Raw genomic sequence first — 144,179 nt, 5'->3', positions numbered from 1 at the left:
TCTCCACTCCTCTAGAGCGAGCTTGATGGCTAGCAACTCCTGGTCGCCAATGGCATAGTTGCGCTCCGCTGGGGAGAACTTCCGTGAGAAGAAACTGCAAGGATGTAAATGACCATCTTTAGCCCTCTGAGATAACACCGCTCCTACTCCAACGGAGGAGGCATCCACCTCTAAGATGAAAGGAGAGTCGACGTCAGGCTGTTTCAGGACAGGTGCAGAGATGAACCTCTGTTTTAAAAGATGAAAAGCTTGCATGGCTTCTTCAGACCACTTGGACGGGTTAGCACCCTTCTTGGTGAAAGCAGTAATAGGCGCCACAATGGTGGAAAAGTCTCGTATAAACTTTCGGTAATAATTGGCGAACCCTAAGAACCTCTGGACCCCTTTGAGGGTTAAGGGTACTGGCCAATTCTGGATTGCTTGTAGTTTCTCAGGATCCATCTCTAGTCCGGAACCGGACACAATGTACCCTAGAAACGGAATGGACTTGACTTCAAAGACGCATTTCTCTAATTTGCAGTAGAGATGATTGACACGGAGACGGGACAGAACCTCCTTTACCCAGAAACGATGTTCCTCTAAATTGTTGGCAAAAATGAGGATATCATCTAGATAGACCACGACATGACGGTATAGAATGTCTCTGAAGATCTCATTGACGAAATGCTGGAAGACAGCTGGAGCATTGCTCAATCCGAAGGGCATGACGAGGTACTCATAATGTCCGTCACGGGTGTTAAATGCGGTCTTCCACTCGTCACCCTCACGGATCCGGATGAGATTGTATGCACCTCTCAGGTCCAGCTTTGTAAAGATGGTAGCTCCGCTAACTCTGTCAAAGAGCTCAGTAATCAGGGGTAAAGGATAGCGGTTCTTGATGGTAATGTCGTTCAAATCTCTGTAGTCGATGCACGGCCGCAGACCACCATCTTTCTTCTTTACAAAAAAGAAGCCTGCGCCGGCTGGAGAAGAAGAAGGTCGAATGAACCCCTTTGCTAGGTTCTCTTTTATGTATTCCTCCATAGAATGCGTCTCGGGGAGAGACAACGGATAAGTTCGGCCTCGAGGTGGAACCTTCCCTGGAACGAGATCAATCGGGCAGTCCCATTCTCTATGAGGGGGAAGGATATCAGCAGAAGCTTTACTGAACACATCCGTGAAATCTTGATATGGAGGAGGTGGAACATCAGACGACCTGGGGGAAGAGGAACAGACAGGCAACACTTTAAACAAACATGTCTTAGTACAGGAGGAACCCCATGCCAGGATTTGCGTAGTCGTCCAATCAATTGTAGGATTGTGAAGACGGAGCCATGGAAGGCCCAGGACCACAGGATGTGTGGCTCTTGGAATCACTAAAAGTGAAATAAGTTCGGAATGAAGAACTCCCACTCTCAGACGAACTGGTAGAGTCCTTAGAGAAATAACTGTATCAAAAATTTTACTGCCATCCACAGCAGTTAAGGAAAAGGACGAAGGAAGTCTCTCGGTGGGTAGGGACCACCGTTTAACATAGGCTTCGGTAATAAAGTTCCCAGCTGCTCCGGAATCCAGGAGGGCAATGACGTTCTGATAACGTTGAGCAACTTGAAGCGAGACTGGGAGGTTACAATCTTGAGGAGATGGAGAGGAGATCATTACTCCTAGCCGGCCCTCTCCTTGGCGAGCTAGGATTTGGAGTTTCCCGGACGTTTGGGACAGGCATTAATGGTGTGAGACGGAGCTGCACAGTACAAACAGAGAAACTCGGAGAGACGTCTTCGGCGCTCAGCAGGAGTTAAACGGGAACGGCCAATTTGCATGGGTTCATCTTTAGTTGGTGACAGTTGGCGAGGAGGAGGAGCAGAAGATTTTGGAGCAGATGATCTTCCACGCTCAGTTGCTCTCTCTCTGAAACGTAAGTCAACTTTCGTACAAAGTGAGATTAACTCATCTAACTTGGAGGGTAAGTCTCTGGTAGCTAACTCATCTTTAATACGCTCGGATAAACCATGCCAGAATGCAGCATACAGGGCCTCGTCGTTCCATGCCAGTTCGGATGCCAGGATCTGGAACTGTATAAGATATTGTCCTACAGTACGTGATCCCTGGCGTAAACGGAGAATCTCAGACGAAGCTGAAGTTACCCGGCCTGGCTCGTCGAAGATGCGCCTGAATGTTGACACGAATGCAGTGTAAGAAGATAGCAGGGTGTCGGACCTCTCCCATAACGGTGATGCCCAATCGAGGGCTGAGCCACTGAGAAGAGAAATAATGTAGGCAATTTTTGTACGGTCACTGGGGAAATTGCCAGGTTGTAGCTCAAACTGAATCTCACACTGGTTGAGAAATCCCCTGCAGAATCTTGGAGATCCGTCAAATTTTGCTGGCGTTGGAAGATGAAGACGTGGAGCAGGAATGGGTAAGGTGGGTGGGGTTATAGCTGGAGTCACTGTGGTTGACGCACCAGACGCGCCTGATCCACGGAGAGTGGTCTGAATCCCATCCAGCCGAGTAGAGAGATCCTGGAGACAGCGGATGATGTGGCCCTGTGCAGCCTCCTGATGTTCTAGTCGGGCTGCCAGTTCTTGCATCGGCCTGGCCGCTTGATCCTGGTCTCCGGCTGGATTCATTAGGTCAGTGCTTACTGTCACAACTGAGGGCCTGAGCTGACGGGAGGCAGCCTCAGTTGTAGGGGCTGAGATGTACCGGAACCTGGGAGGTTGTATCAGACCCCTGGACATGTAAGTAACATAATAACTGCCCGAAGGCGTGACCACGACAACTTAGATAAAAGTCAATGATGTTTATTATGACAACTCCGCATCACAGCAGCAATAAAGGAAAACGTAAAAGTCAGCAAAGAATAAATACAGTTCCTGAGTACTACAGCATGGCAGGAGCCACAGGGCACTGGTAGTGTGAGATAGTTCTTATGATCTTCTAGATGGAAAGTCCTTACCAGGCCCGGCTGTAGCAATGGAGATAACCCAGGATTGTACCAGCTGGTGTTCCAGGAAGAGCTGGGTTGCTGAAGGTAAAACAGCTGCTGTGGATACTGGCTGGAACCAGACTGTTGTTAGCACGGAGTGGATACTGGCTGGAACCAGTTAAATAATAAATGAACTTTGGGAGCGATGAAATGTGAACTGAAATGTAGAACTTGAGAGCGGAGAAATAATAATTCCGGTGGAGAGTGGTAAAGTGTAGAAAGGACACCGGCCCTTTAAGGGAAGCTGTATTCTGCTGGAAGCTGAGGCTGGAAGCAGGTAGTGTTGTAGCTGGAAACAGATGAATCCACAATGGATTGGAGAGTCAGGCTACACCGCAGGTGGAATGCTGGTGCGGGTCTCTATGGTGGAAGTCTTGAGACAGGAGCTGGAACCTGGAAGACAATCATAGAAGAGAGACAAACAGGAACTAGGTTTGACAACCAAAGCACTGACGTCTTCCTTGCTCAGGCACAGCTTACTTATACCTGCAGCAAGGAAGGGGTTGGCTAGGCAATTATGCAAATCAACAATACAAACAGCAGATTGGTGGAAATGATCAGATGACAGAATCCAAGATGGCTGCGCCCATGCAGACACTTGGAGGGAAGTTTGGTTTGTAATCCATGTGGTCTGGGAAACAGTAATGGCGGCGCCGGCCACCGGAGACAGGAGACGCCAGGCTGATAGATGCACATTTAACCACGCGGGCACAGCGGAGGCCGCGGCTGATGAAAACACCACTCTGACACTCTGCATGTGGAAACTCAGGAACAGCGGAATCTGGTCCTGGAACGCTGAGCCCGCCTTAGGAGGCATCTGAAGGGTAAGTAATGGCGTCCAGATACCCGGATCGTGACACCATGTAGCCGCCTTGCACATTTGTTCAAGGGTTGTCAAAGAAGGTCCAACAGACAGAGTAGAATGGGCTTTGATGGTAGTAGTAGCGTCTACATAAGCATGTGCAATCACCATTCTAATCCATCTGGCCAAAGTCTGCTTGTGAGCAGGCCAGCCACGTTTGTGAAAACCAAACAGTACAAAGAGAGAATCAGACTTCCTAACGGAGTCTGTCCTCTTCACATAGATACAGAGAGCCCGTACCACATCCTTTGGAGGACAAGTCAGGAGAACTAACGGCCGGAACCACAATCTTCTGGTTAAGGTGGAAGGAATACACCACCTTAGGTAAATAACCAGGGCGTGTTCTAAGATCTGCCCGGTCACGATGAAAAATCAGATAGGGGAACTTACAGGATAAGGCACCCAAGTCCGAGACCCTTATAGCAGAGGGAATAGCCAGCAAAAACAAGACCTTTAGGGAAAGCCACTTAAGGTCCGCAGAAGCAAGAGGTTCAAACGGAGACTCTTGCAAGGCCTCCAGAACCACTGACAAATCCCAAGGGGGCACAGGTGGTACATTACATATGAACATCAGGCAGGGTAGCAATCTTTCTCTGAAACCATACCGACAAGGCTGAAATGTGTACCTTGAGGGAGGCCAGACGAAGGCCTAAATCCAGGCTCTGTTGCAGGAAGGCCAAAAGTTTGGCCGTACTAAACTTGTAAATGTCATGGTTATTAGACGCCCACAAAGCAAAGTAAGAATTCCAGACCCTATGATAAATCCGAGCAGAAGCCGGCTTACGGGCCTTCAACATAGTTTGAACGACCGCCTCAGAGAATCCCATGGCCCTTAGTACAGAAGCTTCAAGAGCCACGCCGTCAAAGCCAGTCGGGCCAAATCCTGGTAAACACAAGGGCCCTGAACGAGGAGGTCTGGTCGTCGTGGAAGTAGAAGGGGACGCTCTAGCGAGAGACCCTGTAGATCTGAGAACCAGTGCCGTTTGGGCCACGCTGGAGCTATGAGAAGCAGGATTCCTCCTTCCTGCTTGAACTTCCGGATTATTCTGGGCAGGAGTGACACAGAGGGAACACGTACGGCAGCCGAAAGTTCCATGGAATTGCCAGTGCGTCCACGAATGCTGCTTGAGGATCTCTTGTCCTTGCTCCGAAAACCGGAACCTTGTGATTGTGTCGAGACGCCATCAGGTCTACGTCTGGAAGGCCCCACTTGTCCAGTAGGAGTTGAAATACTTCTGGATGGAGGCTCCACTCTCCGGCATGTATGTCCTGATGACTGAGGAAGTCTGCTTCCCAGTTTAAGACCCCCGGAATGAATACTGCCGATATGGCTGGCAGATGGCGTTCCGACCATTGAAGAATCTTTGACACTTCCATCATCGCCATGCGGCTTCGAGTGCCGCCTTGATGATTTATGTATGCCACCGTGGTGGCGTTTTTCTGATTGTACTTGAACAGGCCTGTTCTGTACCAGATGCTGGGCCAGTTTCAGAGCATTGAACACTGCCCGCAACTCCAGAATGTTTAGCGGGAGGAGAGACTCCGCCCTGGTCCACCGACCCTGAAGAGAGTGTTGCTCCAACACCATGCCCCAACCCCTCAGACTGGAGTCCATCATCAGAAGGACCCAGTTGGAGATCCAGAAGGGATGGGCCGTGCTCAACCGTTGGTTCTGTAGTCACCAGGTCAGTGACAGACGGACCTCCGGAGACAAGGATATCATTTGAGACCTGATCCGGTGAGGCAGGCCATCCCATATGGCAAGAACCAGTTTCTGTAGAGTGCGGGAATGAAATTGAGCGTACTCCACCATGTCAAAAGTCGACACCATGAGGCCTAGTACTTGCATCGCCAAGTGTATCGACACACGTGGGCAAGAGAGGAAGTAACGTATCTTGTCCTGAAGTTTCAGGACTTTTTCCTGTGACAAAAACAACCTCTGATTGTGTGTGTCCAACAACGCTCCCAGGTGTACCATGAGCTGGGCAGGGACCAGGGAGGATTTCTTCCAGTTGATGAGCCACCCGTGGGCCTGCATAAACTGGACCGTCATATGCAGATGACGGAGGAGAACGTCCAGGGAATTTGCCAGTATCAGCAAGTCGTCCAGATACGGCAGGTTCCTGATGCCCCGACGGCAAAGCGAAGCTGTCATAACTGCCATGACTATGGTGAAAATCCGAGGGGCCGTAGTCAGACCAAACGGTAAGGCCCGGAATTGGCAATCGAGATTGCCAATAGAAAACCGCAGGTATTGCGGATGCGACATGGCAATAGGGATATGCAGGTAAGCATCCTGAATATCTAGGGATACCATATAGTCCCCTGGTTCCAGAGCCAGGACAATAGAGCGCAGGGTTTCCATACGAAACCTGGACACCTTCACAAATTTGTTCAATGATTTGAGGTTGAGAATGGGCCGAGAGGAACCATTCGGTTTGGGGACTAGGAACAGTGTGGAATAGTACCCCCTGCCCCTCTGAGCCAGAGGCACCTGTACCACCACTCCTGTGTCCAGGAGGGATTATACCACCAAGCGTAGAGTAGTTGCCTTCTTCTGATCCGAGGGAATGTCCGTCAGGCAACAGCGAGGAGGGGGACGATTCTTGAAGGAAATAGCGTATCTGCGAGTGACGACCTCCCGCACCCAAGCGTCTGAAGTTGTTTTCAACCATAGTTCGGTAAACTGCAGAAGTCGGCCTCCCACCCTGGGATCCCCCAGGAGGAGGCCCGCCCCGTCATGCTGTAGGCTTATCAGATTTGGAAGCGGGCTGATGGGCCGCCCAGGCACGTTTAGGCTTGGGAGGTTTGGAAGTGCGAGACTGTTTCGGGACTGACTGATGAAGCCACCGATGCTGAATTGCTTTAAGGTGGGGAAACGCGTCTCAATCAGGACTGTGACCTGAGACTCGCACAGAGGTTCCCTCTTGTACCGCTGGATCGTTATCCTCTATTGCTTCTGGGACCGTCTTTACTCCGGATAGGGCTTGATAAAAGGTCGTGGAGCACCAGAGCCGGGAGTGGACAGGAACCCGTTTACCAGAGGACGGTCACGGTAAAAACAATCAGATATTTAAAGCATGGCCATGTCTAATAGAGTTTAACAATTATAACTCTGTAATACATTTCAACTCTGCATGCATAAAAGTTACAAATTTGCTTGGCAAACCAACACTTAACAACTGGAACTCTTGTTACAATACTTGGAAATAACTGCATGGACTTGTAACCATTTGCGTTATATAAAACAAATACCGCAACAGTTACTATTATAAAGTTACTTATTATATTTTGCTGCCATCCAAACATCTGGCTGTATTAAGTGCACTAATTCTGCTGTATAAATGTATTACATATATTTTTGGCCAAAATCTATAGTGTTGTGATTATAGGGAACTCATTTGTCTATTTACTGTTAGGGATTTATCAGGATTACTATAGTAATATAGTGTTTAAAGGTAGTCTAGGAACAGTCCATATGTATTTTACATATTTTAATAAAAAGTGAGTGTATTTTAATATTGTGTAGTGTGTCAGCGCTTTCTTAGTTGTTTTTCTTTGTATTTCTATACCTGTGGAGGGCGTGGTGGTCCCTCTAATTTAAGAGAGCTGCAGACAGACTGTTTTTAAATTACTGAGCATTTAAAATTGGCGCCAGGAGGTACTAAGTACCAACTTCTTTTTCTTTTGTTTTGGGTACGCCTGACCTTTTGCTTTACCTGGGGGTCGAAAGGAACGAAAGGAAGTACTCTTAGCCTTCGGTGCAGAAGGAGCAGTACTAGGAAGACATGCAGTTTTAGCAGATGCTAAGTCAGCAACAATCTTATTGAGATCCTCACCAAAGAGGATGTCACCTTTGAACGGGAGCACCTCCAGGGTTTTCTTAGAGTCCATGTCCACTGACCAGGACTGCAACCAAAGAATAAGGCGAGCCAAAATGGATGTCGTAGCAGCCTTCGCAGCTAGAACGTCAGTATCTGAAGCTGCTTCTTTAATGTAATGAGATGCCGTGACAATATAGGAGACGCATTGTCTGGCATGTTCAGGAAAATCAGAGGGAAACACATCCTCTATTTCCTGAGCCCACGCCTCAATAGCATCTGCGGCCCAAGTAGCCGCAATGGTGGGCCTGTGCGCAGCCCCTGCAAGGGTATAGAAGGCCTTCAAGTAACCCTCCACACGTTTATCCGTCGGCTCCTTAAGAGAAGTAACGGTAGTGACAGGCAGGGCAGAAGATACCACCAGTCTAGCAATTTGCGACTTTACCTGTGGTGGCGTTTCCCAATTCTTGCTCAACTCAGCTGCAAGGGGATAGCAAGCTAGTATCTTCTTGTGCGGGGTGAGTTTATTTTCAGGGTTCTCCCAGGATTCCTGACGTATGTCAACTAAATGGTCAGAATGAGGTAAAACTAATTTAGTAAACGTCTGACGTTTAAACCTATCCGGTTTCTTAAAGGCGGTAGTGGGCTCTGGTTCATCATCAATTTGAAGAATTGAAGAAGTATATCGGAAAAGGCTGACCAGGACGGACCCTGATGTGACCCCGTTGCTACAAACTGACTGGGGGGTACAGAGCCCCCAAAACCTGAACCCTCAGCAGCCATGTTATCCTCAAACGCATCTGGGAAGCCATAACCGCATGCCGCGTAATCAGACCCAGACCCATCGCCCCGTGTAGCTGACATATTATGAAAGCTTAAACTATATGCGACACAGTACAATAATAGGAGGTAAATACCAGCACAAACCCCCCGTGTAGAGTGAAAGCACAAACAGGGGATTTCTGAGGTAAAATGTGACAGAAAAACACAGTGAAATCTACAAAATACGTATATCCTGTGAAAACACCTATATATCTAATAATCCTGACGCACTGAGCCCCCTCAGGTCACAGAATATAGGGATAGCAGTAGGAGTGAGGCACACGAAGTAGAAATCACCCACCAGCTATATGCACACACACGTATATAGAAATACAGTCACATAATGTAGTAATTATGACAAACCGTAAAACTGCACTGGACTAGCAATACTAAGTAAATACAGAGTACAGCTATGTATATCAGTAGATATAACAATGCACAGTAAAAACTGGATGTATATCACAGGGTACTTGTACTAAATAACCCTGAAGTATGCCCTTGTTTTTAACCAACACTGTCTCAATGACATGTAGAATACTTAAGTGGCCTGTAGAAGCACAGCGCTGATGATGCAGGTGGCTTTACAGAGGCATCGCACAGTAGTCCCAAGAACAGCGCAGCTGTGTGTAATGGCGTCCAAACGCTGACAGGGAGTGAGGGAGACAGTCAGAGAGATACAGCTCCAGGGCGGGAACATTTACTCTAAATGGCTGGGGGAGGGGCTACAGGTCAGAGCCTTATCCCCTTGCTGGACTTCCTCACCAGATACTGTGGGCCTTAATAAACGGGTACCTGAGGTAACCCGACCTGTGCCCCTGCCCTGGTGGTCTAGTGGGGTCCCTGTACCAACACAGTGTCCTCGCCAGCACGCGTGGCCGGCCTCCTAATGGTCACGGCGGATCGCAATTTTGGTGGGTCCCGTCTGGGGGACCCTCTTACCTCCTCCCTAGTAGAAGCGGCCACACAATCCTGGAGAGCTTCGGCCAGTGTGTGTGTGTGCCCTGGGTGAAGCACCGGAGCCTCTGCTGTAAGTATCCGGCAACCATGGAACGCGGGAGTATACAGCGCCGCTGGGAGAGGTGATGGAGATGCAGCAGGAGATGTCTGACTGACATCTAGTACTCAGAGTGCCTTTGCTGCAGCCCTTGAAGTCTTCAATCTTCTTAAAAAGCTCTTCTGAGGGCAGCAGGGGCAGCCCCAACCTGTTAGTGTCTTGCTAGCTGCAGGGCACCAACTTACAAACTGAGCTCCTGTGCTCGGAGGTGGGGTTATATAGCAGGCGGCGCTATGCATCTTGGGAACAGTCAGAGCTTTTAGCCTGTTGGTGCCTCGGATCAAGATCCAACTCTACACCCCGATGTTATTCCCTGTGGAATCCCAGTGTACCCCGCTGCAGAAATTGGTGTACAAGGTATGGGACGGGTGCTTTATGAGTGGGACAAGTGTTTTTAGACTTGCACATGGGAGTAATCGGTCTGTTTTCACTTTTTTTTTTAAGTTTCCTAAAATGACCCAAATATATACTTATACCCATTTTTATGGAACCCAAATTTTGCTGAATAAAATTGCTTTCTATAAGTTTTTTACATAAAAAAATGCATATACAGGTTGAGTATCCATTATCCAAAATGCTTTGGACCGGAAGTATTTTGGATATCGGATTTTTCCGTATTTTGGAATAACTGCACACTATAATGAGATATCATGGTGATGGGACCCAAGTCTAAGCACAGCATGCATTTATGTTTCATATACACCTTATACACACAGCCTGAAAGTCATTTTAGCCAATATTTTTTAACACTTTGAGCATTAAACAAAGTGGGTATACATTCACACAATTAATTTATGTTTCATATACACCTTATATACACAGCCTGAAGGTTATTTAATACAATATTTTTAATAAGTTTGTGTATTAAACAAAGTCTGTGTACATTGAGCCATCAGAAAACAAAGGTTTCACTATCTCAGTCTCACTCAAAAAATTCTGTATTTCGGAATATTTGGATATGGGATACTCAACCTGTAACAGACTTTTGACCCAATTTGAGTACCAGAAATATGTTTATTATAACCAATAATAAACTTTTAAACTGTTATCCGATGTTAATTTAGCTTTTTTGGGGGGTACGGACAGATTTACCCATTCTCTAATTTTCCCTTTTGGCACCAATTTCCGTGCAATCCCGTCTTCGCTAATTGCATATGAATAGGGCGAATCGCGGGAACGCACATACCCGCGAAAAGTAAATTTTTTGCGGCAAAAAGATGCGAAAATAGCGGAAACAGCAATCACTGTAAATTGCCTAGATTTCGACGCTATTTGAATACCCCCCATTGTGTGTTTGTGGCAGTTACTTTTCTTTTTTTATATAGTGTTCTGTATGGCCTGTCATACACACACAGACATTAGAAAAAAAATTACCTAATTATTCCTGGGCACAAAAATGTGTTAAATACCCATTTAGTGTATCCTGAGAAAGTGTATTTACCTCCACTGCAAATTAAACTAGGACTGATGAAACAAATTGATAAAAAGTAAAAACTCTGCGCAATCAGGCCCGCCATCGAGCGGGGACAGTGGGGACTCCAGTCCCGAGCCCTGACTGAGAGGGGGCCTGGGTGGCAGCTGTAAGGATTGCGGAGACTGGCCAGCTACCTGAGCACTGGCAGGGCAGACAGCCACGGAGGCACACAGAGCTGCAGTTGTATTCTTTCTATTGAGCCGGCGGTGAGCCGATCGGAGCTCACGGACCGGCAGCCAATCAGGAGCTGGAGGCTCCTGATTGGCTGCCGGTCCGTGAGCTCTGATTGGCTCACAGCCGGCTCAATAGAAAGAATATTACAACCACAGTTCTGTGTATGCTGTGCCTCCGTGGCTGCCTGCCCTGCCAGTGCGCAGGTAGCTGGCCTGTCTCCGCGATTCTCGCTGCCGTCAACCGGGACCTCACAAATTGGTAAGATGTGGGGGAGCTACAGGACAGAGAGGAGGGGGGGGGGGGGGGAGCCTGCCAAATTTGTCAGTCCCGGGCCCCATCATTTCTAATGGCAGCCCTGGCTGCAATTATACATTTAAAATCTAAATTTCCAGACGTAAGTAATCGATGATGAAATTAGTAGGAACTGTTAAATCCACTGGAAAAAGCAGCCTGGTTGTCATTCAGAAATATCTGTTCTTGTAAAGCAGAAAACAGGATTTTAATACCTACCGGTAAATCCTTTTCTCCCAGTCCGTAGAGGATGCTGGGGTCCACTTATTGACCATGGGGTATAGACGGTTCCGCAGGAGCCATGGGCACTCTTAAGACTTTTCAATGGGTGTGAACTGGCTCCTCCCTCTATGCCCCTCCTCCAGACCTCAGTTATAGGAACTGTGCCCAGGGAGACGGACATTTCGAGCAAAGGATTTACTTTAATACTGGTGGTGAGATACATACCAGCTCACACCTCAACCATGCTGCACACATGGCAATCAACATAACACACGCCAACAGGCACGAATCAATTGCAGCAACAAGCTGAAACTAACATAACACAACTTGTGTATAACTAAACTGCAGGTAAAGTACGCACTGGGACGGGCGCCCAGCATCCTCTACGGACTAGGAGAAAATAGGATTTTAATATCTACCGGTAAATCCTTTTCTCTTAGTCCGTAGAGGATGCTGGGGACACTGCAAGAACCATGGGGTATAGACTGGATCCGCAGGAGACATGGGCACTTTAAGACTTTGAATGGGTGTGAACTGGCTCCTCCCTCTATGCCCCTCCTCCAGACTCCAGTTATAGGAACTGTGCCCAGGGAGACGGACATTTCGAGGAAAAGGATTTATTGTTAACTAAGATGGGAGACATACCAGCTCACACCTCAAACACGCCGTACAACATGGCATTTAACAGAAAACCAGTCAACGGCATGAACCATGTCAGCAACAGGCTGACTATAACAGAAACACAACCTGTGTGTAACCTAACCAATAACTAATAAGCAATAACTGCAGATACAGTCCGCACTGGGACGGGCGCCCAGCATCCTCTACGGACTAAGAGAAAAGGATTTACTGGTAGGTATTAAAATCCTATTTTCTCATACGTCCTAGAGGAGGCTGGGGACACTTCAAGAACCATGGGGTTTATACCAAAGCTCTAGAATGGACGGGAGAGTGCGGATGACTCTGCAGCACCGATTGACCAAACATGAGGTCCTCCTCAGCCAGGGTATCAAACTTGTAAAATTTCGCAAAGGTGTTTGAACCCGACCAAGTAGCTGCTCGGCAGAGTTGCAATGCCGAGACCCCCCGGGTAGCAGCCCAGGGTGAACCCACCTTTCTGGTAGAGTGGGCCTTCACTGATTTCGGTAACGGCAATCCAGCAGTCGAATGAGCCTGCTGAATCGTATGACAGATCCAGCGCGCAATAGTCTGCTTGGAAGCAGGATTTCCAATCTTGTTGGAAGCATACAGGACAAACAAAGATTCAGTTTTCCTAAGTGGAGCCGTTCTGGTGACATAAATCTTTGAAGTCCTGACCACATCGAGAGATTTTGATTCAGCAAAGACGTCAGTAGCCACCGGCACCACAATAGGCTGGTTCATGTGGAACGATGAAACCACCTTCGGCAGAAATTGTTGACGAGTCCTCAACTCTGCTTTATCTTCATGGAAGATTAAATACGGACTCTTGTGAGACAAAGCCGCCAACTCAGACACCCGCCTTGCGGATGCTAAGGCCAATAACATGACCACTTTCCAAGTGAGAAATTTCAACTCTACCTTCTGTAAAGGTTCAAACCAATGAGATTGAAGGAACTGCAACACCACATTAAGGTCCCATGGTGCCACTGGGGGCACAAAAGGAGGTTGGATGTGCAAAACGCCCTTCACGAAAGTCTGAACTTCTAGAAGGGAGGCCAATTCTTTTTGAAAGAAAATTGATAAGGTCGAAATTTGTACTTTTATGGAGCCTAACTTCAGGCCCGCATCCACACCTGCTTGCAGAAAATGGAGAAAACGCCCCAGCTGAAATTCTTCCGTAGGAGCCTTCTTGGATTCACACCAAGACACATATTTTCTCCAAATACGGTGATAATGTTTTGCCGTTACTTCTTTTCTAGCCTGAAGAAGTGTGGGAATGACTTCACTTGGAATACCCTTTCGGGCTAGGATCCGGCGTTCAACCGCCAAGCCATCAAACGCAGCCGCGGTAAGTCGTGATATACGCACGGTCCCTGCTGTAACAGATCCTCTCGTAGAGGAAGAGGCCAGGGATCTCCTATGAGTACTTCCTGAAGATCTGAATACCAAGCCCTCCTTGGCCAATCTGGAACAATGAGGATCGCTTGAACCTTTGTTCTTCTTCTGATCTTTATCACTTTTGGAATGAGTGGAAGCGGAGGAAACACGTACACCGCCCAAAACACCCACGGTGTCACTAGAGCGTCCACTGCTATTGCTTGATGGTCTCTCGAACTGGAACAATATCTCTGAAGTTTCTTGTTGAGGCAAGATGCCATCATGTCTATTTGAGGAATTCCCCAAAGACTTGTCACTTCTGCAAAGACCTCTTGATGAAGACCCCACTCTCCTGGATGGAGATCGTGTCTGCTGAGGAAGTCTGCTTCCCAGTTGTCCACTCCTGGAATGAAGATTTCTGACAGAGCACTTGTATGTCTTTCCGCCCAGCGGAGAACTTTTGTGGCCTCTTTTATGTGCGCTACTGCTGTTATATTGTCCGACTGAATTAGTACGGGCAGGTTTCGAAGGAGACGTTCCGCTTGAAGAAGACCATTGTAAATGGCTCTTAACTCTAGAACGTTTATGTGTAGACAAACTTCCTGGCTTGTGCATCTTCCCTGGAAGTTTTCCCCCTGTGTGACTGCTCCCCAGCCCTGGAGACTCGCATCCGTGGTTACTAGGATCCAGTCCTGAAACCCGAACCTGCATCCCTCTAGGAGGGAAGAGCTGTGCAGCCACCACAGGAGTGAGATTCTGGTCCTGGAGGACAGGATTATTTTCCGGTGCATGTGTAGATGGGATCCGGACCACTTGTCCAACAGGTCCCACTGAAGCACTCTGGCATGGAACCTGCCAAATTGAATGGCCTCGTAGGCCGCCACCATCTTTCCCAGCAAATGAGTGCATTGATGGATCGACACTCTCGCCGGTTTCAGAATCTGTTTGATCAAACTCTGGATTTCCAGAGCTTTTTCTTCTGGAAGAAACACTCTCTGTAATTCTGTGTCCAGAATCATTCCCAAGAACGACAGCCATTTTGTCGGATTCAACTGTGACTTTGGCAAGTTTAGGATCCAACCATGTTGTTGTACAACTGTCTGGGATAGCGTAATGTCCTGGACCAGTTTGTCCTTGGATCTCGCCTTTATCAGGAGATCGTCCAAGTAAGAGATAATTGTGACTCCTTGCCTGCGAAGGAGAATCATCATTTCCGCCATTACCTTGGTGAAAATCCTTGGAGCCGTGAACAGACCAAACGGCAACATTTGAAATTGGTAATGACAATCCTGAATAGCAAACCTTAGGTAAGCCTGATGCAGAGGATATATGGGGATGTGTAAGTAGGCATCCTTTATGTCGACCGACACCATGAAATCCCTTTCCTCCAGACTGGAGATCACTGCTCGGAGAGATTCCATCTTGAATTTTAATTTTCTTAGGTAAAGATTGAGGGACTTTTAGTTCAGAATTGGTCTGACCGAACCGTCTGGCTTCAGGACCACAAACAGGCTGGAATAAAAGCCTTCTCTCTGTTGAGACTGGGGAACCCTGATAATGACCTTATTTAGGCATAATTTTTGTATTGCATTGCATACCACCTGCCTGTCTGGAAGAGAAGCTGGTAAGGCCGATTTGAAAAATCGGTGAGGGGGAACATCTTGAAACTCCAGTTTGTACCCCTGGGACACTATTTCTAAAACCCATGGGTCCAGAGCCGAACGAGCCCAGAATTGACTGAAGAGCTTGACACGTGCCCCCACCGGTGCGGACTCCCTCAGTGGAGCCCCAGCGTCATGCAGTGGATTTGGCAGAAGCCGGGGAAGACTTCTGCTCCTGGGAACCTGCAACGCCCGGAGATCTTTTACCTTTACCTCTTCCCCTATTAGCGAGGAAGGAATAACCTCGGCCTTTTTTGTATTTATTTGGCCGAAAGGACTGCATCTGAAAATGGCCTTTCTTTTTGGAGGAACATAAGGCAAAAAAGAGGACTTACCCGCGGTAGCCGTAGATACCAGCTCAGTGAAACCGTCACCAAACAAGACACCACGTTTATATGGGAGCGACTCCATAGCTTTCTTAGAGTCAGCATCAGCATTCCATTGATGAATCCACAATGCCCTCCTAGCTGAAATTGCCATGGCATTGGCTATTGCTCCCAAAATGCCAATATCCCTCGCCGCCTCCTTTAGATAGGCCGCAGCGTCCCTGATATAACCCAGCGTCAAGAGGATGTTATCCCTATCTAGGGTATCTATATCAGATGCCAAGTTATCTGACCACTTTTCGATAGCACTACTCACCCACGCCGATGTAATGGTTGGTCTGAGCAGTGTACCTGTGGTGACATAAACGGATTTTAACGTACTTTCTTGTCTACGATCCGCAGGATCCTTAAGGGCTGCCGTGTCAGGAGACGGTAAAGCCACCTTTTTAGACAACCATGATAGGGCCTTGTCCACAATGGGGGAAGACTCTGTCCCCAGAGGGGAACGGATACGCCACCTGAATCCTCTTGGGAATCAGAAACTTTTTGTCAGGATTTTCCCACATTTAAAAAAAAAGTATTCAATTCATGAGAGGGCGGAAATGTTACCTCAGGTTTCTTTCCCTTATACATACAGACCCTTTTATCTGGAACAGCAGGGTCCTCAGTGATATTTAACACGTCTTTTATTGCCACAATCATGTACTGAATATTCTTAGCCAATTTTGGGTCTAATCTGGCATCACTATAGTCGACACTGGAATCAGTGTCTGTGTCGGTATCTGTGTCTGCTAATTGAGCAAATGAACGTTTTATGTGACCCCCAGGGGGTCTGGACCTGTGATAACACATCCTCCACAGATTTCTTCCATGCCTGGTTCTGAGATTCAGATCTATCCAATCTCTTATTATTAAGAGCCACATTAGCATTCAACACATTTACCCAATCAGGAGTCGGCGGTGCCGACATGGTCACTCCCACAGACGTTTCTGTCCCTAACACAGTCTCCTCCTGGGAAGAACCCTCAGCCTCAGACATGCCGACACACGTGTACCGACACCCACTGACACACTGGGCAGATAGGGGACAGACCCACAGTAAAGCCTGTCAGAGAAACACAGAGGGAGTTTGTCAGCTCACAACCCAGCGCTCCAACCCAGTACTGAAGCCTTAATATAAAGCCCAGACCTGTTTCTAGCGCTTTTATAACTTATATTAGCCAAATTAACTGTGCCCCCCCCCCCCCGTTTTGCACTCTGTTACTTGTTACAGCAGTGTGGAGGCAAGGACCAGCGTCTACAGCTTTTTTGTGAAGAGAAAATGGCGCTGAGAGCTGTGAGAGCTAAGCCCCGCCCCCTCAATGGTGCGCTTCAGCCCGCTATTTTATAATATAAAAATGCTGGCGGGGGTCAGGATTTTGTGCCTTGGCACATCTTATCCACTTTGCCAGCTTGTATGAGGATTTTTTTATGCTGCCCAGGGCCCCCCCACCGCGCGCCCTGTAGTGCCGCTGTGTGTGGGAGCATGGCGCGCAGCGCGATCGCTGTGCGGTACCTCAGAAGCTGTAACTGAAGTCTTCTATCTACTTCTACTCACCTGTTTTCTGACTTCTGGCTCTGCAAGGGGGGTGACGGCAGGCTCTGGGAGTGAACCCCTAGGCGTACCTAGTGTTCCAAACCCTCAGGAGCTAATGGTGTCCTGTAGCCAAGAAGCAGAGCCTTTGAACTCATTAGAAGTAGGTCTGACTTCTCTCCCCTAAGTCACCACGATGCAGGGAGACTGTTGCCAGCAGTTCTCCCTGAAAATAAAAAAAACTAACATAAAGTCTTTTCAGAGAAACTCAGTAGAGCTCCCCTGTGTGTGACCAGTCTCCCTGCGCACAATTCTAAACTGGAGTCTGGAGGAGGGGCATAGAGGGAGGAGCCAGTTCACACCCATTCAAAGTCTTAAAGTGCCCATGTCGCCTGCGGATCCCGTCTATACCCCATGGTTCTTGAATTGTCCCCAGCATCCTCTAGGACGTAAGAGAAAAGGATTTACCGGTAGGTATTAAAATCCTGTTTTCTCATACGTCCTAGAGGATGCTGGGGTCCACTTATTGACCATGGGGTTTATACCAAAGCTCCAGTAAGGGCGGGAGAGTGCAGATGACCTTGCAGCACCGATTAACCAAACTTGAGGTCTTCATTGGCCAAGGTATCAAACTTGTAGAATTTTGCAAACGTGTTTGACCCCGACCAAGTAGCTGCTCGGCAAAGTTGTAATGCCGAGACCCCCCGGGCAGCCGCCCAGGATGAGCCCACCTTCCTAGTGGAATGGGCCTTCACCGACTTCGGCAACGGCAATCCAGCCGTAGTATGAGCTTGCTGAATCGTACTTCTGATCCAACGTGCAATAGTCTGCTTGGAAGCAGGACACCCAATCTTGTTGGGAGCATACAGGACAAAGACTCTGTTTTCCGAATTCGAGCTGTTCTAGCGACATAAATCTTCAAAGCTCTAACCACATCTAGAGACTTTGACTCAGTGAACGTGTCAGTAACCACTGGCACCACAATAGGTTGGTTTATGTGGAAAGAAGAAACCACCTTTGGAAGAAAATGTTGGCGAGTTCGCAACTCTGCCCTATCTTCATGGAAAATCAGGTAAGGACTCTTGTGAGACAAGGCCCCTAATTCAGACACCCGCCGTGCGGATGCCAATGCCAAAAGCATCACCACTTTCCAAGTGAGAAACTTTAACTCTATCTCTCGTAGAGGCTCAAACCAATCCGATTTAAGGAACTGCAACACCACATTAAGGTCCCATGGTGCCACTGGAGGCACAAAAGGAGGCTGGATGTGCAGAACGCCTTTCACGAAGGTCTGAACCTCTGGAAGAGAGGCCAATTGTTTTTGGAAGAACATTGACAAGGCCGAAATCTGGACCTTGATTGACCCCAATCGGAGGCCCGCCTCCACACCAGCCTGCAGAAAATGGAGAAAACGTCCCAAGTTAAACTCTTCCGTAGGAGCATTCTCGGATTCACACCAAGACACATACTTTCTCCAAATACGGTGGTAATATTTCGACGTTACTCCTCTCCTGGCCTGAATAAGTGTGGGAGTGACTTCTTTCGGAATACCCTTACGGGCTAGGATCCGGCACTCAACAGCCATGCCGTCAAACATAGCCGCGGTAAGTCCTGATACACGCACGGCCCCTGCTGCAGCAGGTCCTCGTGAAGAGGAAGAGGCAGAGGATCTTCTATGAGCAACTCCTGAAGATCTGGGTACCAAGCCCTCCTTGGCCAGTCTGGGGCAATGAAGATTGCTCGAACCCTTGTTCTTCTTAGGATCCTGAGAGATGTTTGAAATGTGAGTCCCCAGTTATCAAAACGGAGTAAAATACGCGCTATAACGCGTTTTATATATATATATATATATATATATACCAACCAAATACTCTTCTTCTGCGCTGTTCTAAGGCTAATTAGATACAATAAGATACAGTACTCCTTTAACAGTCCTTTAACAGTAACTTAATCACTTTTAAGGTCCCTTCGGTTAATCTGGCTTCTGTACACTATAAGTAGATTATGAACACGTCCAGTTTCGTCTATTTCACTAAGTTTTCCGTTTTTATTGGCCCATTAACAACAGGTGATTGCTTCCATTAAGGAAGTACATAGGCGGCTTTGCGCAGCGCCGGTTGTCATGGCGCTGGAGCGCAAGCCGCTCCACTTCCGCACCACGTGACTGGGTCACATGACGCGGACGGACAGGGAAGGTTCCCCGGGTAACTCTTATAGCAGGGATTGTGGCACTAATGACGAGCAGAGAAACGCTCGTTTACAATTTAATTAGATTAGGTAAAAAGTTTGGCCAATTAGCTCATGGTTGCATGTAGTTGTTTGTAAGGTCTTTGACCCATATTTTATCACTCCCAGCAGTTGGGCACTAAGTCACTCTGAACTATTCAGGCGTACACTATATTATTACTGCACTAGTAGCACACAGATCATTTATGGTTTATATATTTCACTGCAGCCAAAATGACTCCGATACTAATTCAGTTTCACATGTTTATTGATCAGTTAATTGATTGATTGGCTGGTGTGTGGAGGAGATTGACACAGGCCTTATGCACATTGGTTTAATTGGAGAAATGATGTCAGATTACTTCCCCTATAAAAGTTTGAATTTAGCTCCCATGGTCCATTGCAAGGACACTGGAGTACCACTGGCTGTCTGTTTGGAAAGTAAGGATTTTCTTTATACCTTTTAGAAGAGGGCTTCATTTAATCTATGATATGTATATTTTTTTGGTCAGACTGATAGGCACTTAATCCTTTAATGTTTTAACCTCTCAGTCTCTAATTCAGACTTTTTATAGTGCCAAGTGTTATGTACAAATAAAGTGACATTTAAGGGTGATTTTTGAACACACATTGTTCCTCATTTATGAGTTCTAATCAGTATAAGCCTGTTAGCATGTGAGCAACAAATGATATCACCATTTCTCTAATGTCCTAAGTGGATGCTGGGGACTCCGTAAGGACCATGGGGAATAGCGGCTCCGCAGGAGACTGGGCACATCTAAAGAAAGCTTTAGGACTATCTGGTGTGCACTAGCTCCTCCCCCTATGACCCTCCTCCAAGCCTCAGTTAGATCTCTGTGCCCGAACGAGAAGGGTGCACACTAGGGGCTCTCCTGAGCTTCTTAGTGAAAGTTTTAGATTAGGTTTTTTATTTTCAGTGAGACCTGCTGGCAACAGGCTCACTGCATCGAGGGACTAAGGGGAGAAGAAGCGAACTCACCTGCGTGCAGAGTGGATTGGGCTTCTTAGGCTACTGGACATTAGCTCCAGAGGGACGATCACAGGCCCAGCTTGGATGGGTCCCAGAGCCGCGCCGCCGGCCCCCTTACAGAGCCAGAAGGCAGAAGAGGTCCGGAAAATCGGCGGCAGAAGACGTCCTGTCTTCAACAAGGTAGCGCACAGCACTGCAGCTGTGCGCCATTGCTCTCAGCACACTTCACACTTCGGTCACTGAGGGTGCAGGGCGCTGGGGGGGGGGCGCCCTGAGACGCAATAAAAACACCTTGGATGGCAAAAAAAAAATGCATCACATATAGCTCCTGGGCTATATGGATGCATTTAACCCCTGCCAGAATCCATAAAAAAGCAGGAGAAAAGTCAGCGAAAAAGGGGCGGAGCCTATCTCCTCAGCACACTGGCGCCATTTTCCCTCACAGCTCCGTTGGAGGGAAGCTCCCTGTCTCTCCCCTGCAGTCACTACACTACAGAAAGGGTTAAAAAAAGAGAGGGGGGCACTAATTAGGCGCAGTATTAACTATACAGCAGCTATAAGGGGAAAAACACTTATATAAGGTTATCCCTGTGTGTGTGTGTGTGTGTGTGTGTGTGTGTGTGTGTATGTATATATGTGTATATATATATATATATATATATATATATATAGCGCTCTGGTGTGTGCTGGCAAACTCTCCCTCTGTCTCCCCAAAGGGCTAGTGGGGTCCTGTCCTCTATCAGAGCATTCCCTGTGTGTGTGCTGTATGTCGGTACTTTTGTGTCGACATGTATGAGGAGAAAAATGATGTGGAGACGGAGCAGATTGCCTGTAATAGTGATGTCACCCCCTAGGGGGTCGACACCTGAGTGGATGGACTGTTGGAAGGAATTACGTGACAGTGTCAGCTCTGTATAAAAGACAGTGGTTGACATGAGACAGCCGGCTACTCAGCTTGTGCCTGTCCAGACGTCTCATAGGCCGTCAGGGGCTCTAAAGCGCCCGTTACCTCAGATGGCAGATATAGACGCCGACACGGATACTGACTCCAGTGTCGACGGTGAAGAGACGAATGTGACTTCCAGTAGGGCCACACGTTACATGATTGAGGCAATGAAAAATGTTTTACACATTTCTGATAATACGAGTACCACCAAAAAAGGGGTATTATGTTCGGTGAGGAAAAACTACCTGTAGTTTTCCTGAATCTGAGAAATTAAATGAGGTGTGTGATGATGCGTGGGTTTGCCCCGATAACAACGGATAATTTCTAAAATGTTATTGGCATTATATCCTTTCCCGCCAGAGGTTAGGGTGCGTTGGGGGATAAAGCGTTCACACGCTTGTAAGGGCTCTACCTTCGCCTGAGATGGCCGCCCTTAAGGATCCTGCTGATAGAAAGCAGGAGGGTATCCTAAAAGGTATTTACACACATACTGGTGTTATACTGCGACCAGCAATCGCCTCAGCCTGGATGTGCAGTGCTGGGTTGGCGTGGTCGGATTCCCTGACTGAAAATATTGATACCCTAGATAGGGACAGTATATTTTTGCCTATAGAGCATTTAAAAGATGCATTTTTATATATGCGTGATGCACAGCGGAATATTTGCCGACTGGCATCAAGTCTAAGCGCGTTGTCCATTTCTACCAGTAGAGGGTTATGGACACGTCAGTGGTCAGGTGATGCGTATTCCAAACGGCATTTGGAAGTATTGCTTTATTAAGGGAGGAGTTATTTGGGGTCGGTCTTTCAGACCTGGTGGCCACGGCAACAGCTGGGAATTCCACGTTTGTACCCCAGGTTGCCTCTCAACATGAGAAGACGCCGTATTATCAGGCGCAGTCTTTTCGTGGACAAGCGGGCAAAAGGTTCCTCATTTCTGCCCCGTGACAGAGGGAGAGGAAAAAGGCTGCAGAAATCAGCCAGTTCCCAGGAACAGAAACCCTCTCCCGCCTCTGCCAAGCCCTCAGTATACGCTGGGGCTTTACAAGCAGAATCAGGCACGGTGGGGGGCCCGTCTCAATGAATTTCAGCGCGCAGTGGGCTCACTCGCAAGTAGACCCCTGGATCCTTCAGGTGATATCTCAGGGGTACAAATTAGAATTCGAGACGTCTCCCCCTCGCCGTTTCCTAAAGTCGATGTCTCCTTCTGACAGGGAGACAGTTTTGGAAGCCATTCACAAGCTGTATTCCCAGCAGGTGATAATCAAGATACCCCTCCTGCAACAGGGAACGGGGTATTATTCCACACTGTTGTGGTACCGAAGCCGGACGGCTCGGTGAGACCGATTCTAAATCTAAAATCTTTGAACACTTACGTACAGAGGTTCAAATTCAAGATTAAGTCACTCAGAGCAGTGATTGCGAACCTGGAAGAAGGGGACTACATGATGTCTCGGGACATCAAGGATGCTTACCTTCATGTCAAAATTTACCCTTCTCACCAAGGGTACCTCAGGTTTATGGTACAGAACTGTCACTATCAGTTCAGACGCTGCCGTATGGATGGTACACGGCACCCCGGGTCTTTACCAAGGTAATGGCCGAAATGATGATATTCCTTCGAAGGAAGTGAATTTTAGTTATCCCTTCCTTGGACAATTCCCTGATAAGGGTAAGATCCAGGGAACAGTTGGAGGTCGGTGTAGCACTATCTCAGGTAGTGTTGTGGCAGCACGATTGGATTCTCAATATTCCAAAATCGCACCTGGTTCCGACGACGTGTCTTCTGTTCCTAGGGATGATCCTGGACACAGTCCAGAAAAAGGTGTTTCTCCCGGATGAGAAAGCCAGGGAGTTATCCGAGCTAGTCAGGAACCTCCTAAAACCGAGCCAAGTCTCAGTGCATCAATGCACAAGGGTTCTGGGTAAAATGGTGGCTTCCTACGAAGCAATCCCATTCGGCAGATTCCACGCAAGAACTTTCCAGTGGGACCTGCTGGACAAATGGTCCGGATCGCATCTTCAGATGCATCAGCGGATAACCCTGTCACCAAGGACAAGGGTGTCCCTCCTGTGGTGGTTGCAGAGTGCTCATCTTCTAGAGGGCCGCAGATTAGGCATTCAGGACTGGGTCCTGGTGACCACTGATGCCAGCCTGCGAGGCTGGGGAGCAGTCACACAGGGAAGGAATATCCAGGGCTTATGGTCAAGCCTGGAGACATCACTTCACATAAATATCCTGAAGCTAAGGGACATTTACAATGCTCTAAGCTTAGCAAGACCTCTGCTTCAAGGTCAGCCGGTGTTGATCCAGCCGGACAACATCACGGCAGTCACCCACGTAAACAGACAGGGTGGCACAAGAAGCAGGAGGGCAATGGCAGAAGCTGCAAGGATTCTTCGCTGGGCGGAAAATCATGTGATAGCACTGTCAGCAGTATTCATTCCGGGAGTGGACAACTGGGAAGCAGACTTCCTCAGCACGACCTCCACCCGGGAGAGTGGGGACTTCACCCAGAAGTCTTCCACATGATTAAAAACTCGACGGGTATTGCGCCAGGTCCAGGGACCCTCGGGCAATAAGCTGTAGATGCTCTGGTAACACCGTGGGTGTACCAGTCGGGGTATGTGTTCCCTCCTCTGCCTCTCATACCCAAGGTACTGAGATTGATAAGATGGAGAGGAGTAAGCACTATATTCGTGGTTCCGGATTGGCCAAGAAGGACTTGGTAACCGGAACTTCAAGAGATGCTCACGGAGGATCCGGGGCCTCTACCTCTAAGAAGGGACCTGCTCCAGCAAGGACCCTGTCTGTTCCAAGACTTACCGCGGCTGCGTTTGACGGCATGGCGGTTGAACGCAGGATCCTGAAGGAAAAAAGGCATTCCGGATGAAGTCATCCCTATCCTGATCAAAGCCAGGAAGGATGTAACCGCAAAAACATTATCACCGCAATTGGCGAAAATATGTTGCGTGGTGCGAGGCCAGTAAGGCCCGACGGAGGAAATTCAACTGGGTCGATTCCTACATTTCCTGCAAACAGGAGTGTCTATGGGCCTGAAATTGGGGTCCATTAAGGTTCAAATTTCGGCCCTGTCAATTTTCTTCCAAAAAGAACTAGCTTCAGTCCCTGAAGTTCAGACGTTTGTAAAAGGGGTACTGCATATACAGCCTCCTTTTGTGCCTCCAGTGGCACTTTGGGATCTCAATGTAGTTTTGGGTTCCAAAAGTCACATTGGTTTGAACCACTTAAATCTGTGGAGTTAAAATATCTCACATGGAAAGTGGTCATGCTGTTGGCCCTGGCCTGGGCCAGGCGCGTGTCAGAATTGGCGGCTTTATCCTGAAAAAGCCCTTATCTGATTTTCCATTCGGACAGGGCAGAATTGAGGACTCGTCCTCAGTTTCTCCCCAAGGTGGTTTCAGCGTCTCACCTGAACCAACCTATTGGTGGTGCCTGCGGCTACTAGGGACTTGGAGGCCTCCAAGTTGCTAGACGTTGTCAGTGCCCTGAAAATATGTTTCCAGGACGGCTCGAGTCAGGAAATCTGACTCGCTGTTTATCCTGTGTGCACCCAACAAGCTGGGTGCTCCTGCTTCTAAGCAGACTATTGCTCGTTGGATTTGTAGTACAATTCAGCTTGCACATTCTGTGGCAGGCCTGCCACAGCCAAAAATCTGTAAATGCCCACTCCACAAGGAAGGTGGGCTCATCTTGGGCGGCTGCCCGAGGGGTCTCGGCTTTACAACTTTGCCGAGCAGCTACTTGGTCAGGAGCAAATACGTTTGTAAAATTCTACAAAATTGATATCCTGGCTGAGGAGGACCTGGAGTTCTCTCATTTGGTGCTGCAGAGTCATCCGCACTCTCCCGCCCGTTTGGGAGCTTTGGTATAATCCCCATGGTCCTTACGGAGTCCCCAGCATCCACTTAGGACGTTAGAGAAAATAAGAATTTACTTACCGATAATTCTATTTCTCATAGTCCGTAGTGGATGCTGGGCGCCCATCCCAAGTGCGGATTGTCTGCAATACTTGTACATAGTTATTGTTACAAAAATCGGGTTATTATTGTTGTGAGCCATCTTTCAGAGGCTCCTCTGTTATCATGCTGTTAACTGGGTTCAGATCACAGGTTATACGGTGTGATTGGTGTGGCTGGTATGAGTCTTACCCGGGATTCAAAATCCTTCCTTATTGTGTACGCTCGTCCGGGCACAGTATCCTAACTGAGGCTTGGAGGAGGGTCATAGGGGGAGGAGCCAGTGCACACCAGATAGTCCTAAAGCTTTCTTTAGATGTGCCCAGTCTCCTGCGGAGCCGCTATTCCCCATGGTCCTTACAGAGTCCCCAGCATCCACTACGGACTATGAGAAATAGAATTATCGGTAAGTAAATTCTTATTTTTTTAAACTATCACAAAGAACAGGTGATACAGCTTGTAGTTCAGTACTGCTACCATACTTAAAATCATTGGTTATTATCTAATTGACCCTTAGGTTTTTTCCTGTGTGAATCTGTATGGACAGCTTATCCGTATCTGTATTTCACATTTGTTTGACACATGAGGTATGTCATGATGCTTTAAGTATTTCATCTGTAATAACCTTATAAATATTTAAATATCTATATATTTGTAGAGCTTGATTAACGCAGTTTCCTGCTATCATTAGAGTCATTCATAGTGTATTTCTATCAGGAGACTCTGTATATAGGAGTCAGCTTACACTGACCATTTAGACAATTATATTGTGATCCATGTATTAGACGCATGTGTGTTTTCCTAATAGAGGATAATGGTGAGGGGGTGGATATTCAAGCTTTCCCTCCCTCTTTCTTTTTTTCCCTCTCGGTTTAGATTGGATTAGATATACAATAAATAAAATCAATTGATTTGTTAGGTCCATTTTTGGCAGGATCTTGCTGTTTTCACCTTCCTTTTGAAAGTTAGAAACATAGGAAATAGCTGAATTCTGATCAATCGAATATGAGGTATGTGATGTTTCTACTTTATGAACCATACAATGGTTGATAAATCAATTTTTTGATAGTAATATGAATCGATTACCTTTTAATTAATTAGACTGGCTTGAAGCTTCGGCAGTCTCCTTTTTGAAGTTTTGAAGTTATTCTTTGAAAAATCCTGAGTGTCCACTCTGATCACATTTTGATAAATGTTAATACCAAAAGGTATGTAAAATACCCAATGATAATAGATATTATGAGTTTTATGATCAACACCTAACTGAGTTCTCATTTTGTTGTCAATAGTCCAACTATTCTCTTCGCTCTGTTTCACCATGTCTCGCACATCCTATTATTCATTGACAGTTCTTTGTACCATACTGTTGCTATTATGATTTTTACTGTAGTGTATAAATACTGATTGGCTGTCTTATAATTTTAGACATACCCCTGATGAAGTCTAGTTACTAGATGAAACGTGTTGGGTTGTTATATTTGATGTTATCTCTGAATAGTATATGAGGAAGATTAAAGATACTGCACTAAGTTGCCAATATTCCTTTATCAACTTCAAAGATGGAGTATTCGAAGAGAAATTACATCATTTTGTCTGTGTAATATGATGGACTTGCTTCATTGCTTCTGTACATTTTAATATTTTTTTTATGAAAGAACAGTTCATGTTTATGTTTTAAAATCAACGTTATTTGTGAAACCCACTGGGTTCCCTGTATTTATAGGTTTAAATAACCTTTTGGGCGCCTATCTATCACATCCTAGAGGATGCTGGGGTCCACATTAGTACCATGGGTATAGACGAGCCCACCAGGAGCCATTGGCACTTTAAGAATTTGAGTGTGCACTGGCTCCTCCCTCTATGCCCCACCTACCAGACTCAGTTTAGAAAATGTGCCCGATGGAGCCGGTCACAGCTAGGGGAGCTCTCCTGAGTTTTTTCCTGGAAAAAGTTTTTTTTTAGAGTTTATTATTTTACAGGGAGACTGCTGGCAACAGCCACCCTGCAGTGTGGGACTGAGGGGGGGGGGGGGGGGCAGGCAGTGTCCTCCCTGCGGGTTCTGAGCCACTGTCTCCTCTGACTGGACACTGAGCTCCAGAGGGGTCTGATCGTTCTCCGCCACAGGGGACCGCTCGCCCCAGCAGCATGCCGCCACCCCCTTACAGAGCTGAAGAAACGGTGGCGAGTGAGACACCGACCCCCCTAGCAAGCGGGGGTTCGGTGTGAAGATGGCGGCACAGGGTAGGAGCGCAGTATTAACTGCGCTCCGGGGATGGCTCAGCGGTACATAGTGCAGTGCTGTGAGGGGTGCCCTGAGCCAGCGCGACACCCTACACTGGTTCAGAAGCCTGTTAGAGTCCCCAGATCTCAGCCAGCACTAATTTCTCAGGCCGGTATAATCCATGAAGAGCACGAAGACGGCGCCATTAAGGAGGCGGAGCTTCTCCTCAGATCGGTCCCAGCAGCGTTTCAGCGCCATTTTCCTGCCTGCACAGCGCTGAGGAGAATCGGGTCCATCCACAGCAACTCCAGTTATCTGTAAACGGTACGAGGGGGTTGTAGAAGGGGGGGGGGGAGGCTGTAATACGACTGTGTGTCCTATTAAGGTGCACAGTCAGCGCTGATAAGGGGTCTCCCTATGGTAAAAGCGCTGTGTGTGGGTTGGCTCCAATCTCTGTCTCTCTCGACATTCTTGGGAGGGAATCTGTCTGCCCTCACCTGTGTGTAGAGTGTTTGGTGGTCTTTTTTAACTATGTCCAGGGACACTGTGTCTTATGCTGCAGAGGATTTGTCCTCCCAGGATGATCCAGTGGCGTAACTACAATCCCTGCAGATGCTTCGAGGTGCGGGGGCGCCGCCCAGTAGCGGATTTACTGCTAGTGTCCCTCCACAGAACTACTGTATTGTGGCAGCCGAATGCAGTGGCGTAACTAGAAATTTTGCTCCCCCAAGCCAAAAATGTTTCTGCCCCCCCCCCCCCCCCCCCCCCCCCCCAATTGCAATTAGAAAAGTAAAGAAATTAGGAAAAAAGGCATGGCCTCACTACAAGGGGCGTGGCATTGCAGGAAAGGACTACCTTATACCCCAGTTTTGCAAACTGCAAAAAAAAAAAATCCTGATTCTTGCCCTTTACATTATTTGAATTTTTTTTTCTCCTTACAGTAATGGCCCTTTCACATTATGCCACATACTGCAATGCCCATTACACATTATGCCACAATGTCCCTGACAGTATGCGACACACCGCAATGTCTGTCATACATTATGCCACACACCGCAATGCCAGTTATACAATATGCCACACACCACAATGTCGGTTATACAATATGCCACACACTGCAATGTCTGTCATACATTATGCCACACACCACAATGCCAGTTATACAATATGTCACACACCACAATGTCTGTTATACATTATGCCACAAACCGCAATGCCCGTGATACATTGTGTAATAATACATTAAGGTTTGTAATTACTTTTAAATTATCTGCTTGTAGCCAGGGGTTTCATGCACTGGGTCCATGCTCATTGCCTGGGGTTTCATGGTCTGGGTTCCATGCTTGTTGCTAGTGGTGTGTAATGCTTGTTGGCAGGGGTTTTCATGCTGTGGGTGTCATGCTTGTTGCCAGGGATTTTCATGCTGTGGGTGTCAATACTGGGAGATGGAGCTATGATCACTACTGTGGGAGGGTACAAGCTGTTCCCCACTTTGAGAGAAGAGAAGGACCCATATAAACACAACCTGCTGGGCCCCACAAATCAGATGTCCGCCCCTAAATACTGAATCCTGGGCACCCTGTAATATGATCACCTATACACAACAGTGGGGTGCTTGATAATCATGGTACAGAAACAATAGGGGTGCATAATAATTCGTACTGTGTTCCAGAATAGTCCTGTACCACAGTGCTACCAGTCAGACTACTGTCAATGTCCCTGCACAAACTTTCTTACTGTACTTTTTATCCATTAGGCCTCCCCACCCCTAATATTTCTCTTACGTCCTAGAGGATGCTGGGGACTCCAAAAGGACCATGGGATATAGACGGATCTGCAGGAGCCTGGGCACACTATAAAGACTTAAACTGGGTGTGAACTGGCTCCTCCCTCTATGCCCCTCCTCCAGACCTCAGTTAGACTTTGTGCCCAGGAGTGAATGGTCACACACTAGGGGAGCTCTCCTGAGTTTCTCTAAAAGACTTTATGTTAGGTTTTTTATTTTCAGGGAGACCTGCTGGCTACAGGCTCCCTGCATCGAGGGATTGAGGGGAGAGAAGTCGGACCTACTTCTTCTTAGTTAAAGGGCTCTGCTTCTTGGGCTACTGGACACCATTAGCTCCAGAGGGTTCGATCACTTGGTTCACCTAGCTGCTTGTTCCCGGAGCTGTGCCATCACCCCCCTCACAGAAGCCAGAAGAAAGAAGCCGGGTGAGTATGAGAAGAACTGAAGGCGTCAGATGGCAGAAGACTTCAGTAACGGAGGTAAGCGCAGCGGTAGTGCTGCGCTCCATGCTCCCACACACCAACGGCACTCACAGGGTGCACGGCACTGGGGGGGGGTGCGCCCTGGGCAGCAGTTACTGAGGTCAGGTTGTCAAAGTAAAAAAAAAAAAAAAAAATTACATAAAGAGAACATACAAACTACACACGTCGCTATATTTGCAAATACGCGCAGCGAGCACAGCAATATATGCTAACACACGCATTTACACGGACATGCCACAGAGATGGATTTAACACTTATTTCATACAGTACATAATTATAATATCAAGCGCCAGACATCATGATTTAAAATTATCTAATGAAGTAATGTCATGAATGTGTATTTGAACGAAACAAGATAGACCTGTCATATTTACTATTAAAACAACCAGCTTAATGTGTAGATTAATTTGATACTTGTTGTTAAGTTGTAGGACATTGCAACAAGTAGTTATGATTATATGTATAAAAGCTGAAATCACTTTTATTAGAACAATAGATATTCCAAACAGGAAGCTCATGCCAGCCCCTTTGGACGTCCCCAAGGCTGAACCTGTTCAGCATATACAAAGGAACTGGTGACTCATCGTGAATCCCTCCCCCAGAAACTAGATAACGCATTGACCTCACAGGAAGTTAGTGGCTGTAAGGTCTGAGACGATGATGGACTTGCTGGCAGAACAGTTCCTGTATTTATTTACAGAGAGAGTGTTATGGTAAGACGAATTTATATAACTTAAGGATAATGGTATAGTATGCTGGCATGTAACTGTATGTAACTTTATGTATTCACTGCTTACTGTGTGAGTGTAACCATGTAACTATAGGTATACTGTACTTTGTAATATATATATATATATATATTTATATTGAATCCATATCCTTTTAATAACAAATATATACATCAATGAACTTTGGAACTCAGAATGTGTGGGTGTATTGTTTTCTCTTACGGGATGCAGTGTTTTGCGATGTATAGCGCACATTCATGGGATATGGTAATACGAGATGCAGGCATTTACAATATATATATTAGAGCGGGCATTTTAAATATTTGTGAGAAATCAATTTGGCATTCATAGATGGAGGCTCTCACGGGATATCAGGGTCTTAATGATGCACTGTACATTACAAACGCGGCTGTAATTGACCGGCTCCAATGGACGCATTGCGAAGCTGATGAAAATAACATCCACGTTAGTGTATTGTTGTAGTATCAGTAAGCCAATGATATGAATTTCAAGGGACAATGCGTTTCTCCTAATATTTAAGATGCTAAAATGTATTTTTATTGTTGCAAAACAAGGTTCAAATAAGTCATATTGTGTTTGTTTCAGATTGGATTGTTTATCTGTTTAAGTAGGTTTAAAAGTATATTTAAAAGTTGCTGCATAGCCTTGATATAGTTTTTTTTTTTAACTCAGGCCTAAAATAACTTCTGGTGCTTGTATGATGTGCGATTTCTTTGTGACAAAGGAAGCCGCATGGTCTGTCCTCCATTTTGGACTAACCACATGGCCTGTCCACCATTTTGTGTAACCCTCATGGATGTGGAAGGGAGGAGCAGCGGCCATTTTGGGAAGGTCATTTTCTAAATGGCTGATTTTCACTGCTCAGAATAATCGGCTTTCCTTGGTCACATCAAACACCATTTATGAGTTACCAATGCATTTATTTAACCCATGCCATAGTCAATTACAAATAGTTTCAGCTGGGCCTAGTGAGAGTTAATAGATGAATACTTGATGTAAGAATTACACACACATATATAAACAAAGTTGTTTTTTCTTTTTCCTCCAGGATTTAGTTAAATCTGCTTGCTATAAGATAACCATTGAAATGCAAATTAACCTGTGTAACTGCTTTTTCTTAACTGTGGAAAAGCAAATCGCTTTGATATGCAAATTAGAAACACTGAATGGGTAAATGAGTCTCATAGGAGACCAGTGAATGGTACATATATAATAATATTATTATAATTATGTATGTATTGTGTATATACACAATGTTCTGCAGGATAGCTATCCAATCTGAATCATATCATTTAAATTATTGATTATTGCTAGAGTCATTATAGATCTGTGTGAAATAGGATACATTTGTTGCTGTATAGGTAAATTTATAGGTACATTTGAAATAACAGTATTTTAAGGAAGTAAGCATAAAGACACAAACGCAGGTCTGCATAAAAGTTTATACAGAAAAAGTGGTGTCTAGTGGGCAATAGTAATTAGTATTGTTCACATTTATAGAGCTGTGGCAGTTGTTTTATTGCGTACGCACATTGGTACACGTGGTACGGAACGTGAGGACAGCGTACAAAAACACGTGCACGTGGCGCAAGGCTGCACACGTGGCATAGAGGTACACACGGTTGCGTAATTATGCAAGCTTGCGTAGGGTTGTGTGCGCATAATAAAACCACACGATAGTTTGTTTAGTTCAAAGGTGGGATAGTAGACATTTAATACAATAGCACATAACTATCAGATTTCAAAAGCAGGTTACTCTAAATTTAGTTTAAAAAACGATTGCCTCTGGGGTAAAGCTGCCTATCTGAATTAACATTTTCTGTACAGAAAAACCAAAGTGTATTTGAGTGAGCGAATGTAGGAGTGGATATTCGAACCCAGGGAATTCGGGATCCCGTCGTGTGGTACACCAAGTGAGTGGAGGCTTGGTGGCGTGAGGCGGCTGACTCACGTTAGTATAAGGTTTAATATGTAAGTCGTGAGGAGACTTACACAGGAGCATGGTAGGGAATTGTGAATTGTGTTGTGACCCATATAGTTTTTGATACGCTCCGGCTGAGGTTTCGCAGCTTGTGATTCGATTCCAGTGGTCGTACGGTAGATAAGTAACAAGTACCTATATGCTGTGCGATTGGACCGCGTGTTTGTGGGTGCGATATATAGCGCAATGTGATATCCTTTTTACGAGCTTTTGTGTAAAATCGCTGTATCATTAGCGCTGTATAGAGCATATGCAAGCGTGATTTGTATATAATAAAGCGCATAGGGAGTTTTTGCTGGTCTCTCTCAGGAAAATCTCCAACGACAGATACTTTACTGGAAAGGGTAAGTTTTTCCTAAAAACTTCCAGTAAATATAGGTCAATAGGGGCCCTAAGTTAGGTACATTGCCTTCGCTATCGACAGTGTATGGTAGTACTGGCCAACGTGGGTGTGAGCGGGTGAAGAGTGCTCAGAGAACTTTCACCGTCACCTTTTATATTGAGTATTTTGGTGTTTGTGGGAAAAGGCCCACAATAATGGGAGCCAGTTGCTCAAGTAAGGGACGTTTAACCAGGGTTCAGGTTGAAGAGCCGTGGCCCAGGGGCTCAGCGAAGTTTAAAGGAAAAAGTATTGTGTGGGAAATATGGTCCACACGCTGAAGACTTTTTGTCTGAATGGGAATGTATGACTGACAAAAATAGGGTACCATTCCCTAAGGTGAGCAGCTTTGAATCAGAGGTATTGCAGAACTTAAGGATAAGAATATGTCTGATAAAATCCCAAAAACAAAGGGTCAGACAAACAAATTGTTTAAACCTGTGGCAGCAAGAGGGGTTGGTGAGTTTGATCCTAAGGTATTGCAGGTGGTATGTCTAACTAAAGTCATATAAGACAAGAATGGAAATATAAGAACTGTTTGAACTTGTAGCAACAATAAACAAGTAGGAAGAAAAAAAAAGAGAATGCAAGTACACCGCCATATGTAGATGTGGAAGTGGTTACGGCCAGCATACAAACTATAGAAAATAATGAAAAATATGACTAACCTATATACAGTATGTACTAATGAATGTTGAAGTTTTATTTAGGAGGAGAAGGTGACCTGATTGGTTTCAGCCATTTCTCATGCACCCAGAGGAGTATCCAACCGGTAAAAGAAGAGCAGTAGCCTGTGGGGGAAGTGGCTGAGACCAGTGGAACAGGTAAGTATGGTATCATTCGTGTACATATATAGTAAAACCCAAAAATAAAACAAAAAAAATCAAGAAAGTAACGTCAGAAATGGAGAAAAACCTGTCCACGCATTAGTATTTGCCAGTAGGAAAGCGGACAGAGACCAGGTAACACCCAGGTATTTCTTTCAGTTACCATATAAGAAGTATTCATTCCTAGTAATGCCCTTAGTCAAAATGAGCTCGGAAATGTTTGTTGGACCATGTACAGATCCTTAATACTGGATGAGAAGGATTGAATGAAATACTTCGCATGACCTAGAAGTTTGTCAAACTTTTTTTTTTTTTTGTCTCTTGCAGTAATGGAGAGTTTTCTATCTGGATAAGATCACTGGTAAACACTAATTCGGCAAATGGGAGGTGGCTGTCTGTGCAAATGGATGGGCTCAATGAGGCAATTTGTGTCAGGGTGCAGACTTCTTTGCAAAATTGGAAAGGGGTCACAGTAGCTAATCTTAGATAGTGTGCTATTGAACATCACAAGAATAGTGCTAGGTGCAGAGAACAGGTGGAGAGGTTGAGGACGGTAAGTATACTGGCACATACAGGAAAGACCCATCAGTCCAAACCCCAGATCCCTAATGGTCAATAATGTTACACTTGTAGGAAGAAAGGGCATTTTGCGAGAGATTGTAGGAGTAGTAGGACACATAGTCAATATAGATCCCCTAGACAGAAAACATAAGCCACATTATTAAACACATAGACGGGACCAAGGGACATATAGTAAGGAATCATAAGCCATATAGAAAACACAGATTCGACTAATGGGAAGAACAAAATAAATGCAACATTACCCTTTGACAAAACTTGAAGACTAATGTCGCATTCTGCTGTTCTAGATGCATGTCCATCACAGGTAGAGGAAATTATCTCACAGATACCGGGTTCCCTATGAACTTAGGATGGGCAGGACACTGGATTGATGGCTGGGATAGTCCCAGTAGAGATAAGACACACATTTTTTTTTTTAGGGGTATAGACCAAGTAGAGAATCACTTCCCCGTAGTGCCCAATCCAGTTGTCAAATTTTTATAAAATCTTCTTCACCTCTACAAACTCATCTGTCACCAACCTCTTCTGTTTCTCTACAGTTTTCCTCTTCATCTTTTGCATTTACACAGGGTGGTACAATACATGGACCCAATTACAGTTCAAACTCCACATGCCTAGGTCCTTCAGAGTTCTGCCCAAACCCAGTATATCTCAACAGCACAATGACACCAGTATTACTGCAGTGTGCCTTGTCATGCACAAAGGGTGGAGAATGGAAATACTGGTGAAGGGAAATTGTGTATAGACACTGATATGCCTGTTGGTGAATGGCAAACCTGACATTTTCTTTTCCTTCTTCTTTCTCTCCTCTAGAGATGTTTTTTTTTTTTTTTGAGTTATGCTCATGGTACTCTACATTGCAAACACACGATAGTAAAGTGATACAAAAATGTGTGTTCCCTACAGGAAAAGGCAGTCTGGAGGACAAAGGGGTATGGCCAAGAGTCTTCAGGTGGACACGGTAAGCCAGTAGCCCCCAGAGCATACCTGCCAAGTCTAGCTGAGGTGGCACACGGTCTGACTCATCTAGGCAAAGAGGGTAGGTGCAGGCTGATGAGAGCCTACTGGTGTGTGCCAGGATTCTATTGTCATGCAGGTAAGAGAGCAATGACCTGTCTTTCTTGCTTGAGGAAGAATATTGGTAAAGCAATACCAACAGAGCCATCCCATATCCCTCCTGCAGATGGATCTTTTCAGGAAATACAAATCGACTTCGTACAGTTAACACCCTTTAGGAATTATTGTTATGTATTGGTGTGCACTGATGTTTTGTCAAACTAGGTAGAGGCATTTCCTGCTGCCACGGATGCTGCTGCGGTTACCGCAAAGAAAAATTGCGCAGAAATTTGTGTGTAGATAATGGTACCCCTAGAAGTAGGAGCAAAGCTTGAAATTGTACAATTGTGATCATAGATACTGCCACTAGTATTATGTAGCTTCGGAATCACTCCCAGATCTTCACTCAACGAACCACCCTCTTCGAAATTTGTGTTTGGTTTTGGTATTGGTGTCTTTTTGGTTGTTTTTGGAAGGCAACCTCATGTCATGATTTGATCCGCACAATGATCAGAGATACACCAATGAGGTCACAGAACAGTACCTTATTGAGATGAGCCAGCATTTGAGAACTTGATAAGAGAACTTGATAAGAGAACTTGATAAGAGAACTTGATAAGAGAACTTGATAAGAGAACTTGATAAGAGAACTTGATAAGAGAACTTGATAAGAGAACTTGATAAGAGAACTTGATAAGAGAACTTGATAAGAGAACTTGATAAGAGAACTTGATAAGAGAACTTGATAAGAGAACTTGATAAGAGAACTTGATAAGAGAACTTGATAAGAGAACTTGATAAGAGAACTTGATAAGAGAACTTGATAAGAGAACTTGATAAGAGAACTTGATAAGAGAACTTGATAAGAGAACTTGATAAGAGAACTTGATAAGAGAACTTGATAAGAGAACTTGATAAGAGAACTTGATAAGAGAACTTGATAAGGGTGATTGCTGGTATGCCAAATACTAACTGTCTTGATTCAGAACCAAGAGACTGTGTGATTGCTCTTACGCTCAGGTTGCCTAATAGACAGGTGCGAAGGACCATACCAAGTTTTGGTGACAGCACTATCCCAGTGAAAGTAATTGAGAGAGACTTGGGTCCACGATTTCCATTGCAGGAAAGTCGGTAGTCCGGAAGGAACTCGTAAATGGAGTGAGATCGCAAAAGTATCACCAGAGACTCTGTTCCGTGAAGACTGAGAGGCGGCACTGTTTAACACTACCTGAGCGTACTAAAGGATTGCAGAAAGGGGATCTGGTCTGAAGATCAACAATGTTTAGGTCGACCACTATAGGTCGACAGTCACTAGGTCGACATGGATGGTCGACAGGGTTTCTAGGTTGACATGTGCTAGGTCTAAAGGTCGACATGAGTTTTTCACTTTTTTTGAATTTTTTCATACTTAACGATCCACGTGGACTACGATTGGAACAGTAAAGTGTGCTAAGCGAAGGCACCATGCCCGAAGCATGGCACTAATTTGGGATCCTGGTCACTCTACGAAGAAAACGACACCAAAAAAAAAAAATCCTCATGTCCACTTTTAGACCTGTTGACCTAGAAACCCTGTCGACCTTCCATCCATGTCGACCTAGTGACTGTCGACCTATAGTGGTCGACCTAAACATTGTCGACCTAGACACTGTCTATTTGATGAATCACACCCTGCAGAAAGACCAGTCATTGTAATTGATTTGTTATGAACAAGAGTTGTTTTGTTCTATTTCTCTTTTCTCTTTCCCGCTGACAAACATTTTTTTTTTTTTGAGGATATTCTTTTTTTTTGCGAGGTTTTTTTTTTTTAATGAGGAGTCGAGTGTGGGACTGGAACTAGTTCTGGAGGAAGGAGTGATTTCCTTATAGGATCCCAGGATTAGCTGATCAGTTTGTTAAAGTCAGAGAAAAATCAAAGTTCTAGTAGTTATGGAGTTCAGAGGTAATCGGGAACAATCAGACAATGGCTATTCACACATTGCAGAGAAAGAGCTCATTAATAGATGTGGAAGAAAGGTTTGAGTGGTTCTCACCGAAGGTTTGTTATTCAGGAAGGACACTACTTATAACCATGTTCAGAAAATGAAAGGAATATGTAGATCATGAAAATTTTATGTCACTGTCACGATTTGTTTGTGTCTTCTTCATCTACCCAGCAGAACCTCAATTGAATCCAAACATCAGTGTACAAAGATGTAGGTACATGTATGTGTGAAATGTTCGTCGCAAATCAGACATTATAGGCCAAAGCACTGTCCCAGCATACTCTATAGGTTGAATGTTGTACCACACCCAACCAGTGGTCCCGTGACCGCCGAGTGCATATAGAGGATGTCTTGTCCTCCCCAAATATAGTCCAGTGTCTGATTTGTGAAATGCATACATACTTGTGTCTAGGTCACCGATTATGGCAGTGATCGCAAAAACGCGCCATAACGCGTATTTTACGCGTTATAGGCAGTGGGGGACTCGGTTTTGAAAAAGGAGGGGGTCCTGCGGGACGCGCTGTGACTCCCCTACCAGTCACTGCAGGCAGCATCACACGTCTCTTAAACCAATCACTGCTGGCAGCGTTTCCTCTCATCCAATCACCGCGGCAGCCTCCGTCCTGACTTCTCTTCCCGCTCTGCAGCTTGAATCCTCCTCCTTGGGCTCCGGGTGACAGCAATCGAATCCTGGGGCTGAGACTCGGGGATTTAGCAGCGCTCTCTGTGCCGGCCGTAGGGTGGATTCCAGGTTTGACTTTAAAGGTGAGGACGTGCTGTGCTGCACGGCAATGCGCTGTCAGTGTGTGATCCGTCCTCCTCCCTGTCCTCACCCGTCTGCGCTGCCGCGGGATACGGGGCTGACGCAGTGAGTGAGAGGCGCTGACCACACAGCCTGGCAGACGGGACAGTGAGCGGGGCAGCGGCTGCTCTGTCCGCTCCTCGCCTGGCTCCTCACATAGGGAGGGAGGGTGATGTGGCTGCTGGGGGGCATTGCTACAGCCTGGATAAGTTAATATTGATATGGTGTTTTGAGTACTCGTCACAGGCAGGACACCCCTTCCAGTGACACCTGCAATGACTGGGCACCCCCTTCCTGCACAATTCCCCCCCCCCCTTTCCCGCACAATCACTGTGGACACCACCCTCCCTCACTGACACCCGTGATCGCTGGGTCTGGGGGGGTCTGAGGTGGTGGCTGCAAAGTGTGTAAAGTGCTGTACCCGCTGCAAGTGTATAACGTGCTGTACCCGGTGCAATGTGCATAAGCGGCACTACTGTGCGGTGTAATGTGGATTGTCACTATGTGGCCACGCCCCTAAATTTTTGCAACGTGTCTTCTGCGCGCATTGTCTGTTCCTTGCAGTGTAGGGTGGGGAGCACCAATTCACTTTCTGCCACAAGGGCACCAAAATGTCTAGTTACAGCTCTGGTGCAGTGTCTGTATGCCACACAGCCCAGCAGCTTTGTCACTTCCCCCTCCTGCTACACTTTTGTAGTGTCCAAATCAAGTCTGTGTTTTTATGTTTGAATCGGTAATGAGATTCATTTGAACCTTCACGCCAATGGGACCCAGAAAAGGACCGGTAGGACCCCAATTTTTAAAAGTGAGGGGTCCCTGGGACCCACTTTTTTTCCGGCTCAGCGCGATCACTGTTATGGTATGAAATATTTTTTCTTATGTTAATGATGGCAGTTATTGTTTACTGCCAAAGGGTGGACTGTCGAAATCAAAAATATTACATAAAGAGAACATACAAACTACACACGAGTCGCTATACTTGCAAATACGCGCAGCAAAATATGGTAACGCACGCATTTACACGGACATGCCACAGAGATGGATTCGACACTTATTTCATGCAGTATATAATTATAATAATATCAAGCGCCAGACATCATGATAGAAAATTATATATAATGAAGTAATGTCATGTATGTGTATTTGAACGAAACAAGATAGACCGGTCATGTTTACTATTGAAGCAACCAGATTGATGTGTAGATTCATTTGATGGTTGTTGTGGGACATTGCAGTGGATAATTATGATTAAATGTATAAAAGCTAAAATCACTCTTATTAGGACAGTGGACAGGAAGCTCAGGCCAGCCCATTTGGATGTCCCCAAGGCTGAACCTGTTCAGCATACACAAAGAGATTAGTGACTCATCATGAATGAGTGAGCCCCCTCCCCCAGAAACTAGGTAACACACTGCTGACCACACAGGAGGTCAGTTCCTGTTTTGGTCTCAGAGTAAGATGGAGTCCCAGCATGATTTTAGAGAGAGAGACATAAGCATTGAGGGAATGGTATTGTATCGTTGGCCTGTAACTGTATGTTTTAACTGCTTACTGTGTGAGTGTAACAATAGGTATACTGTACTTTGTAATATATTGAATCCATATCCTTTTAATAACAAATATATACATCAATGAGCTTTGGAAATCAGATGTGTGGGTGTATTGTTTTCTCTTATGGGATGCAGTGTTTTGCTATGTATAGTGCACATTCATGGCACACGGTAATAAGATGTGCAGGCGTTTACAATATATATTAGAGCGGGCATTTTGCGGGGGGCAGTGACGGCGGGGTTTCTTCACTCCCCAAGTCACCCGGCTCCGTAGACGTGCAATATGCATGCACAGCCGACGGCACCAGCGATGAACGAGCGTGGGGCCGCGCATCGTTCATCGCTGGTGCCTCCACACTGCACGATATGAACGTTATCTCGTTCATTTTAATGAACGAGATCGTTCATATCGTGCAGTGATATCAGCCAGTGTGTAGGGCCCATAAGGCTCAGGGGCTGCCCCTCACATCACCAGCCTGCTCCATGCCTCCACACCCATTCACATTTCTGCACAGGGACCCCTAGCACCCCAGTTCCTACCTATAACCAACACATCACTGTTCTAGTGTGTGGCCCCTGGGGCCACAGCAGCAGATCATGTCACATTCGGCTGCCACAATACAGTAGTTCTGTGGAAGGACACTAGCAGTAGTCACGCCACTGGCCGAATGTGACACTGTGCTCGGCTGACTGAAGACTTCTTCTTGCACCGAGCAGCAGTCAAATGTCTATGCAAACACTCCTGAGAGCCTGCCGGGTGCCAATGCAGGCATCCGGCGCAGACCTATCTCACCTCCGCGCCGGCATGTGGGGGGCGTGGCTTGGTGTGAATGTCCCTCCTCCCTAATATGCCTCCCTTCTCCCCGGAAGAGCTGTCGAACAGCCCCTCAGAGGCTGACTTCTACAGCCATTTGTGCTGCTGGGACTGCCTGAGAAGATCCTGACTACTACGAACTACAGTGCCGTCTCCTCCTCTCCCGAGTCCCGGCCCAGCTCCGCCTCCAGCCTGCAGGGGTTTTTTTTTTTTTTTTTTTTAGAAAAGGGCGTGGTCATCGGCGGGTCCGCGATTAGGCCACACCCCCGACTTTTCCTGGGGCCTGGTGGCGGTCGTCTGTCTGTTTCCCGTCCTATGCCAGCCGACTCTGTGGGGACCTGGAGGTAACATTTTATGTATGTATGTGGTGACGGGACGAGGGGGTGTGTGTGTGGTCATGACAGGGGGGGGTAACAGGATGTTTGTGTGTCGTGACTGGGGGTAACAGGCAGTGTGTGTGTGTCGTGACTGGGGGGGGGGGGGAGAAACAGGATGTGTGTGTGTAATGACTGGGGGGGAACAGGCTGTGTGTGTGTGTCGTGACTGGGGGGGGGGGGGTAGGGTAACAGGCAGTGTGTGTTTGTGTCGTGACCTCGAGGCGGGGGTAACAGGATGTTTGTGTGTCGTGACTGGGGGGGGGGGGGGGAACAGGCTGTGTGTGTCGTGACTGGGGGGGTAACAGGCAGTGTGTGTGTGTCGTGGTTGGGGGGGGTAAACAGGATGTGTGTGTGTAATGACTGGGGGGGAACAGGCTGTGTGTGTGTGTGTCGTGACTGGGGGGGTAACAGGCAGTGTGTGTGTCGTGACGGGGGGGGTAACAGGCAGTGTGTGTGCGTGTGTAATGACTGGGGGGGAACAGGCTGTGTGTCATGACGGGGGCAGGCTGTGTGTGTAATGACTGGGGGGGCAGGCTGTGTGTGTGTGTGTCGTAACTGGGGGGGGGGGGGGGTGTAACAGGCTGAGTGTATGTGTGTATGGAGGGGGTGACTGGGGGGAACAGGCTGAGTGGTGGTGACTGGAGGCGCTGTCAAATCCGGGGGGTAGGGGGGGGGGCACATTGGTCCTTTCCCACCCCCATCTTGTTTCTACCACTCTTTTTTTTTTTTTAACTTTAAACAGAGACCTGCGGCATTGTGGTGCAATGAAGTGACATGGAGCACCGTTGGTGCATTACTAGCAGCAGGAAGCAGTCCCGCCAATCCAGCCCATCCCTCACCTTTTCTTCCTCTCTCTGACCCCGCTGCTGCCGGCACTGATAAGAAGGGGGACCTGCCGCTGCCCAAGGTACACAGTGATGCTTGTAAAGGGGGTAGGGGGACAGCCACAGTGCAACCTGTACCCCCCTGTCTCTTTCTCTCTCCCCCTCGCTGTCCCACCTCTCTCTCTCCCTCTCTCTCTCTCTCTCTCTCTCTCTCTCTCTCTCTCTCTCTCTTCCCCCCCCCCCCCCAGCCCATCGCTCCCTCACCCACTTTGCTTTCTTTCTTTCTTTCTTTCTTTCTTTCTTTCTTTCTTTCTTTCTTTCTTTCTCTCTTCCCTCTCTCTCCCTTCCCCAACCTCCGCCTCTCTCAACTCTTTCTTCCTTTCTCTTACGTCCTAGAGGATGCTGGGGACTCCAAAAGGACCATGGGGTATAGACGGGATCCGCAGGAGCTTGGGCACACTCAAAAGACTTTGTGCCCAGGAGTGACTGGACACACACTAGGGGAGCTCTACTGAGTTTCTCTAGAAATACTTTTTTGTTAGTTTTTTTTTATTTTCAGGGAGACCTGCTGGCTACAGGCTCCCTGCATCGTGGGAGTGAGGGGAGAGAAGTCAGATCTACTTCTTCTTAGTTAAGGGCTCTGCTTCTTAGGCCACTGGACACCATTAGTTCCAGAGGATTCGATCACTTTGTTCGCCTAGCTGCTTGTTCCCGGAGCTGCGCCGTCACCCCCCTCACAGAAGCCATATCAGAACATATAAAGGGCATGCTTAGCAACGCAGTAAATCGCGAAGCATAGAAGATTGGCAGAGATCATGAAACATTAGCAGAAGTATGACATTAACAGAGATATAGCACTAACGAAGATATGACCTGATATGTTCTGATATGGTCACTGTGTTTTATACATGTTTTTTATATGTTTATTGTTTTGTTTTTGTGCTAGGGCCAACATAGAGGTGCATGTCCTCTCCGCCCCCCCCTGGCCAGCGCTACGAGTCGTGAACCGCACGCAGCACCTTCTGTGGTGGAACTCATGCTGCCTGGGTTGCCAAGGTAACCAGGTTAAGCCGGGACCCGGAAGTATTAGGCGGCGGTGAGCAGAGACGGAGACGCGGTGGGAGACGTGGAGGACGGCGCACTCGGCCCTGAGGGGTACTTTAGCGGGTAAGTTTTTGCTTTTCACTATGTATTGGTTTGCCTTGAAGGGGCTCTGCCCCGAAACGTCACTTTTGTCAATACAATTTCTGTTTATATCAAGCCTCTGGAGTGCCTTTTTGTCCACCATTGGATTTGTGCATGTCGTTTGGATCATGGCACCGGGGCATGTTGTCTGCTGAATTTGAGTGCCGGCTGATTTGTATCTCTACGTATGGGAATTTCACGTTGGTGTATTCCGTGTAGCATGGCACCTAACTGACCCTTTATTTACTACTGCGACTACCACTATCTAATCCTTGGATATAATTGGCAGTGCTTGCCATTGTTTTTAAATCACTGGGTGAGGTGTGTATGTCAATCAGTGACCATGGATGGAGCATCAAGTGCATCAGCATCGCAGGATGCGGCAGGGTGTCACAATTTCATTACACCTCCTGGTGAGACCTTCTCAGAACAAATAGAGGGGATTTTACTTAAAGAGAAAGTGCCCGGTCACGATACAAAACACACCATGGAGGATGTTTACTTTCAGCTTTTTAAACTGAAGCGCAGAGAAACTGACTTTTTGCTACATGCCTCTTCGCTCACAGATTATTACAAAGATAGGAAAATTCCCCGGGGTTTTCGGTGCAGAAACACCCCCACCATAGGGAGGAATAATCCTGAATTTATTAGAAAATGGATAGGCATCCTAAATCGATGTGCTTTAGACCTCATGGTCCTGGTGATCAAAGAATCACGTCGGGAGCTGGACAATACCAGAACTAAAATCAAAGTCCTGGAAAAAGAATCCAAGAAACTATTGAGTGATCCTGCGAACAGCAGCTGGGTGGGCAAATTGGAGCAGAACTGTGACCAGTATAGGAGGGATCTCCTGAAGTTTAAAAGAAATAAGCGATCTACGGTAGATAATGACTATGAGGAGAACAAGGTCTACCGGTGGTTGTCGGGTAACTATAATGAATCCCGGAGTAAACCACGTTTTCAAAAAAGGAGACCCTGGCAAAAGAAACAATCCTATCAAGTCACCACTAACAGCCAAAGTGACAGCGACTTTCTGATCTCGGACTCTGATGACTGTGCCCCCAGCACTAGTGCCCCTTTAGGTCAGGGCCCCCAGCGTGCAAGCGATCTTCCACCCGCCGGTGGGGCCAAAACCAGAGGCGTCAAAAGTGCAGACAAAAGGAAGATAGATTAAATACTAACGTATCTAACAGGAGTCTATCGGAGGATGAATTAAGGGTTCTACGGAAAGGGCTATCATCGTACCCACCAATATGCACGATGGCTTTGAGTGGCAACGAGATCACCATAAATTAGCACGTAAATTACGTCTTAAAGAATTTTTCCATGCACGTCCTACTCAGGTTGGACAATCTCAACTTGATGGCTTTCTGCGAACCCACTCCAAATCTAGTTTTGATCCGACGTCCACTAACTCTTCGTTAAAAACTTTCAATAGACTGCTTGATGACTCCGTCTCCAGATTTGTCGCAGCACCTGGCCGCATACGAAAAAATCTATCACACACCGAGACCATTGCATTGAAGAATTTAGCCGGCTATGATGACATCATCATCAGGCCGGCCGACAAGGGCGAGGCCATTGTTGTACAGAACATCACAGATTACCGTAGTGAGATCGAACGACATTTACGGGAACCTGGCATCTACAAAAAGTTAGTGTGATCCGACCAAGGAATATCAATGCGAAGTCCGTGCTATATTGGATACAGCTGTACAGGATGGTAGTGTTCACTCTAGGAGTGAAAAGGGGCAGGGCGCCGGACTCCGGGGGCACATGTGCGCACGGCCGGAATGGGGGCGCGGTCACGCAAATTAGGGGGCGTAGCTACGCCTACGTCATTTTAGGGGGCGGTGCGGCCCACAGACGCTACTATAGAGGGCGTCTGTTGCCGGCGACATCACTGTTGGGGGCGTGCCCAGCACCTACGTCGGTGCTGGGCTTCCCCCAGCCCTCTCCCAATGCGTGAATGGATGCCGCGCGCATGTTCTTATAAATGTATGCTGTAGATCAGGCTTGTCCAACCCGCGGCCCGCGGGCCGCATGCGGCCCAGGTCGGCTAGTAATGCGGCCCAGTGCAATTTTTAATTTTTCTCTATCGTCCTAGTGGATGCTGGGGTTCCTGAAAGGACCATGGGGAATAGCGGCTCCGCAGGAGACAGGGCACAAAAGTAAAGCTTTCCGATCAGGTGGTGTGCACTGGCTCCTCCCCCTATGACCCTCCTCCAAGCCAGTTAGATTTTTGTGCCCGGCCGAGAAGGGTGCAATCTAGGTGGCTCTCCTAAAGAGCTGCTTAGAAAAGTTTAGCTTAGGTTTTTTATTTTACAGTGAGTCCTGCTGGCAACAGGATCACTGCAACGAGGGACTTAGGGGAGAAGAAGTGAACTCACCTGCGTGCAGGATGGATTGGCTTCTTGGCTACTGGACACCAGCTCCAGAGGGACGATCACAGGTACAGCCTGGATGGTCACCGGAGCCTTGCCGCCGGCCCCCTTGCAGATGCTGAAGTAAGAAGAGGTCCAGAATCGGCGGCAGAAGACTCCTCAGTCTTCTAAAGGTAGCGCACAGCACTGCAGCTGTGCGCCATTTTCCTCTCAGCACACTTCACACGGCAGTCACTGAGGGTGCAGGGCGCTGGGAGGGGGGCGCCCTGGGAGGCAAATGAATACCTATTTGGCTAAAAATACCTCACATATAGCCTCCGGAGGCTATATGGAGATATTTAACCCCTGCCAGAATCCGTTAAGAGCGGGAGACGAGGCCGCCGATAAAGGGGCGGGGCCTATCTCCTCAGCACACAGCGCCATTTTCCCTCACAGAAAGGCTGGAGGGAAGGCTCCCTGGCTCTCCCCTGCACTGCACTACAGAAACAGGGTTAAAACAGAGAGGGGGGGCACTAATTTGGCGTTAGAAATATATAAAAAAGATGCTATAAGGGAAAACACTTATATAAGGTTGTCCCTATATAATTATAGCGTTTTTGGTGTGTGCTGGCAAACTCTCCCTCTGTCTCTCCAAAGGGCTAGTGGGTCCTGTCCTCTATCAGAGCATTCCCTGTGTGTGTGCTGTGTGTCGGTACGTGTGTGTCGACATGTAGGAGGACGATGTTGGTGAGGAGGCGGAGCAATTGCCTGTAATGGTGATGTCACTCTCTAGGGAGTCGACACCGGAATGGATGGCTTATTTAGGGAATTACGTGATAATGTCAACACGCTGCAAGGTCGGTTGACGACATGAGACGGCCGACAAACAATTAGTACCGGTCCAGACGTCTCAAAAACACCGTCAGGGGTTTTAAAACGCCCGTTTACTTTAGTCGGTCGACACAGACACAGACAGGGACACTGAATCCAGTGTCGACGGTGAATAAACAAACGTATTCCTTATTAGGGCCACACGTTAAAGGCAATGAAGGAGGTGTTACATATTTCTGATACTACAAGTACCACAAAAGAGGGTATTATGTGGGATGTGAAAAAACTACCATAGTTTTTCCTGAATCAGATAAATTAAATAAAGTGTGTGATGATGCGTGGGTTCCCCCCGATAGAAAATTATGGGCGGTATACCCTTTCCCGCCAGAAGTTAGGGCGCGTTGGGAAACACCCCTTAGGGTGGATAAGGCGCTCACACGCTTATCAAAACAAGTGGCGGTACCGTCTATAGATAGGGCCGTCCTCAAGGACCAGCTGACAGGAGGCTGGAAAATATCATAAAAAGTATATACACACATACTGGTGTTATACTGCGACCAGCGATCGCCTCAGCCTGGATGTGCAGAGCTGGGGTGGCTTGGTCGGATTCCCTGACTAAAAATATTGATACCCTTGACAGGGACAGTATTTTATTGACTATAGAGCATTTAAAGGATGCATTTCTATATATGCGAGATGCACAGAGGGATATTTGCACTCTGGCATCAAGAGTAAGTGCGATGTCCATATCTGCCAGAAGATGTTATGGACACGACAGTGGTCAGGTGATGCAGATTCCAAACGGCACAAAAGTGTATTGCCGTATAAAGGAAGAGGAGTTATTTGGGGTCGGTCCATCGGACCTGGTGGCCACGGCAACTGCTGGAAAATCCACCGTTTTTTACCCTAAGTCACATCTCTGCAGAAAAAGACACCGTCTTTTCAGCCTCAGTCCTTTCGTCCCTATAAGATCATATCTGCCCAGGGATAGAGGAATGGGAAGAAGACTGCAGCAGGCAGCCCATTCTCAGGAACAGAAGCGTTCCACCGCTTCTGACAAGTTCTCAGCATGGCGCTGAGACCGTACAGGACCCCTGGATCCTACAAGTAGTATCCCAGGGGTACAGATTGGAATGTCGAGACGTTTCCCCTTCGCAGGCTCCTGAAGTCTGCTTTACCAAGGTCTCCCTCCAACAAGGAGGCAGTATGGGAAAAAATTCACAAGCTGTATTCCCAGCAGGTGATAATTAAATTACCCCTCCTACTACAAGAAAAGGGGTATTATTCCACACTATATTGTGGTACTGAAGCCAGAAGGCTAGGTGAGATTTATTCTAAAAAAATTTTTTTTGAACACTTACAAAGGTTCAAATCAAGATGGAGTCACTCAGAGCAGTGATAACGAACCAGGAAGAAGGGGACTATATAGTGTCCCGGGACATCAGGGATGCTTACCTCTATGTCCCAAATTGGTCCTTCTCACTAAGGGTACCTCAGGTTCGTGGTGCAGAACTGTCACTATCAGTTTCAGACGCTGCCGTTTGGATTGTCCACGGCACCCCGGGTCTTTACCAAGGTAATGGCCGAAATGATGATTCTTCTTCGAAGAAAAGGCGTCTTAATTATCCCTTACTTGGACGATCTCCTGATAAGGGCATAGTCCAGGGAACAGTTGGAGCTCGGAGTAGCACTATCTCGGATACTGCTACAACAGCACGGGTGGATTCTAAATATTCCAAAATCGCAGCTGATCCCGACGACACGTCTGCTGTGCCTAGGGATGATTCTGGACACAGTCCAGAAAAAGGTGTTTCTCCCGGAAGAGAAAGCCAGGGAGTTATCCGAGCTAGTCAGGAACCTCCTAAAAACAGTGCAGCATTGCACAAGAGTCCTGGTAAAAATGGTGGCTTCCTACGAAGCAAATTCCATTCGGCAGATTTCACGCAAGAACTTTTCAGTGGGATCTGCTGGACAAATGGTCCGGATCGCATCTTCAGATGCATCAGCGGATAACCCTATATCCAAGGACAAGGGTGTCTCTCCTGTGGTGGTTATAGAGTGCTCATCTTCTAGAGGGCCGCAGATTCGGCATTCAGGATTGGATGCTGGTAACCACGGAGCCCAGCCCGAGAGGCTGGGGAGCAGTCACACAAGGAAAAAATTTCCAGGGAGTGTGATCAAGTCTGGAGACTTTTCTCCACATAAATATACTGGAGCTAAGGGTAAATTTATAATGCTCTAAGCTTAGCAAGACCTCTGCTTCAAGGTCAGCCGGTATTGATCCAGTGGGAAAAACATCACGGCAGTCGCCCACGTAAACAGACAGGGCGACACAAGAAGCAGGAGGGCAATGGCAAAAACTGCAAGGACTTTTCGCTGGGCGGAAAATCATGTGATAGCACTGTCAGCAGTTTTTCATCCCGGGAATGGAAACTGGAAAGCAGACTTCCTCAGCAGGCACGACCTCCACCCGGGAGAGTGGAAACTTCATCGGGAAGTTTTTTCCACATGATTGTAAACCGTTGGGAAATACCAAAGGTGGACATGATGGCGTCCCGGCTGAACAAAAAACGGGACAGGTATTGCGCCAGGTCAAGAGACCCTCAGGCAATAGCTGTGGACGTTCTGGTAACACCGTGGGTGTACCAGTCGGTGTATGTGTTCCCTCCTCTGTTTCTCATACCTAAGGTGCTGAGAATTATAAGACGTAGAGGAGTAAGAACTATACTCATGGCTCCGGATTGGCCAAGAAGGACTTGGTACCCGGAACTTCAAGAGATGCTTACAGAGGTCTTATGGCCTCTGCCGCTAAGAAGGGACTTGCTTCAGCAAGTACCATGTCTGTTCCAAGACTTACCGCAGCTGCGTTTGTCGGCATGGCGGTGGAAGGCCGGATCCTAAGGGAAAAAGGCATTCCGGAAGAGGTCATTCCTACCCTGGTCAAAGCCAGAAAGGAGGTGACCGCACAACATTATCACCACATGTGGCGAAAATATGTTGCGTGGTGTGAGGCCAGGAAGGCCCCACAAAGAAATTTCAACTCGGTCGTTTCCTGCATTTCCTGCAAACAGGAGTGTCTATGGACCTCAAATTGGGGTCCCTTAAGGTTCAAATTTCGGCCCTGTCGATTTTCTTCCAGAAAGAATTGGCTTCAGTTCCTGAAGTCCAGAAGTTTGTCAAGGGAGTATTGCATATACAACCCCCTTTTTGTGCCTCCAGTGGCACTGTGGGATCTCAACGTAGTTCTGGGATTCCTCAAATCACATTGGTTTAAAACCAGTCAAATCTGTGGATTTGAAGCATCTCACATGAAAAGTGACCGTGCTCTTGGCCCTGGCCTGGACCAGGCGAGTGTCAAAATTGGTGGTTTTTTCTCAAAAAAGCCCATATCTGTTTGTCCATTCGGACAGGGCAGAGCTGCGGACTCGTCCCCAGTTCTCTCCCTAAGGTGGTGTCAGTGTTTCACCTGAACCAGCTTATTGTGGTGCCTTGCACCTACTAGGGACTTGGAGGACTCCAAGTTGCTAGATGTTGTCAGGGCCCTGAAAATATGTTCCAGGACGGCTGGAGTCAGGAAAACTGACTTGCTGTTATCCTGTATGCACCCAACAAACTGGGTGCTCTTGCTTCTAAGCAGACTATTGCTAGTTGGATGTGTAATACAATTCAGCTTGCACATTCTGTGGCAGGCCTGCCACAGCCAAAATATGTAAATGCCCATTCCACAAGGAAGGTGGGCTCATCTTGGGCGGCTGCCCGAGGGGTCTCGGCTTTACAACTTTGCCGAGCAGCTACTTGGTCAGGGGCAAACACGTTTGCTAAATTCTACAAATTTGATACCCTGGCTAAGGAGGACCTGGAGTTCTCTCATTCGGTGCTGCAGAGTCATCCGCACTCTCCCGCCCGTTTGGGAGCTTTGGTATAATCCCCATGGTCCTTTCAGGAACCCCAGCATCCACTAGGACGATAGAGAAAATAAGAATTTACTTACCGATAATTCTATTTCTCGGAGTCCGTAGTGGATGCTGGGCGCCCATCCCAAGTGCGGATTATCTGCAATACTTGTACATAGTTACAAAAATCGGGTTATTATTGTTGTGAGCCATCTTTTCAGAGGCTCCGCTGTTATCATACTGTTAACTGGGTTTAGATCACAAGTTGTACGGTGTGATTGGTGTGACTGGTATGAGTCTTACCCGGGATTCAAAAATTCCTCCCTTATTGTGTACGCTCGTCCGGGCACAGTACCTAACTGGCTTGGAGGAGGGTCATAGGGGGAGGAGCCAGTGCACACCACCTGATCGGAAAGCTTTACTTTTGTGCCCTGTCTCCTGCGGAGCCGCTATTCCCCATGGTCCTTTCAGGAACCCCAGCATCCACTACGGACTCCGAGAAATAGAATTATCGGTAAGTAAATTCTTATTTTTAAGAAATTCTATTCTAAAGTTTTCTAAAGTTTCAAGTTTGGGGAGCCAGCAGCACTAGACGCGGCTCTCTGTGCTTCCGGGATGCGGGCGCAGGCACATCGCGCGTGTGACGTCATGACGTCGCACGCGCATGTGACGTCACACGCATGCACCCGGCTAGAGCGAGCACGGAGCTGGAGGCGGGAGTCTCTGGCGCCGGCGGCCGCGGCTAAACTAGCAAATCCTGGCTAAAAAAAGTAGGTGCGTGCTGCGGGCGGCTACCGGTACATGGTGTCCTTGCCAAACCCCCTTCCGTTCACTCCATACAAGACTGGGCAACACTTCAGGCTCTACGAGAGGACTTCCCCCTTCTGAAATAAAAGCATTCAGGCCATCAGCTGCAAGGCACAATTCTCTGTAAGGGAGTCCGGGCAGGAGGGGCAGACCGGGGCTTACATTTCAAATGTAGTTTTTTTCTCTTTACAAAAAGCACAAATTAGGACAAATCTTTATTGAATGTTTAAGAGTTTTTCTTATGTTAATGAACAAAAGACTCAGCTGGTTTCATTTCTATTAAGTAAACTTGTTACATTCATTGAGAAAATAGCAGTGGTCTCCCCTAGTGAAACAGTATACGTTGAAGGGAGAGAGGAAAAAAAAACAAACAAAATAGCAGTCCCGACTGGAATATAAATGTGTGTCCTCTTTTGCCCTTTCCAATCCCCTACTGCAGCCTCTCCTGTTGTTTCTCTGTGGTTTGTCCTATAAATAATGTGATTTTATTTGTTTTCAGCCTTTAACTGCGCATCTTCCTGCACAACCTGTCCCGTAAGGCCTGCCACCTACAGAATTGTATTTTAAAAGCCTCAAACATCACTGTATATTAAGTAGTGATGTGCACCGGAAATTTTTCGGGTTTTGTGTTTTGGTTTTGTATTCGGTTCCGGTGGCTGAGAAACAATGTCAAACATCTCACTAACTTCATTTCCAAGTAAGTTTAATATGTTAACTATGTTTTATATGTTTTTTTTGGATGATCAGGTATCGTTACTGTTATTTTATTTTATGTGCGGCCCAAACCAAATTTTCATCTTCTAATGTGGCCCAGGGAAGGTGAAAGGTTGGACACCCCTGCTGTAGATATTTTCAAACAACAGTATAGTCGGCTAATAAGAGTAACGTAATTAATGCAGCCGTAGAAGCACATTGATGAATGGAACTGAGGCTTGAGAAGCATTAGATTACACATGCACCCATTGGCTAATTGTATGCTTACAAAGGAGAAAATGGGGAGGAGAACTTATGACACTGAGGAAGCCGCCGATGCTTGGTAGTAGGCGGGGAAACGCGTCTGTCAGTACCTCCGTTGCAAACCACAGACTACAGCAGACGGAAAAAGACATCAGCTGGTCGGCTGCTTTTCACCCTTGAGGAGGGGAGCGCTGGATGATTCATCTGCCCACGGACTCCAGATAAGGCCGAGAATACGAGCACCGGCCAGGAGGGCAAAGCACGTTTTCCGTGGACATAGCGCAAGGTTGTATCTACTTTATATAAAGCTGATCACGGTTAATTAGCCAGGAGGAATAATACCTGCATTGTGAACAAACATAAGTATATGCATGGTTTACCCACTTTTCAGTCACAAGACTGACATATCACAGTGACCATGATGTAAGAAATACCTCTGCACTAATCACTTTAAATCACGAACCAGCTGTGAACAAAGATGCACTTTATATAAAATGATCAATACATGTTCCATCAATCAGTTTAGACGGATATATGGACATAAGCACGTTCTAGTGTGAGGCTGGGGAGTAAGTGAACAGCGCATGTGAATATAATTGCTTTATTGTTGGAAATAAGGTATCCACAGAATATCCGGCTGAGTGGAAGCATAACGATTATTCTGGATATCTGAGGCACAAGGAGATATAAATAAATAAGTGGGACGGCTCTTCTTACACATGCATGTGTAAAGCATTTGTTTGAATATAATCAGTTCTTTATTTGTTTTTAGGATTTTATGAAATTACATTGTTATTTTTAATATATATATGCATTGCCGGCCAGCATGAAAATTTGTAATATTTCGGTATTGTATAATAAAATCCACTTTGGATGTGAATAGCGCTCTTTCGTTTGCATTTTTTAGGTCTGGGTTCAGTCGGATTTGGATCCTTGGGCGGTCGACATTGTATCCCAAGGCTACAAACTAGAGTTCGAAGAAGTGCCTCCTCGCCGATTTTTTTTTTTTTTAAATCGGCTTTGCCAGCTTCTCCCCCAGAGAGGGAAATAGTTTCAGCTGCCATACAAAAGCTGTGTCAACAGCAAGTGATTATCAAGGTTCCCCTAATACAACCGGGGAAGGGGTATTATTCAACCCTATTTGTGGTCCTGAAGCCGGATGGCTCGGTCAGACCCATTCTGAATCTAAAATCCCTGAACCTGTATTTGAAAAGGTTCAAATTCAAGATGGAATCTCTCTGGGCGGTGATCTCCAGCCTGGAAGGGGGGGATTTTATGGTGTCGCTGGACATAAAGGATGCATACCTTCAGGTCTCCATTTATCCCGCTCATCAGGCGTACCTGAGATTCGCTGTACAGGATTGTCATTACCAGTTTCAGATGTTGCTGTTTGGGCTTTCCACGGCCCCGAGGATTTTCACCAAGGTAATGGCGGAACTCATGGTGCTCCTGCGCAGGCAAGGAGTCACAATTATCCCATACTTGGACGATCTCCTGATAAAAGCGAGATCGAGAGATCAGTTACTGAAAAGCGTGTCGCTCTCCCTGAGAGTGCTACAGCAACACGGCTGGATTCTGAATCTACCAAAGTCAGTTGATTCCGACGACTCGACTGTCATTTTTGGGCATGGTTCTGGACACGGAAAAGAAGAGGGTTTTCCTCCCAACGGAAAAAACCCAGGAACTCCAGAACATGGTCAGGGACCTGCTAAAACCAAAAAGAGTGTCAGTTCATCAATGCACTCGAGTACTGGGAAAGATGGTGGCGGCCTACGAGGCCATCCCGTTCGGCAGGTTCCATGCGAGGACGTTTCAGTGGGACTTTCTGGACAAGTGGTCAGGGTCCCATCTACAAATACATCAGAAAATAAGCCTGTTCCCCAGGGCCAGGGTGTCTCTCCTGTGGTGGCTTCAGAGTGCTCACCTTCTAGAGGGTCGCAGGTTCGGCATTCAAGACTGGGTTCTAGTGACCACGGATGCGAGCCTCCGAGGATGGGGAGCAGTCACACAAGGAAGAAATTTTCGGGGAATATGGTCAAGCCAGGAGATTGTTCCAGATTGGCCTCGGAGAGCCTGCTATTCAGATCTTCAGGAAATGCTCACAGAAGATCCGTGGCCTCTTCCTCCCAGGTAGGACCTGTTGCAACAGTGGCCCTGTGTGTTCCAAGACTTACCGCGGTTACGTTTGACGGCATGCGGTTGAACATCAAATCCTAGCTAGGAAAGGTATTCCGGGGGAAGTCATCCCTACTCTAATCAAAGCTAGGAAGGAGGTGACGTCGAAGCATTATCACCGTATCTGGAGGAAATATGTATCTTGGTGTGAAGCCAAGAATGCTCCTACGGAAGATTTTCACCTGGGCCGTTTTTTTCCACTTTCTGCAGACAGGAGTGGATATGGGCCTAAAGTTAGGCTCCATTAAAATGCAGATTTCGGCCTTGTCTATATTCTTTCAGAAGGAATTGGCTTCTCTCCCAGAAGTCCAGACTTTTGTAAAGGGAGTGCTGCACATCCAACCTCCTTTTGTGCCCCCAGTGGCACCGTGGGACCTTAACGTGGTGTTACAGTTCCTTAAATCCATACTGGTTTGAGCCTCTTCAAACGGTTGAATTAAAGTTTCTCACTTGGAAAGTGGTCATGTTGTTGGCCTTGGCATCTGCGAGGCGGGTGTCCGAAATTGGCGGCTTTGTCTCACAAGAGCCCTATCTGATTTTCCATTTGGATCTGGCAGAGTTGAGAAATCATCCTCAATTTCTACCTAAGGTGGTTTCGTCGTTTCATATGAACCAACCTATTGTAGTGCCGGTGGCTACGGGGGGTCTTGGAGGATTCCAAGTCCCTGGATGTGGTCAGGGCCTTAAAAATTTATGTCACCAGGACGGCTTGGGTTAGGAAAACAGAGGCACTGTTTGTCCTGTATGCAGCCAACAAGGTTGGCGCTCCTGCTTCTAAGCAGACTATTGCTCGCTGGATCTGTAACACGATTCAGCAGGCTCATTCTATGGCTGGATTGTCGTTACCTAATTCGGTAAAGGCCCATTCCACTAGGAAGGTGGGCTCGTCTTGGGCGGCTGCCCGAGGCGTCTCGGCATTACAGCTTTGCCGAGCAGCTACTTGGTCGGGTTCAAATACTTTTGCAAAGTTCTACAAGTTTGATACCCTGGCTAATGAGGACCTCATGTTTGCTCAATCGGTGCTGCAGAGTCATCCACACTCTCCCGCCCGGTCTGGAGCTTTGGTATAATCCCCATGGTCCTTATGGAGTCCCCATCATCCTCTAGGACGTAAGAGAGAATAAGATTTTAAACCTACCGGTAAATCTTTTTCTCCTAGTCCGTAGAGGATGCTGGGCGCCCGTCCCTGTGCGGACTATTTCTGCAAGGCTTGTATATAGTTGTTGCTTACATAAGGGTTATGTAACAGTTGAGATCAGTCTCTGGCTGATGCTGTTTTGTTTCATACTGGTAACTGGTTTCGTATATTCCATGTTGTACGGAGTGGATGGTGTGAGCTGGTATGTATCTCGCCCTTAGATTAACAAAAATCCTTTCCTCGTACTGTCCGTCTCCTCTGGGCACAGTTCTTTAACTGAGGTCTGGAGGAGGGGCATAGAGGGAGGAGCCAGTTCACACCCATCTAAAGTCTTAGAGTGCCCATGTCTCCTGCGGAGCCCGTCTGTACCCCATGGTCCTTACGGAGTCCCCAGCATCCTCTACGGACTAGGAGAAAAAGATTTACCAGTAGGTTTAAAATCCTATTATATTTTCTCTGTGATTTAGTCACCATATCTCTCCTTTATCTCTGCTGGTGCTGACTACACTGCGCAGGGGTTTGGGCTAGAGGTATTGTGCTGCTGACAAATTGTACTGTGTTACCTGATACTGCAAGTTATATCATGTCTGCTTCTAAGGGTAACTGTTCTGGGGCTGAACACACTGCCGGTGTTGCTGAAGCCGCAGATCCCTATGAGGAGAATATAGCAGCTTTGGGCTCTGGTTCTGGGGGCTCCTTGTCCCCCTGTGGGACGGTGGCAACTGGGGCAAATAATGACCCGCTGTGGGCCGCTTTTTCCACATTTCTGCATATGCTAGTTCATAAACTAACACCCCCTTTGGGACCCCCAATGCCCGTGCAACCGTTTGTGGTCCCTGCAGCTAACCCGCCGTGGGCTGACGATTTATCTGCTCAAATAAAGGAGTTGAACCAGTCCATGACTACTAAAAAGTCTGACCGTCGCTCGCCTACGTCCACGGGGTCCTCTAAGCGAGCGCTTGTCTCCTCACAATCCACTGCTGTCACTGACACCTCGGCTGATGAAGACTGCACTTACACTGACCCCACAGGTTCTGACTCAGATACGGCTGATGGGGAGGGTGGTTCACATGTGGATGTTCCTGATCTTTTGGAGGCTATTGAGTTAATTTTACAGATTACGGATGATCCCGAGCCATCCGTTCCTCCTAAGAAACCAGATAGGTTCAAGCGTCAGAAGGTGATTAAACAAGTTTTACCTCACTCTGACCACCTAATTGATATACGTCAGGAACCCTGGGAAAACCCGGGTACGAAGTTGTTGCCTCAAAAGAAGATGCTGGCTCGCTATCCCCTCGCTCCGGAGCGGTCTAAGAATTGGGAAACGCCACCTCCAGTAGACTCACATGTGGCTAGGATGGTGGTTTCCTCAGCTCTACCGGTCACCACCGTCACGTCTCTAAAAGAGCCTACGGATAAACGTGTGGAGGGTTGTCTGAAAGCGATTTATACCCTCACGGGTGCTGCACAAAGGCCCACTATTGCAGCTACTTGGGCTGCAGAGGCCATTGAAGCATGGGCCTTGGAGTTAGATGCTGAAATCTCCTCTGACCATGCTAGACAATGCTTGTCTTATATTGTCACAGCTTCTCGTTATATTAAAGAGGCGGCTTCTGATGCCGGTATCCTGGCAGCCAAGGCCTCTACTACGTCAGTGCTGGCTCGCCGGATATTGTGACTGAGATCCTGCTCTGTGGATCTGGACTCTAGAAAAACCCTGGAGGTACTCCCTTTTTAAGGGAGATATTCTGTTTGGGGAGGATTTAAATAAGATTGTGGCTGACTTGGCTACTGCCAAAACTACCTGTCTGCCAAGTACTGCTCCTTCTGTGTTGAATGCTAAAGGTACTTCCTTTCGCCCCTTTCGTCCTTCAGGCAAAGCAAAAGGTCAGGCGTACAACAAGCAGGCCCGCAGTTCCAAACCTGGTAAGCCTAAGCCCAAAAGAGCCTGGGTGGCCCGTCAGCCAGCTTCCAAGACAGATAAGTCTGCCACATGACGATGCGGGCCTCCCTCTGGGGTATCCCAGGGTGGGGGGCCGGCTTCTAGGGTATACCCAGGAATGGTTGAAGACCACTTCAGATGCCTGGGTACGGGAAGTCGTCACTCGGGGTTATGCCATAGCCTTCAAAAACCGACCCCCTCATCGATTTTGCCAGACAGATGTCCCGTTGGACAAGACAAAGGCAAACACTCTACATTCGGTGGTACAGACCCTCCTGGATACAGGAGTCGTAGTACAGGTGCCTCTTGCGCAGAGGGGCCGGGGGTACTATTCTCTGCTGTTTCTAGTCCCAAAACCGAATGGGTCCTCCCGGTCCATTCTCAACCTCAAGGCATTGAACAGGTTTGTGAAGATTTCCAAGTTCCGGATGGAAACCCTTCGCTCTATAGTTCTGGCCTTAGAACCTGGGGACTTCATGGTCTCCCTGGATATACAGGATACTTACCTGCATATTCCTATAGCAGTGTCTCATCAGCAAAACCTGAGATTTGCGATTGGCAACTGCCATTACCAGTTTCGGGCGTTACCTTTTGGTTTAACAACGGCTCCGCGAGTCTTTACAAAAGTCATGGCGGTGATGACGGTGGTACTCCGCTGTCAAGGGGTCAGGATACTGCCGTATTTGGACGACTTGTTAATCCTGGCACATTCCCCAGAACTTCTCCTGCGTCATCTAGATGTGACGGTCCGGTTTTTGCAAGCCCACGAGTTGCTCATCAACTGGAAGAAGTCATCCCTGATCCCTGCTCAGCGCATGGTGCATCTGGGAGCACTATTGGACACTCACAACCAGCGGTTGTTCCTGTCTCAGGAGAAAGTCCATTCGACATGGCGGAGTACGCTCAATTTCACTCTCGCCCTCTCCAGAGGCTGATTCTAGCCAAATGGGACGGCCTGCCTCACCGGATCAGGTCTCAAATGACCTCATTGACTCCGGTGGTCCGTTTGTCGCTGCTCTGGTGGCTCCGGGACCAACAACTGTGCAGGGGCCGTCCGTTCTGGATATCCGACTGGGTCCTATTGACGACAGATGCCAGTCTAAGAGGTTGGGGCGCGGTGCTGGAGCAACACTCCCTTCAGGGGCGGCGGACCAAGGAGGAGTTCCTCCTTTCAATCAATATTCTGGAGTTGCAGGCGGTCTTCAATGCCTTGAACCTAGCCCAGCATTTAATTCAGAACCGTCCTGTTCAAGTACAGTCGGACAGCGCCACCACAGTGGCTTACATAGATCATCAAGGCGGCACTCGAAGCCGCCTAGCAATGAAGGAAGTCTCACGGATTCTACAGTGGGCAGAACACCATCTACCGGCCATATTGGCAATCTTCATTCCGGGAGTCCTGAATTGGGAAGCGGACTTTCTCAGTCGTCAGGACGTGCATGCCGGTGAGTGGGGCCTCCATCCAGAAGTATTTCAACTCCTAGTGGAAAGGTGGGGCCTTCCAGACGTAGATCTGATGGCGTCTCGACACAATCATAAGGTTCCGGTCTTCGGAGCAAGAACAAGGGATCCTCAAGCAGCATTCGTGGATGCGCTGGCGGTACCGTGGAGGTTTCGGCTGCCATACGTGTTCCCTCCGGTGTCACTCCTGCCCAGGGTAATTCGGAAGTTCAAGCAAGAAAAAGGAATTCTGCTTCTCATAGCTCCAGCGTGGCCCAGGCGGCACTGGTTCTCAGACCTGCAAGGCCTATCGTCAGAGCGTCCAATTCTACTTCTACAACGCCCAGAACTCCTCGTTCAGGGCCCCTGTATCTTCCAGGACCTAGCCCGGCTGTCTTTGACGGCGTGGCTCTTGAAGCTTCCGTCTTAAGGGCAAAAGGGTTTTCTGAGGCGGTCATTCAAACTATGTTGCGGGCCCGGAAACCGGTTTCAGCTCGGATTTATTATAGGGTCTGGCATTCTTACTTTGTTTGGTGCGCATCTAACGATTATGACGCTTCCAAGTTTAGTATAGCAAGTTGTTGGCTTTTCTTCAGCAGGGCCTGGACTTAGGCCTGCGTCTGGCCTCCCTCAAGGTTCAAATATCTGCCTTGTCGGTGTGGTTTCAGAGAAAAATTGCGACCTTACCTGATGTGCATACCTTTACTCAGGGCGTGTTGCGTATCCAACCTCCCTATGTCCCGCCTGTGGCTCCTTGGGACTTGTCGGTGGTTTTGGAGGTGTTACAAGAGTCTCCGTTTGAACCTCTTGGTACAGCTGACCGTAAGTGGCTTTCCCTTAAGGTGGTGTTTCTGCTGGCTATTGCTTCAGCTAGAAGAGTGTCGGATTTGGGTGCCTTGTCCTGTAGTTCCCCATATCTGATATTTCACCGTGACCGGGCGGTTCTTAGGACTCGTCCCGGCTATCTACCTAAGGTGGTTTCTTCGTTCCACCTTAATCAGGAGATTGTAGTTCCGGCACTTGTTTCTCCTGATCTGTCTCCCAAAGAGCGGTCTTTGGATGTGGTACGGGCTCTCCGTATCTATGTGAAGAGAACTGCTCCTATTAGGAAATCTGATTCTCTTTTTATTGTGTTTGGGTTTTACAAACGGGGCTGGCCTGCTCACAAGCAAACTCTGGCCAGATGGATTAGAATGGTGATTGCACATGCTTATGTGAAGGCTGGTCTCTCTGCTCCTGATCACATTAAGGCCCATTCTACTCGGTCTGTTGGACCTTCTTGGGCGGCCCAACGTGGTGCGACCCTTGTACAATTGTGCAAGGCGGCTACGTGGTCCTCTGTGAACACGTTCATAAGGTTCTATGCCTTCAATACTGCCGCTTCCCAGGATGCTTCCTTTGGACGCCGGGTTCTTGTGCCCGCTACAGTGCGTCCCCTCCCATAAGGAACTGCTTTAGGACATCCCCATTGTCCATTCCTTGTGGAGCCCAGTGTACCCCGCAGCAGAAAACCGAGTTTTATGGTAAGAACTTACCTTTGTTAAAACTCTTTCTGCGAGGTACACTAGGCTCCACAAGGCGCCCACCCTGACGCGCTTAGCTTCTTTGGGTTGGTATGGCATTAGCCGCTGACACGTCTCCTGTCGTGAGAATGCGGTGTTGTGGCTACTAACCGTTGTCTTCTCTTTTCCTGCTACTGCATTGGACTGGTTAACTATAAACTGAGATCCTGTGGAGGGAGGCGGGGTGATATAGGAGGTGGCGCTATGCATTCTGGGAACAGTCAAAGCTTTGAGCCTGTTGGTGCCTCAGATCAATATCCTACTCTACACCCCATTGTCCATTCCTTGTGGAGCCCAGTTTACCTCGCAGAAAGAGTTTTAACAAAGGTAAGTTCTTACCATAAAACTCGTTTTCTCCTAGTCCGTAGAGGATGCTGGGGGCCCATCCCAGTGCGGACTGTTATTTGCAGTTGTATTGATACTGGTTATTTTTGGTTACACGTGGGTTGTGTTTCAGTTATATTCAGCTTGTTGCTGTTAGTTCATACTGTTATCTGGCTTCCTGCTACTGCGGTTGTATGGTATGTTTGTGGTGTGGGCTGGTGTGTTTCTCGTCCTTAGTTTAACAAAAATCCTTTCCTCGAAATGTCAGTCTCTCCTGGGCACAGTTCCTATAACTAAGGCCTGGGGGAGGGGCATAGAGGGAGGAGCCAGTTCATACCCAGTCAAGGTCTTTTTAGTGTGCCCAAGCTCCTGCGGATCCTGTCTATACCCCATGGTCCTTTTGGAGTCCCCAGCATCCTCTACGGACTAGGAGAAAAGGATTTACTGGTAGGTATTAAAATCCTATTTCCTCTCTCTATCTTTTTCTCTCATCTTTCTTTCTCCCACCTGCTCTCTCTTACACCCCCCCATCCCCGTCCCTCTCTCTCTCTGTCTCTTTCGCTGGAACCCTCTTTCTACCCTATCTCTTTCTTTTGCTCTTTCACTCTCTCTGTCCCTCTCTCTCCCTCCTCTCTCTCTTACACCCTGCTCCCCCCCTCTCTCAACCCTCTCTCACTCCTCTGTCTCACCTCTCTTTCTCTGACGTCCTAGTGGATGCTGGGAACTCCGTAAGGACCATGGGGAATAGCGGCTCCGCAGGAGACTGGGCACAAAAGTAAAAGCTTTAGGACTACCTGGTGTGCACTGGCTCCTCCCCCTATGACCCTCCTCCAAGCCTCAGTTAGATTTTTGTGCCCGGCCGAGAAGGGTGCACACTAGGAGCTCTCCTGAGCTTCTTAGTGAAAAAGTTTAGTTTTAGGTTTTTTATTTTCAGTGAGACCTGCTGGCAACAGGCTCACTGCATCGAGGGACTAAGGGGAGAAGAAGCGAACTCACCTGCGTGCAGAGTGGATTGGGCTTCTTAGGCTACTGGACACCATTAGTTCCAGAGGGACCGAACACAGGCCCAGCCTCGGAGCTCGGTCCCGGAGCCGCGCCGCCGGCCCCCTTACAGAGCCAGAAGCAAGAAAAGGTCCGGAAAATCGGCGGCAGAAGACATCAGTCTTCAACAAGGTAGCGCACAGCACTGCAGCTGTGCGCCATTGTTTCTCAGGCACACTTCACACTCCGGTCACTGAGGGTGCAGGGCGCTAGGGGGGGGGGCGCCCTGAGCAGCAATGTAAAACACCTTGGCTGGCATAAATACACCACATATAACCCTCAGGGCTATATGGGTGTATTTTTTAACCCCTGCCAGAACTTACCAAAAAAGCGGGAGAAAAGGCCGCCGAGAAGGGGGCGGAGCCTATCTCCTCAGCACACGGGCGCCATTTTCCATCACAGCTCCGCTGGAAGGACGTCTCCCTGCAGTCCTGCACTACAGAAAAGGGTAAAAAAGAGAGGGGGGGCACTAATTTGGCGCAGTTTTATATTAACAGCAGCTATAAAAGGAAAAGCACATTTATATAGTGGTATTCCTATATATATATATATATATATATATATATATATATATATATATATATATATAGCGCTCTGGTGTGTGCTGGCATACTCTCCCTCTGTCCCCCCAAAGGGCTAGTGGGGTCCTGTCCTCTACCAGAGCATTCCCTGTGTGTGTGCGGTGTGTCGGTACGATTGTGTCGACATGTTTGAAGAGGAAAATGAGATGGATGCCTATTTCTCTAACGTCCTAGTGGATGCTGGGGACTCCGAAAGGACCATGGGGGAATAGCGGCTCCGCAGGAGACTGGGCACAAAGTAAAAGCTTTAGGACTAGCTGGTGTGCACTGGCTCCTCCCCCTATGACCCTCCTCCAAGCCTTAGTTAAGATTTTGTGCCCGAACGAGAAGGGTGCAATCTAGGTGGCTCTCCTGAGCTGCTTAGAGTAAAAGTTTAAATAGGTTTTTTTATTTTCAGTGAGACCTGCTGGCAACAGGCTCACTGCATCGAGGGACTAAGGGGAGAAGAAGCGAACTCACCTGCGTGCAGAGTGGATTGGGCTTCTTAGGCTACTGGACATTAGCTCCAGAGGGACGATCACAGGCCCAGCCATGGATGGGTCCCGGAGCCGCGCCGCCGGCCCCCTTACAGAGCCAGAAGAGTGAAGAGGTCCGGAAAATCGGCGGCAGAAGACGTCCTGTCTTCAATAAGGTAGCGCACAGCACCGCAGCTGTGCGCCATTGCTCTCAGCACACTTCACACTCCGGTCACTGAGGGTGCAGGGCGCTGGGGGGGGGCGCCCTGGGACGCAATGAAAATACCTTAAATGGCTAAAAATACATCACATATAGCTCCTGGGCTATATGGATGTATTTAACCCCTGCCAGCTTTCCACAAAAAAGCGGGAGGCTCCGCCCCTTTTTCGGCGGCCTTTCTATCTCCTCAGCACACAAGCGCCATTTTTTCCTCACAGCTCCGTTGGAGGAAGGCTCCCTGACTCTCCCCTGCAGTCCTGCACTACAGAAACAGGGTAAAACAAGAGAGGGGGGGCACTAAATTGGCTTATTAATATATACAGCAGCTATATTAGGGAAAAACACTTATATAAGGTTATCCCTGTATATGTATGTATATATATATTGTGACAAGAACACTGGGATAGTGTTTGAGGGCAGGTATATTTGTCCCAGGTTCTTGTCTTACATGTTTTAGAAAATGTTAACTTCTAGGAAAAATGCTTTTTGTTTTGTCTGAACCTTTTCAGTTTGCTGTAAAAGCTGGGTAAAGGCTCTGAGAGAGAGATAAGGCGAGTTCTAGACATTGGGCCCAGTTCGGGTCTTTGGCCTCACAGAGGGCTAATCAGGGTTTCAGCTGTGTAAGAGTGTTATAGTGCTTCTAACCTGATTAGTATGGGCAGACTGCCTGGGAAGGCTGCAGGATCTGTGTGTGAGAGACACGCTTTCTGATGCAAGTAAGCTATACAGTATGTACTGACGAACTCTGTGTTTTGTTTAGTGACAGTTAGGAATATCTTATGTTTAGTTAGTGCCGGACAGGCAAGGTATTTTTATTTTGGGGTTTGTTTTATTTTCTGTTTCAATAAAACTGGCCGGGGTCAGTTGTACCAGAAACTGGACTTGTGTTGTTCCTCAGCTGCTGCGTGCGGCCATATTCCCCAGGAAAAGGCGCCTTGCACCCCTACAGTGTTACAACTTGGTGGAGAATGCGAGCACACCGTTCTGCGCATAAGTGAAAGCAGCAGCTTTGTGAGGCCTGCAGAAAACGGTGGTTTATGCAGATACAGCCCAGTGTGAAGTTACTGAGACTCACCCCTGAGGGTTTGATATATGTCTTGGGTGAAAGCAGCTACAAAGCCGCCTGAAAAATCTGTCGACATGGAGGATCTGCTTAAAGCCTTGCTGCAAGCTACAGCGGCTCAGCAGGAGGCCAACCGACAGCAGCAGGTGGCAATGGAGGAAAATAGGAGACAACAGCAGGTGGCAATGGAGGAAAATTGGAGACTACAGCAGGAGGCCAACAGACAGCAGCAGGTGGCAATGGAGGAAAATATAAGACAGCAGCAGGTGGCAATGGAGGAAAATAAGAGACAACAGCAGGCAGTTGTTGATGAACTTTACAGGCAACAGCGTCAGGATAGAGAGGCCTTAGCAGAAGTGGTGCAGAGACTTGCAGCTCGGGTTGGAGATGTGGCCGTCAGTGCTCCAACCAGCTCTAGTTCTATACGGGCCAGTCACTTCCTGCAGAAAATGACAGAGGCTGATGATGTGGAGGCCTATCTGACCACGTTTGAAAGGACTGCCGAGCGTGAGAACTGGCCGAAAGCACAGTGGGCCAGTCTGCTGGCACCTTTCCTGTCAGGTGAGCCCCAAAAAGCTTACTTTGATTTAAGCCCTGCTGAGGCTCGGGACTATGATAAACTAAAGACTGAGATCCTGACCCGCCTGGGAGTCACGCTGTCAGTACGAGCACAACGGGTGCACCGTTGGCTGTACGCCATGGAGAAGCCTCCGCGCTCCCAGATGCACGACCTTATTCAGCTAACAAAAAAATGGCTACAGCCAGAGACATTAACTGGTCCCCAGATGGTGGAAAGAGTCGTCATGGACCGCTACTTGAGATCTTTGCCCATGGTCCTGCGCAAGTGGGTGAGCCATGGAAACCCGGGTACTGCTGACCAATTAGTGGACATGGTAGAGAGGTATTTGGCAGCAGAGGAACTACTGATGACCACCCAGCAACCCATAGATCCTCGACAGCGCCCTTCAGTAAAGACTGGTAAGACTGTTCCGTGGGAAAACGTTGCTGGGCGGTTAAGAGAACGCAAGGCTGGAGAGACTGTAAACACTGGCCCTGGAGACAGGCCAATGGGGCTAGAACGGTCTATGCTGCCCAAACGGGTTGATAATCGTGTGGTTAAATGTTTTAGGTGTGGTATGCCAGGTCATGTTATTGCCAATTGCCCAGTCACGCAAGAACCCATGCAATGTGATGCTGCCTTTGAATGTCGCAGAATGTCTTTCTTTGCTAGGTTAGCCTGTACTGTGGTACCTTCACCTGAGCTGGAAAAACAAATGTGTGATGTGTTCTTAGAGGGTAACCGGGTAGAGGCCTTGCTAGATTCAGGAAGTTTAGTTACCCTCGTGAAAGCTGGGTTAGTGAACCCCTTAAAGGTCCTGCAAATACCTATTGGGGTAACTTGCATACATGGGGATACCCAACATTATGCCACTGCTGAGGTGAATATAGAAACTTGTTGTGGGTCAGCAATGGTTAAAGTGGGACTGGTCCCTACCTTGGTGCATGAGGCCATAATAGGGAGGGATTTTCCTCATTTTTGGAAACTGTGGGAATCACGGTTATCAACAGATGTGAGAAGTAAAAAGCCAGTTGATAATACCGGTGATTTTATGGATGTACGTGGGTCTTCGGAACTTTCTGGCCCTTTGCCTTTTGCTAGTTTGGCTGGGGAAGTGACAGATGGGGAGTCCAGTGAGGACCCTCTTGCCGGGAACAGAGACATAGTAGTTAGAACTGAAAGCGTGCCTGACCTGGAGGTAAAGAAGGATCTGTTTGCGTCTGAACAGTTAAAGGATCCTACCTTAATAAAGGCTAGAGAGAGTGTTAAGATTGTTAATGGGGAACCTGTGGTACCAGGTGACAGGGTTACGTATCCCCACATGGCCATCTGTAATGAGCTCTTGTACCACATTGTCAAAAGGGGTGAGGATGTGGTGGAACAGCTGGTAGTTCCCCAGCCTTATCGGAGAACGGTACTAGATTTAGCTCATAGTCACGTTACCGCAGGACATTTAGGGGCAGAAAAAACCACTGAAAGAGTTTTACAAAGGTTCTTTTGGCCAGGGGTTTATAAAGAAGTGTCTGAATATTGTTCTTCCTGTCCTGAATGCCAGTATCATGCCCCTAGACCCCATTTCAGGAGCCCACTAGTTCCCATGCCTATTATAGAGGTCCCGTTTGACAGAATAGCCATGGATCTCGTGGGGCCCTTGTTAAAGTCTGCTCGGGGCCATCAGTATATCCTGGTAATTATGGACTATGCCACTCGATATCCTGAGGCTGTCCCTTTACGCACTATCACAACCAAGGCGATAGCTAGGGAGCTGGTGCAGGTATTTAGTAGAGTGGGAATACCAAAAGAAATTTTGACTGACCAAGGTACTCCATTTATGTCAAGGATCATGAAAGAGTTGTGCAAGTTATTTAAGGTCACTCACCTCAGGACGTCCATCTACCATCCCCAAACTGACGGGTTGGTGGAAAGGTTTAATAAAACATTAAAAAGTATGTTAAAAAAGGTTGTTGAGAGAGATGGGAAAAACTGGGATTGTTTGTTGCCCTACTTGTTAATGGCCATCAGAGAAGTTCCTCAGTCCTCTACGGGGTTTTCTCCATTTGATTTGTTGTATGGTAGACACCCCAGAGGGCTGTTGGATATTGCCAAAGAGACGTGGGAAGGACAGCCCACTCCTTATAGAAGCGTTATTGAGCATGTAACACAAATGCAGGATAGGATTGCAGCCGTGGTACCTGTTGTCAGAGAGCACATGGAACAGGCCCAAAGTGCTCAACAGAGGGTCTATAACCGGAGTGCCAAGATACGGGAATTTGCTCCTGGCGATAGAGTTCTTGTTTTGGTACCCACTGTGGAAAGCAAATTCCTAGCTAAATGGCAGGGTCCATTTGAGATTAGGGAAAAAGTGAATGAGGTTAATTACAAAGTATACCAGCCGGGAAAGAGAGAACCCGAACAGATCTACCATGTTAACTTAATCAAACCCTGGAAAGATAGGTTGTCTCTGTCAGCGGAGCCTTGCCCTTCGGTGTCTTCACCCCGGTTGCTTCCCGCAGTGAAGGTGTCAGAGACATTATCAGCTGATCAGAACAATCAGGTTAAAGAATTTCTCATCCAAAATAGGGAGGTATTTTCAGAGCTGCCTGGCCGAACGACCATAATAAAACATGACATTGTCACAGAACCAGGGGTCAGGGTTCATTTAAAGCCATATAGGATTCCTGAAGCTCAGCGAGAAGCTATTTCTAAGGAAGTTAAAACCATGTTAGAACTGGGAGTCATAGATGAGTCTAACAGTGAGTGGTCCAGTCCCATAGTGCTCATCCCGAAGCCCGACGGTAGCATACGCTTCTGTAATGACTTTCGTAAGTTAAATGAGGTGTCCAAGTTTGACGCATACCCCATGCCCAGTGTGGATGAGCTTGTAGAAAGGCTGGGAACAGCCAGGTTTCTCACCACATTGGACCTGACCAAAGGTTACTGGCAAATACCTTTATCTGATAGCGCCAAAGAAAAAACAGCCTTTTCGGTTCCGGAGGGGCTGTACCAGTATAAGATGTTACCCTTTGGGTTGCATGGGGCTCCAGCAACCTTTCAACGGGCGATGGATAAAATTTTGAGGCCCCATAGAAAATATGCAGCTGCCTATTTGGATGATGTGGTAATTCACAGTACAGACTGGGGGTCCCATTTGGTTAAAGTACAAGCAGTACTGGACTCAATCAGAGAGGCAGGGTTAACTGCTAACCCAAAGAAGTGCTGCCTCGCAATGGAGGAGGTCAAATACTTGGGCTTCACCATAGGCAGAGGTCTGATTAGGCCCCAATTGAATAAAGTTGATGCTATTCAAAACTGGCCTCGTCCAGTGAATAAAAAACAGGTAAGGGCTTTTTTGGGAATTACTGGGTACTATAGACGGTTTATTCCTAATTTTGCGACCACAGCGGTGCCGTTGTCAGACCTTACCAAAGGGAAGCAGTCAAATGTGGTGAAATGGAACCCTGATGCAGAAAAGGCGTTCCAAGCGTTAAAAGTGGCTTTGTGTTCACAACCGGTGTTGATAACACCAGATTTTTCAAAAGAATTTGTGGTACAGACAGATGCCTCAGAGGTAGGGATAGGTGCTGTGCTGTCCCAAACCAGAGATGGGGACGAACACCCTATCATTTATTTGAGTAGGAAACTCAATGAGCATGAAAAAAGGTATGCCATTGTGGAAAAGGAGGCTTTGGCCATTAAGTGGGCACTAGATACCTTGAGATATTACCTCTTGGGTAGACAATTCAGACTAGTGACAGACCATGCCCCTTTAAAATGGATGTATGTAAATAGAGGCAAGAATGCTCGTGTAACTAGATGGTTTCTAGCGTTGCAGGACTTTAAGTTTACTGTCGAACATAGACCGGGAACACAATTGACCAACGCAGATGCATTGTCTCGCATCTTCTGTTTGGGGGCTACAAGTGTTCCGGCCCCTAGGTCGAAACAGGGGAGGGGGATATGTGACAAGAACACTGGGATAGTGTTTGAGGGCAGGTATATTTGTCCCAGGTTCTTGTCTTACATGTTTTAGAAAATGTTAACTTCTAGGAAAAATGCTTTTTGTTTTGTCTGAACCTTTTCAGTTTGCTGTAAAAGCTGGGTAAAGGCTCTGAGAGAGAGATAAGGCGAGTTCTAGACATTGGGCCCAGTTCGGGTCTTTGGCCTCACAGAGGGCTAATCAGGGTTTCAGCTGTGTAAGAGTGTTATAGTGCTTCTAACCTGATTAGTATGGGCAGACTGCCTGGGAAGGCTGCAGGATCTGTGTGTGAGAGACACGCTTTCTGATGCAAGTAAGCTATACAGTATGTACTGACGAACTCTGTGTTTTGTTTAGTGACAGTTAGGAATATCTTATGTTTAGTTAGTGCCGGACAGGCAAGGTATTTTTATTTTGGGGTTTGTTTTATTTTCTGTTTCAATAAAACTGGCCGGGGTCAGTTGTACCAGAAACTGGATTTGTGTTGTTCCTCAGCTGCTGCGTGCGGCCATATTCCCCAGGAAAAGGCGCCTTGCACCCCTACAGTGTTACAATATATATATATATATATATATGTATATATATATATATGTATGTATGTATGTATGTATGTATGTATGTATGTATGTATGTATGTATATATATATATATATATATATATATATATATATATATATATATATATATATATATATATATATAGCGCGCTCTGGTGTGTGCTGGCAAACTCTCCCTCTGTCTCCCCAAAGGGCTAGTGGGGTCCTGTCCTCTGTCAGAGCATTCCCTGTGTGTGTGCTGTGTCGGTACGCTGTGTCGACATGTATGAGGAGGAAAATGGTGTGGAGGCGGAGCAATTGCCTGTGTTAGTGATGTCACCCCCTAGGGAGTCGACACCTGACTGGATGGTCTTATGGAAAGAATTACGTGATAGTGTCGGCACTTTACAAAAGACTGTTGACGACATGAGACAGCCGGCAAATCAGTTAATACCTGTACAGGCGTCTCAAACACCGTCAGTGGCTATAAAACGCCCGTTACCTCAGGTCGATACAGACACTGACACGGACACTGACTCCAGTGTCGACGGTGAGGAAACAAACGTATTTTCCAGTAGGGCCACACGTTACATGATCACGGCAATGAAGGAGGTTTTGAACATTTCTGATACTACAAGTACCACAAAAAAGGGTATTATGTGGGGTGTGAAAAAACTACCCGTAGTTTTTCCTGAATCAGATGAATTAAATGAGGTGTGTGATGAAGCGTGGGTTTCCCCCGATAAACTGCTAATTTCTAAAAAAATTATTGGCATTATACCCTTTCCCGCCAGAGTTTAGGGCGCGTTGGGAAACACCCCCTAGCGTAGATAAGGCGCTCACACGCTTATCAAAACAAGTGGCGTTACCGTCTCCTGATACGGCCGCCCTCAAGGAACCAGCTGATAGGAAGCTGGAAAATATCCTTAAAAGTATATACACACATACTGGTATTATACTGCGACCAGCAATCGCCTCAGCCTGGATGTGCAGTGCTGGGGTGGCTTGGTCGGATTCCCTGACTGAAAATATTGATACCCTGGACAGGGACAATATATTATTGACTATAGAGCATTTAAAGGATGCATTTCTATATATGCGAGATGCACAGAGGGATATTTGCACTCTGGCATCAAGAGTAAGTGCGATGTCCATTTCTGCCAGAAGAGGATTATGGACGCGACAGTGGTCAGGGGATGCGGATTCCAAACGGCATATGGAAGTATTGCCGTATAAAGGGGAGGAGTTATTTGGGGTCGGTCTATCGGACCTGGTGGCCACGGCAACGGCTGGAAAATCCACCTTTTTACCCCAAGTCACCTCGCAGCAGAAAAAGATACCGTCTTTTCAGGCTCAGTCCTTTCGTCCCCATAAGGGCAAGCGGGCAAAAGGCCACTCATATCTGCCCCGGGGCAGAGGAAGGGGAAAAAGACAGCCTCTTCCCACGAACAGAAGCCCTCCCCCGCTTCTGCCAAGTCCTCAGCATGACGCTGGGGCCTTACAAGCGGACTCAGGCACGGTGGGGGCCCGTCTCAAGAATTTCAGTGGGCTCACTCGCAAGTGGACCCCTGGATCCTGCAGGTAGTATCTCAGGGGTACAAATTGGAATTCGAGACGTCTCCCCCTCGCCGGTTCCTGAAGTCTGCTTTACCAACGTCTCCCCCCGACAGGGAGGCGGTATTGGAAGCCATTCACAAGCTGTATTCCCAGCAGGTGATAATCAAGGTACCCCTACTACAACAGGGAAAGGGGTATTATTCCACGCTGTTTGTGGTACCGAAGCCGGACGGCTCGGTGAGACCCATTTTAAATCTGAAATCCTTGAACACTTACATAAAAAGGTTCAAGTTCAAGATGGAGTCACTCAGAGCAGTGATAGCGAACCTGGAAGAAGGGGACTATATGGTGTCTCTGGACATCAAGGATGCTTACCTCCATGTCCCAATTTGCCCTTCTCACCAAGGGTACCTCAGGTTTGTGGTACAGAACTGTCACTATCAGTTTCAGACGCTGCCGTTTGGATTGTCCACGGCACCCCGGGTCTTTACCAAGGTAATGGCCGAAATGATGATTCTTCTTCGAAGAAAAGGCGTCTTAATTATCCCTTACTTGGACGATTTCCTGATAAGGGCAAGGTCCAGAGAACAGTTAGAGGTCGGAGTAGCACTATCTCAAGTAGTACTACGACAGCACGGATGGATTCTAAATATTCCAAAATCGCAGCTGATTCCGACGACACGTCTGCTGTTCCTAGGGATGATTCTGGACACAGTACAGAAAAAGGTGTTTCTCCCGGAGGAGAAAGCCAAGGAGTTATCCGACCTAGTCAGGAACCTCCTAAGACCAGGCCAAGTGTCAGTACATCAATGCACAAGGGTCCTGGGAAAGATGGTGGCTTCTTACGAAGCGATTCCATTCGGCAGATTCCACGCAAGAACTTTCCAGTGGGATCTGCTGGACAAATGGTCCGGATCGCATCTTCAAATGCATCAGCGGATAACCCTGTCTCCAAGGACAAGGGTGTCTCTCCTGTGGTGGTTACAGAGTGCTCATCTCCTAGAGGGCCGCAGATTCGGCATTCAGGATTGAGTCCTGGTGACCACGGATGCCAGCCTGAGAGGCTGGGGAGCAGTCACACAGGGAAGAAATTTCCAGGGCTTGTGGTCAATCATGGAAACGTCACTTCACATAAATATCCTGGAACTAAGGGCCATTTACAATGCCCTAAGTCAGGCAAGACCTCTGCTTCAGGGTCAGCCGGTGTTGATCCAGTCGGACAACATCACGGCAGTCGCCCACGCAAACAGACAGGGCGGCACAAGAAGCAGGAGGGCAATGATGGAAGTGGCAAGGATTCTTTGCTGGGCGGAGGATCATGTGATAGCATTGTCAGCAGTGTTCATTCCGGGAGTGGACAACTGGGAAGCAGACTTCCTCAGCAGACACGATCTTCACCCGGGGGAGTGGGGACTTCACCCAGAAGTCTTCCACATGATTGTGAACCGTTGGGAAAAACCAAAGGTGGACATGATGGCGTCCCGCCTCAACAAAAAACTGGACAGATATTGCGCCAGGTCAAGGGACCCTCAGGCAATAGCTGTGGACGCTCTGGTAACACCGTGGGTGTACCAGTCAGTGTATGTGTTCCCTCCTCTTCCTCTCATACCAAAAGTACTGAGAATCATAAGAAGGAGAGGAGTAAAGACTATACTCGTGGCTCCGGATTGGCCAAGAAGGACTTGGTACCCGGAAATTCAAGAGATGCTCACGGAAGACCCGTGGCCTCTACCTCTAAGAAAGGACCTGCTCCAGCAGGGACCATGTCTGTTCCAAGACTTACCGCGGCTGCGTTTGACGGCATGGCGGTTGAACGCCGGATCCTGAAGGAAAAAGGCATTCCGGATGAAGTCATCCCTACCCTGATCAAAGCCAGGAAGGATGTAACCATACAACATTATCACCGTATTTGGCGTAAATATGTTGCGTGGTGCGAGGCCACGAAGGCCCCTACAGAGGAATTTCAACTGGGTCGTTTCCTGCAAACAGGACTGTCTATGGGCCTCAAATTAGGGTCCATTAAGGTTCAAATTTCGGCCCTGTCAATATTCTTCCAAAAAGAACTGGCTTCAGTTCCTGAAGTTCAGACGTTTGTCAAGGGAGTACGGCATATACAGCCTCCTTTTGTGCCTCCAGTGGCACCTTGGGATCTCAATGTAGTTTTGGGATTCCTAAAATCACATTGGTTTGAACCACTCACCACTGTGGACTTAAAATATCTCACATGGAAAGTGGTAATGCTGTTAGCCCTGGCTTCAGCCAGGCGTGTCTCAGAATTGGCGGCTTTATCCTATAAAAGCCCTTACCTACTTTTTCATCCGGACAGGGCAGAATTGAGGACTCGTCCTCAATTTCTCCCTAAGGTGGTTTCAGCATTTCACTTAAACCAGCCTATTGTGGTGCCTGCGGCTACTAGGGACTTGGAGGATTCCAAGTTGCTGGACGTAGTCAGGGCCCTGAAAATATGTTTCCAGGACGGCTGGAGTCAGGAAATCTGATTCGCTGTTTATCCTGTATGCACCCAACAAGCTGGGTGCTCCTGCTTCTAAGCAGACGATTGCTCGTTGGATTTGTAGTACAATTCAGCTTGCACATTCTGTGGCAGGCCTGCCACAGCCAAAATCTGTAAAAGCCCATTCCACACGGAAAGTGGGCTCATCTTGGGCGGCTGCCCGAGGGGTCTCGGCTTTACAACTTTGCCGAGCAGCTACTTGGTCAGGGGCAAACACGTTTGCTAAATTCTACAAATTTGATACCCTGGCTGAGGAGGACCTGGAGTTCTCTCATTCGGTGCTGCAGAGTCATCCGCACTCTCCCGCCCGTTTGGGAGCTTTGGTATAATCCCCATGGTCCTTTCGGAGTCCCCAGCATCCACTAGGACGTTAGAGAAAATAAGAATTTACTTACCGATAATTCTATTTCTCATAGTCCGTAGTGGATGCTGGGCGCCCATCCCAAGTGCGGATTGTCTGCATTACTTGTACATAGTTATTGTTACAAAAATCGGGTTATTGTTGTTGTGAGCCATCTTTTCAGAGGCTCTTTCTGTTATCATGCTGTTAACTGGGTTCAGATCACAAGTTGTACAGTGTGATTGGTGTGGCTGGTATGAGTCTTACCCGGGATTCAAAATCCTTCCTTATTGTGTACGCTCGTCCGGGCACAGTATCCTAACGGAGGCTTGGAGGAGGGTCATAGGGGGAGGAGCCAGTGCACACCAGCTAGTCCTAAAGCTTTTACTTTGTGCCCAGTCTCCTGCGGAGCCACTATTCCCCATGGTCCTTTCGGAGTCCCCAGCATCCACTACGGACTATGAGAAATAGAATTATCGGTAAGTAAATTCTTATTTATACAGTTGTCACCCCCTAGGGAGTTGACACCTGAGTGGATGAGCTTGTGGAAGGAATTGCGTGACAGTGTCAGCTCCTTGCGACAGACAGTTGACGACATGAGACAGCCGGCTAATCAGCTTGTGCCTGTCCAGGGGTCTCAAACGCCATCAGGGTCTTTAAAACGCCCGTTACCTCAAATGGCAGACACAGATACTGACTCCAGTGTCGATGATGAGGAGACAAGCGTGACTTCCACTAGGGCCACACGTTACATGATTGAAGCAATGAAAAATGTATTGCATATCTCTGATAATACAAGTACCACTAAGAAGGGTATTATGTTTGGTGAGAAAAAACTGCCTGTAGTTTTTCCTGTATCCGAGGAACTAAATGAAGTGTGTGATGAGGCGTGGGTTTCCCCCGATAAAAAACTGATAATTCCTAAAAGGTTATTGGCATCGTACCCTTTCCCGCCAGAGGATAGGGCAAGTTGGGAAACACCCCCTAGGGTGGATAAAGCGCTCACACGCTTGTCTAAACAGGTAGCACTACCCTCTCCTGATACGGCCGCCCTAAAAGAACCTGCCGATAGAAAGCTGGAGAATATCCTAAAATGTATATACTCTCACACGGGTGTTATACTGCGACCAGCAATAGCCTCAGCCTGGATGTGCAGTGCGGGCCTGGCGTGGTCGGATTCCCTGACTGAAAATATTGATACCCTTGATAGGGACAGTATATTATTGACTATAGAGCATTTGAAGGATGCATTTCTATATATGCGTGATGCACAGAGGGATATTTGCCGACTGGCATCAAGAGTTAGCGCGCTGTCCATTTCTGCAAGAAGAGGTTTATGGACGCGGCAGTGGTCAGGTGATGCGGATTCTAAAAGGCACATGGAAGTATTGCCTTATAAGGGGGAGGAGTTATTTGGGGTAGGTCTATCAGACCTGGTAGCCACGGCAACTGCTGGAAAATCCACATTTTTACCCCAGGTAGCTTCTCAACCTAAGAAGACGCCATATTATCAGGCGCAGTCCTTTCGGCCCCATAAGGGCAAGCGGGCAAAAGGCGCCTCATTTCTGCCCCGTGGCAGAGGGAGAGGAAAAAGGCTGCAACAAACAGCCAGTTCCCAGGAACAAAAGCCCTCTCCCGCCTCCGCAAAGTCCTCAGCATGACGCTGGGGCTTTACAAGCGGACTCGGGCACGGTGGGGGCCCGTCTCAAGAAGTTCAGTGCGCAGTGGGCCCACTCGCAAGTGGACCCCTGGATCCTTCAGGTGGTATCTCAGGGGTACAAATTTGGAATTCGAGACGTCTCCCCCTCGCCGTTTTCTAAAGTCTGCTTTACCGACGTCTCCCTCAGACAGGGAGGCAGTATTGGAAGCCATTCACAAGCTGTATTCCCAGGTGATAATCAAGGTACCCCTCCTACAACAGGGAAAGGGGTACTATTCCACACTATTTGTGGTACCGAAGCCGGACGGCTCGGTGAGACCAATTTTAAACCTGAAATCCTTGAACACTTACATACAAAGGTTCAAATTCAAGATGGAGTCACTCAGAGCAGTGATTGCAAACCTGGAAGAAGGGGACTATATGGTGTCTCTGGACATCAAAGATGCTTACCTACATGTGCCAATTTACCCTTCTCACCAAGGGTACCTCAGGTTTGTGGTACAGAACTGTCACTATCAGTTTCAGACGCTGCCGTTTGGATTGTCCACGGCACCCCGGGTCTTTACCAAGGTAATGGCCGAAATGATGATACTCCTTCGAAGGAAGGGAGTTTTAGTTATCCCTTACTTGGACAATCTCCTGATAAGGGCAAGATCCAGGGAACAGTTGGAAGTCGGGGTAGCACTATCTCAGATAGTGCTGCGCCAGCACGGTTGGATTCTCAATATTCCAAAATCGCAGCTGATCCCGACGACACGACTTCTATTCCTAGGGATGATCCTGGACACAGTCCAGAAAAAGGTGTTTCTCCCGGAGGAGAAAGCCAGGGAGTTATCCGAACTAGTCAGAAAGCTCCTAAAACCAGGCCAAGTCTCTGCATCAATGCACAAGGGTTCTGGGAAAAATGGTGGCTTCTTACGAAGCAATCCCATTCGGCAGATTCCACGCAAGAACCTTCCAGTGGGATCTGCTAGACAAATGGTCCGGGTCGCATCTTCAGATGCATCAGCGGATAATCTTGTCTCCAAGGACAAGAGTGTCTCTCCTGTGGTGGTTGCAGAGTGCTCATCTTCTAGAGGGCCGCAGATTCGGCATTCAGGACTGGGTCCTGGTGACCACGGATGCCAGCCTGAGAGGCTGGGGAGCAGTCACACAGGGAAGAAATTTCCAGGGCTTGTGGTCAAGCCTGGAGACATCACTTCACATAAATACAATGCTCTGAGCCTAGCAAGACCTCTGCTTCAAGGTCAGCCGGTGCTGATCCAGTCGGCCAACATCACGGCAGTCGCCCACGTAAACAGACAGGGCGGCACAAGAAGCAGGAGGGCAATGACAGAAGTTGCAAGGATTCTTCGCTGGGCAGAAAATCATGTGATAGCACTGTCAGCGGTGTTCATTCCGGGAGTGGACAACTGGGAAGCAGACTTCCTCAGCAGACACGACCTCCACCCGGGGGAGTGGGGACTTCACCCAGAAGTCTTCCACATGATTGTGAACCGTTGGGAAAAACCAAAGGTGGACATGATGGCGTCCCGCCTCAACAAAAAACTAGACAGGTATTGCGCCAGGTCAAGGGACCCTCAGGCAATAGCTGTGGACCCTCTGGTAACACCATGGGTGCACCAGTCAGTGTATGTGTTCCCTCCTCTGCCTCTCATACCCAAGGTACTGAGGATCATAAGAAGGAGAGGAGTAAGGACTATACTCGTGGCTCCGGATTGGCCAAGAAGGACTTGGTACCCGGAACTTCAAGAGATGCTCACAGAGGACCCGTGGCCTCTACCTCTAAGAAAGGACCTGCTCCAGCAGGGACCCTGTCTGTTCCAAGACTTACCGCGGCTGCGTTTGACGGCTTGGAGGTTGAACGCCGGATCCTGAAGGAAAAAGGCATTCCGGATGAAGTAATCCCTACCCTGATCAAAGCCAGGAAGGATGTAACCGTACAACATTATCACCGTATTTGGCGTAAATATGTTGCGTGGTGCGAGGCCAGGAAGGCCCCTACAGAGGAATTTCAACTGGGTCGTTTCCTGCATTTCCTGCAAACAGGACTGTCTATGGGCCTAAAATTAGGGTCTATTAAGGTTCAAATTTCGGCCCTGTCGATTTTCTTCCAAAAAGAACTGGCTTCAGTTCCTGAAGTACAGACGTTTGTCAAGGGGGTACTGCATATACAACCTCCTTTTGTGCCTCCAGTGGCACCTTGGGATCTCAATGTAGTTTTGGGGTTCCTAAAATCACATTGGTTTGAACCACTTTCCACTGTGGACTTAAAATATCTCACATGGAAGGTGGTAATGCTGTTAGCCCTGGCTTCAGCCAGGCGTGTTTCAGAATTGGCGGCTTTATCCTATAAAAGCCCTTACCTAATTTTTCATACGGACAGGGCAGAATTGAGGACTCGTCCTCAATTTCTCCCTAAGGTGGTTTCAGCATTTCACTTGAACCAGCCTATTGTGGTGCCTGCGGCTACTAGGGACTTGGAGGACTCCAAGTTGCTGGACTTAGTCAGGGCCCTGAAAATATATGTTTCCAGGACGGCTGGAGTCAGAAAATCTGACTCGCTGTTTATCCTGTATGCACCCAACAAGCTGGGTGCTCCTGCTTCTAAGCAGACTATTGCTCGTTGGATTTGTAGTACAATTCATCTTGCACATTCTGTGGCAGGCCTGCCACAGCCAAAATCTGTAAAAGCCCATTCCAGAAGGAAAGCGGGCTCATCTTGGGCGGCTGCCCGAGGGGTCTCGGCTTTACAACTTTGCCGAGCAGCTACTTGGTCAGGGGCAAACACGTTTGCTAAATTCTACAAATTTGATACCCTGGCTGAGGAGGACCTGGAGTTCTCTCATTCGGTGCTGCAGAGTCATCCGCACTCTCCCGCCCGTTTGGGAGCTTTGGTATAATCCCCATGGTCCTTACGGAGTTCCCAGCATCCACTAGGACGTCAGAGAAAATAAGAATTTACTTACCGATAATTCTATTTCTCGTAGTCCGTAGTGGATGCTGGGCGCCCATCCCAAGTGCGGATTGTCTGCAATACTTGTACATAGTTATTGTTACAAAAATCGGGTTATTATTGTTGTGAGCCATCTTTCAGAGGCTCCTCTGTTATCATGCTGTTAACTGGGTTCAGATCACAGGTTGTACGGTGTGATTGGTGTGGCTGGTATGAGTCTTACCCGGGATTCAATATCCTTCCTTATTGTGTACGCTCGTCCGGGCACAGTATCCTAACTGAGGCTTGGAGGAGGGTCATAGGGGGAGGAGCCAGTGCACACCAGGTAGTCCTAAAGCTTTTACTTTTGTGCCCAGTCTCCTGCGGAGCCGCTATTCCCCATGGTCCTTACGGAGTTCCCAGCATCCACTACGGACTACGAGAAATAGAATTATCGGTAAGTAAATTCTTACACTCTCGCCTCTTTCTCTCCAACTCTAACCCTGCATTCTCTGACCTGCTGTTTCTCTTTCTCTCTTTCTCTCTTTCTCTCCTCCCCCCCCCCCCCCCCCCCCCCCCTTCTGAGAGGGGATTGGTGTTTCTGGCTGCTGCTGTGATCTATACTGGTGGGTGATGGGTACTGTGCTGGGAGAGGGGTACTGGGTTAGAGGTGGTGCTAGGTGGCACAAGCTAAAATCTTGCCTAGGTCTTCAAAACTGGTTAGGGTCGGCTGACTCAGGCAGCCATTGTGTCATGGAGCGGTGCAGGGACCCCCATCCCGGGCATGGGCAGCTGGAAGGACGGCTCATGCAAGACCAGCACCGGCGAGTGGTGTTAGGAGGAGGAAGTGGTGTTGGCTATTCTGTGCTCACCATCCAGTTCATTAAGGTGGGTACAGCTACTGGGGGCCACAAGGGCCAACATGTCTGCTGCTGTTACATGTGTGTATGTGTAGTTATGGCATAGACTGGTAGAGGGAGATGCGGGGGCCTGTGGGGTCACACTTGGCTCAGTTGGACACCAATATGTTGGTTATAGATGGGAGCTGGGGTGCTGGTAAGCAAGTACCAGGAATCCCAGGGCTAATCGCTGTACAAGAAAGTGATGTATAAGCAGCACCAGGAATTCAGAGGTGCTGGGGCCCCAGGGGCCACACAGTAGGACAGTGATGTGTTGGTTATAGGTAGGAACTGGGGTGCTAGGGGTCCCTGTGCAGAAATGTGATTGTGTATGGAGGCATGGAGCAGGCTGGTGATGTGAGGTGCAGCCCCTGACCATTAGGCTTAGTTAGACAGTATACACCAGCTATAAGTGAGACCTTGATTACTAGGGGCCTCTGAGTCACTTGAATGTGAATGTGTGTTCAGGCATGGAATAGACTTGTTATTTGGAAGTACTGGAGCCCCAGGAACCACAATGATTTGTTGGACAGAATATGCTTGTATTGTAGGTAGCTGGGATGCTAGGGGCTGTGCAGGAATGTCATACTTGACTGCTGGGGTTGTAAATATAGCAGTGTTAAGTGACCTGGGGACATAAATATTGGAGGTGGGGAGGCCTAATGGATAAAAAGTACAGTAAGGAAGTTTGTGCAGGGACATTGACAGTAGTCTGACTGGTAGCACTGTGGTACAGGACTATTCTGGAACACAGTACGAATTATTATGCACCCCTATTGTTTCTGTACCATGATTATCTAGCACCCCACTGTTATGTGTATAGGTGATCATTTTACAGGGTGCCCAGGGTTCAGTATTTAGGGGCGGACATCTGATTTGTGGGGCCCAGCAGGTTGTGTTTATATGGGTCCTTCTCTTCTCTCAAAGTGGGGAACAGCTTGTACCCTCCCACAGTAGTGATCATAGCTCCATCTCCCAGTATTGACATCCAGAGCATGAAAACCCCTTTGCAACAAGCATGACACCCACAGCATGAAAATCCCTGGCAACAAGCATGACACCCACCGCATGAAAACCCCTGGCAACAAGCAGTACACACCACTAGCAACAAGCATGGAACCCAGACCATGAAACCCCAGGCAATGAGCATGGACCCAGTGCATGAAACCCCTGGCTACAAGCAGATAATTTAAAAGTAATTAGAAACCTTAATGTATTATTACACAATGTATCACGGGCATTGCGGTGTGTGGCATAATGTATAACCGGCATTGAGGTGTATGGCATAATGTATAACCGGCATTGAGGTGTATGGCATAATGTATAACCGGCATTGAGGTGTATGGCATAATGTATAACCAACATTGTGGTGTGTGGCATAATGTATAACTGGCATTGTGGTGTATGGCATAATGTATAACCGGCATTGTGGTGTGTGGCATATTGTATAACCGGCATTGCGGTGTGTGGCATACTGTGTCAGGGACATTGTGGCGTGTGGCATAATGTGTAATGGGCATTGCAGTATGTGGCATAATGTGTAAGGGCCATTACTATAAGGAGAAAAAAATTCAAATAATGTAAAGGGCAAGAATCAGGATTTTTTTTTTTTTTGCAGTTTGCAAAACTGGGGTATAAGGTAGTCCTTTTCTGCAATGCCACGCCCCTTGTAGTGAGGCCATGCCTTTTTTTCCTAATTTCTTTACTTTTCTAATTGCAATTGGGGGGGGGGGGGGGAAGGGGGCGCCAGAAACTTTTTTGACTTGGGGGAGCAAAATTTCTAGTTACGCCACTGGGATGATCCCATTCCATGTAATCAGGATAGCACTGGTTTAGCACAGATACCAGCAAGGGAGCCTGAGTGGTTTTCCTCTATCAAATCTTGGATTTCTCCGATTTCTGACAGGGTTGCAAGTAATGAATCTGCAACCTAGGTATTACAGAACTCTATGGCAGTATGGCCTGTTTCTGGTACCTCAGGATGCCCCGCTATATTCCCCCACAAACGTGCGCTTGTGCATGTCACACAAGATGACACGGATACCGATTCTGACACCACAAACAGTGATGGGGATGTGACGCGAGGGTCCGCATCTCTTGCAAAGGGGGTGCAATTGTTGATTGAGGCTATCAGGGATGTGTTGAATGTTAAATATACCACACCTGACAAGGTTGAGGAGGCCTTTTTCACTGAAAATAAAAAAGCCTCGCTAACCTTCCCTGCGTCAAAGGAATTGAATGCTATATTTAAGAAAGAATGGTAAATCCCTGAGGAAAAAATTCCAGGTCCCTAAAAGGGTACAGGTGGCGTTTCCTTTCCCTTAGGAGGATAGAAAAAAAATGGGAAAACCTGCCGATTGTTGACGCATCTGTGTCCAGACTCTCAAAGAAGGTGGCTTTGCCTGTTCCGGGATCTACCGCCATAAAGGAGCCGGCTGATCGAAAAATTGATAACACACTTAAATCAATGTACACTGCTTCAGGAGCCATATTATGTCCCACTATTGCTAGTGCATGGATTGCAAAGGCTATAGTAAAGTGGTCGGCTACCTTACTTGAGGATTTGGATACGATGGATAAGGATGATGTTGCATTATTTTTACGCATCATACATGAATCAGCAGGTTTTATGATGGAATCCATGAAAGACCTGGGTTCCATGGCTGTGGGAATATCTTCCATGTCTGTTTCAGCTCGTCGGGGACTGTGGCTCCGCCAGTGGTCGGCCAACGCGGAATCCAGAAAAAGTGTGGAGTCCCTACCCTATTCAGGTCAGGCTCTCTTTGGGGAAGCTCCAGATGCGTGGATATCCACGGCTACAGCGGATAAGTCTCCGTTTCTTCCCTCAGCAGCACTTGCTCCTAAGAAATCCTTCTCTTCATCTGACTGCAACACAGTCCTTTCGGCCTAACAAGCCTAGAATGGTCAGACCGTCCAATACCTTCTTTAGGGAAGGTCGAGTTAAGTCTAATAAACCTGCCGCTGCAGGTTCCCAGGAACAAAAGCCTGCTTCAGGTACACAAAGTCCTCCGCATGACGGTTGACCACGCGACCTGGAGGTGGGGCCGGTGGGAGCGAGACTCAGACACTTCAGTCACGTCTGGGTATCGTCTGGCCTGGATCCCTGGGTGATAGATATTGTATCCCAGGGATACAGGCTGGAATTTCAAAGTCTCCCTCCTCATTGTTTCTTCAAATCAGGCTCACCAGCTCTCTTGGCAGACAGCACTGTACTACAAGAAGCTGTCCAAAAGCTGGTGGAGGCACAGGTCATTGTGCCAGTTCCTCCTCCTGCGCAGGCCACAGGTTACTATTTGGACTTTTTCGTGGTACCGAAACCGGATTGTTCGGTCAGGCCCATTCTGAACCTAAAATCATTGAACCCCTTTCTAAAGGAGTTCAAGATGGAGTCTCAGGGCGGTGATATCAGGTCTGGAAGAGGGGGAATTCCTGGTATCCCTGGATATCAAGGAAGCGTACCTCCATATTCCAATATGGCTGCCGCATCAGGCTTATCTCCGTTTCGCATTGCTGGACTGTCATTTCCAGTTCCAGGCCCTGCCATTCGGCCTCTCCACAGCACCAAGGGTGTTTACCAAGGTGATGGCAGAGATGATGGTTCTCCGCAAACAAGGGGTGAACATCATTCCATATCTGGACGATCTGCTGATAGACATCGTCCAAGGAGAAGCTACTGCAGTCCATTGTTCTCACAACACGCCTCCTCAAGAGTCATGGTTGGATTCAGAACCTTCCAAAGTCACATTGGGAACCAACCCAGAGGTTGTCATTTCTGGAAATGATCATGGACACAGAAGTGCAGAAGGTGTTTCTTCCGCAGGAAAAGGCGTTAGTGATACAAACTATGGTCTGGGATGTCCTGAAGCCTGCCCGGGTGTCTGTTCATCAATGCATTCGCCTGTTGGAAAAGATGGTGGCCTCTTACGAGGCTCTCAAGTATGGGAGGTTCCACACTCGGATCTTCCAACTGGATCTTCTGGACAAGTGGTCGGGATCTCCTCTCCACATGAACCAGAGAATTCGTCTGTCGCCGAAGGCCAGGATTTCGCTCCTCTGGTGTTTACAATTACCTCACCTTCTGGAGGGCCGCAGGTTGGGAATTCAGGAATGGGTCCTTCTAACCATTAATACGAGCCTTCGGGGCTGGGGAGCAGTCACTCAAGGTGTAACTTTCCAAGGATGGTGGTCAAGCCTGGAAGCCGGCCTGCCCATCAACTTCCTGGAACTATGAGCCGTCTACAACGGTCTTCTTCAGGCAGCCCCTCTTCTAAGAAATCTGTTTATTCACGTGTGTCACAACTGAGGGCCTGAGCTGACGGGAGGCAGCCTCAGTTGTAGGGGCTGAGATGTACCGGAACCTGGGAGGTTGTATCAGACCCCTGGACATGTAAGTAACATGAAGAAGAACCGCCCGAAGGCGTGACCACGACAACTTGAATAAAAGTCAATGATGTTTATTTATGACAAACTCCATGCATCACAGTAGCAGTAAAAGAAACATAAAAGTCAGCAAAGAATAAATACAGTTCCTGGGAACTACAGGGTGGCAGGAGCCACAGGGCACTGGTAGTGTGAGATAGTTCTTATAATCTTCTAGATGGAAAGTCCTTACCAGGCCCGACTGTAGCAATGGAGATAACCCAGGATTGTACCAGCTGGTGTTCCAGGAAAAGCTGGGCTGCTGTAGATAAAACGGCTGCTGTGGATACTGGCTGGAACCAGACTGTTGTTGGCACGGAGTGGATGCTGGCTGGAACCAGTTAAATAATGATCTTGGGAGCGATGAAATATGAGCTGAAGTTAGGAGTTTGAGAGCGGTGAAATTATAATACCGGTGGAGAGTGGTAAACTGTAGAAAGGACACCGGCCCTTTAAGAGAAGCTGTACTCTGCTGGAAGCAGGTAATGTTGTAGCTGGAAACAGATGAGTCCACAAAGGATCGGAGAGTCAGGCTACACCGCAGGTGGAATGCTGGTGCGGGTCTCTATGGTGGAAGTCTTGAGACAGGAGCTGGAACCTGGAAGACAATCACAGGAGAGAGACAAACAGGAACTAGGTTTGACAACCAAAGCACTGACGCCTTCCTTGCTCAGGCACAGTGTATTTATACCTGCAGCAAGGAAGGGATTGGCTAGGCAATTATGCAGATTATCAATACTGAGAACAGATTGGTGGAAATGATCAGCTGACAGAATCCAAGATGGCTGCGCCCATGCAGACACTTGGAGGGAAGTTTGGTTTGTAATCCATGTGGTAATGAAAACAGTAATGGCGGCGCCGGCCACCGGAGACAGGAGGCGCCAGGCTGACAGATGCACATCCAACCACGCGGACACAGCGGAGGCCGCGGCTGACGTAATCGCCACTCAGACACTCTGCATGCAGAAGTTCAGGGACGGCGGCGGAGGCCGCGGGAGACGCCATGCCAGGTGTAATATGGCGTTTACTGTGACAGCGTCCCAGAGTGACAGGAGAGGATACAGGAATGTACACATCAGGATAACAGATGGGATCCGGTCCTGGAGCGCTGAGCCAGCCTTAGGAGGCATCTGATGGGTAAGAAATGGCGTCCAGATACCCGGATCGTGACAACGTGCAGTCGGACAATATAACAACAGTGGCTTACATAAACCGACAGGACGTAACGAAGAGCAGAGCGGCAATTTCAGAGGTGACAAGAATACTCCTCTGTACAGAAAAGCACGCGCTGGCGCTGTCAGCCATCTACATTCCAGGAGTAGACAACTGGGAAGCAGACTTCCTCAGCAGACACTGTCTCCATCCAGGGGAGTGGGGTCTCTCTCCGGAGGTATTGAAGGAAATAACAGACCTTAGGGGATTACCCCAAATAGACATGATGGCCTCTCGTCTCAACAAGAAGCTTCGGCGTTATTGTTCCAGGCCGAGGGACCCACAAGCAGTGGTAGTGGACGCCCTGGTGTCTACGTGGGTGTTCCAGTCAGTCTACGTGTTTCCACCACTCCCACTCATCCCAAGAATCCTAAAGTTCATAAGGAGAACAAGGGTTCAAGCGATCCTCATTGCTCCAGACTGGCCGAGAAGGGCTTGGTATGCGGACCTTCTGAATCTACTGCCAGAAGAGCCGAGGCCTCTTCCTCTTCGGGGGGACCTGCTGCAGCAGGGGCCGTTTGCCTATCAAGACTTACTGCAGCTACGTTTGACGGCTTGGAAGTTGAGCGCCTGATACTTGCTCGGAAGGGCATTCCGAAGAAGGTCATCCCTACCCTGATACAGGCTAGGAAATGGGTACCGTCTAAACATTACCATCGTATTTGGAAGAAATATGTCTTAGTGTGAATCCAAGAAGTTTCCTACGGTTGAGTTTCTACTCAGACGTTTTCTCCTCTTCCTTCAGGCAGGTGTGGATATGGGCCTGAGGTTGGGATCTGTGAAGGTCCAGACTTCGTCCCTATCTATTTTCTTCCAGAAACGATTGGCTGCCCTCCCTGAGGTTCAGACTTTTTTGAAGGGAGTTCTGCACATCCAACCTCCCTTTGTACCGCCGACGGCGCCTTGGGACCTTAACGTGGTGCTGCAGTTCCTCCAGTCGGATTGGTTTGAGCCTCTACAGGAGGTTGAGGTCAAATTTCTTACACGGAAGGTGGTCACGTTGTTGGCCTTAGCTTCTGCTAGACGCGTGTCCGAATTGGGGGCTTTATCCTGTAAAAGCCCTTACTTGATCTTCTATGAAGATAGAGCTGAGCTCCGGACACGTCAGCAGTTTCTTCCGAAGGATGTGTCAGCATTTCATATCAACCAACCTATTGTACCAGTGGCTATTGACTCCTCAATCACATCAAAGTCCTTGGATGTTGTAAGGGCTCTGAAGATATATGTGAAGAGAACTTCTCGTCACAGAAAGACACTCTCTGTTTGTCCTATATGATCCCAAGAAATTGGGTGTCCTGCTTCTAAGCAGACTATTTCTCTCTGGATTCGGTTCACTATCCAGCACGCTTATTCTACGGCAGGACTGCAGTGTTCAAAATCTGTTAAGGCCCACTCTACTCGTAAGGTGGGGTCTTCCTGGCGGCTGCCCGGGGTGTCTCGGCAGTGCAACAGAGCAGCTACTTGGTCTAGGTCGAACACGTTTGCAAAGTTTTACAAGTTTGATACTTTGGCCTCTGATGATCTGAAGTTCAGTCAATCAGTTCTGCAGGAGCTTCCGCGCTCTCCCTCCCATTCTGGGAGCTTTGGTACATCTCCATAGTACTAATGTGGACCCCAGCATCCTCTAGGACGTAAGAGAAAATAGGATTTCGGTTACCTACCGGTAAATCCTTTTCTCGTAGTCCGTAGAGGATGCTGGGTGCCCGCCCAGCGCTTCGTTTTCCTGCAACCGTTATCTGGTTCAGTACAACTTTGTTTAGTTATGTACTGCATTGTTACTTGGTAAGTAATGTTTCAGCAGTTGCTGAGTTTTCAAGCTAGTTAGCTTGATGTGCCTTGTATGTGTGAGCTGGTATGAATCTCGCCACTATCAGTGTTAAATCCTTCTCTCGAAGATGTCCATCTCCTTGGGCACAGTTTCTAGACTGAGTCTGGTAGGAGGGGCACAGAAGGAGGAGACAACCCACACTCTCAAACTCTTAAAGTGCCAATGGCTCCTGGTAAACCAGTCTATACCCCATGGTACTAATGTGGACCCCAGAATCCTCTCTGGACTCCGAGAAAAGGATTTACCGGTAGGTAACCAAAATCCTATTTTCTCTTACGTCCTAGAGGATGCTGGGGTCCACATTAGTACCATGGGGTATAGACGGGTCCACTAGGAGCCACTGGCACTCCAAGAGTTCAACAGTTTGGGCTGGCTCCTCCATCCATGCCCCTCCCACAAGACCCAGTTTAGAAAATGTTCCCGGAGGAGCCTGTCACAGCTAGGGGAGCTCCATAGGAGTTCTTTTAGTTTTCTTATTTTTCTTTAGAGTTAGGCACAGGGAGGCTGCTGGCAACAGCCTCCCTGCTTCGAGGGACTAAGTGGGGGGAGTAGTGTCCGCTCTCGGATCTGAGCCACTATCTCCGCTGACAGGACATTGAGCTCCTGAAAGGATTGAACGTACACCGCCACAGGGGATCGCTCACCCCAGCAGCATGCCGCCACCCCCTTACAGAGCCAGAAGACTTGTGGCGAGTTTGTCGCCGCCCCCCATACCAAGCGGGGAGCCGGTGTGAAGATGGCGGCAACAGGGTAGGGAGCGCAGTACTAACTACGCTTCGGGGCTCAACGTTACATGGTGCGGGACTGTGAGGGGTGCCCTAAGCTAGCGCCTACTTCCTACACTGTCAAGCCTGTCGGGGTCCCAGGATTGCTGCCAGCACATTTTCCTCAGGCCAGTGTAATCTTCAGAAGGGCGGGAAGCAGCGCCATGTACGGGGGCGGAGCTACTCAGAGCGGACCCAGCAGCGTTCAGCGCCTTTTTCCTGCCTGCAGAAGCGTGGACAGGGTGAGCTGTCCCTCCAAGTCAACTCCAGCTATCTTGTACGGTACCAGGGGGTTGTAGAAGGGTGGGAGGCGGTGTATATACTGTGTGTCCTATTAAGGTGCACCGTAAGTGCTGGGTAGGGGTTTCCCTTTACCTTAAAAGCACTGTGAGTGGGTTGGCCCCAATCTCTGTGTCTCTCTAGGCATCCTTGGGTGGGAAACTGTCTGCCCTTTCCATGTGTAAATGTGGAGTGTTTGTGGTCTCCAAACAGCCATGTCTAGGGACTGTCATATTCTGCAGAGGATATTTCCTCTAAGGAAGATCCCATTCCATGTAATCAGGATTGCACTGTTTTAGCACAGATCCCTGCTAGGGAACCGGAGTGGTTAGCCTCTTACGGGTACGATTTCTCAGATTTCTGCTTGGGTTGCACAGACTGAGACTGCAACTCAGGTTTTATAGAACTCTGACAGTTTGGTCCAGTTCTGTTCCTTCAGGGGCCCCTAACGTACACTCTCAAAAACGTGCTCTTGCCCAGATTATGCAGGATGACACGGATACCGATTCTGAAACGGCAGACGGTGAGGGGGATGAGGTGCGTGGGGCGGCATCTCTTGCAAAAGGAGTGCAGTTAATGGTTGAGGCTATTAGAGATGTGCTGAACATTACTGACACAACACCTGTGCAGGTTGAGGAGGCTTTCTTCACAGATAATAAGAGCCTCGCTAACCTTCCCTGCGTCTAAAGAATTAAATGCTAGATTTGAAATATCCTGGGAAAACCCGGAGAAAAAATTCCAGATTTCCAAAAAGGTTCTGGTTGCTTTTCTCTTTCCTGAGGAAGATAGGAAAAAGTGGGAAACCCCACCTATAGTTGACACATCTGTCTCCAGACTGTCAAAGAAGGTGGTCTTAACTGTCCCGGGATCTACCGCATTAAAAGAGCCGGCAGATCGCAAGGTTGACACTACGTTCAAATCCATATACATGGCTTCAGGGTCAATACTGCAGCCTACTATTGCCTGTGCATGGATGGAAGGCTATAGTAAAGTGGTCAGGCACGTTACTAGAGGACTTGGCTACAATGGATAAAAGTGACGTTGAATTGTTTTTACGTAACATACAGGATTCTGCTGGATTTATGGGGGAATCCATGAAGGACCTGGGTTCAATGGCTGCGGGGATCTCCTCCATGTCCGTCTCGGCTCGCAGGGGTCTCTGGCTATGCCAATGGTCTGCAGACGCGGAATCCAGGAGAAGTGTGGAGAACCTACCCTACACAGGTCAGGCTCTGTTTGGGGAAGCGTTGGATGCGTGGATTTCCACAGCAACCACGGGTAAGTCACCTTTTCTTCCCTCCGCTACACCTGCTACGAAGAAACCCTTTTCCCCAGCTGCGTCACTGTCCATTTGGGCAGCTAAAGCAAGAAAGAACAAGCTGTCTAACACCTTCTCTAGAGGAGGTAGGGCAAAATCCCCAAAACCTGCACCTGCAGGTTCCCAGGCCCAGAAGCCGGCTTCTGGTATCTCAAAATCCTCAGCATGATGGTGGACCGCACAGCCTGGAGGACGGTCAGGTGGGAGCAAGTCTCAAGCGTTTCAGCCACGTCTGGGTGTCGTCTGGCCTGGATCCCTGGGTACAGGATATGGTGTCCCAGGGGTACAGGCTGGTTTCAAACTCCCGCCTCACCGATTCTTCAAATCAGGCTTGCCGGCTTTGCTGGCAGACGGGGCTGTCCTGCTGGAAGCCATCAAAAAATTGGAAACGTCACTGGTCATTGTACCAGTTCACCTCATCAGCAAAACAAGGGTTACTGTTCGAACCTTTTTGTGGTACCGAAGCTGGATGGTTCGGTCAGGTTAATTTTGAACTTGATATCGCTAAACCCTTATCTAAGGGAGTTCAAATTCAAAATGGAGTCTGAGAGCGGTGATCTCAGGTTTGGAGGAGGGGGAGTTTCCGGTGTCCCTGGATATCAAGGATGCGTACCTCCACATTCCAATTTGGTCGCCGCCTCAGGCTTATCTCAGGTTTGCACTGTTAGGCGATCATTATCAGTTTCAAGCACTGCCATTCGGTCTCTCCACGGCACCACGAGTCTTCACCAAGGTGATGGCAGAGATGATGCTTCTCTTCCACAGGCAGGGAGTGAACATAATTCCATATCTGGACGATCTGCTGATAAAGGCATTGTCCAGGGAGAAGTTGTTACAGTCCATTGCTCTCACGACTCATCTGCTCAGGGAGCACGGTTGGATCCTGAACCTTCCAAAGTCACATTTGGAGCCGGCAAGGAGGCTGTCATTCCTGGGGATGATCCTCGACACGGAGGTGCAGAGGGCTTTTCTGCCGGTGGAGAAAGCGTTGGTGATACAGACAATGGTCCGGGATGTCTTGAAGCCTGCCTGGGTATCGGTTAATCAGTTCATTCGACTTCTGGGGAAGATGGTTGCCTCTTACGAGGCTCTGCAGTGTGGAATATTTCATGCTCTGTCTTTTCAGCTGGATTTTCTAGGCCAGTGGTCGGATCTCACCTACACATGCACCAGAGGATATGTCTGTCGCTGAAAGCAAGGATTTCACTCCTCTGGTGGCTGCAACTGCCTCACCTTCTGGAGGGATGCAGGTTCGGGGGTTCAGAAATGGATCCTTCTAACCACGGATGCAAGGTTGGGGAGCAGTCACCTAAGGGGAAACCTTCCAAGGAAGGTGGTCAAGTCAGGAATCCCTTCTTCTAATAAACATCCTGGAGCTAAGAGCCGTGTACAACTGTCTTCTTCAAGCAGCACACCTTCTGCAAGATCAGGCGATTCAGGTGCAGTCGAACAACGTAACGTCAGTGGCCTACATAAACCGACAGGGCGGAACAAAAAGCAGTGCTTCAATGTCAGAGGTGACAAAAATCCTCCTCTGGGCAGAAATACATGCATTGGCGATGTCCGCAATCTTCATTCCGGGAGTGGACTTCCTCAGCAGACACAACCTCCGTCCAGGAGAGTGGGGCCTCCACCCGGAGGTGTTCGAGGAGGTAATAAGTCGTTGGGGAGTACCTCACATAGATATGATGGCCTTCCACCTCTACAGTAAGCTTCGGAGGTACTGTTCCAGGTCAAGAGACCCACAAGCAGTGGCAGTAGATGCCGTGTTCAAGTCAGTATATGTGTTCCCTCCACTTCCTCTCATTCCAAGAATTCTAAAAAGAACAAGAGTTCAGGCGATCCTCATTGCTCTGGACTGGCCAAGGAGGGCTTGGTACTGGAAGATCCAAGGCCTCTACCTCTTCGTGAGGACATTCTGCAACAGGGGTCGTTCCATTATCAAGACTTACCACGGCTACGTTTGACGGCATGGTGGTTGAGCGCCAGATCTTAGCTTGGAAGGGTAATCTGAGCACGGTTATTCCTATCCTGATACAGGCTAGGAAGGGAGTAACATCTAAACATTACCATCCAATTTGGAAAAAATGTGTCTTGGTGTGAATCCAAGAAGTTTCCTGCGGTGGAGTTTCAACTTGGATGGTTTCTCCTATTCCTGTAAGCAGGTGTGGATATGGGCCTGCATTTGGGATCCATAAAGGTCCAAATTTCGGCTTTATCCATTTTCTTCCAGAAAAAATTGGCTGCCCTCCCTGAGGTTCAAACCTTTTTGAAAGGGGTTCTGCACATCCAGCCTCCCTTTGTGGTGCCAACGACGCCCTGGGATCTTGACGTGGTGTTGCATTTCCTGCAAACTGATTGGTTTGAGCCTTTACAGGAGGCTGAGGTCAAGTTTCTCACGTGGAAGGCAGTCACTTTGTTGACCTTGGCTTCTGTGCGACGTGTGTTGGAATTGGGGGCTTTGTCATGTAAAAGTCCCCATTTGGTCTTCCATGAAGATAGGGCGGAACTCAGGATGTGTCAACAGTTCCTTCCAAAGGTTGTCAGCTTTTCATATCAACCAACCTATTGTGGTGCCAGTGGCTACTGACTCCTCAATTGCTTCAAAGTCTTTGGATGTTGTGAGGGCTTTGAAGATCTATGTGAAGAGGACTTGTAATGTGTCAGCGTACCTGAAGTATCACGTCTGTCCAGTTGCGGCCTGTCTTGTCCAGTTCTCACTCGTCGCAACACTTGCCAGAATCTGTACGGAATTTGGACAGAAGAACGGAGATACCCCAGTACGGACAACACCCCAAGGTACACAAGGTTCACTGCAGTGGGACACGGTAGCAAGGATTTATTGCAAAAGAAAGCAGTCACCGTTCAAAGTAACTTGAGTGGCTGGTTAGTAAACCTAGTACGTTTCAGAAAGGCACATTACTTTGTGTCACATATCATTGGCATAGTACTCTTAAACATATCATAACGTCAATATAAGTGCTTCCAGAACATCAAACACTGAAAATTTCATTTAGAAAACCTGGTTCAGAAATATTCAAACAGTATACTTATAGGCCACTAGATGGCACTGGACCCAGAAAAAGCAGTCACTGGTCCTATACACAGTCCGGAGAAGTTCGAGTACAAGTCTATGCAAGACACGTTCCTTGTATAGCTGCGTAGGTTGTTGGGGTAGGGTCAGCCTATTGAGGCTGGATGTAGTTTAGGACCTTGTTCCTGATGGGGAAATATAACATAGAAGTCCCAGGTCAGTGGCGCTGATGGTTATGTGGTGGCTTAGCGTGCTGTTCCTGATGGAGTTTCTATGGCCACAGGCAGTATATGTACTTATTACGTACCCTGCTACAGCACTTCCTGCGCCCCTGCAATGTGTCCCTTGGTCGGTATGGGAAAGGAGGGGGTTGGAGTACTGTCAATCCTGGAGGCTACCTGTGTTCCGGCGATGTCTCCTCTCTCCAGCTCCAGTGAGACCAGACTCTCTGTATGCCTCCTTCGCACACTGGCAGCAGTAGCTGCTCTGGGCTCCGTCTCTACAGGCTGTTCTCTCCCCGCTCCGTCCCTGCAGGCTGCTTTCTCAGTGGCTGGCGTCTGTATAGACTTGAAACGGCTGCTCGTAATCTGGATAAGCCAATAACGGGGCTTCTGTCAAGGAGGTCTTTAACTGATGGAAGGCCTGTTGCTGCTCTTCGCCCCACTGCACCAACGACGATCCCCTTCTCTCATGGCCGGACTGACCTCTCAACAACTCATGCAACGGGGCTGCCACTTTGGCATAGTGCTCAATGAAGCGTCTGTAGTAGCCCACAAACCTGAGGTAGCTTCAGACATCCCTGACGGTCTTTGGCACTGACCAGTCCCAAACAACTCGGACCTTCTCAGGGTCGGGCATCACGCCCTCAGCGCTGACTAAGTGGCCCAGGTACTGGACCTTGGGCTTGAGCAGATGACATTTCGTTGGCTTAAGTTTCAGACCACATTTTGTCAGTTGCTGGAACACTTCTAGATGTTGCATGTAGTCCTCGTAACTCTTCGAGAAGATTATTACGTCATTGAGGTATAACAGGACCATATCGAAGTTGTGTTGTCCAAGATAGTGTTCCATGACACGTTGGAATGTGGCGGGCGTGTTATATAGCCCGAAAGGCATCCTTTCAAATTCGAAAAAAGCCATTGGCGTTAAGGCTGTTTTTTCCATGTCCTCGGGGGGCCATCTGAATCTGCCAGTATCCACTGGTGAGGTCAAGGGTCGAAAAGTATGCAGCAGTTTTCAGGGCCGTTAAGGACTCTTCGGTCCGAGGAAGCGGGTAGGCGTCCTTATGGGTAGCCGCATTGAGCTTGCGGTAATCAACGCAGAAGCGAAGGCTGCTGTCCTTCTTGACGATCACTAGCGGGGCTGCCCATGGGCTGTGACTTTCCCTGATAACTCCTGCGTCTTTCATCTCTGCGATCATGTTCCTCACAGGCTGATACAAGGCTGGGGGAAGTGGTCGGTGTCTCCCCTGTAGGAATATGATGGTACACTTTGTCAACTTTTCCTAAATCAGAAGGGTGTTGGCTAAAAGCTGCTGCATTCCGCTGCACCACTCCTAATACTCCCGCCTTCTGTTCGTCGGAGGTATCTGCGTCGCCTATCTGAATATCAGTCCACCGTGGGGATTCTTGACCCATTGTCGACGGCCCCTCGTTCACTGTCTCTTGAGCAGCTGTGGTCACGTCCTGGCCCACAATGTCTTGGAAGTCAATTGAGCTTATTTTTGCCACCAGGCAGCGCTTGTGGAGTCTGATAGCATAGGGATGCGGGTTCAATATGCGTACTGGCACTCTTCCATGTTCCACCTTTGCTAGTGTCCTCACCACAGCAAATGGTTGTTGGCCCTCTGAGTCACAGGGTTCCACCAAACCTTCATAATCCCATCTTCCTGGACCGATTCTCGCTCTACACCATACCACATGTTTGGAGTTCAACCTCAAGAGGATAGACCGGTGGTCGGCGGTTCTGGCCTTCCCAACCTCCCCTTGACGGTTGATGAACCTCTTCTCTCTCCAGCAGGCGCATCGTCTGCTGTAAGGCCCTCTGCTCCACCGGGGTTGCTATCTGCATCTCTTGCCGAAGGGCTTCAACTAGCTCATCCGGGCAGTTCAAGACATTCATGCCCAGGATGACGGGAGGTAGGTGTTAGGGGCAGTGGTGACGAGATACCCTTGCTGGGGCAATGTAGCATTTACAATTTTTGTGTCCGCTTCCCAGTAACCTTGATACGCTATGGGTTGTCCGTTGCTGGCCAGCAGATGGAGCCAGATGGTTGGTGGGGACACAATGGCGGCTTCGTCACAATGCTGAGGGAACTCGGTGAGCCGAATGGTTGAGACTTGCAACCCATTGTCGAACAGCGCTGGCACTTTTATTCCGTTGATCCAGATCTTCAGGTGCGGACATTCTCCGACGTACCTGGACCATTCTTGGGGCAGTGGACCACTTACTGGTTCCTCTCCCAAAGGAGGAGTTCCTCGTTTAAAGCGGCCGCAGGACAATTCCTTTCGATATGGCCACTCTGCCAACACACTCTGCATATCTGGCTCCCCTGAGAGTCGAACTGGTCGGTGAATCTTTGGACAGATTCTCTTACCGCGTCCCAGCTAGGATGACTTTGCCCACCTCGTTCTTGACGCCATTCTCGGCATTACTCCTATCTTGATCCCTGTCAAGCTCTTCCAATCTCTGGCTCATTCGGGAGAGATTCAGTGTCGCCTCCGTCAGCTTCTGATTGAGCGTTTCAATAGGGTCTGACCCCGGTGGGGCTTGCGCTTGTTGAAGAACCGCTCCCACTTGGGCTAGTGCATCTGGCTTTCTGAGCGGCGCGGTTTCTCTGCAGTGTCATCTTCACTCCTCTCCGCAGACGCGACCTCCTCTACATTAGTGCTTTGATTTTGCCCAAGGATCTGCAGCACCGTCTCTTAGAATTCAGAGAAGGAGCTCCCTGGTTGCTGTCGTCTCCACATGCGCAATTGAGAGCGAATAGTCTCTCCTCTTGCCCCTTCCACAAACATGTCTGTTAACGTTCCATCTATTTCCTCGACCTCTCGTTCATCCAGGGCCCGCATAGCCTTTGCGGCCTCTTGTTGGGCCAGCGCAAAGTCCCGCAGTGATTCGTTGGGTCTTTGTTTTCTCCCATAAAGGCGACTCTTTAATTCTGCTATGGTCTTGCAGTCGAATATGGTCACCAGCTTCTTGAAGATGCATTCGACGGTCTTCTTTTTGCTGTCTTCCCATGCCTTCACTTCCCGTATTGCTAAGCCCGTCAACTGACCCATCACGATCTCTATTTTCTGTTCTGCAGTCAGCGGGTGCAGGCGAAACATTGAATACATCTTGTTTTTAAATTCTTTTAAGGTACTAGAACCAGGAACCTGTTTTCCTGCATATGTTGGTAACCATGGGGCCCCAAAATAGTATGGCATAGTCAACGGTGATGTCGCCATGGTGGTCGTGTTTCTTTGCCCGGGTGACGCTGGTAGCGTCCTCCTGCCGGACGCTGAGGTGGGAGTTGCGGGAACCCGTTAATCTGTCATCTTGTTCGTATCCTGTTCACAGATGCCAATTGTAATGTGTCAGCATACCTGAAGTTTTACGTCTGTCCAGTTGCGGCCTGTCTGGTTGTCCAGTTCTCACTCGTCGCAACACTTGCTGGAATCTGCGTAGAACACCTGTATGGAATTTGGACAGAAGGACTGAGATACCCCAGTACCGACAACACCCCAAGTTACACAAGGTTCACTACAGTGGGACACGGTAACAAGGATTTATTGCAAAAGAAGGCAGTCACCGTTCAAAGTAACTTGTGTGGCTGGTTAGTAAACCTAGTACGTTTCAGAAAGGCACATTACCATGTGTCACATATCATTGGCATAGTATACATAAACATATCATAACATCAATATAAGTGCTTCCAGAACATCAAACACTGAAAATATCATTTAGAAAACCTGGTTCAGGAATCTTCAAACAGTATACTTATAGGCCACTAGATGGCACTGGACCCAGCAAAAGCAGTCACTGGTCCTATACACAGTCCGGAGAAGTTCGAGTATTAGTCTATGCAAGACACGTTCCTTGTATAGCTGCGTAGGTTGTTGGGGTAGGGTCAGCCTATTGAGGCTGGATGTAGTTTAGGACCTTGTTCCTGATGGGGAAATGTAACCTAGAAGTCCCAGGTCAGTGGCGCTGATGGTTATGTGGTGGCTTAGCGTGCTGTCCCTGATGGAGTTTCTATGGCCACAGGCAGTATATGTACTTATTATGGGGGGTACGTACTCTGCTACAGCACTTCCTGCACCCCTGCAATGTGTCCCTTTGTCGGTATGGGAAAGGAGGGGGTTGGAGTACTGTCAATCCTAGAGGCTACCTGTGCTCCGGTGATGTCTCCTCTCTCCAGCTCCAGTGAGACCCGACTCTCTGTATGCCTCCCTCGCACACTGGCAGCGGTAGCTGCTCTGGGCTCCGTCTCTACAGGCTGTTCTCTCCCCGCTCCGTCCCTGCAGGCTGCTTTCTCTCCTGCCTCCCGCAGCGCACGTCTCTGCCCTCGCGCTGCACGGCGCTCACCTTAGCGCCTTCCGTCCATGGCTCTCAGTCAGCGGCTCTCGATCAGCGGGTCTCCGTCTGGCTCAGTCAGCGGCGCCGCACGTCTCTTTCCTTCTTCTCTCGACCACACTCCACGCTCTCAGCTCTGCGCCAATCCCTCCTTCCCTCAGCGGCGGCCAATCCCCCCGCATTCCGGCTTCCTGCTCTGAAGGATCTGTCCTCCGTGGCGCTGGGTCCTAGTGCTCCCAGTGTAGTCCTCTTGTCGGATATGGTTGCTTAGCATCCAGAGGGTCTGTTAACCCCTGCAGGGGTTATCAGCTGCAGGCATGTCAAGCGGGGGCTGGTCACAGAAAATCGGACTCTGTCCTTTATGATCCCAAGAAAATTGGGTGTCCTGCTTCTAAGCAGATGATTTCTTGCTGGATCAGGTTCCCTATCCAGAATGCATATTCTACGGCAGGATTGCCGTGTCCAAAATCTGTATAGGCCTACTTTACTCGTAAGGTGGGTTCTTCCTAGGAGGCTACCCGGGTTTTCTCGGCTACTTGGTCTGGGTCAAACACGTTTGGTAAGTTTTACAAGTTCGATACTTTGGTCTTTGAGGACCTCAAGTTTGGTCAAGCAGTTCTGCAGGAGCCTGCGCGCTCTCCCTCCCGTTCTGGGAGCTTTGGCACATCCCCATGGTACTAATGTGGACCCCAGCATCCTCTAGGACGCAAGAGAAAATAGGATTTACCGGTAGGTAATTAAAATCCTATTCTCGTAGTCCGTAGAGGATGCTGGGCGCCCGCCCAGCGCTTTGTTATCCTGCAGTGGTTATTTGGATCAGTTCTGCCTTGTTCTTAGGTAAGTTCTGCGTTTCTTTACTGTTTTCAGTACCGTTTCAGCTGTTGCTGAGTTTTCAGGCTTATTAGCCTGGTTTGCCTTGTTTGTGTGAGCTGGTGTGAATCTCGCCACTATCTGTGTATTTCCTTCTCTCGAAGTATGTCGTCTCCTCGGGCACAGTTTCTGGACTGGGTCTGGTGGGAGGGGCATGGAGGGAGGAGCCAGCCCACACTGTTGAACTCTTGGAGTGCCGGTGGCTCCTAGTGCACCCATCTATACCTCAGGGTATTAATGAGGACCCCAGCAACCTCTACAGGCTACGAGAAAAGGATTTATCGGTAGGTAATTAAAATATATATATATATATATATATATATATATATATATATATATATATATATATATATATATATATATATATATATATATAGCCACCCAGGTGTCAGTATAATAAGTATATAGTTGCCAATTTTAATAAATTAAAAGGTATTTATTCACGTACAAATATAAGAAACATCTAAAAAAAATGGGACAATGATAAAACACAACTGAACTAAAACCACTTAAATTAATTATATAAAACTGCAATAAAAGCAAGTATAACAGCAAGTATAAGAATTTTTTCTTATCTTAAATGAGGTAGGTGAAGGTTTCCAACGCGTTTCGTCTGAGACTTCTTCAAAGGGTAAGGGTACAATGGACCTGTGAGTCTATTTCTATTGTCACACCTTGACAAAGGGGCTACGGGCCCCGAAACGTTGGACCTGTGATTTGCTCAATACACTGCATTATTTGCACTTTACAAGACCTGGAGTGACGCCTTTTTGTTTGCTGTTATTGTATCTATATGGAGGGCACCCAGGCTAATGACTGTAAGGACCAGGAGTGCCGGGCACCACACCAAGATATGTGTGTGTGTGTGTATATATGTATATATATGTGTGTGTGTGTGTGTGTGTGTGTGTGTGTGTGTGTATGTATATATATATATGTATGTAACTGTATATGTATGTATATATATATATATATATATATATATAACTGTATATATGTATCTGTGCAACTCTATATATGTGTTCGTAACTAGAGGCGGAACTCCCGCGGGCATTGCGACATTGTCTGCATTATATAGCAGTCACTGCGACACTGCATTATATGGTGGGCACTGAAAATCTCTGTATTATTTGGCGGTCACAAAAATGCTCTCCATATTGTCTGGTGGCCATAAAAATGCATTAAGTGGTGTACAGCAGTCACAGAAATGCTCTCCATATTGTCTGGTGGCCATAAAAATGCATTAAGTGGTGTACAGCAGTCACAGAAATGCTCTCTGTGTTATTTGGTGGTAATTAAATTGCTCCGCGCATACATCATTAGCTGAGATTTCACTCATGCTAATTGTATCAAATTAGCAGTCCAGATTTGCATAGATTTACATCCATGGGTGGACATGAGCGATAACAGGTTGGCATGGGAGGAGGTGGGGGCGACCCAAGATGTATCTTGCCTCCGGGCGACTGGTATGAAGTTACATAACTGGTAGTGTGGTGTGTTGTAAGGGAAGAGGGGAGGTTTGCAGACTTGTCAGAAGAACCTTCCTGGTTGTCAGGTACTGTATCTGCATTCAGTGATATGAAACATGTAGGCAGTGTGGTGGCCACCCCTTCCCTTTCCTCAGTCCTTTCCTTCTACCCACAGAGGTCAATCACATAGAAGCTCCGCCCCTCCAGGCTAGAACGAGGAGCTGCTCTGCTGCTGCCCTCTTGGTAAGAGTTAATGTGTGTATACTGTTTGTATGTGGGTGTAGTATGGCTGACCGCCGGTCAGCTTACCGACGCCGGCATCCCGGCGGGGAGGGGCGAGTGCAGCAAGCCCCTTGCGGGCTCGCTGCGGGCTCGGCCGCCACGGGTTCTATTCCCACTCTATGGGTGTCGTGGACACCCACGAGTGGAAATAGTCCCATGCCGACCATCGGGAAAGTGAGCCGTCGGGCTTGTGGAGGAGGTCATGTGACTGTCGGTCAGCTGACCGGCGGTCACATGAATACCACCCGTTTGTTTGTGTATACTGTTTGTATATGTGTTTGTGTATACTGTGTGTATGTTTATGTGTGTGTGTGTGTGTTTATGTATGTTTGTATGTGTATATATCCTTGTATATAATATGAGAATGCTGATTTATACAGGAATGAAAACTATACCTTAAACACACCTTAAATACACTTTACCATGGAGCCGCTGCGGCCGCTGTACTTAATACACTCTACGTACTTTGTACGCTATTAGCGTACAGAGTCCCGTACTGTGTACGGACTTTGCGTACAAACGCCGCGCTGATGGTACAAAGTACACACAGCGCGTACACACCCAGAGATACACCGCAAACCCTTAACAGCAATGCAATGCAATGCAATGATAATACACTTTAAACCTTAGCAGGGCAAGGAAGACATGACACTAGATTGTAATTTTAAAATGCTGGGTTCCGACACCACAGCGTATTATTTAGTGATGAGCGGGTTCGGTTTTACTCGGTTCTCAAAACGGCATCTTATTGGCTATCCAAAACACGTGACATCCGTGAGCCAATAAGATGCTGTTTTGAGAACCGAGTAGAACCGAGTAAAACCAAACCCGCTCATCACTAGTATTACGGAAAGGGGGTTACAATATAAACCATACTATACAATACAACAGAATAATGGCTACAGTCAATGGTAAATACTTTTGGTTCCGCCTGCGCTTCCCGGTCCGGTCCTCTGTCATCTAATAGATAACTTTGTGAGTCTTGTGTCTGACCAGGCCTGCAGCAGGCTCTCTTTATACAATTCATCCAAAACTTAACACAATGGAAACTGTAATCTTTGTCCATTGGACACAGGGATGGTCATTTACAGTACAGGAGAGGTCATAGGTCGGTTTGAATAGGTGGGCGATGTCTGTTCCAACTGCTCTTGTGGGTGGTCTCCTCTGGATTCCCGCCACATATATAATGTACAGTAAATACAGTTTATATCTATATTCTGCTCCTGCACATAACTATCCGCAGGAACATGCGATCTGCTTCAAACCAACACTGGAATGTTACCCTTAAAATACCTTACAGCTGGATACCAAACACCACCTTATAACCTTGTTCTGTCCCCTCCTATCCTGTAAAGGTGAATCCCTTTGTTCTGTTACCATTTAAACTGCTATTACTTTCTGATGTGGTGCAGGGAGACTGTGTACATTGTGCACTATTTGGATTAAATATGTAATGTGTTTTGATAGCTTTCCATGCGTTAACAAACTCTACCGTAAATACTCATACCAAGCGCTAATGCGCAGGACCGCGGGAGCGACCATACGCAAATTGCGGGTATGTGCACGCACGGCAGAACAAGTACCAGCGCGGAGGCCATCTGTGTGTAGTTTGTACGTGATGTGTGTACTGCAATATTTTTCAACTTTGACAGTCACCAATAACTGCCACTCTCTAATCACTAAACAGAATAATATCTACACCATATCTACAGAAGTTTGGATGGTCGGGGGAGAGTTGTAGGTGGGAAATGTATAACCTAGTGGGATAGTAAAAAGCATGTATGTATGAATCCATGTCTGAGGGGCATGTATCATCGTGCCGTATATGTAATAAGCTTCGAGGTATTGCGAAGTATACATTAAATCCTTCTCATCCCGTATTAAGGGTCTGTAAATGGGCCAACAAACACTACCGAGCTCTTTTCGGCTTCTTGTTCCAACAAATGGGGTGCACATTTAGTTGATGATACATGGAGGTACATAAGTTAGTGCTAGTATTTGTGGATATCACTTGTCGACTATGTGTGCTGTTAACTGGAGGTTGCAGAGATGAAGATAAGACGCATATCTAAAATACATTCACATAAACATTTTGGGTAGGGCTGATGTCTTTTTCCGGATGGATGTATCTGGGCAGAGGGGGAAACAAAAGAAAAACGGGTGAAAGAAACAGGCCATGAAATTCATTTGCAATCCTTATCATAATACTGTTTCTATGGATGGGTCATAAATTAAATCTGCTGCTATAACAGCGCCCTCGCTCCTTAGACTCATCAACTTTGTGCCGTGCTTGCGAACACACCTAAATATCGAACCAATAATTATGACGACTCCCAGGATACAAAGGAGAAACTTCCCTACACTCATATTAAAGTTTTGAGCCCACTCTCCTAAACCTGAGAACCAATTTCGTGGGTTCAACCATGAGACCCAGCCGGTCAGTTCATTACTCAGTCGCTAAGGTAAGGTTGTGCTTCCTCCTGAACTCCCACTTCAACTGCAAGATATCGTCCATCTTTTGATCGATGATCTCCGTGGGGTCGTCAGTGCTGTTCGTAATATACGTACAGCACTTCACACCATATTGAGTTGCCAGAGTAACACAGTACCCACCTGTCACGGCTGTGATATAATTAAGGACCATCCTGTGCTGAATCAGTTCCTTCTTGTAAGCTTGTAACTCCCTTCCCGTATACCTGAAGGTGTCGTCATACATCTCAGTGATATTATCTATCAAGTTCGCTAGCGCATGGATATACCTATAATTTATAATTCCTCTGGCAGTACGGGTGATGTCTAATGAGAGAAGGAATTGAATCCCGGTGGATTCGTGGATTAAATCAGAGGCTGCGTGCTCGGTCCTATCTATGAGGTGTCTCTTGATGTGTTCATAGTGAGTGTGAGTATAAGGAGCCTGAGCACTGCGGTGAACGTCCTTCATCTTATCATGGGTTATGGTCATGACCTCTGGCAGTACTCTCCCAATATAACACAATCCCTCTGAGCTCGGGGCAAGCCACTTGTACGCCTTCCTCCCACATATGAAATAGGCATCATCTGGGAGAACATAGGGGACAAAATATAACATCATCATATTACAAATTTCTCTGACGTCCTAAGTGGATGCTGGCACTCCGTAAGGACCATGGGGAATAGCTGCTCCGCAGGAGACTGGGCACAACTAAAGAAAGCTTTAGGACTACCTGGTGTGCACTGGCTCCTCCCACTATGACCCTCCTCCAGACCTCAGTTAGAATCTTGTGCCCGGCTGAGCTGGATGCACACTAGGGGCTCTCCTGAGCTCCTAGAAAAAGTATATTTTAGGTTTTTTATTTTACAGTGAGATCTGCTGGCAACAGACTCACTGCAGCGAGGGACTAAGGGGAGAAGAAGCGAACCTACCTAACTGGTGGTAGCTTGGGCTTCTTAGGCTACTGGACACCATTAGCTCCAGAGGGATCGACCACAGGACCCGACCTCGATGTTCGGTCCCGGAGCCGCGCCGCCGGCCCCCTTACAGAGCCAGAAGCAAGAAGTGTTCCGGAAAATCGGCGGCAGAAGACTTCTGTCTTCAACAAGGTAGCGCACAGCACTGCAGCTGTGCGCCATTGCTCCTCATGCACACCTCACACTCCGGTCACTGATGGGTGCAGGGCGCTGGGGGGGGGGGGCGCCCTGAGGGCAATATAATACACCTTGGCTGGCAAATCATCACAATATATAGTCCCAGGGCTATATATGTGATAAATTACCCCTGCCAGAATCCATGAAAAAAGCGGGAGAAAGTCAGTTGAAAAAGGGGCGGGGCTTCTCCCTCAGCACACTGGCGCCATGTTTTCTTCACAGTGCAGCTGGAAGACAGCTCCCCAGGCTCTCCCCTGTAGTTTTCAGGCTCAAAGGGTTAAAAAAGAGAGGGGGGGCACTAAATTTAGGCGCAATATGTGTATACAAGCAGCTATTGGGGGAAAAATCACTCAGTTATAGTGTTAATCCCTGCATTATATAGCGCTCTGGTGTGTGCTGGCATACTCTCTCTCTGTCTCCCCAAAGGACTTTGTGGGGTCCTGTCCTCGGAGCATTCCCTGTGTGTGCGGTGTCGGTACGGCTGTGTCGACATGTTGGATGAGGAAGGTTACGTGGAGGCGGAGCAGAGGCCGATAAATGGGATGTCGCCCCCTGTGGGGCCGACACCAGAGTGGATGGATAGGTGGAAGGTATTAACCGACAATGTCAACTCCTTACATAAAAGGCTGGATGACGTAACAGCTGTGGGACAGCTGGCTTCTCAGCCCGCGCTTGCCCAGGCGTCTCAAAGGCCATCAGGGGCTCAAAAAACGCCCGTTACCTCAGATGGCAGACACAGATGTCGGCACGGAGTCTGACTCCAGTGTCGACGAGGTTGAGACATACACAATCCACTAGGAACATCCGTTGCATGATCTCGGCAATGAAAAATGTGTTACACATTTCTGACATGAACCCAAGTACCACATAAAAGGGGTTTTATGTTTGGGGAGAAAAAGCAGCCAGTGTTTTGTTCCCCCATCAGATGAGTGAATGAAGTGTGTAAAGAGCGTGGGTTCCCCCGATAAGAAAATGGTAATTTCTAAAAAGTTACTGCTGGCGTACCCTTTCCCGCCAGAGGATAGGTCACGTTGGGAGATATCCCCTAGGGTGGATAAGGCGCTCACACGTTTGTCAAAAAAGGTGGCACTGCCGTCTTGGGATACGGCCACTTTGAAGGAGCCTGCTGATAAAAAGCAGGAGACTATCCTGAAGTCTGTATATACACACTCAGGTACTATACGGAGTCCTGCATTTGCCTCAGCATAAATAGTGCTGCTGCAGCGTGGTCTGATACCCTGTCAGATAATATTAATACCCTAGACAGGGATAATATTTTGCTAACATAGAGCATATTAAAGACGTCGTCTTATATATGAAGGATGCACAGAGGGATATTTGCCGGCTGGCATCCAGAATTAATGCAATGTCCATTCTGCCAGGAGGGTATTAGAGACCTGGCAGTGGACAGGTGATGCTGCCTTTAAAAGGCACATGGAGATTCTGCCTTATAAGGGTGAGGAATTGTTTGGGGATGGTCTCTGGGACCTCGTATCCACAGCAACAGCTGGGAAGAAAATTTTTTACCTCAGGTTTCCTCACAGCCTAAGAAAGCACCGTATTTTCAGGTACAGTCCTTTTCGGCTTCAGAAAAGCAAGCGGGTCAAAGGCGCTTCCTTTCTGCACAGAGACAAGGGAAGAAGGAAAAAGCTGCACCAGACAGCCAGTTCCCAGGATCAAAAATCTTCCCCCACTTCCTGAGTCCACTGCATGACGCTGGGGCTCCACAGGTGGAGACAGGTGCGGTGGGGGCGCGTTTCGGGAACTTCAGAGACCAGTGGGCTTGCCCACAGGTGGATCCCTAGGTTCTGCAAGTAGTATCACAGGGATACAGGCTGGAGTTCGAGGCGACTCCCCCTCGCCGTTACCTCACATCAGCCTTGCCTGCTGCCCTCGGAGAAAGGGAGGTAGTACTGGCGGCAATTCACAAGCTGTACTTCCAGCAGGTGAAATCAAGGTACCCCTCCTTCAACAAGGCCGGGGTTACTATTCCAAAATGTTGTGGTACCGAAACCAGACGGTTCAGTGAGACCCATTCTAAAATTGAAATCCTTGAACACTTATATACGAAGGTTCAAGTTCAAAATGGAATCGCTCAGGGCGATTATTGCAAGCCTGGAGAATTTCATGGTATCACTGGACATCAAGGATGCTTACCTGCATGTCCCTATTTACCCTCTTCACCAGGAGTACCTCAAAATTGTGGTACAGGATGGTCATTACCAATTCCAGACGTTGCTGTTGGTCTGTCCCCGGCACCGAGGGTGTTTACCAAGGTAATGACCGAAATAATTATCCCGTGCTTGGACGATCTCCTTATAAAGGCGAGGTCCAGGGAGCAGTTGTTCGTCGGAGTAGCACTACCTCGGGAAGTGCTACAACAGCACGGCTGGATTCTGAATATTCCAAAGTCGCAGCTGGTTCCTACGACGCGTCTACTGTTCCTGGGTATGGTTCTGGACACAGAACAGGATAAAAAGGGTTTCTCCCGGAGGAGAAGTCCTAGGAGTTGTCGTCTCTAGACAGAGACCTCCTAATACAAATACAGGTGTCGGTGCATCAATGCACGCGAGCCCTGGGAAAGATGGTAGCTTCTTACGAAGAAATTCCATTCGCCAGGTTCCATTCGCCAGGCCCCAGTGGGATCTGTTGGACAAGTGGTCCGGGTCGCATCTTCAGATGCATCGGCGGATATCCCTGTCTCCAAGGGCCAGGGTGTCGCTGTTGTGGTGGCTGCAGGGTGCTCATCTTCTAGGGGGCCGCAGATTCGGCATACAGGACTGGGTCGTGGTGACCACGGATGCCAGCCTTCGAGGCTGGGGGGCAGTCACACAGGGAAGAAACTTCCAAGGACTATGGAAAAGTCAGGAGACTTCCCTACACATAAATATTCTGGAACTAAGGGCCATTTACAATGTCCTAAGTCAGGCTAGACCTCTGCTTCAACAACGGCCGGTGCTGATCTAGTCAGACAACATCACGGCGGTCGCTCATGTAAACCGACAGGGCGGCACAAGAAGCAGGATGGCGATGGCAGAAGCCACAAGGATTCTCCGATGGGCGGAAAATCATGTGTTAGCACTGTCAGCAGTGTTCATTCCCGGAGTGGACAACTGGGAAGCAGACTTTCTCAGCAGACACGACCTCCACCCGGGAGAGTGGGGACTTCATCCAGAAGTCTTCCAAATGATTGTACACCGTTGGGAAAGGCCACAGGTGGACATGATGGCGTCCCGCCTCAACAAAAAGCTACAAACATATTGCGCCAGGTCAAGGGACCCTCGGGCGATAGCTGTGGACGCTCTGGTAACACCGTGGGTGTACCAGTCGGTGTATGTGTTCCCTTCTCTGCCTCTCTTACCCAGGGTAATGAGAATAATAAGGAGGAGAGGAGTAAGAACTATACTCATTGTTCCGGATTGGCCAAGAAGAGCTTGGTACCCAGAACTCCAAGAAATTATCTCAGAGGACCCATGGCCTCTGCCGCTCAGACAGGACCTGCTGCAGCAGGGGGCCTGTCTGTTCCAAGACGTACCGCGGCTGCGTTTGACGGCATGGCGGTTGAACGCCGGATCCTGAAGTAAAAGGGCATTCCGGAGGAAGTTATCCCTACGCTAATTAAAGCTAGGAAAGAAGTGAACGCAAACCATTATCACCGCATATGGCGGAAATATGTTGCGTGCTGTGAGGCCAGGAAGGCCCCAAAGGAGGAATTTCAGCTAGGTCGATTTCTGCACCTCCTACAGTCAGGGTGACTATGGGCCTAAAATTGGGTTCCATTAAGGTCCAGATTTCGGCTCTATCGATTTTCTTCCAAAATAGAACTGGCTTCACTGCCTGAAGTTCAGACTTTTGTTAAGGGAGTGCTGCATAGTCAGCCCCCGTTTGTGCCTCCAGTGGCACCGTGGGATCTCAACGTGGTGTTGGATTTCCTGAAGTCTCATTGGGTTGAGCCACTTAAATCCGTGGAGCTACAATACCTCACGTGGAAAGTGGTCATGCTGTCGGCCAAGCATGTATCAGAATTGGCGGCTTTGTCATGCAAAAGCCCTTATCTGATTTTTTTTTATATGGATAAGGCGGAATTGAGGACTCGTTCCCAATTCTTTCCTAAGGTAGTATCAGTTTTTCATGTGAACCAACCTATTGTGGTGCCTGCGGCTACTTGGGACTTGGAGGATTCCAAGTTACTGGACGTAGTCAGGGCCCTGAAAAGTATATGTTTCCAGGACGGCTGGAGTCAGGAAAACTGACTCGCTATTTATCCTGTATGCACCCAACAAGCTGGGTGCTCCTGCTTCTAAGCAGACTATTGCTCGCTGGATCTGTAGCACGTTTCAGCTTGCACATTCTGCGGCTGGACTGCCGCATCCTAAATCAGTGAAAGCCCATTCCACGAGGAAAGTGGGCTCTTCTTGGGCGGCTGCCCGAGGGGTCTCGGCTCTACAACCTTGCCGAGCAGCTACTTGGTCGGGGTCAAACACATTTGCTAAATTCTACAAGTTTGACACCCTGGCTGAGGAGGACCTAGAGTTTGCCCATTCGGTGCTGCAGAGTCATCCGCACTCTCCCGCCCGTTTGGGAGCTTTGGCATAATCCCCATGGTCCTTACGGAGTCCCAGCATCCACTTAGGACGTCAGAGAAAATAAGATTTTACTCACCGGTAAATCTATTTCTCGTAGTCTGTAGTGGATGCTGGGCGCCCATCCCAAGTGCGGATTGTCTGCAATACTTGTTTATAGTTATTGCCAAACTAAAGGGTTATTGTTGAGGCATCTGTTGAGAGGCTCAGTTATATTTCATACTGTTAACTGGGTATAGTATCACGAGTTATACGGTGTGATTGGTGTGGCTGGTATGAGTCTTACCCGGGATTCAAAATCCTTCCTTATTGTGTCAGCTCTTCCGGGCACAGTATCCTAACTGAGGTCTGGAGGAGGGTCATAGTGGGAGGAGCCAGTGCACACCAGGTAGTCCTAAAGCTTTCTTTAGTTGTGCCCAGTCTCCTGCGGAGCCGCTATTCCCCATGGTCCTTACGGAGTCCCAGCTTCCACTACGGACTACGAGAAATAGATTTACCGGTGAGTAAAATCTTATTTTTCCAAGTAAAGAAACCAATCCCTAGTTTTCCCATCTGCTCAGTACAAGTATCGGGCTGGATGATATGAGCACATGGTCTAGCTTCCACGAGTATACCTATACCGAAAATATCTCCCACTGTTGGCTATTTGGCGTACAAGTTCAGAGTCTATGGGTATCCTTTGAGCTCTTTGTGAAAAGGTCATTGTCTGGTTATTCCACGTCACTTCCCAATTTCCCGGTTTTCGGTAATTGGAAATATTAAAACACAATAAGGACCTGTCTACATGATACTGGTGGAGCTTCAAACTAGGGGGCCTAGAAATATTGAATTTCTTGTCCACCGGCCTCCCACCCCGTAATTAGAGTACCTCATCTATTGCTAAAGGGTACGGTACTAATCCTGACTTGCTCTGATCTTGAGGTACCTGTGAGCACACCCAGCATTCTGTCTGGTTGAAGGCCTTACCCACTAGTGAGTGGTAATCGCTCAACGGATGATGGTCCATGTCGATATTAAGGTTGGACTGACATCTCTGGATGTATCCATCCTCAACTATATTCTCACAAGTCCTACAAATACAATATTCATCAGACAATAACCCCTCAGTGCCTCCGAGCTCCCTGACTACCAGAGCGCTTACTGATGCCAGCCTTTACTAAAATGATGTGCTGATCATGAGATCCTACAAATTCATACTTGCCATCAGAACCCATTCCAGATCCCTGCTCGACCCCTCTGGGACCCTCGCCAAAACAAACTGTCCTTATCAAAACCAGAATTACTAACCGAACCCGAAACGCAGTCTCTTGTGATCGATCTATTTCGTTAGGGGAAAGGAGGAAAATAAGAAGGAAAAACGCAGGGGAAGGTGAAAAAAGAAAGTGGTACGACAACCGTTCTAGATCTTGTTACTCTCTGTGCTCAGATGCCTTTCAACAGTCCTGCCTCTCAACTTTCCCGGAACAGACACTCCAGTGATACGAGATTCTCTACACTCTGTTCTTTGTCACAAGTTCTCTCCGGGTCAGCGACCTTCTTGCAGTGGGACGAGTGGATCCAAGTCTCTCTTTCGGCGACCTTCAATGCTGTGCTGGTTAACAAGACTTGATATGGTCCTTACCACCTGTCTATGAGGAAACCTGAGCGTAAGAAATTTTGAATCATCACATAATCCCCAGGTTCAATGTCATGACAATTACTGTTCGGTAGGTCAGGAATCACCAGCTTTACATTTCTTTGTTGATTTCTCAGCTGCTGGCTCATCCCAACCAAATATTTCAGTCACTTCATTATTACGTTTCAAATCATCCTGGGGGTCTATCATTACATGAGGTTGTCGACCAAAAAGTATTTCAAAGGGTGATAGGTTAAGGGGAGACCTGGGAGTGGTTCTGATGCTGTACAGCACTAGTGGCAAAGCTTCTGGCCACGACAATCCAGTTTCAGCCATTAATTTGCTCAGCTTGTTCTTAATAGTACTATTCACTCTCCACCTTTGCACTCGCCTGTGGACGGTACGGAGTATGCAGCTTGCTATTAATTCCCATCAGCTTGCACATGACCTGAAAGACTTCACCTGTAAAATGGGTACCCCTATCACTTTCAATTATTCTAGGGATACCATATCAACAGACACATTTCTGCACAATTTTCTTTGCCGTGAACGTAGCAGTATTTGTGGCAGCAGGGAACGCTTCTACCCAGTTAGAAAATACATCAATACAAACTAACACATACTTTAAATTCCTACAGGGTGGTAACTGTATGAAATCGATTTGTATTACCTGAAAAGGTCTGTCTGTCGGAGGGATATGGGATGGCTCTGTTGGTATTGACTTTCCAATATTCTTCCTCAAGCAAGTAAAACATGTCTTTGCTCTCTTACCTGCATGAGAAGAGAATCCTGGCGCACACCAGTAGGCTCTCACCAACTTACATATACCCTTTTTACCCAGATGAGTCAGACCGTGTGCCGCCTCAGCTAAGCTTGGAAGATATGCTCTGGGGACTACTGGCTTACCGTGTCCACCTGTCCACAGTCCTGAGGACTCCTGGTCATACCCCTTTTGACCTCCAGACCGCCCTTTCCAGTAGGGAACACAAATCTTGCATTTCAATGTGTTTAACTGTTGTGTATTATCAGTTGTGTGAAGTAAACCGTCTGTGGAAAGCGAAAAGAGAGGGGTAATAATAAAAAGAAAATGTTTCAGATTTGCGTTCACCATCAGGCTGTCACACCATCATGCATATCGGTGTCTATGCAGAGTCTCCCTTCACCAGTATTCTCATTCGCCACCCTTTGTGCATGACCAGGCACACTGCGTTAATACTGGTGTCCCTATGCTGGTGAGATATACTGGATTTGGGCAGAGCTCTGAAAGACCGAGTAGGCATGTGGCATTTGAACTGTAATCCTGTCGGTGAACGTAAGAGATGAAGAGGAAACTTTGAAGACAAATCACATAGAGTTCAGTAACAGTTAAGTTTGTAGAGGCAAAGAATATTTTACAAAATTTGACATCTGGATTGGGCACTACGGGGGAATGATTCTCTACTCGGTCTTCTCCCCTAAAAGAAATTCTGTGTGTGTTAGATCTCTACTGGGACTATCCCAGCCATCAATCCAGTGTCCTGTCCATTCTACGTTCATAGGGAACCCGGTATCTTTGAGATAATTTCCTCTACCTGTGATGGACATGCATCTAGAACAGTGAAATGCAACATTAGTCTTCATGGGTATCCCACATACTTTGTGCTTCCTGGGCGGGAGCACTCAATATGTATACCATCTCTAACAAAACTCCTGTTAAGTTAATTAGAGGTCACTTCTGCTAGAGAGAGAAGCAAAAGTTTAGAGGCCTCCTCCTAACCCCAGCAAGTTCTGTCAAAAGGGTAAAGTTGCATTTATTCTGTTCGTCCCATTAACCGAATCTGTGTTTTCTATATGGCTCGTGATTCCTTACTATATGTCCATTGATCCCGTCTATGTGTTTAATAACGTGGCTTGTTTTCTCTGTCTAGGGGTCTATATTGGCTATGTGCTCTACTACTCTTACAATCTCTAGCAAAATGTCCTTCCTTCCTACAAGTGTAACATATCCTAGGTCTTTTCTTACTATCTGGGTTTTGGGGTTTAGGTTGATGAGAATTTGGCGTAAGAGCCTGTATTCTTTCAATCATCAGCCTCGCCTCCTGCAGTTCTCTACGCCTAGCAATATTCTTATGGTGTTCAATCGCGCACTCTAAGACAAGCTACTGTGGCCCCTCTCCAATCAGGCAAAGATGCTTGTACCCTGTCCCTAACTGCCTTATTGAGTCCGTCCATTAGCACAGAGACAGCCACTTCCCTATAATTCCCTGTATCTGATACCCCAATGTATCTATCCATTATTTGCAGGGCCCGATGGAAATATTCAGATGTCATTTCATTTTCCCTCTGTTTTATGGAGAAAATTTTTCTCCACTTAACAGTTGTGGGGAAATTCAACTCTAGTTGCATGTTAATTTGCTCTAAGTTCTCCTGATTGTGTTTGTCAGTCATAAGACTATCCGACTCTAACCTACAATCAGTGATACATTTTTGGGTGTCAATATTAGGGGGTAGGCACGCTTTCAAAAATATCCGCCACTGTTTGTTTGTCGGTTCATTCGCATTACCCAGATCTCTGATAAATTTCTGACATCTAGCTAAATCCTTCCGAGGGTCGGGGGAATTCTGAAATGATTGATCGCAGCTCATCTCTGGGCCACGGGCAATACATTGCATTATTCCTGGTGAGGACTACTCCCTGACTATCTGTTCCCCCATTGGGAGTTACTATCTCCAAGACAGGGTGTAATTCTCCCATTCCGTTCCTAATATGTTTACTGTGAGGTGTTGTTGTCTCTGTGCAATGAACTGTCCCACACTTACCGGTATCTGTGATCTTACCAGTTCTTTCATTGGGGAATATTGTTACTGCTCTTTCTGGTTGGCCTGCAAGGTGACTGCTTGGAGGAGAGCTGCAATTTGGCTGGATCCTTCATCTTCTTGTGACCTATAACCTTGAAAAGAGTTCAAAACAGGATACATCTTGCAAAAATTAGGGTTAATACATTGTTTTTGCATACTACTATCATTTACGGATATACCATTGACTGTAGCCATCTCTTCCCCTTCGACCTGTGTCGACAATGGTGTGTTTGTGTTCTCATTCCCGCTAGGTTTTGAACCTGTTTTGCAAATTTGTTCCCTTTGCATATCCCCCTCTTGCTGCCATAAATTTAAACAATCATTATGTCTAATCCTTTGTTTTCTGGATTTAAGAAGACATATCCTTAACCTTAAGTTCTGTAATACCTCTGGTTCAGAGCTGCCCACCCTAGGAAATGGTACCCTATCTTTGTTAGTCATACGTACCCACTCATTGCGCTACAAGCAGAGGGGGACTCTCTTTTTTTAAAATGAGCGAGTCCTACGGTACGCGCTGTCTAATAACCAGTGCATCTCTGCCAATACCGTTCTTCAGTGCCTCTCTCCCCGTCCAATCGCGCTGCCCGCAGCTTCTCCCCGTCCAATCGCGCTGCCGGCAATGTCTCCCCATTCAAGTGCTGCTGAGACGTGACGTCCCTTCTCCCAGTCCGCCAGCGTGCTTGCCGTGCTGCTCCAAACTACAGTAAGAAGCATCTACGAGCAGGCGCCGGGGCGGGCTGTGTTATGACACACAGTGGCTGCTCACTAGCCAGCGCAGCGCGTTCATTGAAGAAGGCTGTGCCTCTCTGGCTGCACACGGCTGCACTCCCTGGGTGATTAAGTAAATTATACTTATAATCAACTAACAGATTATAAGTATGTGTGTGGGAGGGAGGAGAGTTGGCAGCTAATGATGCAAATATGGGGGATGGGGCAGTGCCCATCATACACTCTGCCCATACCTCCTCAGTGTCCATTATAAACACACCAAATACTCCCACAGTGGGCAACATACACCCCCCACACATACCCACACAGTGACCATCACATGCACACCCACAGTGGCCATTATATACTGCTCTACCTGGCGCAATGTGTGTAACGTGCTGTACCTGGCGTAATGTACATAACGTTCTCTACCTGGTGCAATGTGTGTAACTTGCTCTGCCTGACGCAAAGTGTATAACGTGCTCTGCCTGGCTCAGTGTGTATAGGTGCTTCTACCTGGTACAATGTGTATAACGTGCTCTACCTGGCGCAAAGTGTATAACGTGCTCTACCTGGCGCATTGTGTATAACGTGCTCTACCTGGCGCAGTGTGTATAGATGGTTCTACCTAGTGCAATGTGTATAACGTGCTCTGCCTGGCGCATTGTGTATAACGTGCTCTGCCTGGTGCAATGTGTATAACGTGCTCTACCTGGTGCAATGTGTATAAGCAGCACTACTCTGGTGTAATGTGAATTGGTACTATTATGTGGCCAAGCCCCTTCCCCACAAAGCCAGACCACTACATTTTTTATGCGCTCCTAGGGCACACACTGTCCATACTTTGCAATATGGGAGGGGGACCACCAATTCACTTTCTGCCAAAGGGCACCAAAATGTTTAGGAACAGCTCTGGAGCAGTGTTCTGTATGCTACACAGCCCAGCAGCACTGTCACCCCCTTCTCCCCCTTGAAACACTTTTGTAGTGTCCAAATCAAGTTGTGGGGTTTCATATTTGAATCATTAATAAGATTAATAATAATCTTCATTCCGATGGGACCCAGAATAGGACTGGTAGGACCCCAATTTTTAAAAGTGAGGGGTTCCTGGGACCCACTTTTTTTTCGGCTCAGCGTGATCACTGCTACCCATTGGATTTATTTACATTCCTTTTCCTGGTGAACGTCATAGGTAATGACATCTTGACGTTATGGGTCACCATGACAATCGTTTGTGTCCATGCAGTAGGTGCCGCACTGTTTACAGGGGTGCAGTCTTACACTGTGGTCACTTGTTGCATCACTATTGTGACGCGCACTGTATACTTAACCAAGGATGCTGCGAGGTCACAGGATATGACGTCCTATGGGATGAGAGACATTCTCGGTGAGTGCACCCTGGTATAACATCCCGGACAGTTTAATGACTTCTAGAACGCAAAGGTTAACTTCCGGTGGCCAGTATTTAAATATCCAGCAATAGCATACACTCTCCTTCCTTGAAAAAGACTGCGCAGATGGTCAAAACACGTTGGAAGAGAGAGTGCATGTTAATATCAATCTACAAACCTTCAGGTGTTTTTTAACAGGTGAAAGTTTTTAAGTGGCAGAGTTTTCGGTAGTGATGAGCGGGTTCGGTTCCTCGGAATCCGAACCCCCCCGAACTTCACCCATTTTACACGGTTCTGAGGCAGACTCTGATCCTCCCGCCTTGCTCGGTTAACCCGAGCGCACCCGAACGTCATCATCCCGCTGTCGTATTCTCGCGAGATTCGTATTCTATATAAGGAGCCGCGCGTCGCCGCCATTTTCACTCGTGCATTAGATATGATAGGGAGAGGACTTGCAGCGTTCTCTCAGTTGTGTTCAGTGTGCTGCAAATATCTGTGCTCAGTGTGCTGCAAATATCTGTGCTCAGTGTGCTGCAAATATCTGTGCTCAGTGTGCTGCAAATATCTGTGCTCAGTGTGGTGAAAATATCTACGTTCTCTGCCTGAAAAACGCTCCCTATCTATGCTGCATTGTAGTATATAGTAGGAGGACAGTGCATAATTTTGCTGACCAGTGACCACCAGTATTATATCAGTACGGTACAGTAGTCCACTGCTCTACCTACCTCTGTGTCGTCAAGTATACTATCCATCCATACCTGTGGTGCATTTAAGTTGTGCGCAGTATATATAGTAGGAGGACAGTGCATAATTTTGCTGACCACCAGTATATAATATATAGCAGTACGGTACAGTAGTCCACTGCTCTACCTACCTCTGTGTCGTCAAGTATACTATCCATCCATACCTGTGGTGCATTTAAGTTGTGCGCAGTATATATATTAGGAGGACAATGCATAATTGTGCTGACCACCAGTATATAATATATAGCAGTACGGTACAGTAGGCCATTGCTATTGATATATTACTGGCATATAATTTCACACATTAAAAAATGGAGAACAAAAATGTGGAGGGTAAAATAGGGAAAGATCAAGATCCACTTCCACCTCGTGCTGAAGCTGCTGCCACTAGTCATGGCCGAGACTATGAAATGCCATCAACGTAGTCTGCCAAGGCCGATGCCCAATGTCATAGTAGAGAGCATGTAAAATCCAAAAAACAAAAGTTCAGTAAAATTACCCAAAAATAAAAATTAAAAGCGTCTGAGGAGAAGCGTAAACTTGCCAATATGCCATTTACGACACGGAGTGGCAAGGAACGGCTGAGGCCCTGGCCTATGTTCATGGCTAGTGGTTCAGATTCACATGAGGATGGAAGCACTCATCCTCTCGCTAGAAAACTGCAGTGCCACTCCTAGATGGGCCAGGTGTTTGTGTTGGCCACTTGGGTCGCTTAGCTTAGTCACACAGCGACCTCGGTGCAAATTTTAGGACTAAAAATAATATTGTGAGGTGTTCAGAATAGACTGGAAATGAGTGGAAATTATGGTTATTGAGGTTAATAATACTATGGGATCAAAATGACCCCCAAATTCTATGATTTTAGCTGTTTTTGAGGGTTTTTTTGTAAAAAAAACACCCGAATCCAAAACGCACCCGAATCCGACAAAAAAATTTCAGGGAGGTTTTGCCAAAACGTGTCCGAATCCAAAACACGGCCTCGGAACCGAATCCAAAACCCGAAAAATGTCCGGTGCACATCACTAATTTTCGGCCGACTCATAGCCACTTACAGTATACTGTATATATCATACCTAATTCCATCACACACCTGTAATTAATCCTGTATGGTTTATGCACTCTGTATAAATGTATTTTAATTATTAAATATATGTTGTAAAAAATTTTGAAATGTCCCTTTCTCTGTAATAGAATTCTACCCGATTGTGGATCTGCGGGTGGGGAAAGGGATATCCTATTCCCCCAAATATACCTTGATATGAGGAGTCCAGCACACTGATGGGTGAGTATGGTACGCATATGCTTTTACATCCAGTGGTGCTGAGAGAACGTGATCTTGGTGCTTTGTACCTGTGTCTTCCTGTGTGAAAGAAACCGTTATGTGAACATAAACCTTCACTTTTCTGTGAGTCTTGGTATGCATTCTTCCACTTCATTGGGAGTAAGGATGCAATTAGCTCTGTTTTTTCGCCTAGGTGAATAGCCCTATACAATAGCAGGGCCGGATTTTCGCCTAGGCAAAAAATGTGGCAGGGGCAGAAAATACGTGGATCAGCGAATCCGCTTGTTTTCCGTCGAAAATGCGGGCAATTTTTGCAGATTTTGCGGCTTTTTTCGCCAATGCCTTTTCACTTAATAAAAGAAGGTGAAAAGGCATTTGCGAAAATTCCTTCAAAACGGCCCTGATTGAATACTCAGTGGGGCGAATTCATTAGCTCCGAAATGATGAGCTAATTGCATACCCCCAAAGACTGTTATCCATACCAGGTGCTTACCAATATTGGTGGTCATTCCGAGTTGTTCGCTCGGTAATTTTCTTCGCATCGCAGCGATTTTCCGCTAATTGCGCATGCGCAATGTTCGCACTGCGCCAAGTAAATTTGCTATGAAGATTGATATTTTACTCACGGCATTACAAGGTTTTTTCTTCGTTCTGGAGATCGGAGTGTGATTGACAGGAAGTGTGTGTTTCTGGGCGGAAACTGGCCGTTTTATGGGAGTGTTTGAAAAAACGCTACCGTTTCTGGAAAAAACGAGGGAGTGGCTGGAGAAACGGAGGAGTGTCTGGGCGAACGCTGGGTGTGTTTGTGACGTCAAACCAGGAACGACAAGTACTGAACTGATCGCACTGGAAGAGTAAGTCTCGAGCTACTCAAACTGCACAGAGAAGTCTTTTTCGCAATATTGGGAATCTTTCGTTCGCAATTTTGCTAAGCTAAGATTCACTCCCAGTAGGCGGCGGCTTAGCGTGTGCAATGCTGCTAAAAGCAGCTTGCGAGCGAACAACTCGGAATGAGGGCCCATGACATATCTTTCCCTTTTTTATGGTTTCCATCTAATGGAGGAACCGTGACTACAGGAAGGTTACACATGCACATCATCTATTGAGTCTACAATCAAATGTGACAGCTGTATATGGACTGAGCATAACTTTTACTGTCGTCTGGTGATATTCATATGTTGGGACATTACTGAGCGCCAATACCTGTATTTTTTGTATGCGCTCTTGTTTGCTAAAGGTGAGGTGGCCTTTTCTTTACAGGTGGCTGCAAGGGTCATTTTTGTGCCTTGAGTTCTTGATATATTTTTTTGTTCATATATGGATGTCTGACATCGTTGAATATCAGTAGAAAATTTGAGCTATCACTAAGCACACTCACTATTTACTTACTGATTTACACAGTGGCCATCAATTCAAAACCATTTCCAAAAACAACTGGGCCGTGCTCAGAGGGGGATCTAGACATCATGGGGACCTAAGAAAGACATGGATTTGGGCAACCCACCCTGTCAGTGTATGGAGCCATGTACCCCCCCCCCCCCTCCCCGCTCAGTATATGTGTAAGCAGCTGTGCATCTAACCACCCAGTGGGTGTACATGTATGCAGGTCAGTGTATGTGTATACCGCCGCACATTCCACACTCCCATATCCCCCCCCTCATTCAGTGTATGTAGCCATGCAGTCTGCACCCCGTAATCCCCCCCTCGGGCAGTGTATGTTTACCCATCCATGCAGTCCGTACCCCCTAATCAGCACCCCCTCAGTCAGTGTATGTGTATGTAGCCATGCAGTCGTACTCTGTAATCTCCCCCTCGCTCAGTGTACGTGTGTATGCAACCACGCAGTCCGCACCCCCTAATCCCCCCTCAGTCAGTGTGTGTATGCAACCACGCAGTCCGCACCCCCTAATCCCCCTCAGTCAGTGTGTGTATGCAACCACGCAGTCCGCACCCCCTAATCCCCCCTCAGTCAGTGTGTGTATGCAACCACGCAGTCCGCACCCCCTAATCCCCCCTCAGTCAGTGTGTGTATGCAGCCTGCGCAGTCCGCACCCCTTAATCCCCCCCAGTCAGTGTATATGAATGCAGCCACGCAGTGAAGGAAAGATCAGGAGTACAGAGAACTAAAGAACAAAAGCTAGAGAGAGAGAGAGGAATAAAGGCCTGGAGAAACAAAGTAAAAAAAGACAATTGACAGCAAAACATCCATACACATTAACTTTAATCAAATAATAAAAGCATTGACCACAAGAAATGAGCAATGTGACTACACAGACAGCGTCACCTCTGGTACAGCAAAGTCTTTTCATGTGACAAAAACTTTAAATGCCTAACCTAGAGCCCCATCCCTAAAAAACCTAACTGGCTAAAAATAACCCATGTATCTCTCACATTGTCTTATGGAATGGAAATACAGTATATAGTAGGACACTAAATATTAAAATTAAAATGTAAAAAAAATAAAAAAAAAATACCGGCCTCCAACCGCCCCCTCTAGCCGGCCCATCACACACCTTGTATTGTGTTGTTATGGTTTGATGGAAAAATACATTTAGCACACTTAGGGGCCCAATTATCAAGGGTTACATATTGGAAGCGATCTTGGCTGGATCTTTACACCCAGGATCGCATTGTAATATGCGATCCTATCGGGTGAATGTATCATCCAGCACCTGCAGGGACAGGGATTCTGCGCGTGCACGCACACAGGCATTTCTGGCGGAGGGTTCCTAGGGAACTCAGACGGATCTACTTTTTCGCAATCTGTAGCCTATAGGCTACAATTGGTAGCTGTGGGGCCAATATGGGGAATGCAAATTGATACATCAGGCAGCATCGTATCCCCCATAGAAACCTATGGGGAATCCAGCTACAGGCAGAAATAGAGGTATCGCAGCAAGTATAGCAGCAAATATTGGGGCTAATTCAGGTTGGATCACATATCGCAATCCAACCAGAATTTATATGATAGCCCCATGGGCGCAAGCGCAGCACCCATCCTGTGAATGTGCCCTCACTTTCTGCGGGTTGGGGGGTGCAGAAAATGCGATCGCCTCTGCCTGTTAATCAGGCAGAGGCAATCTTGGGGAGGGGGGGCGGGCAACACTCCGTTTCTAGGGAGGAGACGGAGTGTTGCGGGGTTGGTGCGGCGCGAACAGAGGGCAGAGGTGGCCGAACAGGGGGGTGTCGGGGGCATGATCACAGAGACTGCGTGATGGCACACGCAGCTGCCGCAATCATGAACATGGCGACGGGACTCCTGCGGCAGGAGTTGTCCTCTGTTTCTGCTAACAAGCAGAAATTGCGATATATGATCGCAATTTCTGCTTGTTCAGTGTGGGTGAGGTTTCAGTCAGCATGCTGGGCGGTCTTTGCTATCGTTACTGAATTAGTGGGCTAATTCAGGTTGGATCGCAAATCGCAATCAAACTGGAATTTTTACGTTCACACCACAGGCGCATGCGCAGCGCTCGTCCTGCGCATGTGCCCGCACTTTCTGCAAGAGGCTGCAAAAAATGCAATTGCCTCTGCCTATCAATCAGGCAGAGGCGGTCGCCGGGCGGGGGACGGGCAGCGCTCCGTTTCCAGGGAGGAGATGGAGCGTTATGGGGCGGCGCAAACTGGGGACAGAGTTGGCTGAATGTGGGCGTGTTTGGGGCATGATCACGGCGGCTACATGGCGTCACACGCAGTCGCTGTGATCGTGAATATGGCGGCGGGGCTCCTGCTGCCGCAGCTAAGCTGCGTCGGCAGGAGCCGTCCTTTGTTTCTGCTAACAAGCAGAAATTGCGATATGATTGCAATTTCTGCTTGTTGAAGTGGGGGGCGCCGGTCATCTTGCTGGGCTGCCTTGCCCAGCTTTGGGTGGCCCCCAGCATGGATCAAAAGGATAGCAAATTCTGCTGATTAGCAGAATTTGCTATCCTTACTGAATTAGGCCCGTGGCCCATTATTTGATAAATGGGCCCCTAAATATTACAATGTAAATTTAAAAAAAAAATAAAAAAATACCGGCCTCCAACCGTCCCCTTTAGCCGGCCCATCACACTCCTGTTTTGATGTTCTGATGTTATTTAAAAAAATGAAAATATACTAACACTAAAATGTAAAAAAGTTTAAGCTTAAAAATTCTATTTTTCTAACTGTAGCAAAGATTTATGCAAATTTTAAAATACTTATAAAGTCTATTAATTAAAATGTTAATGGAAAATGGAAAAAATATAAAAATGGAAAAATAGTAAAATTTTAAATTATTTCTACCTATAACTAAAATTCTAGCCAATTATAATAAAATACTTATACTCCCACCCCTACTAAATTTAAAAATGTAAAAATTAAAATAGTTAATATAAAAATGTTAAAATTTTAAAAAAGTAAAAAAAAATTCTTCCAAGCTGTAATCCATCTTCTTATCAACATTCTGTATAATGACAAAAGTATATCAGTACATTGGTAACATCTAGGAATGCGTTACAATATAACAAAATATACAATATACTAATTGTTGGCAGATAAATAAATTAGTGATACACAAAAGTGACAAGTTAGGCAAATCAATGTATTGGCCTATTGGAAGTGCTTGCAAGGGAGGGGCTGATCCAGACACAAACACAGAATTCCCCCATCCTCTATGATAGTAGTAATGCAGAGAAGTCAGGTTATATACAGTATGTAACTGAGTTCTCTACATTACTACTACCATACATGTATTCCAATGCACTGATCGCACTATTGCTGTACATACCATCTATGTATATTACATCATACTTCATGAGCGTTGGAGGGCCCATGAAACAATGGATTATGTAGGGTTACAATGCTTCTTCTGAGCATGCAGCAGGTGCATCTTACTCTTCCTCCTCCCTCCTTTTGTTCTTCCTCTAGTAACATCCCCGACATGCCCCTTTTCCTCACCCACTGTCCTCCATTCCCCTCTACCATTGTTATATCTCTTACGCTATATCTCTGTTTATGTAATAATCTGCAGATGGTTATTGTTTCTGCATTGCTTTGTGTCAGAAGCTTTTTGTATTATATCTTCTTACAATACTGCTACACCCAGCTCTATCTACCTTTCTCTTTCTTTATCCTTCCACCGCTTAAAGTTGAAAACTTCAACTAATCATGTTTAAAAAAATCAGAAGAAAAATGAATCCATAATGTACATACCTGCAGAAACTCCAACTCCTGCATCCAGCAGTGCTGCTGCCTCAGCTAGACGGTCGTAGGCCCGGTGCCTTTGGGGGGGTTCTCCAGGTGGAGGTGGTAAATGAGAACCCTGCAAACCGGTCCTGCTGGGGGGCTGTTATAGGTGGATTATTGGCCTCTTCTGCCTCCATTATTGCTAGCTGGTTACTTATGGAGGCAGAGGGTGGAAAGGTCGGCTACAGAAATAAGAAGTAAAAGTGTATCAGTGATTATTACATCTTTCATATGACTTGTAAGAGAGAAAAATAGGCAATTACCAAACTTCCTATTGTAGAGGTTATTTACAGTAGTTACATATTAGACCCTGACACCATGTCTATATAAAGCTAAAGGAAGAGGCATTACAGGTGCACAAATTATTATTATTATTATTATCCTTTATTTATATGGCGCCACAAGGGTTCCGCAGCGCCCAATTACAGAGTACATATGCACATAATCAAAACAGGAACAGTGACTTACAGTTGAAGACAATATAGGACAAGTACAGGGTAACTAAGCATAACTACACCAGTAAATGACAGAGATAAGATCCAGGTGGCCAAAAAACTGCGTGATTTGGGCAATTGAGGATTATTAAAGTAAGACAAAGGATAAGCACATGAGAGCTTACATTCTAAGGGACACACTGTCGCTCAGCCCATATATAACCACAGTATTGCAGTAGATGTAGGTTGCTCTGGGGCAAGTAAAGGTGTCCACCTACTCTGAGCTCTCAGGAGAAGGCTACGTAACTACAAGTGCAGAGAGGAGAAGGAATTTCCAGAGGATCACTATGGGAAAGTGTAAACTTGGCTCTAAAGTCCACTTTGTCTTCGTATGAGCCTATTATGAGGTGCAGGATAATCAGTGATATAACAGTCAGAATATAGAGCTGAATTCACATCTGTGTAAAGTATTGATAAAGTAGTAATTAAGTCCTTTCTACTTCTTTGTGTCCCCTGGTAGAATGAAAACTCATAAACATGTGTCTGTCAGTCATTTTTATGTGGCCCTGACCACGAAGAGAACTTATTTTCCTTTTTCTATTTATAGTTGTGTAAGAGCAGACATGCTTTTGTCATTAAAAGAGGACAGCCCAGTGGCATATTGGTCAGCATTGCTATCTCGCAGTGCCGGAATCATGATCTTAGTTCTCAATCAAGGCCAAGGCGCTATTTGTGTGAAGTTTGCATGTTCTCACCATACATGTGTGGGTTTCCTCAAGGTACCCCGGCTACTTTCCATACATCAAACACATACTGGCAGGTTAGTGACTAGTGACTGAAATGCACCCTAGTGTGTGTGTTGTGTGTAAGTGTGTTAGGGAATTTACAGTGTAAGGTCTAATAAGGCAGGGACTGATGTGATGATAACTGCTCTTTGTATAGTTCTCCATAATTAGTGCCACTGTATAAATAATAATACATGTCTATTGGTTGAGTGACAAGTGGAACATACATACACATGTGCCCATGTCCTTAGATCTATGGGTATACGGATACATGATAGACACTGTCTAGAGCAGGCCTGGCCAACCTGTGGCTCCCCAGCTGTTGTGAAACTACAAATCCCAACATGTCACAATTTTGCAATTAGGAAATGGTGAAATTATGGAAGGGCATGCTGGGATGTATAGTTTCACAACAGCTGGAAAGCCACATGTTGTCCAGGCTTGGTCTAGATAGACAGTCCATAGGTCAACACCAAGGGTTAGGATTAAGGTTAGGCAGGGTTAGGGCTAGGCTGCAGAAGGGGACAGTTACGGTTAGTCATTAGTGTTAGGGTTAGACACTAGGAGGAGGGTTAGGATTAGGGTTAGGCTGCGGAAGGGGACAGTTTGGGTTAGGCAGCGTTAGGGTTAGGTTGCGGAAGGGGACAGTTTGGGTTAGGGTTAGGCAGGGTTGGGGTTAGGCTGCTAAAGGGGACAGTTTGGGTTAGGGTTAGGCTGCGGAAGGGGACAGTTAGGGTTAGGCAGGGTTAGGGTTAGGCTGCGGAAGGGGACAGTTTGGGTTAGGCAGGGTTAGGGTTAGGCTGCGGAAGGTGACAGTTTGGGTTAGGCATTAAGACTAAAATAACAAAAAAGTGGTGATAATTTGTCGGTCGACCTTTTGACCCTGTCTACCTTAAACATTATCTACCTATTGGCTGTCAACCTAATGAGTTTGTCTAATTAATGACCCTGTCTACCTATTGAATGACGACCTAAACCAGGGCTGGCCAAACCGGTCCCCGAGATCTACCAACAGTGCATGTTTTCCAGGCCTCCTGGAGATCTGTAGAATTGTCAGTTAGGAATGAATGCAGCACATCTTAATTAGTAATGACTACACCTGTGCACCAGCTAGGTGGTCTGGAAAATGTGAACTGTTGGTAGATCTCGAGGACCGGTTTGGCCAGCCCTGAACTAAACAGTGCCTATCCTTCACACCCAAATGTATATGTCTGACATCTATGCATTATCTGCTGACCAGCATTCAGTAGCTCATGGAAGTTCTGTTTTTTACTTACTGGTGCAGGAATGTATGGGGGCTCCATCTCAAGGGCCTTCAAGGCGACCCAGTCGATATGCTGGAAGAAACTATGTTGGCGGATGTTATAATTCACTCCTGGGCGTTTGGCTGGGTTGATACTGAAGAGCTAAAAAAAGTATATTTGTATTAAATGACATATACAGCACAGTTGCTCAATACAATCATGTAACAAACATTTCTGCTGCCTGGCACAGAGGATTATAAAGCGATTGTTCCATGGCCACAGTATGTTATTACTGAGATCCTATCTGGGGTCTGTAGTGTGTCTCACATTATCATCCCCCATTCCAAGAACATCTAACTACTGAGCCATTTCTTGTCATATTTGTCCTAAGGTTGATTTGTCTGTGCAACAATGGGTGGTCAGATCTTGTTATCTATAAAATCATCTATTTTACATAACGGCACAGCCACAATCTTTCTAGCATTAAAATATATATTATGTTTTTATATTTTCTTGCTATTTATGGTCTATATATTTTTTCATTTATAAGCAGACCTGAAAAGCTAAGGCTGGATATTCAGTTCCATTGTGCATGTGTCACCCAGCTTACTGCTGAGACTGGCCCAGGGAAGAAGTAAGTTAGGCCTTACAGCTCCTGCCCAGTAGTGAGAAGCGTCTGAGTATCACTCAGCTGATCAGGGGATATCTTATTAATAAACTGCATCAATACTGACTTCTATTGGGGGTGGTATGGCTGCTGCCTTGGTCATCATGCTGCCCATGTAGATAGGACACCCACCGTACACCGCCAGGTCTGACAGCAGGGTGCAATGGATGGATGATGTAGTTAAAGGGTTAATGTAATGTGTAGAATACCTACTGTAGCTGAGTACTACTGTATAAGTGAATTGGCACCAAGACAACACATAGTCATCATTCCTTTTGGTTTGTAGACACACAGTGACCTAACATTGTATAATCCAAAGCCAGAAACACTTAGTGCCGCCTTTGGGAAGTCAGAGCGGAACCCTTCGTGTGCTAGTGCAGAGTATCTTATAGTTCTCCCAGGGACAGTATAAAGTGCGCCTTTACTAACCGTATCACACAGCAACAGGAGGCAGCCATAATGTTTAGCAGGAAACTATTACTCAATCCTTACCCTAGAACAGGGAGGAGAGAGTGGCATAGGGTTGGAGGGTAGTCTAGCACTTATAGAGGCACACAGTAATTTGCCCACACCGCCTCCTGTGGTGGTGGGGGGTGCCAGTGCTCTCTCATGCACATGGTCCTAAAATGTCTAGTTCTCTGACACACAGGGCCTGATTCAGAGTTGTACACTGGGGTGATATTTCCCCAGTTTGCTGATTTGTACTGATCTGTGTATGTGTAGGTCAGGTCCTGCGATGTTGCTCACAGTTCCACAAAAGCTGCAGCTTGACTGACATGCTGCTGGCGTTTGGGTGTCGGCAACGGACAGTGTTCTAGAAAACATGGGTGTGATGGCCCCATTTCCTGGGCATTCTGAAGCCAGAGGCTGCGTCTTTATTTACCTCATCAATGATGTTCCTGACTTCAGTGCCTGGTTCAAAAGATATTCCGTTGACCATTTTGTTCAGTATGATGCCAAGACAAAACCAGTCTTTGCCGATCGCTCTTTCTTCGCGAAAACGCACCTATCAGAAGAGAGAGTCATTATCAAGATTTTAGCAATTAGTTTTTACATTTTTGCTTTTTTTTTTTTTTTACTGAGTTCTCTGTATACAGGGGCAAACACAAGATATCAATTTTATATATATATATATATTTGTATTTGACTGATCAGCCGTAACATTAAAACCACTTGTCTAATAATGGGTAGGTACCGCTCATGCCACCACAACAGCTCTGACCCATCAAGGACGGAACTCCACAAGACCTCTGAAGGTAGAAGACCCTTTGCACCTCACCTCAGGAGTGATGTGGCCACATCTTCCAGCACAGCCAGTGGCACTCCGGTCTCTAGGCGTGATCTCAGTTGCGAGACCGAAGTCGGCGATCTTGAGGTGGCCTGTTGCAGCCACCAAGATATTGTCTGGCGTGAGGTCGCTGTAAAGACAATAAAATCTTTGTCTGCACTGTGCTTTCATACAAACATGAGTAATTGATACATACATTGATAAAGCACTTTATATGTGTAATAGTTTTGAATGTATGTTTAGGAACAAGGACTAGAGTGTCAGCACCTACTGTAATCATTTGTCGGCTAGTGTCCATGGGGGTTTTTCAGAGATGGGCGCAGATCGCTGCATACACAGCAAGATCTGCATCCATCTCCTCACATGCTGTCCAGCACAGGGCCCAGCACAGGATTGCAGACGCATCGATTAAAGGTTGACCCCGGCCAGCACAGCCAGGCAGCCTGCAGCCATTTTTTTTATCGGAGCAGCTATGTGTGTCATCACGCAGCCGACCTGAAAATGCTCCCAACATGCCCCCGTTTGGCCTGCCACAGTCACGAAATGCCACGTCGCCGCCCACCCAACACACACCGCTGTCAAATCATGTTGCGGACGCATCCTTCAGGGATGAGCTTGCAATGTGAATGACCACACAGGCGCAATACGGCCGCTGCTCCGTGCATAGTTTGCAGATGTACGGCAAACTGCGATGTGGCCGCTTTATGTGCTCAGCAGAATTCTGTGTTATGTAATAGGGCGGGCTTACTGAGCCCACTGACCCCTTCTGATGCTAATATGTGTGGTTACTGCATAAATAATTAGTGATATTGATGTCACAGGGAGCGACACCTGGAGGCTGATGCTGATCCTCCTTAGCTGGTGACGGGGAGAACCTTATACATGGGATAAGTTCATTCTTGTATGTAACCCTAAAGAAATTATAAAAGTACATTGACACGTGGGTCAGACAGCACTTGTTACCTTTCAGAGGGCAATGGGGTGAATTATTTATTTGTGTAGTGAGTGCCAGATACTTGCAGGATTTTATATATATATATATATATATATATATATATATTGGTTGGATAAGGAATTAAGAAGTGGGGGTATGGGAAATAGAATGGCCAGAGTCTGGGGTACACCTAGAGCCCCAGAAACCTTAGAGATATTGCTCGTGTGAAAACAATACGTGATCCTTTTTAAATCTATACATATTATGTGATATAAAGTTATCCACCCTGTGTTCCCTACCATCCCTGCGTCCATCCACCTCTTCCCCATATGTTTTATTGCACATTCCCTTAATGTCTCACATGTGACCCCTGCTCCTCTTCCTCCTTTCCTTACCGCCTGCACCTCTCATACCCTCTATCCCTCTTTAACCCTACACTTCTCACTCCCTCCTTCCACCTCCTTCCTCTGCACTTCTCACTTTCTCCTTCCCTCTATCATCCCTACACCTCTCCTTCCCTGTCTCATCCTGCATGTGAGACCCATATTGGATGTCAGGAAGGCACAATCTGGGTGTACACGATCTGAGGTCTCAGTGCAGCCCTCCATGACCTGCTGGGTGTATATAGTTACAGAGCTGGGTGGCGGGTGTGTGGTAAAGTAATAAATAATGTGTGTAAAAGTTTCTAAAATTAACGTTTTCCTCTTCCTCAGGGGTCCTCTCTGACAGCTTGCAATGTAAATGACCACACAGGCGCAATACGGCCGCTGCTGCGTGAACAGGTTGCAGATGTACGGCAAACTGCGATGTGGCCGCTTTATGTGCTCAGCAGAATTCTGTGTTATGTAATAGGGCGGGCTTACTGAGCCCACTGACCCCTTCTGATGCTAATATGTGTGGTTACTGCATAATAATTAGTGATATTGATGTCACAGGGAGCGACACCTGGAGGCTGATGCTGATCCTCCCCAGCTGGTGACGGGAGAACCTTATACATGGGGTAAGTTCATTCTTGTATGTAGCCCTAAAGAAATTATAAAAGTACATTGACACGAGGGTCAGACAGCACTTGTTACATTTCAGCGGACAATGGGGTGAATTATTTATTTGTGTAATGAGTGCAGGATACTTGCAGGATTTTATATATATATATATATATATATATATATATAGATAGAGAGATAGATAGGGAGATATATATATATATAGGTTGAAGAAGGAATTAAGAAGTGGGGGTATGGGAAATAGAATGGCCAGAGTCTTGGGTACACCTAGAGCCCCAGAAGCCTTACAGATATTGCTCGTATGAAAACAATTCATGATCCTTTTTAAATCTATATACAGTAGTATAAAGGAACCCATATTATGTGATATAAAGTTATCCAACCAGTCTTTCCCACCATCCCTGCATCCATCCACCTCTTTCCCATATGTTTTATTGTACATTCCCTTAATGTCTCACATGTCACTCCTGCTCCTCTTCCTCCTTTCCTTACCGCCTGCACCTCTCTTACCCTCTATCCTTCTTTAACCCTGCACTTCTCACTCCCTCCTTCCACCTCCTTCCTCTGCACTTCTCACTTCCTCCTTCCCGCTATCATCCCTACACCTCTCCTTCCCTGTCTCACCCTGCATGTGAGACCCATATTGGATGTCAGGAAGGCACAATCTGGGTGTACACGATCAGGGGTCTCAGTGCAGCCCCCCATGACCTGCTGGGTGTATATAGATCCAGTGCTCGGTGGCGGGTGTGTGGTAAAGTAATAATGTGTGTAAAAGTTTCTAAAATTAATGTTTCCCTCCTCTTCCTCAGGGGTCCTCGCTGACCGCGTTAGACAAGTGCAGGAAGAGTCTGAGGTCACTATATTACAGGAGACAGGGACTTCCCTAAGCAGAGAGCAAGGGTCTCTGAAACTCAGCTTGCGGACCACTATGGAGCTGCCATGGCAATGCCCGATGTGAGGGTGCACAACCAATAGGACCCCATGTGATGCCAGTGAAAAGCTTCTGGGATGAATGTTAGTACAATATTTCAAAACTCTGAAGTTCCATGAAAGAATAGAAGACTTGTGCAGAGAGATCCCCGGTGTCCCCCGAAGCTGTACATGAAGATTGTACTTTGGGAGGGAGGCAGGTGTAACATGTAAGTGGAAGATATGGGCCAATGACTGTATAACATGTACAGTATAAGAATCCATAGTAATATCACTTTATTATACTCTTGTTATATTGTAACTATATACTTACCCATGGGCGAAGCCCTTGGAATGCAGGAATTGGAGCCCACATACAAGTTCTGCACTGTAGAATCTGTTGGATAGAAAACAAGTTAATGTTACATTGTTAGGATGTGTACATAATGGCTGAGGATTTCCAGCCAACACTCCCCACATTTTCCCACAATGTCCCCATTTATTTTGTTTCAAGTTTCCCAACTGCCTAATATAATGTTTCTAGTGTTGTGCATTGCTGCAAGTCACTATATATTGTATATGGCTTATTAGAGTTTATGTAAAAGGAGTATTGGGATGTCTTCAAGATGACGCTCACAAAGTATCCTTCTATAATAACAGCTGCTTTATTTGTCAGGATGGAAGACAACTTACAGAAACAATTCTAATAATCAGAAGGATAAAGTGCTGCTTCTTAGGCTCACACAATACTAACAAGATATCATTCTATGTCCTCACCTTGCACTGGAGATGGTAAGAGGCCCATTCCTCATCAGAAGATGTTCCAAGTCACCACCACTCGCATACTCCATACCAAGGAGCACGTGCTCCTGTTTATGGGAGAAGCAATAGTGTTATTATACATGTCAGGAAAGTCAGGGGGGAAAGAGTTGGACCTTGGGGAATGTCATCTTCTGACCAAAATAAGTAAAGATAAATGATATACATTATTCATTGTTAAACATGTCCTTCACTTCTTTTCTCCTCATGGGAATATAATGGACAGTCATGGGGGGGACAAGGAGAACAGAGAGAGGGCACAGGGACAAAAGGGGCAAATAAGAATCTTACTATACCACAGTCTATGGAACATGTTCTATAATCGTTTTACAGTGAGTTAGTAACACATAACACCAATAAAATGATTATTTTTACACTAAAACATTATACCAGGTAGTAAATTGTCCTACATGCAAACATTAATAGTCATTGATGCATCTAAAACATAAAACACTGAATAATTGCAGAAGAGCTACAAGTGTATTAGTTGTAGCAGGTGTTATTAATAGCATTGATCCTCAGACCATGGAGCACATGACACAAGGCCATTCTCACCTCCCTGCAGGAAACAGGGAAGATGCATGTGTACCTGATCCAGAAATACCACTGTCTCTCTATCTGTCCTGTCTCGCATGGTCCAGGGTCTCAGTGTGACTGTCAGCATTGGCGTGTGCACGGGGGGTGCCTGGTGCGCACAGGCACCCCCTAATGTCCTCCCGCACATCACACCTGCTACTACAGCAGCACGCACACAGACTGCGCTGCTCATCGCTGTCCGGGCTGCCTGTCACACAGTCACCGGCGCTATCTTTCTCCACTGTGACACCCCCTCCCGTCGCGCCAGACAACCGGTCAGACAGACTCACAGACCGCCTCGCACAGCCACTTAAATATACTTATTGCTGGGGAAAACTTGGTACAGAGCACAGGAGGTTTGTCACTTCAATAAATCAGCTGGACAGTTTGGTCCAGCTGATTTATTGGTGTGCCGCACTGCCCTGTGTTCTATCAATGAAAGGCTGCGGCACTCACAGGTCTTGTAATCCGTATGCAGGTTATATACTGGTCCTCATCTTAGCAAGACATTGTGTAAGGGGCACGACTACTGGTTGGCATTGTGTAAGTGGCACGACTACTGTGTGGGCATTGTGTAAGGGGCACAACTACTGTAGGCATTGTGTAAGGGGCACAACTACTGTGGGCATTGTGTAAGGGGCACAACTACTGTAGGCATTGTGTTAGGGGCACAACTACTGTGGGCATTGTGTAAGGGGCACAACTACTGTGTGGGCATTGTGTAAGTGGCACTACTACTATGTGGGCATTGATAAGGGGCACTACTACTGTGTGGGCATAGTGTAAGGGGCACTACTATGTGGGCATTGATAAGGGGCACTACTACTATGTGGGCATAGTGTAAGGGGCACTACTATGTGGGCATTGATAAGGGGCACTACTACTATGTGGGCATTGATAAGGGGCACTGATACTGTGTGGGCATAGTGTAAGGGGCACTACTACTATGTGGGCATTGATAAGGGGCACTACTACTGTGTGGGCATAGTGTAAGGGGCACTACTACTATGTGGGCATTGATAAGGGGCACTACTACTGTGTGGGCATAGTGTAAGGGGCACTACTACTGTGTGGGCATAGTGTAAGGGGCACTACTACTGTGTGGGCATTGATAAGGGGCACTACTACTGTGTGGGCATTGATAAGGGGCACTACTACTGTGTGGGCATAGTGTAAGGGGCACTACTACTATGTGGGCATTGATAAGGGGCACTACTACTGTGTGGGCATAGTGTAAGGGGCACTACTACTGTGTGGGCATAGTGTAAGGGGCACTACTACTATGTGGGCATTGATAAGGGGCACTACTACTGTGTGGGCATAGTGTAAGGGGCACTACTGTGGGCATTGTGTAAGGGGCACTGATACTGTGTGGGCATTGTGTAAGGGGCACTACTACTGTGTGGGCATTGTGTAAGGGGCACTGATACTGTGTGGGCATTGTGTAAGGGGCACTACTACTATGTGAGGTGGAGGCTGAGAGACAGAGTAAAGGGTGGGAAGCCGTCTGCCCAGGGAGGACATTTCTTCAGAGGTTCCCCATAGAGAGAAACCACCATAGGTGAGGTGCATATGTAATGGAAAGGAATGCTCCCAGAGTAATGAGAAACAGGTATCGTGTCATTTTGACACTCCCCCATTTTCAGTGGCCAGGCCTTTTGTGTTATGTATTTTATATTGCTTTGAGTGCCAATAGGCTGTGCTAGACACACCCCTCCAGCGGTGCACGCCCTAATAAAATATTCTGCGGACGCCTATGACTGTCAAAATTCACCCTCACTGCCGCAGTGAGGCTACGTGTAAGTAATGACAGCCATCAGCCAGTATCAATCCGCTACACCAGGCCTGGCCAACCTGTGGCTCTCCAGCTGTTGTGAAACTACAAATCCCAGCATGCCATGCCAGTTTTGTTATTACGGAATGCTAAAACTGTGGCAGGGCATGCTGGGACTTGTAGTTCAACAACAGCTGGAGAGCCACAGGTTGGCCAGGCCTGATTTACACTGTGATCTGCCACCAGTCGGCAAATACAGGGGAGCATGGTCTCACAGGAGTTGTATTGCCTGGGAGGACAGGTAAAGGGGGGTACTCACGTAGCGATATTCTAAGCAATCTGACTAGATTGCTTAGAATTTGAGCATTATTGCTCCGTGTGTACCCCCTACAGTGATAGCGATGCGCTGCCCTGCGCATTGCTACCGCTGGTGCTAGATTGGCCTGCATGCAGGCCAATCTAGCGGGTTGCTCACTTCACCCGCTGGGTGAAATGAGCGGCTCCCCGTCTCCCCCCGCACGCTCAGCACAGATCGCGCTGTGCTGAGCGGCGTGAGAGATGCGTGCTGAGCGGTTCGCTCAGCACACATCTCTCCCGCATCGGCCCGTCTATATGGGCCTTTAGTAATATGTAGGTGAATGTGTGACTGCAGAGGTGGCAGGGATTGAGAAGAAATACTGTACGTTACTACAGGGGAAAGGGGAAATCTGTCACTACAGAGGTAAGGGGAAATGTTTTACAGCAGTGATTGTGTTATAATAAATATCCATTATGATAAATTAATTGTGGACTGCTGGCTCTTATCAGTATTTCCAGGTGAGAATCCTCATTATCTGCTCTGCCCTCCTATGTACTAGCAGTGGTGCCAAGACAGGGGGGAGAGGGTCCAAATTACCCAGGCCCAGGTCTGAGGGAGGGGCCCAGTGGGGGCCCCAGGCTTCCTCCCCCTTAAGCTGCAGTTCTCCTCAGTCCAGCACACACTGCTGTGTGCTGGGCTGCATTGTGGCCATGGTGGTGCTTACAATAAAAAAAATCTGTATTTTTTCAAAGGGTATATGCCCACGCCTCCTGTGATTAGGACACACCCCCTGTACAGTTCCTGGGCCCAGCCAGGCTCTCTACCGCCCTGTGTACTAGTCCAGTAGATGCCATCAATCAGATAGCCCCACTTATTAAATCACCACTGACTTAGGTCTGTGGCATATTTACACCAAGTAACCAGCCCAGTTCCAGCAGTGGAGGAGTAGACGTGGCAGGAGATATTTCTGTGGACGGGAATGTAAAACAGAAGGCAGCACTGGGAGAGACGCTACAGACATACACTCAGATACAACATTCAGTTCCATCTTCAATAATTACTTATCACCAAGTGCTTGATATTCCCTTTATCACCAAGTGCTCAATAATCCCTTTATCTCTAAGGGGCCCATTTACCATTGATCGCATCTACAATGCAATCCTGGGCATTAATATCGCCCCAGATTGCATTGCATAATGCGATCATATTGTGTGGATGTATCACACAGCACAGGCAGGGACAGGGGCTGCCAGGGCCACTGCGCATGAGCAGTCATCATGACCGCCGTGCAATACGACCATTTCTGGAAGAGGTTCCTTTGGAACTTCCGAAGTGTAGCCCACGGGTTACCATAATCAGAAGATTGCGGTAGCATCGGAAGCCAATATCCCGATATTGATACATTGGGCAGTATCGGATCTCCCATAGAGCGGGGTTTGCAAAACACAGGACAAACGGATGTAAAATAAATCACATTATTTGCACTGAGAGGTGAACACAGATGTGTCTTACAGGTTACACTGAAAATGGTGCTCAGCCATAGACCTGTACCTGCCGGCCGCTCAGAGGTGTCAAAAATAAAACAATAAAACTAAGCAGCAGGAGCAGCTAAAGCAGAGTCCAGCTCCTTAGGGCAGGTCAGAGGGCGGGGTATAGGCGAGGAGGAGCCTGTGCTTCTGACCTTTAACTATTAGTGTCCCAGCCTCCTCCAGCATCATCTACAGACAGGGTCAGCGCTACCACTAGGCAGCTCTAGGCATCTGCCTATGGATGGCGGCCATTGGAGGGCGGTACCTCATGCTGTCGAAAAATGCTTGCTGATTACCTTAGCTGAGCCCCTCCTCCTTTACGAGAAGAGCAGGGATGCCGTGGCCGCCCGGAAGCAGTGACGGAGTAAGTAACCCATCAGCAGCTGCTCGCATAAGTTAGTTTTGTGCTGCCGGCTATTGACCTACACTTACTACACTTGTACTGTAGTGACTGCTCCCACCGTGACAACACCCGATCTTCCCGCACCGCACCACAGCAGAGTCCCGTAATGTCTCCCTGCATGATACCTGCCCACCCCCCGTGATTGCATCCTGATCCCGCACATACAGTATCCTCTCTTCTCCCACTTCCCCCACCCCCCATGCAATTGCATCCCGCACATACAGTATCCTCTCCCCTCCCCCCCCCCCCCATGCAATTGCATCCCGCACATACAGTATCCTCTCTCCCCCCACCTCCCCCCCGTACAATTGCATCCCACACATACAGTATAATACTGTATGTGCGGGACGCAATCGCGAAGAGGGGGTGGGGGAGGCTCGCACATACAGTATCCGCTGCACATCTCCAAACACTCCCTGAAAACAATCAGTTTACACCCAGAAACGCCCATTTCATGTCACTTACTCTGCGGCCATCAGTGCGACTTAAATCTTCGCTAGAGCCTGGGCACAACCACATCGCTCATTGTACCCGTACGTCACGTGTGCGCATTGCGAGGCATACGCATGCGCAGAAATCCAATTTTTTGCCCTTATCGCTGCGAAAATCGGCAGCGAGTGATCAACTCGGAATGACCCCCTGGGTCGGCTCTATCTTTAGGCAGCTTCCTAGGACGCTATGATCTGGGGGGGTCTGCTTATCATAAAAGTAAGGATAACTGTGAGAGACGCGTCCTTGTTTAACTTAACGCAGACTACGGCGTGTGAATTTCTAAGATGTCACCTCCAGACTTGGAGGGCTGTTCAACAACAGCTGGAGAGCCACAGGTTGGCCAGGCCTGATTTACACTGTGATCTGCCACCAGTCGGCAAATACAGGGGAGCATGGTCTCACAGGAGTTGTATTGCCTGGGAGGACAGGTAAAGGGGGGTACTCACGTAGCGATATTCTAAGCAATCTGACTAGATTGCTTAGAATTTGAGCATTATTGCTCCGTGTGTACCCCCTACAGTGATAGCGATGCGCTGCCCTGCGCATTGCTACCGCTGGTGCTAGATTGGCCTGCATGCAGGCCAATCTAGCGGGTTGCTCACTTCACCCGCTGGGTGAAATGAGCGGCTCCCCGTCTCCCCCCGCACGCTCAGCACAGATCGCGCTGTGCTGAGCGGCGTGAGAGATGCGTGCTGAGCGGTTCGCTCAGCACACATCTCTCCCGCATCGGCCCGTCTATATGGGCCTTTAGTAATATGTAGGTGAATGTGTGACTGCAGAGGTGGCAGGGATTGAGAAGAAATACTGTACGTTACTACAGGGGAAAGGGGAAATCTGTCACTACAGAGGTAAGGGGAAATGTTTTACAGCAGTGATTGTGTTATAATAAATATCCATTATGATAAATTAATTGTGGACTGCTGGCTCTTATCAGTATTTCCAGGTGAGAATCCTCATTATCTGCTCTGCCCTCCTATGTACTAGCAGTGGTGCCAAGACAGGGGGGAGAGGGTCCAAATTACCCAGGCCCAGGTCTGAGGGAGGGGCCCAGTGGGGGCCCCAGGCTTCCTCCCCCTTAAGCTGCAGTTCTCCTCAGTCCAGCACACACTGCTGTGTGCTGGGCTGCATTGTGGCCATGGTGGTGCTTACAATAAAAAAAATCTGTATTTTTTCAAAGGGTATATGCCCACGCCTCCTGTGATTAGGACACACCCCCTGTACAGTTCCTGGGCCCAGCCAGGCTCTCTACCGCCCTGTGTACTAGTCCAGTAGATGCCATCAATCAGATAGCCCCACTTATTAAATCACCACTGACTTAGGTCTGTGGCATATTTACACCAAGTAACCAGCCCAGTTCCAGCAGTGGAGGAGTAGACGTGGCAGGAGATATTTCTGTGGACGGGAATGTAAAACAGAAGGCAGCACTGGGAGAGACGCTACAGACATACACTCAGATACAACATTCAGTTCCATCTTCAATAATTACTTATCACCAAGTGCTTGATATTCCCTTTATCACCAAGTGCTCAATAATCCCTTTATCTCTAAGGGGCCCATTTACCATTGATCGCATCTACAATGCAATCCTGGGCATTAATATCGCCCCAGATTGCATTGCATAATGCGATCATATTGTGTGGATGTATCACACAGCACAGGCAGGGACAGGGGCTGCCAGGGCCACTGCGCATGAGCAGTCATCATGACCGCCGTGCAATACGACCATTTCTGGAAGAGGTTCCTTTGGAACTTCCGAAGTGTAGCCCACGGGTTACCATAATCAGAAGATTGCGGTAGCATCGGAAGCCAATATCCCGATATTGATACATTGGGCAGTATCGGATCTCCCATAGAAACCTATGGGGGATGTGGCTGCTGGTGGGAATGGAGGGATCGCAGCAGGTTTGAGATACCTCCTTCTTACATTGGGGGATACATAATATTTGCGGCTAATATTGTATGATAAATGGGTCCATAAGTGCTATGGATACAGTATACATGCAGTTCTGGAAATTTATTAACATTTCTATAGTGCCGACTTATTACATTGTGCTTTACATTTAGATGAGAGTTTCTTTGTAGGAAATAAAAGTCACAGCAGAAGAAAATGAGCATATAGGATGTATGTGTGGATATTTAGCAATAAAGAGGCATTTACAGCCGTACCTTGGTCTGGTGGGCGAAGTGGCCGTGAATGAGGAAAGCGCTTTCCGATGCAAGTTCTAATACTTTCCTTTCCACAAAGGCAACTTTTTCGCCCACACGTAGCAGATGACGTTTGCTCATGATCTTCACAGCTAACAACTCGTTGGTATGTGAGTCGGCTGCCAGCAGGACCTAGAGGAAATATTACAGTGTCAGCCTCATTAACAACACAGGGACATCTAATAGAACAAAATAAAGGTGCCTGGCATACTTTTCAGCTAAAAAATACCGGCCCACCAACCAGCGTCCAGGTGACCTTGTCTCTGGTGGGTTCCTAACACTAAGATTCATAGTCTGGAGCGTGGTACTCCTCCAAGTCCGCAAAGGTCAGCCACCCCAAGGCACCACACTAGTGATAGTCTAGAGCGGCAGGGGTGGCCAACCAGGTGAGTGGGGTGCCAATCCTTGCTAAAGGAGTCTCCACCTTCAAATATACATAATATAGAGTATAATGGGGGGTGGGGGGGACTGCACAACCTAACTACAAATATGTGTTCTTTCTCTTTCCCATTAAATGAAATTGCACCGCAGCCTTGCTCATCTCTAATAACATCCAAATTCAGACATATAGTAAATCCCCTGTGACAACTGAAACCTCATTGCTTACCTTCCCAAAAGCACCTTGGCCTAACTGATGGTAAAACTCCAGTCTCTGGATGGTGCTAGAGACTGCATCTCTGAGGCAGGGGGTTGAAGCACTGCTGGTTCCTAATGGAGAGAAAAGGGACATGAGAACATTGCAACAACACCCATATATTATACTGTAGAACAGGGGTGGGGAACTTCCGGCCCGCGAGCCGTATAAGGCCCGCAAAGCCGTTTGCTCTGGCCAACCCGCTTCTGTCAGGGAGACACCCTGCCGCTCAGTCTGGCGGCAGCGTGTCTCAGCTGTCAGGACAGGGAGGAGAGCGCGGCTATGTCGGGTGGCGGCGGCGGCGTGTAGGACTTCAAACCAGCCGCCGGTTCGTGAGCCAATCAGAGCTCGCGGACCGGCAGCCAATCAGGAGCCGCGGCTGCCGGCCCGCGAGCTCTGATAGGCTCTCGCACCGGCGGCTGGTTTGAAGTCCTACACGTCGCCGCCACCACCCGACATAGCCGCGCTCTCCTCCCTGTCAGCAAGCAGCAGCAGCAGTAAGCAGCACGGGGGGGACACACATCTGTATACCTGGCACTGTTGGGGCATCTGTATACCTGGCACTGTGGGGGCAGTTGTGGATCTGGCACTGCACTATTGGGGGCATATGTGTATCACGTCCCATTTTAACTGGCCACACCCATTTTTTTGGGCGCGCGCGCCTCTGGCGCAGACCTACTGGGGGCAGGGTAATTTTTTAAGTTGAGAATTTTTGTATGGCCCCCGAAGGATTTTATAAATATCCAAATGGCCCTCGGTAGCAAAAAGGTTCCCCACGGCTGCTGTAGAACATTAATTAAGCTCACATCTTTATTACAGAAGAAAACCATGGTTATTTCCATTCAATTATCCTACTGAGTGTGAAGTGCAGTCAGTCATACATAGTAATTATTTAATACTATTCATATACCTCCCGACTGTCCCGGTAATTCACTGTCCTGCTGTCCCACCCTCGGGCAGCATTGTCCTGTGAGCCGGAGGGGTTGGCAGTTGGGGGAGGCTTTGATCACCTGTTTCTCTGCTCTTCAAAGCAGCGAGTGATCTTTGAATAGGTGCCGTGCATGTATTCAGCGCTGGGAGGGGAGCGGGGCCTGCCTAGCTGCTCGGAGAGCGCTGGGTACGCCCCCAAAATGATGGAAAATGGGTTTGTGATGCACGGCCACGCCCACTCAGCCGTGGCCATGTTCACACCCCTTTTACGGGTTGCTCGTGGCACAGCCGCGCTAGCGTCCCGGCCCTCTGAATTCAAAAGTTGGGAGTTGTGTTTATACACACACAATGTTTGTGTCTAATCATGGCATCTATGTTAATCCAGTAGCATCAAGAGTCTATACTATTCTGTGTAACGACTTCCTTTAGTGAAAAGCAGGACTGTGCGATGCACATTGTCATGTACACAAGTGGGATTTTGGAATCCATTGGGGCTTATGTGATTTGGGGGGCATACTGGGGCACATTACAGAATGTGACTTGGGGGCCATCTGAGGCACATTATATGATATGGAGGCACATTGGGGCATATTATGTGATTTGAGGGCACACTGGGTCAAATAATGTGATATGGGGGCATACTGTGGCATATCACTTTCATTTGGCGCTGTCCCCCCTGTAGCAGTGCCCCCTGTAGTAGTGCCCCCAGTATTTGTGCCCCCAGTAGCTGTGCCCCCTGTAGTAGCTCGGCTTGCAAACACCCAAAAAAACCAATACTTTCCAGCCCGCTCCTGCTTCCGGGCCGCTGCTGTGCTGTCCTCCGTCTCCGGCCGCCGGCACCTCTCTATGGGAGAGACATCATGACGTTTCTACCATAGCAGCGCTGCACAAATACTAGAGGTCAATTATGACCTCTAGTGTCTGTCACTGGAGCCGGCTGCAGCGGGCGTCCACACAGCCCACGGTGCCTGCCACAGCCGAGTAGAGCGGCAGCTCTTGCCATGGCGGTGGCAGCCTCGGGGCAGCGGCGCTCCGGGCAAAAAAGCCTGCTTGCCCATGGTAAGAGCCGCTTCTGAAGTTGTTTATTCAACCTATCCTTAACAAGCGTCAAGGGTCTGGAGGGGAGGAGCTTATTTACAGCTAGAAAAAAGTTATCTCATTAAGTGCTGACACTTCTATTCCTCATGATAAGAAGTGTCCTCCTGATGGAAGAAAGAGATAATCATGCTTCCATCCTCCTGACCCCAGGCCAACATTGCTGTGTGACGCCATCATACAGCCCGCCAAGAACCTTTGCAATCTGGTGGACCATTGTGCAATATATAACACATCCTTGTGTATCAATGCCCATTTCCCTATAGATTATACGCTTGCGAGCAGGGCCATCCTACCTATGTGTCTGTCTGTTATTACCCAGTTTTCTTTTATTACTGTTTGTTTCCAATTGTAAAGCGCAATAGAATTTGCTGCGCTATATAAGAAACTGATAATAAATAAATATGTCTGATTAAAGGTTAAATACATTAACAATTAAAGTGGCAATTTTGTAACCTGTATTGTATAATGTAATATTATGTTGACAAATATTAATGTCAGTCTATGTATAGGTTTCTCTCACTGACACAGTGATCATCACTGCACCTCACACAATTACAATAACCATAATTATAATACTATATAACTGGACACTAAACTTAATATTAAACATAATTTGCAGAAATCATCTATAAAAGTTTTGATTAACTGATGGAATAATTGGTCTATTAAATCAATACAAATAAACATAAGTTGACAGTAGCAGAAATACCGCCTTTACCTGCAATAAGAAATGAAAACACATCTACAGTAGCTGTAAATGTAATACCCTGCAAGGTGCCGGCAGCTCCAAGACTTCATCCATTTAGCTTCTAGATATAAGATTTATACTGGTAAACTTGGTTTTGCTTTTTATATTAGTGCCGCTTTACATGTAAAGGTGATGTCGCTACAATCTCCCGGCTGCTGCAACCCACAGACTTTACACTTAGCCCATAATCTTTACTTCTAATTCACATTAATCAGTATAGCTAATTACTACCCACACTGCAAGTGACTGACGCTTCCTTGTCACTGGCAGCTCCACATTACCCTCTACACATACACTTACATCACCCGCATCCTTACCCTGAGTATCATTACTCCAAACCAGAGCTCTTATTTGTCTCTGATTCCAAAGAGCAGATCTATGGCAGAAACTGATTGTACAGTAATACATGTGGTGTAAATGGGGCTTTACCGACACTTGTGGAGAAGATACAATACATTAAAGTTGGGTTGTTATCCATGAGGCACAACATTTTACCCTGGATATAGTTCACACCTTATTATTAATAAATACAAATATTGTCATTGATAAGCATTATTGGATTTACAAACAAGACAAGTAGCAGTAAATTAGATGATGATGCAAGTAGGTTAGCATGCTGTAAATAAATTAATAGAAATGTATTTTCACATATTAGTAGTAGAAATAGAGGCCTCAGCACTTGTCTACTATAGTACATCCTACCAAAATACATTCAGTGTCTGTATAAAAACAGTTTATATGTATGTATGGGTTTTACTTACTCCCTCCTTCTGCATCTCCCTGAGCGCCTCTACTTTGCGTCCTCTCATCGCTGGTCTCCTCATCTGAGCTTGATGACAACTTTCTAGCAACTTTTGTCTTGATGGAGACCTTCTCATCATCAGAGGAGTCAGATAGTATCCTCCTCTTGTAGCCACATCTGGGCTTGATGTTTACATCTTCCGCCTCAAAGGTGTTGATATAAATCGTCCTCTTCATCGGTCTCTTTTTAATAGTTGACTTCGGCATCTCTGTCTTTGGCATCTCTTTCTTTGGCATCTCTTTCTTCGGCATCTCTGACTTCGGCATCTCTGGCTTCAGCATCTCTTTCTTTGGCATCTCTGACTTCTTCATCATGGCCGCCGGCTTCATCTATGGTCCAACTGTCACCAGTGGCTTGAAGGTAAACAGCTGAGTTGCCATGACGACAGCTGCCCATATACCTGTGCTACATACATGCTGTATGCTGCGTGTGTCTGTGTGCATGTAACATCAATGGGGAGCATGTGTGAAATTAGCACTGGACTAAATAGGGGTTTCCTAAATTATGGGGTGGGAGCAATTTTATCAATGCAGACTAAGGTACATATTGAATTGGGTTTGTCCCTTATTAAAAAAAGTTATTAAAAGCATTAATAGATTATTTATTTATACATTATTACAGTATTTATATATCACACACATATTGGACAGTGCTCCACCGGTAACATTTCCCTTACTGACATCAGCCCCTGTCCCAGTTGAGTTTACAATCTGTATTCCCTATCACAGTGGTTCTCATACTCTGTCCTCATGACCCCACACAGGTCACATGTCCCAGTCCCCCGGCAGGTGCCCTGTGTATCACCAACTGTCACATGTTACATATCCACAGGTGACCTGGAAACAGGAACTGTGTGGGGTACTGGGGGCCGAGTGTGAGACCCTGCGCCCTATCATATGGACACACAGTTTATAACAATACCAAATAGTTATTGAAAAGATAAAACACAGGACAAACGGATGTAAAATAAATCACATTATTTGCACTGAGAGGTGAACACAGATGTGTCTTACAGGTTACACTGAAAATGGTGCTCAGCCATAGACCTGTACCTGCCGGCCGCTCAGAGGTGTCAAAAATAAAACAATAAAACTAAGCAGCAGGAGCAGCTAAAGCAGAGTCCAGCTCCTTAGGGCAGGTCAGAGGGCGGGGTATAGGCGAGGAGGAGCCTGTGCTTCTGACCTTTAACTATTAGTGTCCCAGCCTCCTCCAGCATCATCTACAGACAGGGTCAGCGCTACCACTAGGCAGCTCTAGGCATCTGCCTATGGATGGCGGCCATTGGAGGGCGGTACCTCATGCTGTCGAAAAATGCTTGCTGATTACCTTAGCTGAGCCCCTCCTCCTTTACGAGAAGAGCAGGGATGCCGTGGCCGCCCGGAAGCAGTGACGGAGTAAGTAACCCATCAGCAGCTGCTCGCATAAGTTAGTTTTGTGCTGCCGGCTATTGACCTACACTTACTACACTTGTACTGTAGTGACTGCTCCCACCGTGACAACACCCGATCTTCCCGCACCGCACCACAGCAGAGTCCCGTAATGTCTCCCTGCATGATACCTGCCCACCCCCCGTGATTGCATCCTGATCCCGCACATACAGTATCCTCTCTTCTCCCACTTCCCCCACCCCCCATGCAATTGCATCCCGCACATACAGTATCCTCTCCCCTCCCCCCCCCCCCCCATGCAATTGCATCCCGCACATACAGTATCCTCTCTCCCCCCACCTCCCCCCCGTACAATTGCATCCCACACATACAGTATAATACTGTATGTGCGGGACGCAATCGCGAAGAGGGGGTGGGGGAGGCTCGCACATACAGTATCCGCTGCACATCTCCAAACACTCCCTGAAAACAATCAGTTTACACCCAGAAACGCCCATTTCATGTCACTTACTCTGCGGCCATCAGTGCGACTTAAATCTTCGCTAGAGCCTGGGCACAACCACATCGCTCATTGTACCCGTACGTCACGTGTGCGCATTGCGAGGCATACGCATGCGCAGAAATCCAATTTTTTGCCCTTATCGCTGCGAAAATCGGCAGCGAGTGATCAACTCGGAATGACCCCCTGGGTCGGCTCTATCTTTAGGCAGCTTCCTAGGACGCTATGATCTGGGGGGGTCTGCTTATCATAAAAGTAAGGATAACTGTGAGAGACGCGTCCTTGTTTAACTTAACGCAGACTACGGCGTGTGAATTTCTAAGATGTCACCTCCAGACTTTCACCTGAGGGGCTGGATAGTAGGTACTGGTGTGTGGTTTGGAATGAAGGAGGGGGCAGCATGCTGACGATTTGCCTAGGGTGTCGAGAAACCGTGCACCGGGCCTGTCTACATATGCGTCCTTTAATATCGTTGCGGTATTGCAGGCAAATTGTGGTATATCGGGTAACGTACTGCACAGCAGACTCGATATGTCTGTGAATGACGTAGTTCAGTAATATCATTGTCCTACACCTGCCTACCCGCTAGCGATATATTGGCTGTTCGCTCAAACGCAGAAGTACCCAGCATAAGATGTATTTGTTATTTCAGTACAGGTGAGTCAGCATGTGTACTCCAGGCCCATGTAAATTGGTCTGGTTGTCCATAAGAGATACAGCCAGTCACTTGATCTGTATACACTAAGAAAGGAAGCGTAATGAAATTGCTCATAGTTCAGGGATTTCCTATTAGATGTTTCTCTGACGTCCTAGTGGATGCTGGGAACTCCGTAAGGACCATGGGGAATAGCGGCTCCGCAGGAGACTGGGCACATCTAAAGAAAGCTTTAGGATCACCTGGTGTGCACTGGCTCCTCCCCCTATGACCCTCCTCCAAGCCTCAGTTAGATTTCTGTGCCCGACGAGAAGGGTGCACACTAGGGGCTCTCCTGAGCTCTTTGTGAAAGTTTTAGTTTAGGTTTATTATTTTCAGTGAGACCTGCTGGCAACAGGCTCACTGCATCGAGGGACTAAGGGGAGAAGAAGCGAACTCACCTGCGTGCAGAGTGGATTGGGCTTCTTAGGCTACTGGACATTAGCTCCAGAGGGACGATCACAGGTTCAGCCTGGATGGGTCACCGGAGCCGCGCCGCCGTCCCCCTTACAGAGCCAGAAGAGCGAAGAGGTCCGGAAAAATCGGCGGCAGAAGACGATCCTGTCTTCAGATAAGGTAGCGCACAGCACCGCAGCTGTGCGCCATTGCTCTCAGCACACTTCACACTCCGGTCACTGAGGGTGCAGGGCGCTGGGGGGGGCAGCGCCCTGAGACGCAATAAATCGATAAAAAAACCTTATATGGCTAAAATAAATGCATCACATATAACTCCTGGGCTATATGGATGCATTTAACCCCTGCCAAAACATACAGAAAAAGGATGATAAGGACGCCGAGAAAGGGGCGGAGCCTATCTCCTCAGCACACTGGCGCCATTTTCCCTCACAGCTCAGTTGGAGGGAAGCTCCCTGGCTCTCCCCTGCAGTCACTACACTACAGAAAGGGGTTAAAAAAGAGAGGGGGGCACAAATTAGGCGCAGTATATAACAATACAGCAGCTATAAAGGGAAAAACACTTATATAAGGTTATCCCTGTATATATATATAGCGCTCTGGTGTGTGCTGGCAAACTCTCCCTCTGTCTCCCCAAAGGGCTAGTGGGGTCCTGTCCTCTGTCAGAGCATTCCCTGTGTGTGTGCTGTGTGTCGGTACGTTGGTGTCGACATCTATGAGGAGAAAAATGATAAGGAGACGGAGTAGAGTGTCTGAAATTGTGTTGTCACCCCCTAGGGGGTCGACACCTGA

The 144,179-nt window shown here is 47.6% G+C and overlaps 1 protein-coding gene and 1 long non-coding RNA gene across 7 annotated transcripts; one reads left to right on the top strand and one right to left on the bottom strand.

The window, feature by feature from the left end:
* Positions 1-40,699: 40,699 nt before the first annotated feature.
* Positions 40,700-131,370, top strand: LOC134957541 (uncharacterized). Of its 6 annotated transcripts, none has more exons than XR_010186653.1 (7): positions 40,700-40,972; positions 41,748-41,912; positions 115,527-115,617; positions 121,861-122,073; positions 126,885-127,171; positions 127,985-128,314; positions 128,761-131,370. It is a non-coding gene; the product is annotated as an uncharacterized LOC134957541 (long non-coding RNA). The 6 variants fall into 6 exon arrangements; XR_010186651.1 differs by lacking the exon at positions 128,761-131,370 and having other exon boundaries at positions 126,885-126,962; positions 127,107-127,171; positions 127,985-128,633; XR_010186649.1 differs by lacking the exon at positions 128,761-131,370 and adding an exon at positions 51,408-51,605 and having other exon boundaries at positions 127,985-128,633.
* LOC134957540 (protein kinase C delta type-like) lies at positions 119,901-140,723 on the bottom strand. The gene is made up of 10 exons (XM_063939517.1): positions 140,352-140,723; positions 136,788-136,888; positions 136,142-136,312; positions 128,862-128,953; positions 128,419-128,481; positions 125,229-125,367; positions 124,833-124,955; positions 123,316-123,444; positions 120,787-121,001; positions 119,901-120,037 (listed from the first exon to the last, which is right to left on the bottom strand). Exons 1-9 carry the CDS (start codon positions 140,719-140,721, stop codon positions 120,828-120,830), a joined length of 1,362 nt encoding a protein of 453 aa, XP_063795587.1. The 5' UTR covers positions 140,722-140,723; the 3' UTR covers positions 119,901-120,037; positions 120,787-120,827.
* Between the last annotated feature and the right edge of the window lie 3,456 nt (positions 140,724-144,179).

The sequence above is a fragment of the Pseudophryne corroboree genome, chromosome 9 (assembly GCF_028390025.1).
Source record: "Pseudophryne corroboree isolate aPseCor3 chromosome 9, aPseCor3.hap2, whole genome shotgun sequence".
Lineage (NCBI taxonomy): Eukaryota > Metazoa > Chordata > Amphibia > Anura > Myobatrachidae > Pseudophryne > Pseudophryne corroboree.
This window is presented reverse-complemented; position numbering and strand designations above follow the sequence as displayed.

Coding starts and splice junctions, on each gene's coding strand:
- LOC134957540 (XM_063939517.1), bottom strand. CDS start 140,721: ATGAAGCCGGCGGCCATGATGAAGAAGTCAGAGATGCCAAAGAAAGAG. Junction 136,889..140,351: donor GGGAGATGCAGAAGGAGGGA/GTAAGTAAAACC, acceptor TCTCTCCATTAG/GAACCAGCAGTGCTTCAACC. Junction 124,956..125,228: donor GTGGCCACATCACTCCTGAG/GTGAGGTGCAAA, acceptor CTCTTCTGATAG/GTGCGTTTTCGCGAAGAAAG.